This window comes from Ostrea edulis, chromosome 7, assembly GCF_947568905.1.
Source record: "Ostrea edulis chromosome 7, xbOstEdul1.1, whole genome shotgun sequence".
Lineage (NCBI taxonomy): Eukaryota > Metazoa > Mollusca > Bivalvia > Ostreida > Ostreidae > Ostrea > Ostrea edulis.
In genome coordinates, this window is record NC_079170.1 from 27646561 (window position 1) to 27790739 (window position 144179).

The 144179-nt window shown below is 35.4% G+C and overlaps 2 protein-coding genes across 21 annotated transcripts in view; both read right to left on the bottom strand.

The window, feature by feature from the left end:
* LOC125656587 (cysteine and tyrosine-rich protein 1-like) overlaps positions 1-4022 on the bottom strand; it is a 6260-nt gene extending 2238 nt beyond the window's left edge. Inside the window, exon 1 of the mRNA XM_048887192.2 lies at positions 3974-4022. Within this exon, the coding sequence (XP_048743149.1) occupies positions 3974-4022 (49 nt within the window). The remainder of the gene's footprint in view (positions 1-3973) is intronic.
* Positions 4023-23857: 19835 nt separating this feature from the next.
* On the bottom strand, positions 23858-100504 carry LOC125655562 (plexin-B-like). 20 transcript variants are annotated; one of them, XM_056143865.1, is made up of 37 exons: positions 91984-92107; positions 78853-78936; positions 75189-75293; positions 70724-71849; positions 65270-65464; positions 64786-64917; positions 62894-62994; positions 61976-62099; positions 60704-60875; positions 59616-59712; positions 58220-58328; positions 57815-57847; positions 55637-55762; positions 54509-54604; positions 53561-53654; positions 51846-52012; positions 49350-49507; positions 49081-49174; positions 42097-42233; positions 39126-39287; positions 38820-38919; positions 38383-38730; positions 37257-37430; positions 36212-36452; positions 35576-35718; positions 34448-34578; positions 33676-33735; positions 32555-32629; positions 31852-32071; positions 30670-30820; positions 30349-30513; positions 29070-29242; positions 28167-28324; positions 27689-27836; positions 26574-26714; positions 26336-26410; positions 23858-26200 (listed from the first exon to the last, which is right to left on the bottom strand). In XM_056143865.1, the coding sequence occupies exons 4-37, from the start codon at positions 71807-71809 to the stop codon at positions 26084-26086; spliced, it is 5703 nt and encodes a 1900-aa protein (XP_055999840.1). In that variant the 5' UTR covers positions 71810-71849; positions 75189-75293; positions 78853-78936; positions 91984-92107; the 3' UTR covers positions 23858-26083. The 20 variants fall into 20 exon arrangements, with proteins under 20 accessions (XP_055999840.1, XP_055999843.1, XP_055999831.1 ...); XM_056143868.1 differs by having other exon boundaries at positions 29070-29224; positions 34448-34581; XM_056143856.1 differs by having other exon boundaries at positions 34448-34581.
* Positions 100505-144179: the final 43675 nt, after the last annotated feature.

Sequence of the window (144179 nt, forward strand, 5' to 3'; positions counted from 1 at the left end):
GAATGAAATATTAATATGATAATCCACAGGTGTATCTAGAATGAAGTGTTAATGGGATAATCCACAGGTGTACCTAGAATGAAATATTAATATGATAATCCACAGGTGTATCTAGAATGAAGTATTAATGTGATAATCCACAGGTGTATCTAGAATGAAGTGTTAATGGGATAATCCACAGGTGTACCTAGAATGAAATATTAATATGATAATCCACAGGTGTATCTAGAATGAAGTGTTAATGTGATAATCCACAGGTGTATCTAGAATGAAGTATTAATGTGATAATCCACAGGTGTATCTAGAATGAAGTGTTAATGGGATAATCCACAAGTGTACCTAAAATGAAATATTAATATGATAATCCACAGGTGTATCTAGAATGAAGTATTAATGTGATAATCCACAGGTGTGTCTAGAATGAAGTATTAATGTGATAATCCATAAGTGTACCTAGAATGAAGTATTAATGTGATAATCCACAGGTGTACCTAGAATGAAGTATTAATGTAACAATCCATAGGTGTATCTAGAATGAAGTGTTAATGTGATAATCCACAGGTGTAACTAGAATGAAATATTAATGTGATAATCCATAGGTGTACCTAGAATGAAGTATTAATGGGATAATCCACAGGTGTATCTAGAATGAAATATTAATATGATAATCCACAGGTGTGTCTAGAATGAAATATTAATATGATAATCCACAGGTGTATCTAGAATGAAGTATTAATGTGATAATCCACAGGTGTATCTAGAATGAAGTGTTAATGGGATAATCCACAGGTGTACCTAGAATGAAATATTAATATGATAATCCACAGGTGTATCTAGAATGAAATATTAATGTGATAATCCATAGGTGTACCTAGAATGAAGTATTAATATGATAATCCACAGGTGTATCTAGAATGAAGTGTTAATGGGATAATCCACAGGTGTACCTAGAATGAAATATTAATATGATAATCCACAGGTGTATCTAGAATGAAGTGTTAATGTGATAATCCACAGGTGTGTCTAGAATGAAGTATTAATGGGATAATCCACAGGTGTATCTAGATTGAAGTATAAATGTGATAATCCACAGGTGTAACTAGAATGAAATATTAATATGATAATCCACAAGTGTATCTAGAATGAAGTATTAATGGGATAATCCACAGGTGTGTCTAGAATGAAGTGTTAATGGGATAATCCACAGGTGTACCTAGAATGAAATATTAATATGATAATCCACAGGTGTATCTAGAATGAAGTGTTAATGTGATAATCCACAGGTGTAACTAGAATGAAATATTAATGTGATAATCCATAGGTGTACCTAGAATGAAGTATTAATGGGATAATCCACAGGTGTACCTAGAATGAAATATTAATATGATAATCCACAGGTGTGTCTAGAATGAAATATTAATATGATAATCCACAGGTGTATCTAGAATGAAGTATTAATGTGATAATCCACAGGTGTATCTAGAATGAAGTGTTAATGGGATAATCCACAGGTGTACCTAGAATGAAATATTAATATGATAATCCACAGGTGTATCTAGAATGAAATATTAATGTGATAATCCATAGGTGTACCTAGAATGAAGTATTAATATGATAATCCACAGGTGTATCTAGAATGAAGTGTTAATGGGATAATCCACAGGTGTACCTAGAATGAAATATTAATATGATAATCCACAGATGTATCTAGAATGAAGTGTTAATGTGATAATCCACAGGTGTGTCTAGAATGAAGTATTAATGGGATAATCCACAGGTGTATCTAGATTGAAGTATAAATGTGATAATCCACAGGTGTAACTAGAATGAAATATTAATATGATAATCCACAAGTGTATCTAGAATGAAGTATTAATGGGATAATCCACAGGTGTGTCTAGAATGAAGTGTTAATGGGATAATCCACAGGTGTACCTAGAATGAAATATTAATATGATAATCCACAGGTGTATCTAGAATGAAGTGTTAATGTGATAATCCACAGGTGTGTCTAGAATGAAGTATTAATGGGATAATCCACAGGTATAACTAGAATGAAGTATTAATGTGACAATCCACAGATGTAACTAGAATGAAGTATTAATGTGATAATCCACAGGTGTAACTAGAATGAAGTATTAATGTGATAATCCACAGGTGTAACTAGAATGAAGTATTAATGTGATAATCCACAGGTGTGTCTAGAATGAAGTATTAATGGGATAATCCATAAGTGTACCTAGAATGAAATATTAATATGATAATCCACAGGTGTGTCTAGAATGAAGTATTAATGTGATAATCCATAAGTGTACCTAGAATGAAGTATCAATGTGATAATCCACAGGTGTACCTAGAATGAAATATTAATATGATAATCCACAGGTGTATCTAGAATGAAGTGTTAATGTGATAATCCACAGGTGTACCTAGAATGAAGTATTAATATGATAATCCACAGGTGTATCTAGAATGAAGTATTAATGTGACAATCCACAGATGTACCTAGAATGAAATATTGATATGATAATCCACAGGTGTATCTAGAATGAAGTATTAATGTGACAATCCACAGATGTACCTAGAATGAAATATTGATATAATAATCCACAGGTGTATCTAGAATGAAGTATTAATGTGATAATCCACAGGTGTGTCTAGAATGAAGTATTAATGTGATAATCCATAGGTGTACCTAGAATGAAGTATTAATGGGATAATCCACAGGTGTGTCTAGAATGAAGTATTAATGGGATAATCCACAGGTGTGTCTAGAATGAAGTATTAATGTGATAATCCATAGGTATACCTAGAATGAAGTATTAATGGGATAATCCACAGGTGTGTCTAGAATGAAGTATTAATGGGATAATCCACAGGTGTGTCTAGAATGAAGTATTAATGTGATAATCCACAGGTGTACCTAGAATGAAGTATTAATGGGATAATCCACAGGTGTGTCTAGAATGAAGTATTAATATGATAATCCACAGGTGTAACTAGAATGAAATATTAATATGATAATCCACAGGTGTATCTAGAATGAAGTATAAATGTGATAATCCACAGGTGTACCTAGAATATTTAGTATTAATGCTAAATATGATGTTAATGACACATTATTTGGGGATTTCAATAGCTGTATGAATCATATTTACATGTATCATTATAAAATCTGTGACGTGAATCGAAAAATTTATACGCTTTCATGACAATTAACAGCAATGGCTCGTCAGATAAAAAAAAGTTCCAACAGACAGACAGGTACATGTAACTCGTGTAAGTAATAGAATGCAGCTATTTATGAATTGCAGAAGGATTCCTCAATACAATTTACATATACCGTTACGATTTCTGCTTTGAAACTTTCGAATTATTGTGGAATACAGACAAGATGTCTAATCTAATCGTCATGTACAAATGTACACTAGGTAATTTGTGAATTTTCAATTCTAAATTCATAAAGGGTAGATAGGCGAATTTCTCTGTTACTTTGTCTCTGCTAAAATACTGGCTACATATCCGATTCCCCAGGCACGTACACGTGGAGGAGGAGGGGGGGAGGGTGTGGGGGGGGGGGGGTGGGGGGGGTGGACCCGGAGATCCGAAAGTAACGTTGGTAGTTGGCTTCTAAAAAACACTGACAACCAACACAAAACAACGGTGTTTAGCCAAAATCCTTTCAAGGGAGTGGGGGTAAAAGTGAAATTTTCCGCAAGGACTTCCTCACAATTTTTGCCCCAATAATTCCTGTTTTAAAATAACGTTCAAGCTCACTTTCATCTCATCTACCACTACTTTCATAAAGAAGAGGGAGGGGGCAGACACCGAATATATCTTATATTGGCATAACAAACTAACAAATAACGGTCATTATCAAAATAGTGGGTGGGGTGAGAGGGGCTTATCCTACCTGTCTGCCTTCTTAGAAGAGGAAATACGCACAGAGACAGTGAGCACACTAGAAACATACCTTGTAAAATTATCACAGAACCTAAAAGTACCCGGACCTCGAAGTCCATGTTATGTAGTCGAGTTATCGCAGACTTTCAGTAAGTCCAAAACACATGGCTAGTTGTCTGAAGCAAGGTGTGATGTAATCAGTTTAAAAAACTTTGTGAACAATATTCGTTATGAAAGAGGTAGTCGGGGTTTTAAATCTAACCATGTCTGCGGATTAACAGAAGTCAGTAAGTCACCCAGTGTAATGTGGTAATGGCTATCCCTATCCAGGGAAATACATGGATAGAAAAAGATGGAAAAGAATTATGGCAACGTACGACAAAAACAACCTCAAATCAAAATGTATTTTTGTACCCTCGCCTCGAACAATATGTAACATTACGACCCCAAATATATAATAAATCTTATTATTTCTGCATTGTGTGACGTCCGCTCTTATATACAAGCCTCTTTACTAAATCATTCACTTCATTTCACCTCACCATTAAACTGAGTTCTCTCATCAACTTACCAACCAAACCAAAATCTAACTGCAGCCCGACAAGCACCCTGGCAGTGAAACTCAAACTTAACACCATATAATTCATTAAAAAAATAATTCATTATAAAATATCAAATACTTCTTTCTTAAACTAGAACGAGACGCTCTTGTGTCGCCTGGAAGCGTCAGAATGAATACTATTCAAATCCCCCCACCCCACCCATCACACTTCCCCTCTATTTTACTTTATAGTATCCAAAAATAGCGGAACTGTCTCTGTGTCAGGGCTATTACAAAATGGGCGTTACTAACTAAACCAATTTCAGATCAAATTCTCAATGACGCTGCCACACGAGGTTCATTTAATAATGCAAGCACCAGCCTCCATCACTGTCCACATCAGCCGGTATCATTTAGAATCTTTCATTTCATCAACACTTACAAAACCTAAGTACTTGTTCATGTGTCAATTATGAGGGCAATGATGGAAGAAACGGGGCAAATTACACTATTTTACCGCCATTGAACTCGAGAAAACGGGTTTATACAACTCTATAAGTAACTGGTACATGTGTACATTAATTAGCATGCGCTTCACTTGGGTGAGCCTTTGACACTTCTGTACAGAAAGGCTTCTTCCTGGGTCCCGTGCAAAAAAGGGACAAATGTGGCTACTGTTTCCGGGAGTCAGGTTTACGAAACTTCTAAAAAGATTGGCGTCTCTCCCATGAAACTCATGTAAATGTAGGGGCGGATAAAAAAAAATCAAAGGGGAGAATTTGCGAGTCTAGTTTACACCTTTTCCGTCCAGAAAGGGGAATTAAGAAGCCAAAATTGGAAGAAAAACTTTTGTACAAAGTGTTCAACCAAGGGAGGTGGTGGTGGTGTTGCACCCCTTTTAAATCTGCCACTGAAATGCGGTATACGGACAAAAAGTCATAGGACAAAGTAACAAAATCAGTAGGACAAAAATCACAATGATCGATTTTTGATCAGATAGGATATAAAGTCACAGGGTAAAAAGTGACAGGACAAAAAATCACGAAATCGGTGCAGCAAAAGTCACAAAATTACTAAGTATACCAAATGATCACAAAGCTAATGACTTTAAAGTAAACCAAATGATCACAAAGCTTACTTTTTATATCAATAAAAAAAAATCACTCTTTTATAAAAATCTAATTATGTTCCCCAAACAAAGTTTGGGAACATATTGTTTTTACTCTGTTTCTTATTAAGGTCTTCCGTCTCCTCCGGAAGACCTTACTATTATTGTTCGCGTTCTTCTTCTTCATTATTAAGGTCTTCCGTCTCCTGCGGAAGACCTTACTATTATTGTTCGCGTTCTTCTTCTTCATTATTATTAAGGTCTTCCGTCTCCTGCGGAAGACCTTACTATTATTGTTCGCGTTCTTCTTCTTCATTATTATTATTATTTTCCTTGGTAGTACACGCGTTTTTCTCAGCCATTTCTCGATCGATTTTCACGAAATTTTCAGGAAAGATGTCTTTTGGTGACGAGACTTTGCTTGCAAAATTTCGTGCTTGACGTCACTTCCGGTCAGGAGTTATCTCTCTTTTAGTGACTTTTTGAAGGGCCTTGTTGTCCACACATCTCCTCCGTTAGTTTTGAAGCTAGAGTCTTGAAATTTCTACACAAGATAGAGTAAACATTTTAGAAGATTTGTGGGGGATTCGATTTTACCGGAGGCGATTTGCCTAAACGCTCGCCTGGACCTGAAAAAATGGATGCCAAAAATTTTCGCCGATTTCGGCGATTTTTGACCTTTGATCTCCAATATCTTTTTTCTTGCAAATATTTTGTTAAGATATGTAGAACAAAAGTTGTGCACATTTACGAGATCTTTTCGAAAATATCAAGATTTAGGGGCTAGCCCCTTAAATTAGGGATCTACAAGGGCTCAAAGTCTAGATCAAATATCTCAAAAATCGTTAATATTTTGGTATAAGTCAAAGAACAAAAAATGTTCATCTCAACAATCCAAATCTATTCATATAAAAATTTAGGTCATATGTTACGTAATAAGGGATTTTAAGGGCCAAAACCATAAATTTTTTACCCCTTGTATCTCGAAAACGACAAATATTTTGAAAAGCAATAAAGAACAAAAGTTGTTCAGAATGATGATCTGAACAATATGCATATTTCGTTTTTACCCAATGTGGCCCCGTTAGGGAGCTACAGTTTGGCCCCTAAAAATTACTTCTAGAAATAACTCGAGAACGGTAAAGAATTTCTAAATACTTGTTGAACAAAAAATGTTTGAAATGTCATGACCTTTCTTACGATATCAACCAAAAGGGGCTGACCCTTTAAATTAGGGGCCCAGAAGGGTCCAAAGGTTTATGAGAATATCTCAGAAACTATTAATATTTTGTAATAAGTCATTGAAGCGGAAATGTTCATCTAAACGAGCTTGTTCTTATCAAATCAAAAAGTAGGTCATATGTTACGTAATAAGGGATTTTAAGGGCCAAAATCATAAATAATTGACGCCTCATATCTTGAAAACGACAAATATATTGAAAAGCATTATTGAACAAAAGTTGTTCAGAATGATAATCTAAACAATATGTACATTTCGTTTTTTCCCTATGTGGCCCCGTTAGGGAGCTACAGTTTGGCCCCTAAATATTTCTTGTAGAGATAACTCGAGAACGGTAAAGAATTTCTAAATACTTGTTGAGCAAAAAATGTTTAAAATGACAAGGCCTTTCTTACGATATCAAGCAAAACGGGCTGGCCCTTTAAATTAGGGGTTCAGAAGGGTCCAAATGTTTTTGAGAATATCTCAGAAACTATTAATATTTTATAATAAGTTGTAGAAGCGGAAATGTTCATCTCAACGAGCTTGATCTTATCAAATCAAAAAGTAGGTCATATGTTACGTAATTAGAGATTTTAAGGGCCAAAATCGTAAATATTTGACGCCTCATATCTTTAAAACCACATATTTTTTGAAAAGCATTATTGAACAAAAGTTGTTCAATGTGTCATAACCTATCGATCAATATCAAAAAATGGGTCTGTGGGCCTCATGGCTCGCCTGTAGAGTCGATTTTTGTCGATATCAGTCGATTTCAAAAACTTGTAACTGGTAAATATTTTGTAAGGACATATTGAACAAAAGTTGTTCAGTTTATCGAGATCTATCGATTGATATCAAGAAATAGGCCTATGGTCCTAATGGCTCGCCTGTAGAGTCGATTTTTTGTCGATATCGGTCGATCTCAATAACTTTTTACAGGTAAATATTTTGTAAAGACATATAGAACTAAAGTTGTTGAGTCTATAGAGGGCTAACAAATGACATCAAGAAATAGGCCCGCGGGCCTTATGGCTCGCCTGGAGAGTCGAATTTCAAACGAATTTCACCGCAACTTTGCTTCAGAAGCTTATGATATGAAAAATTGATTATATCTAAAGTGTCTTAAAGTCGGAAACTAAATTGGGACTCATTTGTTTGTTGTTGTTTTTTTTTTAACTCCGAGTGCATCAACAAATCGGACGGAAGACCTACTCGTTGCTCGCAACGAGATCGTGTCTAGTTATTATTATTATTATTTTCCTTGGTAGTACACGCGTTTTTCTCAGCCATTTCTCGATCGATTTTCACGAAATTTTCAGGAAAGATGTCTTTTGGTGACGAGACTTTGCTTGCAAAATTTCGTGCTTGACGTCACTTCTGGTCAGGAGTTATCTCTCTTTTAGTGACTTTTTGAAGGGCCTTGTTGTCCACACATCTCCTCCGTTAGTTTTGAAGCTAGAGTCTTGAAATTTCTACACAAGATAGAGTAAACATTTTAGAAGATTTGTGGGGGATTCGATTTTACCGGAGGCGATTTGCCTAAACGCTCGCCTGGACCTGAAAAAATGGATGCCAAAAATTTTCGCCGATTTCGGCGATTTTTGACCTTTGATCTCCAATATCTTTTTTCTTGCAAATATTTTGTTAAGATATGTAGAACAAAAGTTGTGCACATTTACGAGATCTTTTCGAAAATATCAAGATTTAGGGGCTAGCCCCTTAAATTAGGGATCTACAAGGGCTCAAAGTCTAGATCAAATATCTCAAAAATCGTTAATATTTTGGTATAAGTCAAAGAACAAAAAATGTTCATCTCAACAATCCAAATCTATTCATATAAAAATTTAGGTCATATGTTACGTAATAAGGGATTTTAAGGGCCAAAACCATAAATTTTTTACCCCTTGTATCTCGAAAACGACAAATATTTTGAAAAGCAATAAAGAACAAAAGTTGTTCAGAATGATGATCTGAACAATATGCATATTTCGTTTTTACCCAATGTGGCCCCGTTAGGGAGCTACAGTTTGGCCCCTAAAAATTACTTCTAGAAATAACTCGAGAACGGTAAAGAATTTCTAAATACTTGTTGAACAAAAAATGTTTGAAATGTCATGACCTTTCTTACGATATCAAACAAAAGGGGCTGACCCTTTAAATTAGGGGCCCAGAAGGGTCCAAAGGTTTATGAGAATATCTCAGAAACTATTAATATTTTGTAATAAGTCATTGAAGCGGAAATGTTCATCTAAACGAGCTTGTTCTTATCAAATCAAAAAGTAGGTCATATGTTACGTAATAAGGGATTTTAAGGGCCAAAATCATAAATAATTGATGCCTCATATCTTGAAAACGACAAATATTTTGAAAAGCATTATTGAACAAAAGTTGTTCAGAATGATAATCTAAACAATATGTACATTTCGTTTTTTCCCTATGTGGCCCCGTTAGGGAGCTACAGTTTGGCCCCTAAATATTTCTTGTAGAGATAACTCGAGAACGGTAAAGAATTTCTAAATACTTGTTGAGCAAAAAATGTTTAAAATGACAAGGCCTTTCTTACGATATCAAGCAAAACGGGCTGGCCCTTTAAATTAGGGGTTCAGAAGGGTCCAAATGTTTTTGAGAATATCTCAGAAACTATTAATATTTTATAATAAGTTGTAGAAGCGGAAATGTTCATCTCAACGAGCTTGATCTTATCAAATCAAAAAGTAGGTCATATGTTACGTAATTAGAGATTTTAAGGGCCAAAATCGTAAATATTTGACGCCTCATATCTTTAAAACCACATATTTTTTGAAAAGCATTATTGAACAAAAGTTGTTCAATGTGTCATAACCTATCGATCAATATCAAAAATGGGTCTGTGGGCCTCATGGCTCGCCTGTAGAGTCGATTTTTGTCGATATCAGTCGATTTCAAAAACTTGTAACTGGTAAATATTTTGTAAGGACATATTGAACAAAAGTTGTTCAGTTTATCGAGATCTATCGATTGATATCAAGAAATAGGCCTATGGTCCTAATGGCTCGCCTGTAGAGTCGATTTTTTTGTCGATATCGGTCGATCTCAATAACTTTTTACAGGTAAATATTTTGTAAAGACATATAGAACTAAAGTTGTTGAGTCTATAGAGGGCTAACAAATGACATCAAGAAATAGGCCCGCGGGCCTTATGGCTCGCCTGGAGAGTCGAATTTCAAACGAATTTCACCGCAACTTTGTTTCAGAAGCTTATATGAAAAATTGATTATATCTAAAGTGTCTTAAAGTCGGAAACTAAATTGGGACTCATTTGTCTTTTTTTTTTTTTTAACTCCAAGTGCATCAACAAATCGGACGGAAGACCTACTCGTTGCTCGCAACGAGATCGTGTCTAGTTAGGGTCTTCCGTCTTCAGCGGAACACCCTTCTATTATTCTATTGTTGATTTTTCACTTTTCTTATTATTATTATTCTTTTTTTTCTCCTTACCGATTTTTGTGCAGAAGATTTCTCGGAGATGGCTGGATCGATTTGCTTCAAATTTTCAGGATTGATGCGTTGCCATTTGAAGTTTGTACCGCCGTTTCAATTTTTGAAAAATCACTTCCGGTTGGAAGTTATCCCCCTTTTATCGATTTTCAGATGACCATTTTGTCCAGACAAAAACTCAAAAACGATAAAAGCTAGAGTGCTGAAATTTTCAGTGATGTTAGACGACATGTTGTAGTTGTGCACCTGGGTTTTCAAAATTTCCGGATGTGCCTAGTATGGAAGCTCGGTAGGGGTCGAAAATGGAGTTTAAAAAAGTGTTCAATTTTTTTCCACGTTTTAAATCAGAAGTTTTTACTCGTAACTATTTTGTTTAGATATATATAACAAAAGTTGTACAGTTTATTGAGATATTTCGTGTCATATCAAGAAATAGGCCCATGGGCCTCATGGTTCGCCTGAACCATTGAATTTCTGTTACAATGATTAACTTTTTTCTCACGAAACTTTTGATAAGACATGTAGAATAAAAGTTGTTCAGTTTTTCAAGATCTATTTAATGATATCTTTAAAAAGGCTTCCGGGCGTCATGGCTCGCCTGAACAGTCGAATTTGTATCACAATTAATAACATTGATAACTTTTTTCTCGAGAAACTTTTGACAAGACATGTAGAACAAAAGTTGTTCAGTTTCGCAAGCGTTAACTAACGATGTTAAGAAATAGGCCTTCGGGTATCATGGCTCACCTGAACAGTTGGGTTATTGTTGCAATCTATAACATTTTTGTCAAGAAATTCTTAATAAGACATCTAGAACAAAAGTTGTTCAGTTTTGCAAGATCTTTCGAACAACATCATGAAAAAGGCCAACGGGCCTCATGGCTCGCCTGAACAGTTTGATCAGTGTCACAATTACTAACTTTTTTCTCGAGAATCTTTTGATAAGACATGTAGAATAAAAGTTGTTCAGTTTTGCAAGATCTTTCAAACGATATCAAGAAAAAGGCCCACGGGCCTTATGACTCGCCTTAACAGTGATAAATGTCGCATAACTTTATACTCGTAAATATTTTGTTTAGACATATATAATAAAAGTTGTACAGTTTATTGAGGTCTTTCGTGCTGTATCAAGAAATGGGCCCATGGGCCTCATGGCTCGCCTGAACCATTGAATTTCTGTTACAATGATTAACTTTTTCCTCACGAAACTTTGAAAAAACATGTAGAAAAAAAGTTGTTCAGTTTTGCAAGATCTATCTAATGATATAAAAAAAATAGGCCTGCGGGCGTCATGGCTCGCCTTAACAGTCGAATTCGTATCACAATTAATAACATTAATAACTTTTTCTCGAAAAACTTTTGATAAGACATGTAGAACAAAAGTTGTTCAGATTCGCAAGCGTTAACTAACGATGTTAAGAATAAGGCCTGCGGGTCTCATGGCTCACCTGAACAGTTGGGTTATTGTTGCAATCTATAACATTTTAGTCAAGAAACTTTTAATGAGACATCTAGAGCAAAAGTTGTTCAGTTTTGCATGATGTTTCAAGCAACATCATGAAAAAGGCGAACGGGCCTCATGGCTCGCCTGAAGAGTTTGATTAGTGTCACAATCAATAGCTTTTTCTGGAGAAACTTTTCATAAAACATGTAGACCAAAAGTTGTTCAGGTTTGCAAGATCTTTCAAACGATATGAAGAAAAAGGCCCATGGGCCTTATGACTCGCCTTAACAGTCTGATAAATGTCGCAATCAATAACTTTTTTCTCAAGAAAATTTCCATAGGACATGTAGAACAAAATTTGTTCAGTTTTCCGAGATATATCTAGAATGATATAAAAAAATAGGCCTCCGGGCGGCATGACTCACCTGATCAGTCGAATCTGTATCGCAGTAAATAACATTAACTTTTTTCTCGAAAAAAAGCTGACCCCTTTAATTAGTTGCCGAGAGGGAAAAAGAGTCTTTAATTTATAACATTTAAATGATCAATATTTGTAAAACATTACCGAAGCTAAATTGTACGTCTAAACAATACATTTGTATCATTATTTATGAACGAAAATGTCAGTCAAATTCTTATCTAATCACATCTAAATTTGGACGGAAGACCCACTCGTTGCTCGCAACGAGATCGAATCTAGTTATTTATTATTATTCTTTTTCTCCGGTACTTTTTTGTCCGGTAGTGTTCTCAGAAACTACAAAAGGGATCGATATGAAACTTTCCAGGATGATAGTATAGCGTTTGTAGATGTGCATAGTGATAGTCATTTTGTATGCACGTGCATGCACGCGCACGCACGTGCACTGCAATTTTGGTACAAAAAATGGAAAATCAGAATATTAAAGGGATCGATATGAAACCTAAATAGGATGATAGTATATCACTTGTAGATATCAAAAATGATATATATTTTGTCTGCACGCGCACGAATGCGCGTGCACGTGCATTACAAAATTTGTACTCTAACTTTGGAATGAGTCTAACGTTTTTGTTCTTCATTGAAATGGCTTGATATTCATATCATAAGTAGATATTGAGACCCTTAACTGATTTGCATGGTCAAAATTACCAATTTGCACGCACATGCACGTGCGCTTCATTTTGATTGGATAGTACTAAAACGTCTGTAACTATCTTATTTATGAAGCGAATGAGATGATATTCACAGCATACGTAGACAATATGTGTATCTATATTTTGGTGTAACAAAAAATGCCAACGCACACGCGCATGTGCGTGCAACGTTTTTCAAATGTTCAATATTTAAAGAACGATAACGTTTTTGTTTTTCATCAAATTCTATTGATATTAGGGGTTTAGATGTGTCTTCGTACTCCTTACAAATTGCTGTGGTTAGAATTACTCCTCAGCACCTGCATGCACGTGTGCTGAATTCTGATTGGACGATTTTGAAATTGCTGTAACTTCCTTATATGTGGTGGAAACGTTATGAAATTCATACTGTGGGTATATGATACAAATGCCTGTTGAAAGACATAAACAAAAATTCGGAATCGTACACGCGTGCGCGTGTATGCACGTGCAACGCTTTCTTTCATTTCTTGGTACTGAAATGACCATATTGAACGTACTACATGTAATTAAAGGCTAAAATAAAATGATCTTTTCCTATAGATTCACAAGGACATCACTTTTTAATTGGGGGAGGTTTGGGGAACATCTGTAACGGTCCCCGTTACAATTAGAACTAGTTAAAATTTTACAATAAATATGATAAAAGGAATAAAAAATTTTTTACAATAATTATAATTAAAATCTAAAGTTTGAAATTAATATAAATTCTCATAGAAAATATAAATTTTGCATATACATTTTCTTAAATTTGAAAAAAAGAACAGATATGTTTTCAAATATATATCAAATCAATATTTCCTTATAAATTGACTTTTTGTCCTGTGACATTTTGTCCTACTTTCATAAAATTCTTTTTGTGACTTTTTGTCTATGATCATTTTGTCCGGGACTTTTTGTCCTATGACTTTCTGTCCTACATTCTGAAATGCTTGTGTATTTTTTCCACAACTTCAATGGCAGCAACTCACGCCCTAAGCATGCACAGATCCAAAATATGTTTCTAGGGGTCCACCTCGGGCATTTTAAAGGTATTTTTTTAAAATCCGAAATGCCGTAAAATATAAGACATTTAACTTCACCAATCTCTGGAAATTCCTTGTGATATGCTAAGAAAGTATTTTATTCATTCATGAACAAAATCTGTGGATTTGGATATACATATACTAGTAACTCTCCACAGAGTGTTTCATAATTCATCCAACTATTTCATTTGGTTATAATTTTATGATTACATAAAATATAAATTAATGATAATGATATCATTTACTTTTAGTCTCAGAATATGCTGGAAAATTCATTACTTGTAAATGCTATGATAACGTCGTCAGGATGTCATCGGAAAAGGTGATTGTTCAAAACATGGAGCTCACTAACAATATTGTGAATTTAAGGAATGAATTTATCATTTTTTCGTTGGATGGAGGTATATACCACGAAAAAAAAAAAGAAAAGACGGACAACTTTTGCATCATGCGCTACACGTGGTATACCTCCATCCAACGAAAAAATAAATTCATTCCTTATCATTTAGCCTAATATTTGAAAACATTGAGTTTATATGATAAAAATGTTTGATTTGAGTTGAATTAACGCTTTCCGTTAGTACCAACATCGAACTTTGCACTTAATTTCAGTTCCACTCGATAAAATTCCAGTAATTTTCTCTCAGCAGGACTTATCTCTAACTCATCCTTTTAAAACTGCATTCTTCAGTCCACAAGAAACTCGTTTGCTCAACAGTAAAGAACAGTTTGTGGAAGTCGCCATTTATAGGCCGAACAGATTTTTTTTGTTTGTTGAAAGTTGTGTCACAAATTACTACGCCCATCTCGAAATGACATAGAATGTAGTCCAAGAATAATCAAATTTATCCCTTTAAGATAAATTCAGTTATTGAGAATGACGAATTTGATATGCTTGAATATTTTGAAGGGAAATTCAATTTTTCCGGAATTTTACTGTCCTTTTCTTGACACCAGACTTAGTCCATAAATAGTCCTAACCCGAACATGCGTTCTCGGCCTTTTCATTTTCATCCTCAGGCAAGTGCAGACGAATTCCAGGCGACCAAGAAAAAATCCAATTAGATCGGCTAAGTATTGTATCAATCCAGCAAATTTAAGTATTGAATTTGATGAACTTATTATATTGTAATTAATCGTTTCATTGAATTTATACCGAGCGAAGCTCGGACGGGCCGAAGGCCCGTCCGCGAAGCAAGGCTCTAAAGGTAACACGTATATAAAAGAAAAAAGTCAAAATCAGCAAAAGAAAAAGAGATCATCTCTATATACGTTCACTGAAATTTTCGTGATCCATATGGGCGCCGCCATTTATTTTTTCATTACCTGTTTCAACAGTTATTCGTGTTTTATTTTGAATGCCAATAATAGAAGACTCTAACGTGCAATTCGTAATTTAAACACTCAGTTTGTTCAAAGTGAATAGTATAATTATCATTGTAAGAGGTTTTAGCAAATAAATAGATATAAAACCGTAATACGACTAAATAGATGAACGAGTTCATGAGTTTCTTTAAATAAGAAGATACGATAAAATTACGGTTACTTTTTAACCATTTTGAATTTATTGGTTAATTTTGTTTGGTTTTAACTGCCTTTTTCGTTGCATACGGAATGTATATGGGGACAACAGTTTTACATGATCCGCAAGGCGCCGTAAACTGTGCATTGTGACGTCACATTTAACCTCGACTTTTTTCTCTTTTTCAAAGCAAACAATTATAAACAACAATAATAAACTCCTTTAATATTGAGATGTTACTGGGTGTTTAGCGCAAGGAAATTTCATTCAAAATATATATTTATAAAAGAATCATAATCTACCGTACTTAACGGAATTATGATTACCACTCGGGACACGGAGTTACGTACATGCTTCGCTCGGCCCAACGGTCACACCGTATACATATTATCAAACAATTTTGCAAAAATTATAATCTGTAATTTGTCGGATACGAAATTTTTATGTATCTAGATCTACACGATTGAAATAATTTTACGCTAGGCTAGTACAATTTTTTTTTTTTTTTTTTTACTGTTTATTGTATAATTGCATGAGGATGAGTACGGGGAATGTTAAGAGCGGGATCTACTAGGCGCTCTAAAACCAGATCGCCTTATGCCAGACCACCGGCTCGGGCAGAAGTCCCTGTAGCTCGCCCGTCACAACCTCACAATTCCTCGCTGACGACCACGAGTGCACGTCCTACACAGCAGCATCAATCCAGCCAACCCACTTTAAGTACTGACATACATCAAGATGCACCCGGGGTCATTCCATTACACACCACGCAGCCCACCATCACCCCAGATGTTTATCTTCAAGAAAACGCTAGGCCTGCAGTGGCTATACCTACTGAAAATGTACCACACCAAACAGGTAAGCATTTAAACCCTCTTGTTAGTATCACGACAGATCTTGGGGCTAACATTCCATTGTCATTACAGGAAAAAATATGGAATATAAATGAATATATAGATCTTGCCAAGCTATTGCATTTAGATCCTGCAGCTGAAACCCAACAACTTCTTGTGTTTGAAGATGGTCAAATCAAAATTAAAATCAAATCTAAAGATAAAAAAATTGCTTCAATCTCTGAATGGACTGATTCCTTCTTGATTTATGCTGCCATCTACTTTAATAAAAAGGTTTCCGCAGCATGTACAAGGCATTTTGAAGTATATCAGTTCAATACGATTGGGGGCATCACGCGCTTCTACTCTGTGATGGAGGGATTATGATGCTCAGTTTCGGCTTAGGCGTTCAAAAAACGCTTTGATCAGTTGGGAAAATATTGATGCGGAATTGTGGTTGATTTATATGGGTCAGTCCACTGTAGCTGAACAGAAGCATGCTTCTAGTCTTCATCAGCACAAGCGTTGTTATGATTTCAATTTGAAGGGTTCTTGTCTTTAAAAAGGCTGTATATTTTCTCATGATTGTCTTAAATGTGGCAAAAATCATCCATCCATCAATTGTTGCAGCAATCAAACCAGCCATAATATGCCCAATTTGGCCAAAGGACTTGCTCAGAATGCCAGTCGTAATCCCAATGCGACCCAAACACGTTTTCCAAGGCCATTTCGGCAATAATTATCCATGTTTGTGGGAGTTAGGTTATACACCAATTAATGTTAAAGTGTTGAATATTTTGTTGCAAGATTATCCAGACAAAACTGTAGCAGATCAACATTCACATGGATTTACATTTGGTTTCTCTTTGAACTATATGGGTCTTCGTGATCCAGTATCTTGTAAAAATATGGTTTCAGCATAGAGCATCAAGATCAATTGCTAACAAAAATCAACAAAGAAATTGATTTAGGTCACATAATTGGCCCGTTTTGCCTAAGAAACAAGGTGGTTGAAGGCTAATCACCAATTTATCTGCCCCACGGGGAAAGAGTATTAATGAATTCATTAACCCTGAAATTTGTACTGTCAGTTATTCATCTTTTGATCAAGCTGTCAACATGATTCAAAAACTGGGTCCAAAGGCTCAAATAGGGAAAATGGATATTTCAAACGCATTCAGGTTATTGCCAATTAGGCCTGAGGATTTTAGTCTTCTTGGATTTAAATTTCTGGATAAATACTATGTGGACAAATGTTTGACAATGGGTTGCGCTATATTATGTGCTTTATTTGAGAAATTTTCCAGTTTTTTACATTGGGTATTAGAATCTCGCACCAACTTGAAAAATATTGTTCATTATTTAGATGATTTCTTATTTGTTGGAGCCCATGGTACAAACAATTGTACAATTCTAATGGATACCTTTCAACAAATTAGCAACGAGTTAGGTGTTCCGTTGTCAGACACCCCCCCCCCCCCCAAAAAAAAAACAAAAAAAAAAACAGAGGGTCCAACTACACATATAGTGTTCTTGGGTTTAGGTATAGACTCGGTTAATCAGTCAATCTTTATACCAATTGACAAAGTGCAAGCTTTTCAGAAGGAAATACGCGAAATTCAAGGCAAATCCAAAATCACATTGAAGCAGCTTCAGTCAATAGCAGGCTCACTATCATTCATAACAAAGGCGTTACCAGCAGGTAGGGCATTTACATGTCGCTTGTATGGGTTAATGTCCGGTATCTCTAGACCACATCACTATATACGGCTTTCCAAAGAAATACACAGGGACCTCCAGATGTGGTTAAAATTTCTTGATGAATTTAATGGTATTACAAAATTTCCGGATGTAAAATGGTAATCTGACGAAAATTTACAATTTTATTCAGACAGCTCAGGAACAGTAGGATGGGTGTCGTTTTCGGTACTTCTTGGGCATGTCTCAGTTGGCCACAGGAGTGGAATGTAGATATTAGAAGGGATATAACATTTTTAGAGTTTGTCCCTATTGTGTTAGGATTTCACTTGTGGTCAAACATATTGCAAAATAGGAAATTGATTTTACATGTTGACAACTTGGCATTAGTTCAAATCTTAAATCAAAAAACTTCCAAGAATAAACGGGTAATGATTTTGATGAGAGATTTAGTATTGTTGTCTTTAAAGTCCAATATCCAGTTTCAAGCAGTTCATGTACCAGGTTGTAAAAATGAGATAGCAGATGCAATTTCTCGTTTTCAGTGGACGAGATTCAGGCAGTTAGCACCTTGGGCAGATTGACATCCCTTTCAAGTACCTACTCGCTTTTGGAACCTTTTGAAGGGCATGTAAATCACTTAGTTGAGTCTAGTCTCTCCAGCAACACAAAAGTTGCTTATGACAAAGCCATTAATGCTTTTAATGACTTTAGATTACAGTTTAATTTGCCACTGTCTTGGCCTCCTGCAATAGATCATGTAGTATATTTTCTAGCTTTACTATCGTAAAAAAATCTGGCACATTCAATAGCTAAAGTGCACTTGTCCGCCCTTGGTCATAACCTACAAGTGCATGGCTTAGACAATCCAGTTAGGTCTTTCATTATACAAAAGATGTTAGCAGGTTTCAAAAGAACTAAACCTGTAAAAGACATCAGAAGCCCTGTAACTTATCAAATTTTACTCAAAATTTTGGACATTTTACCTACAGTAACGCAATCAAAATATGAGAATTTGCTATTCGGTTCTGCATTTGCAACTGCATTTTTCGGTCTTTTTAGAATTAGTGAGCTAGCAGCCACATCTAATAACAGTCCCAAAAATATACTGCACCTTTCTGACCTACTACCGAGTAAAGACGCAATCAAATTTAACTTGCGTTTTTCTAAAACGGATCAGTGTGGGAATGGTTTAGTGATTGCAATCAGCAAATCTATTGAATCAACAGTATGCTTTGACTTGTTGGAAGAATTTTTGCATTTTAGATCTCAGATTGATGGTCCTTTATTCGGTCATTATATGAATGGTACCCCGTTGTCAGCTTATCAGTTCTCGAGTGTATTGCACAAAGCATTAAGATTTCTAGATATTGAAACCAAAAACATTCAAAACACATTCGTTTAGAATAGGGGCTGCTACTCATATGTATTTGTCAGGCATACCTGAACAGGAAATTCAGAGAAGGGGTAGATGGCTCTCCAATGCATATAAAAATTACCTCAGACCTGAGCTGGCTACATTTAAGATGCAAATAATCATATCACAATAGTGAGTCTTGATGCATAAGTTGTCAACCAGTTGAAAAGCATTCAAATAATTCTAAATGTTTTTCAAATTGCATGTACGCATTGTTAAGTGTGTTGTGTATTGATCATAAATCTTGCAGATTCAATATGGATTGTGGGATCATCACTTATTAAAAGAGCAGAACAATTTGCATTGAATTCACCCGAGTTTGACAAAGACCTTGCTTTACCTGGCATATCAGTGTCGTGGAAGGGAATATCGGGATTGAGTTTTGACAATTTTCAGAAGGTTATTTTTGACATGTACTCCACAAATCCACATGCAAGGTTTCTGGTTATACATGTAGGGGGTAATGACATTGGCAAACACTATAATCCATTATGTAGACAACAACAGTTCATGAAAAATGTAATCAACAGGTTGAGTTTGGCTATGCCGTTGACTTACATTGTATGGTCACATTTATTGGCGTCATGCTATATCAAATATTGCCGCAGAGAAATCTAGGTGTAGGATTATTGCTAGTTTTGTTTTAAAGAAAGGTGGCGCTTCCATTAAACATCAGGATAAAAGTGTGGGGCAAAGTAAACTATTTCTTAGTGATGGAGTTCACTCTCCCTTGTCAACGGCTGCTCGAAGGCAGTTTAGTCGAGGTAATAGTTTACTTTATCCAAAGAGGTGATATTTAATTTGAATGGGAACTGTTGTGGCTTTATGACTGATGGTTATGCATTTATTTGATGATTACTAATTGTGCATATGGAGAAATTCTAACCACTTTATTCATGAGCTTGATATCAGGTGATCTTAAGGTTATGAATATTCATTAAGCGCGTAACTTATCAGAAGTTATTTTACCGCGTACATCATGGTGTAAAAATAAATTTTTTAAAAATTGAAAAGTTTTGACAACACAATATTTGAAACACGAGCTGAATTTAAAAACAAAATATACTCCCCGGCACGTACATATTTGTCCACATAACATTACACAAAGAGGATCCTGTTCGGTAAGTTAATGTATATAACATCCCCCCCCCCCCTTAAACAACATACAGATCATCGGGCGATCCCACCTTTACCAAGCAATATTCCATCTCAAGTATTAATATTTATTTTAACTGCAGTTACGAATACATATTCACTAATAAATGTTTCCTTTATTTTGAAAATGGATCAAGTTTCAGTGAAGCATCATATTTACATGAATGATGGTTTCCGAAATCATTTAAACATTTTGTAGGTATCCCTTAACGTAGTTCCACACTCCTGTGACGTCATAAGATTGTGCAAAGTCAATAATTTAATGACTGGAACATAAATTTTGTTGCAGTCTTTTTCAATATTTATTGTAAAAAATCTTGTTAGCCATAAAATATTTCAAAAGTCTTAGTTATATTTGAATATTAAATGATGCGTTTCAAAATATTGAATCCAAGGACAATAACTGTTTTCATTAAATTATTTATCAAGTCCATTATGCAATAGATTTCCTATATTTTTCACAAACATTTTACCAAGGTGATAAGGAATTATTATCTGTGTCTTTTCATGAAATTACATAAAATTTTAATCCATGAGTGGTTTTGAATAGCTCAGTTGTATGGTGCCAGACGTATGGTTTTTATGGGGGTATACATACTCTGGAAGCTATAGATTTGAAATTATTAAGGAAAGGTATGGATTTTTTTTCATAAATAACTATAACAGATGTACATCTACTAATATAAACAGAAAAAATGATATGTAAACTATGCTATAAGAAAATTGTGTCCATATTTGTTTGTTTTATAACATTTTGGAGAATGAGGCTAATTCAATAATTTTGCACTTATTATACTAAAACTTGATGAACATATTGAAAATGACATGTGTTTTAGTTATTGACATGTTTCCTGATAAATAAATGCAATTAAAAATTTTTGTTGTTTTTTTTATTTTAAAATAACAATGAATTTCATAAAAATCTACATAGGGGTACATTACTTCAGTAGTGTCTGTAATGAAAATAAATCTGGAAATCCTTAACTAATTTGCCTTTTCTAATTACTCTGAATGTTAATCTATTGATTCCAAACAAAAAAATGCTACCTAAACCCCAAAAATCCAGGACTAAGGACCCACCTTAAGAGGGCCTCATGACGTCAGTACAAGTGTCAAGGACAGAAAACATCATGCCATTTCTATTCATCAAATGAATACATGGGAATGACTGCATTTTCTAAACTTGATTTTACCCGTAGATGTCTCTTTGCCGAAATACTAAAAATGCCGAAAACGGTGGTTTTGATTCAAAAACGAACTTTTTTGAAAAATAATTCAATAAATCTGTGAACAGACTCCGAAAAAACACATGTCAATTTTTCGTTTCCGATGCTGGAATTAGTGATCGTTATTTTGTATCCGTTGCTTTTGAAGTGAAAAAGTGGACTTTTTGTGATTTTCAAAAATTCTTGAAATGCTTATAATGGATTAAATAGGGCTCTTCGATTCAAAACTTTAACTATAAATGGAACTCCGAATTTTGTATCAGTTACATTGAAAGTTGTTTCATTGAAAAGATACGAACATGAAGAATGGGGTATGATGCTGGAACCGTGTGTTTATGCAGAGGTTAGATTACAATCGTGATTTTACATATTTTTCTCTATTAATTGCTTTACGTGATGACTGATAGTTCGAATTCCAAGATGGCGGCATGCAAATTAGCCAAATGGTAAGAATTTCTCCATATGGAATGATATGTGCTAATTTTTACGCTAATGGTCAAAATTCAGCCGCTGTGTTGGCGGTTGGATTTCGTGCGTGAAATCCAATTGGCGCAATTTTGACAGAAAACCATTTGCTGAGGGATACTGTTGTCTCCAGATCCCCCAGCTCTGATATAGTTTGTTGAATATTTGTGAATGCTATGCTGCCAAAAGCTTACAGGTGGTAAGATCGGCGCATAGGGTATGAACATGCGAGTGGCATGTTAATGGTAAATGTTGTTTCAAATAAAAAGCCATGACAGTTCCGCCAATATGTATGGAGCGCCAAATTAACATAAACTCAAATAATTGAAGATATCTTCAATTATTTGAAGATATCATCAATTCATTTTAAGCGCGCAACAATTGAATTAAAGATCTCCTCAAATAATTACTGATTTCTTCAATTCTGAATTATTGCGCGCATTAATTGAATTGATGATAGCATTAATTCTTCAGTTGAATTGATGTTCGCTTTAATTGAATTAATGATCTCTTCAAATGAATTAATGATATCAACAATTGAATTGATGCGCACTACAATTCAATTGAAGGGTGCAATAATTGATATAATGCGCGCATTAAATTAATTGATGAGAGCAATAATTAAATTGATGCGCGCATTAATTCATTTGATGAGAGCAATAATTTGATTTAATGTGCGCATTAATTCAATTATTGTTCTCTTTAATTGAATTAATGATATCTTTAATTCATTTGAAAAGAGCAATAATTCTCTTTTGGAGAGAGCAACTATATAATTAAAGATATCTTCAATTCAACTTATCCACAATTGAATTAATGATATCTTTAATTGAATTGTTGCTCTCTTTAAAAGAATTGATGTGCGCATTAATTCTTTATACAAAAGCATTGTAAATGATTTAAAGATATCTTCAATTGAATTAAAGAGATCATCAAATTATTTATACCGAGCTCTAAATTAATTATTGCGAGCAATATTTCCACTACATTGATGCTCTCATCAAAAGAATTGAAGAGAGCAATAATTGAATTAATGCGCGCATCAAATCTATTATTGCTCTCATTAATTGAATTAATGCACGCATCAATTGAATTGAAGAGAGCAATAATTGAATTAATGCGCGCATTAAATCAATTATTGCTCTCATTAATTTAATTCAATTGATGCGCGCATTGAGTTTATGTTAATTTGGCGCTCCATAAATACGCTTTTGAGCATTTTTTTTATCAGGTCAGAGGTGGTTAAAATAAGTAAACTACCCATTAAGCTGAAATCTGTAGACATCACCTTTATTCACGTGTATTGATTAATTTCAGTTTTAGGAATTTCGAAATAACTCGTTAATTCAACTCAAATCATATAGTGTTTTATCATATAAACTCAATGCTTTCAAATATTAAATGATAAGGAATGAATGAATGATTTTTTCGTTGGATGGAGGTATACTACGGGGAAAAAAAGACGGAAAACTTGCATCATGCACTACGATGCAGTTTTCCGTCTTTTTTTTGTCTTGGTATACCTCCATCCAACAAAAAAATAATAAATTCATTCCTTAATTCCAATAATTTTTCAACCAATGAAAAAGTGTGTAACATGTAAAATTAAATGATTTTGTTTTTTACATCTCCATTATGATTATATTGACAGTAAAATCATAACACCTTTCCAAATTGTATCATTATTTTATTAAATAAAATATCTTGTATAATTTGTTCTATCTACCAGGCAAACATGACCTCTTTGCACCTTAATCAAGGTGATTGATGACATATGTCAAATGGTTTGTTTTATAAACAATGAGTATAACAAAAAAGTAGATTCAATATTCATCTGTATACGAATACTTCACATTATAACAGAGTATCTCCAGTGGACTACAGAAATTGTTTTACATTATGCAATGTCCAGTGACCGATTCAGATTCAAAAAATACTCTTTTCACACAATCATTCACTTCCACTCAAACAGCTTACAATGCATAGCCATCAAATACTATTATAAAACTTCCATATTGCACTTGATTTGTATAAAATGAAAACATATAAATATCTATGATAATGAATAATGCACTAAGATAAAACATGACATACTAAATGTAATATAACAATACGCAATACTATCCCATATTAAAAGAAACGAAAAAATACCAAAGAAAACTCGTACACAAAACTCACACTTCAATTCCGCTGCACTGCGAATGTTTAACATTACCTACTTTATTTTTCTCTATCAGTTGACAACACATACAATTTGTAATTTAACTCTCAAGATGTAGTTGTACATCACTGCCCACAGCATACGCTCGCTAATTTTGGCAAGGAAATTTTTCCCCATAAAAATGAAAGACTTAAAGCAAATAACCTGATGAAACACTCTTTTATGTACATCATTCTACAAACTCACAGAATTGCATTTTATATGCACACTGTTATACAATATATCAATATTTGTTTCAAAAGCCTGGCCTTCATCATTAAGCTTTCATATATGCAGTGGTAAATCTTTGCATAGATGATATTCCTGCATTGTTGATGAAATAAAAATTAAATGTATCAAATACTACAAGTTCTGCTTTGGAAGGTGGGATTAATTTGGAATACTACAGATATTACTGTAAACCAACTTTTATTCGTGTGCAAGAAAATTTCACGAGATTAGCAAGGACCTCATTGTCGCAAATATTTCTCGTTGCGAACCAGTCATTGAATGTCTGTCATGGGCTAGATTGTGAAAATTTACTCGCTGCAAACAAGTTTACCACATGAGTCGCGAATAAATGTTGGTTTACAGTACTCTAGATGGTGGGATAAGGGGAGTTAAACATGTATGTACAGGGTCAAGAAAGAGTACGGGCTTGTATAAAATATTTAAATATCATCATCCAGAACACAATACAGCTTGTATAAATGATAAGAGTGTGAACATCTAGCACATATTCCTTGACTAGTACTGCCATTAGTTTATCATAAAAATTATTATCAATCAAAAGATTGACCTATCTAATACAGAGACTAACAAGAGGCCTTGTCGGTCACCTGAGTATTAGTTCAAAGTATCACGTACTAGCTCCAAATCTATCATAAGTTTCCTGTTCTGCACACCCATGCGAAATTCTAATACTTAATAGCAGTATAACAAAGATGTCTTCGTAAAACACATATGTCCCCGAAAGTGCCCAAACTGATGATAAACTTGACAAAATATGTATATCAACACTAAAAGACAATTTTGGACATGACCTAGGGTTGCAAAATTCACAATTTTGGTACTTTTCATAATTATGCATTTAGTTTTGATATAGTATCAGCAAAAGTAAAGAAAATTTCTTTAAAATAATAAAGACATTCATTTTCTTCCCCGCAGATGTGTGGTGGTAGAGATTTTTTTTTCAAAACTGGCCAATTTTTGCCCTGTCCCTATGGCCCCAAGGGGTGGAGGAATCCTGAAATTTACAATTTATGTCCCCCTTGTCCCAGAGATGCTTCATATCAAATCTGAAAAGAAGGGGAAGGAGGGTACTTATCAAGAACAAGTTTAAAATGTTGGATTGATAATGAGCGACGCACGACTACAGACATGGACCAACAGCAATAGGTCACCGGCGTGACACGACAACAGACATAGACCAATAGCAATAGGTCACCGGCGTGACTCAGGTAACCTAAAAATACATGAAAAAATATCAACAATCAGTCTTGAACACATTATGAGCAATTGTTCGAAAATAGATCAGGACATGAAATGATGAACTCATTTTTCTACCTTGACATATCTAATATGGAAGATGTTGATTATACGATAATTAAATATTGCACTCCGACATGACTAAGTACAAGTCTACATGATGGGGATGAAATGCCTGGTTGACCCTGGGGTTAGAGGTCAAGGTCACAAATAGGCTGGACCTGAAGATGAGGGTCCCTCCATTGATGTGATCACATGACCCAGTTTGGCAGGAAGTTGCTGGGCTGAAGAAGTCTGATCCTCCTCCAAACTTTCATTGATCTGAGGAAAACATAACAGGTTTATAAATCATGTTATTGAATACAGAAATGAAAGGGTGTGAAAATACTTCATTGCCAAAGACAAATCAAACACGGCTGGAAAACGTGAAGGAACACAGAATAACATTGAACTCACGGCATTGCTGTACTCGTGCACGTAATTGTAGAGTTCATGAAGAGCATTTTCTTTGGTGAAGCGATCCGTAGCCATCTGTAAACAAAAAACATGTATATCAGGAATTGACAGTAATGGTTGCCCGATTAATCTATTCCTGTATATCCAGTAAGACATGTCTGCACTTCTTCAAATCAAAATGGTTATTTTGAAAATAAAAGTATTTTCATTGACAGGCTCTAAAGCTGTGAACACATACCCGGGAGACTTCATTGAGATAGGCACTGATGTCTTGGTCGCTGACGGCTGGCATGGTCTTGATGTCCTGAAAGTACTTTTCCACCAAACATTTGTACTGGGGGATGTCTTTTGCAAATAAAAGCTTGTTGGATGGAGAGTCCTGCAAAACAACACTTTATGAACACACAGTATGATGTTTAGTAACATTTTTAGATAAAGGATGTGTGACAAATCATCCAAATCTTCATAAAATGGTCACCACTCTGAATGTGTACTCAATAATTCTGTAGATTGGAAGGCGTGAATTGTAACACTGAGGAAGAAAGCACGTTTCTGATGTGTCTGGTGAAGTATTCAACTTTCTAGCCTAGCTGGCGGTGAACTTACCTTTCCTTACCTACCTGGTAAGCTTACCTTAGCCTAGAAGTGAGGGACTTATCTTAGCCTAGAAAAGAAGGACTTACCTTTCTTAGCCTAGAAGTGAGGGGCTTACCTTTCTTAGCCTAGAAGTGAGGGATTTATCTTAGCCTAAAAGTGAGGGATTTACCATTCTTAGCCTAGAAGTGAGGAACTTATCTTTCTTAGCCTAGAAGTGAGGAACTTATCTTTCTTAGTCTAGAAGTGAGGGGCTTATCTTTCTTAGTCTAGAAGTGAGGGACTTATCTTTCTTAGCCTAGAAATGAGGAGCTTATCTTTCTTAGCCTAGACGTGAAGGACTTATCTTTCTTAGCCTAGAAGTGAGAGGCTTACCTTTCTTAGTCTAGAAGTGAAGGACTTATCTTTCTTAGTCTAGAAGTGAGGGACTTATCTTTCTTAGCCTAGAAGTGAGGGGCTTATCTTTCTTAGCCTAGAAGTGAGGGGCTTACCTTTCTTAGCCTAAAAGTGAGGGGCTTATCTTTCTTAGCCTAGAAGTCAAGGACTTATCTTTCTTAGCCTAGAAGTGAAAGGTTTACCTTTCTTAGCCTAGAAGTTTCATGAAAGGCTTACCTTTCTTAGCCTAGAAGTAAAAGGTTCACCTTTCTTATCCTAGAAGTAAAAGGCTTACCTTTCTTAGTCTAGAAGTGAAAGACTTAATTTTCTTAGCCTGGAAGTTGAGGAGTTTACCTTTCTTAGTCTAGAAGGATAGGAGCTTACCTTTCCTAGGTTTTGGTCAGAGGTTGAGCAACTGTCCATGAAGGCTTGAGCAACAACAGAGAGACAAGAATCCACAATGTTGGTCTTGTTGATGTCGTACACAAACTCGGGGTTCTTAATGATGTTCACCCAAAAGCGCAACAGGACGCTGTAAAATAAAGGATACAGACCATGTCTGATGATTATGGTAACTAAATGTTTGTGCTCTACCCATGCAATAAAAAGAGGCAAAATGCTTACCATTACATGACTGACATTTTTTATAATTTGGGTAACAACTGCCTCATACCAAAAGTTACAATCCATACTGACAATGTTACATAAATTGCATCTAGCTGATGCATTATTTTACCTACTACAAAATGTCCAGAATAAGTCCAATTACTTTTAAAAACAGGAGAATTGCTAAATATTATTCTGTGTGTCAAATTAGGACTGAATTTTGTTTGCAGTGGCCACAAGTATTTGTGATTCTCACCTGTTGCACTTCCAGTTGTAAACAACTTCAGGTTCCACAAAGTTTCTTTCTGCAGCCTCGTCTAGGAAGTCAAACAGAAACTTGATGACTGGCGGAATGCTCTCATTGGCTGTCAGGATTATGGTGAAAAAGTCATCTATGTACTTCTTCAGGGTACCCTGCAAACCACAATTAAAGAATAATTCACAATTCTATTACCCAAATGTTAGCAGTCATAAAGTTTAACAGCAATGTAAGATCAAACAGAGTAGCTGTGTTTCCATCCTCACTATAATCAGATCCACCACATAAAATCTTGGATCCAAATCACCAAAAAATTAATGGTTATTCAGATTTACACATTTTCTTTAATATCTTTAAAACTATTGTACATATTTATAAACAAACTACAGTTATAATGCATCTTAAAAACTTTTGATATGGTTGTATTAGAAATATTGGTACAGAGAATGCAACAATTTTCATGCAGTCAAGGTTCAAAAGTAATGACATGGTTGTGGTGTCTTGTCTTTGATTTTAATGATATACCATATAGCCGGGTTTATTCCACGGGTCTAAAATTTGATGATTTGCTGGCTGAAAGGTATGTTATAATTTTAGCGGAATACATTTTGGCGGACAGGGAAGAGTTGTCTCTCTTTCGAATAGTGAAGCCGTAATTGGGTGCATATTTGGCGAGTGAAATTTTGGCGGAAAGCTATCTAACCGCTAAAATAAGCCAAAATTATAACCCCGCGGAAAAAACCCGCTATACAGTAATTCACTTTCTTTTATTTGGGGAGAATTTGAATTCGTGGGCATGTTCATCCTATGAAAAAAAAAAACAACCCAAAATTAAATCCAACAGAAATTTGTGACTTTCTGGAAATCCTTCACAGGAAATTGTCTTAATGGCTGCCTTACCTTGGTAGATAGAAGGCGAGTCAGAAAGACCTCTGAGCTAATTTTGATGCCGGTATTGAAGTCGTCCTGCTTGACCAGATGCCAGTACTTGCAGCCGACTTCACTCTCTGTGCGGGTAATAGGCTGGGCTTCTCTGTTCACTGTGAAAGCAAATCCTGAGGAATGTAAAGACCCTAAAAAACATTAACATAGAAGTAGACAGGACACCTTAGTCACTGTCATCAACAAGACACTATTGAACATATGTACAAACAAACATTGTCATGAACAAGACACTATTGAACATATGTACAAACAAACATGGTCATGAACAAGACACTTTTTAATACATACAGTATAAAAATAATCATGGTCATGCATGAACAAGACGTTACCTATGGACGTTAACAGACTAGATATAATAAACATAAGACCCATTAACACAGACACACCCCCCTAGATATCATAATAAACATAAGACCCGTTAATACAGACACACCCCTAGATATCATAATAAACATAAAACCCATTAACACAGACACACCCCCCTAGATATCATAATAAACATAAGACCCGTTAACAGACACACCACCTAGATATCATAATAAACATAAGACCCGTTAATACAGACACACCCCTAGATATCATAATAAACATAAGACCCATTAACACAGACACATCCCCTTAGATATCATAATAAACATGTATATCCAGTCAACATTGAAATGAACATACCCAGTAATTTTTGTACAATTTAGAAATCAGAGGTAAGTTCTTTCAAATCATCGTTTGACTCAGAATGTCATAAAAGAAAACAGGATCTTTTTCTCGGCACCTGACATCTAATTAGCGAGTAAAAAACTGAAAATTGGAATAATTCTCATACTCTGCATCCTTAATGTTGAGACAATTACTTCCAATGACCTTGAACTGTGACCTATTGAACCCAATATCCCAGTGGTCCTCTTTCTGTACCTGTCCTCTCTGTAGCATGTATGAGAATGAGATCCAAACAGGATGTGTACAACATTGTCTTGGATCCACACACATGTACAAACACCCCCTGAGACTAATAATTATGAATCCCAAACTGACAAAAAATTGTCTTCCTATTCATAAACACCGCCCTATGATCATCATGATTGATACACCACAGAGCCAGATCTTGCTCATTCACACCCAAACACAAGGTACCACCACCACAGAGGAGATAGAACAATTTGTTTTTAAGTTTGTTAACCCGATAAAAATCAGACCACCAATCAAACTGTTTGGATTAAGACCAAGCCGTGATTCTCACCGTTGGGTGACCGTGGCAGAGTGCGACAGTTTTGGTGTTCCAGGAGTGTCATTTCCGCCCCGTCCTCCACATGGTAATACTTCAGGGTATTGAATTGCTTCCAGCCGTCTATTTTGGGTGTAGCACTATCTTCATCACACAAAATTTTTCCAGATTTGGTCCACTCTACAAAATATATTATCTCTTTTCTTTGTGCTGTGCTTTATGATAAATAAGTCGAGATGTTGTAATGCAGAGAAAACTAAAAACTGAGGAAATCAAATTGTCAAAGTTTACATTGTGTCACAGCCTTCTACTTCAACATTGTAAAATTCCACCGACCTAGATCCAGATCAGCAGCACTGGGCCTTTGTGTGTATGGAATATTCCGACACAACGTGTCAATCATTTTCTCTTTGGCTTGGGTTATAGTATCACAGTCTAGTACTCGACATTTAGTCACGGGCTTGTCCTTGAATTCCACCAATAATGTCTGCAAAAGAAAACAGTTTTTGGATACAGTTGAATTTCGATATCTCGAACAGATATCTAGAATACCATGTATTATTCTTAAATTCCACCAATAATGTCTGCAAAAGAAAACAGTTTTTGGATACAGTTGAATTTCGATATCTCGAACAGATATCTAGAATACCATGTATTATTCTCTAAGTATTTTACCCTTGATGTCTCAAATCCTCGGATATCTCAAAGTTTTTTCTCAGTCGAGATAACGTGGTTTGACTGTATGTTATCAGCTTTAAAAAAAATCAAGTCATCACTTGAAATGAACGCTGCACTTCAGATGGTTTTAAAAGAATTTTTCATATCTGGTACATCATCATTTACTCATAAAATATTACTGAACAATGATTATACCTTTGTACACATAGTAAATATATCATATAATGTACTAATTGATACATATATATTATTACTAATGTAACTTGATCCGAAGATTAGGAGTAGGATCATGTCAGGTTGATAGGCGCGGATCATCAGATGAGACGCGAAGCATCAAGTTTAATCTGATGATCCACGCCTGTCAATGAGTCTTTTGATCAAGTTACTGTAGTAATGATAAATTTATTATATACCCCCTTACGTATTTTTAAATCCACATCTATAAGATAATAAATGTAATTCAAATTATCAAAAACACAGACATACAGCGAAATTATATTTTGTGTATACAGTCTTGTTTGTGACGCTGTCAATATTTTCCACAAGAAAACGTTGCGTTGATGCATTGTGATGTCATCAGTTTATGGGGATACTGACACGGAATCAGAAAACTACAGTGTGGTGATCCGGAAAACCAGATCACACTGTGAAATCCACAGTATCAAAAAACGAAACATTGATGGGTATATAATAAATCTGTGTAATACCAGTTAAATGTGATGTAATTCTAGAGCAGACATCAATACAAGAAACTAGCACGACCTGTAGCTGTCATCATATCTGTCACTAAATACAGCACACCCACGCGACTTCCACAGTTCTGTTGTTTTTCACACTTACAAGAATGCTGTACTCCAGCTGTTTCTCTGTGCGGAGGAGTCGGTCCTGTGACAGCGAGTACCTGGCCTCGCCGGTGATGCAGTCCACCGGCCCCTTGTCCACCTGTACTTTTATGGACTGATAGAGTGTGTAAAGAGAGGATCCTGCCTCCTCCCGGAGATACCAGTACATACACAGCGACAGCCAGTTAGCCAGCAGCTTCTCCACCACCGACTCCGTCCTGAAGGAGAAATTCACGCTCTAATGACTTCTGCTACACGGTTATTGAAAATGATATTTAAAAACTGTAAAAGTGGTCTAGTGGTCTCAGTGAAAAGTTTAGACCGCGGCTTAAAATCTGGAATAGGTCGAAATCTATATACAGCTGCACATGGTACATGCTTATACAGAAGAGCATATTATCATTTACATGGAAAATGAATCTTCAGCAAGCAAAACGAACCCAGTGTCGTAGCTACATTATAGCACTGCAATTTAAGTTATTTTTGTATTGCACATCCCGCCAATGTTTAGCGTTCATACCGGAACTTTTCCTGAAGCGTTCCGAACTTGCTCCTATACACTGTACAAAATTGTTGAGATATCACAACTGTTACCAGAATGAAAATTCTTGCCACTGTAATTGAAAAATATGCTCAGTGCTGTCCCCCAGCAATTACTGCCCCCCTCACCACTGAAACCACACGCCTTAATGACTTCATACCTTCTCAACATAATCTTTGTTCGTTTGGTCTCTATGCTTTTTTCTATCAGGTCATTAAGTAATGCTTTCAAAATTCTGAAACAAAGACAAAAGGATAATCAGTTGTATTGGTCACCAGAGTCGCTTAGACATATCATTCTTACAAACTTTGGACCGTATTCTGGCACGACACAGCAAACTTTTGGAATGAAATTCAAGAGGAGTAAAAGATCACAGTCTGATATTTGATAGACGTGATGTTTATTGTTTAAAATGAGCACATTGACGAGGCCGGTATTACAGAAAACATAACAGACAAAAAGGTGAATTTATCGGCATCTGTGAAATATTTCTAAAACGTGTTAGGTCACTGAGAAAAAAAAGAGTAGCTTCTCTTTCAGTACAGCTATACATTGCTGTAAATATCATATTAACAGCAATTTAACGAGTGTGGAGGACTTTCACTACTACAGAGATCTACAAGAGTCCCTATCCTGGATGCAAGTGTGGAGGCCTTTCAATACTACAGAGATTTACGAGAGTCTCTATCCTGGATATGAGTGTGGAGGACTTTCAATACTACAGAGATTTACGAGTCTCTATCCTGGATACAAGTGTGGAGGACTTTCACTACTACAGAGATTTACGAGAGTCTCTATCCTGGATACGGGTGTGGAGGACTTTCACTACTACAGAGATTTACGAGAGTCTCTATCCTGGATACGAGTGTGGAGGACTTTCAATACTACAGAGATCTACAAGAGTCTCTATCCTGGATACGAGTGTGGAGGACTTTCACTACTACAGAGATTTACGAGAGTCCCTATCCTGGATACAAGTGTGGAGGATTTCCACTACTACAGAGATCTACGAGAGTCCCTATCCTGGATACAAGTGTGGAGGACTTTCACTACTACAGAGATTTACGAGAGTCTCTATCCTGGATACAAGTGTGGAGGACTTTCACTACTACAGAGATTTACGAGAGTCTCTATCCTGGATACGAGTGTGGAGGACTTTCACTACTACAGAGATCTATGAGAGTCTCTATCCTGGATACAAGTGTGGAGGCCTTTCAATACTACAGAGATCTACGAGAGTCTCTATCCTGGATACAAGTGTGGAGGACTTTCAATACTCACTGTGTAATGTACTCCATGTTATTCTGGAAGAGGATCAGTAACAAGGATGCAACATTGGCTCTGAAATTCAAACAAAGTCACATGAATGATCGAAAGACAACTCAAGTCTTTGAACAGAAGGCATTACATCTGAGGTTTCCGTAGATTGCTTGTATTACACAAGTTCTTGATTTGGCGGAATCGTTGCCTCATTGTTAAATCATCAGAATGTAAAATTATGAGCTAAACTCTGATGATCAAGGAATCTGCAGTATTTCACATTTAAAAGATGAAAGGATATTGCAGCTTTTACAGCGATAAATTAAATTTAGATTCACAGATGTATGCCCTCTGTTAATAAATATTCACCACACGTTCTAGAAGTATAGTTAAAGCAACTGCATACATTCTACAAAGTATAGTTAAAGTAATTCCTCAATCTTATTTTCCGACAAACATTTAGCAAATCTTGCATTAATTAAAATGTTTCTACATACATGTAATAATTATTCCTCTCAGCTGAACGAAAGCTTCCTCAATTCGGGTGAAGGTTTTAAACATGAACTTCAACCTGCTCACACTCACCAATGAACTTCAACCAACTCAAATCCACCAATAAACTTCAACCTGCTCACATTCACCAATAACCTTCAACCTGCTCACACTCACCAATAAACTTCAACCTGCTCACACTCACCAATGAACTTCAACCAACTCAAATCCACCAATAACCTTCAACCTGCTCACACTCACCAATAAACTTCAACCTGCTCACACCCACCAATGAATTTACCTGTCTCTTATGCTGAATGTCTTCTGTTTCTCCAGCGTTCTAATAAACATCAGAAGGAACTGCTTGTTGTTCAGCAGCTGACGGAAGTGAGAAATGGCTACATCAGGGTGTCTATCTGTATTCCCGTTTCTCTGCTTAAAATGTCAATATTTTTAAGAGGGGTAGGTAGGAAGTGTTCAAAAATGAATTCCATCTACACTGTACATGTACAAATTACACTCAGCCCAAACGTAGAACAATTCATCTCCAAAATAAGTGCATTGTGTGTTTGAATTAATGATCGTCGGATGAATACTAATTAGTGTTTGTCTGGATTTAGTGTTGCTGTTGCTTGTTCTCAGTCTAAAGTTTTCAATCGTTAAAGTCTATAACTGAAGCAACAACTGGTGACTGTTAAGTCAGGGTGAACACGTCAGTCCCACCACGGTGGAGTAGAGAAAACTGATTAAAAAGTTTGATTAACAGCAACACTTAACTCGGACAAGCACTGAATACCGATTCTCCAAGGTAAGTTTCTTTTGTTAGCAATAACACTTACAATGTAACTCGGTTATCAGTAACGTTAAACTTGGACAAGCAGTAAATACTGATTCTCCAAGTTGCTAGGGCTGAAACGATTCACCTGTATATCAATAGTTCAATATAAACGCTCAATTCAATGTTTGATTCAATGCCTCTTTGATTCTTCAGTTTGATATGTTTTTTAAAATCGGATTCCGTAAAATATATTGGGCTTGACCTGTACTTATTATTTTTACATGCATGTGGGACAATATGGTGTCCGATAACAGTGAGACTATTGTTAGACTCGAGCCTGTAGTGACAAAAACAATAATGACCGTAATCAGTTTAAACTACAGAGCAAACAGGCATCTTACTGTTCCGTGGTTTGGAAACATTTTGCTTTTAAAATTGTGACAGTGAATCTTCGTAATTAAATTTTTCTTCAAAGAAGTTTCAAAGTTTCTTCTGTAAACTGTATCGTATTGAAAATATTGAATCGTGGCATAAATATTGCAATATGTATCGTATAGTGAAGGGGGCGTATCATTTCAGCCCTACGGGATGCGTCTCTTGTTAGTAGGTTTTCACCGAGGTTTTTTAATCACAAGGACATGTATTAACTACCTGTGCAGGCTGCAGTATGATGTGGTCCATCATCCCAGGGAAGAGAACTCTGAACGTATACTCGTCGTAGTCATGGTACGGCTTCTTACTGCCCTCCAAATCCGTCGTGAGGTCTGTCATATCTGTCTGTAACTCGGCAAAGGCTGAAAAGCCACAAAACTACACTGTACAGCACTTTATTTCTAAAGGGCAGGCAATTCACACTTAAAATGGCAACATTGCAGTATGATACATGAAGTTTCATTTCAAATAAAACATGAACACAGAGATAAAAGTGATACGGCTGCACTGTACGAGAATACTGTAGATTCCTAAATATACGCGAGGAATTTATCATCACGTAATTTCACGAGAATCAGAGGCATCACACCCGAAATAAAATTACTCAGTTTTAATTTTCTGTAGCTAAAACTTAATACATGCAAGAACTTTTGATCAACAGACGATATGCGAATTCATGTTTTAGCGATTTAACGCACACGAGTCATTTCGCCATATTAAGTACTCACGTAAAATGAGAAATTTACAGCTACTGTATTTAATCTATCTACATGTAGAAGATCAAAAGAATAAAATATGGAGTCAAATCATTTTATCAATACATATAGGATACACATGCTGGATTCAAACACGCACCTTGTTTACATTCGTTTCTGACAGTGCTCTCTAGATTGTCCAGCTGAACCTGTATGGCCTTGTATTCACGTTCAGCATTTTTCTGTTGCTTGCGGTATTTCAGGCACACCACCACCACAATGATGATGATTACCCCCGCGAAGCCCAGTACAGCGGGCACGATGTACGCCATTAGGTTGGGTTCTTCCGATTCTTTATACCTCAGAAACCCCACCACTTTCTCCAGGTTACCATACACAACCTGATAGAGTAATTATTTGACTTAATTTAATATCCATAACCTGATAGAGTAATTATTTGACTTAATTTAATATCCATAACCTGATAGAGTAATTATTTGACTTAATTTAACATCCATAACCTGATAGAGTAATTATTTGACTTAATTTAACATACACAACCTGATAGAGTAATTATTTGACTTAATTTAACATACACAACCTGATAGAGTAATTATTTGACTTAATTTAACATCCATAACCTGATAGAGTAATTATTTGACTTAATTTAATATCCATAACCTGATAGAGTAATTATTTGACTTAATTTAACATCCATAACCTGATAGAGTAATTATTTGACTTAATTTAACATACACAACCTGATAGAGTAATTATTTGACTTAATTTAACATACACAACCTGATAGAGTAATTATTTGACTTAATTTAACATCCACAACCTGATAGAGTAATTATTTGACTTAATTTAACACCCATAACCTGATAGAGTAATTATTTGACTTAATTTAACATCCACAACCTGATAGAGTAATTATTTGACTTAATTTAACACCCATAACCTGATAATTTATTTGACTTAATTTTAAATACACAACCTCATAGAGTCATTATTTGACTTAACTTAACATACACAACCTGATAGAGTAATTATTTGACTTAATTTAACATACACAATAGATAGAGCATTACTCTGATTTCATTTTAAACAAAAGCCATAAACAGTCTTTACAAATCTTGTCCCAATCTAGTATGTATCTATTTATGACCGACAGGAAGTTTTATTGGATAGCATACAAAACATACAAACACTCGTGGAATTCCATCTGTTCGTTGTTTTCCGTCATCCCGCAAATGGGGCTGATTAGTGGGCGGTGTGCAGTATATATTTTCTGAGCTCACACTGGTTACATTACATTGGTCCACACCAACAAACACCTTAACATCATCCTTATTGGCTGCTTCATCCAATCGACTTCCCTGTAACAAAAACAAACACATTAATCTACAATGTATGTCTGGTTCATCCAACTGACTTCCCTGTAACAAAAACAAACACATTAATATATGTCTGGTTCATCCAATCGACTTTCTTGTAACAATAACAAACACATTAATATATGTCTGGTATATCCAATCTACTTTCATAAAACAAACACATTGATATAATATGTCTGGTTCATCCAATTAAATTCTCTGTAACAAAACAAACACAACACACATACAAGTACATACTTGTAATACTCGGGTGATACTCCAAAACAACATAGTCAAAAATATCCAAAATCTAGAAGTTTTGATTTACATCTAAGACATAACATAAAACTTGTATAGTTTGTTTCGAATTTCACAAATCATCATAATTACATGTAAATGTACTACATCAGTAATAACGGAAGTTTCAAACATGAGTGGAAAGAAATGGTAAAAGAATGAACATGAAGCCCATGGGCCACATCGCTCACCTGAATCACCTTGGCCCATATCTAAGGATTTTCCCTATCATTCGCATGTAAAACTTTGATCCCTATTGTGGCCCCAACCTACCCCGGGGGCCATGATTTTTACAAATTTGAATCTGCACTATGTCAGGAAACTGTCATGTAAATCTTAGCTCTTCTGGCTCAGTGGTTCTTGAGAAGAAGATTTTTAAATGACCACACTCAATTTTTGCATTTTTGTGATTATCTCCCAATTGAAGGGTGCATGGTCCTTCATTAGAACAAATTAGAAAGCCCTTCACCCAAGGATGCATTTTGCAAGGTTTAATTGAAATTGGCCCAGTGGTTCTGGAAAAGAAGTCAAAATTGTGAAAAGTTTACAGACAGATGGACAACAGGCGATAAGAAAAGTTCACTTGAGCTTTCAGCTCAGGTGAGCTAAAAACTGCATAAAATTAGCTATGATGATGCATCTTCTTTAACATCCATACCTTGATGTCCAAAACGATGCCTGGATTGTATATCTTTATTTTATTGCTCTCCTCAAAATCATAAATAACTGGGTCTCTTGAATAAAACAGGGTGACTGCAAGACCTGGAATTCCACTGAGATTCTGGACTGAAGCCACATTGTCCATATAGAAACCCAACTGGGCAGAATAGGAGACTGCTTGTCTCCTTCTTCGTTTCAAGAAGAATGGCGCCGTTTGTGCTCTCTGTCTTAGGGCCACCCTCTTGGTTCGAATGGTTTCTTCACCTTCTGTGTCAATGGCTGTTGTTTGTGTCTTGAGGGCAGGAGAAGGACAATGCATGATAGTGCTGTTTTGGATTGTGCAGTTCTAAAATGCAAGATGTGATTTCCAGCATGTTTTTGTTTCAAATGACTGAAACACAATAGTAAAATAATGTTTGAAAACTATCTTCCAACCTCATTTTTGGAACGAGATCCATCGCTGAAAACAGCAAACATGTAGGCCCTGTCTATAGCATCAAAATTATTTCCAACGACAGTCAGCTTTCTTCCGCCGCTAAAAACATGGAAAGGTTGAATTTACATGCATCTTAGAATTATGAAAGGAATCTCTGCAAAAAGATGACTACCCCAATACTCAACAGACACATCTCACTGTATATAGTTTTCCCTATCATGTTGAGAATGACACATGCACATTAGGACCTCCCCAGATGCTTCCAGTAAATAAATAAAACCCAAACATTGAACACAAACTTTTACCTTTCAAAGGCCTTCAGAGGATCAATATTCAACACAGTAGGGTCCTCCACGTAGGAAAAATTACCGCCCTCTGTTTCCACGACGTTACCATCGATATGAACTTTGACCTTGACAACACCTGCACCACCAGGGACAACACAGGATATAACTGAATCTTGGTTACTGTAAAAAGAAAGTTTTAGTTTTTCAAACTTGCATTTCATTTACAAACTGTACACAGCCTTGGTCAAGTTTCAGTTTAATTTTTTCTTTTCTTCGCACCAGGCTGAAACTATGACATTTAACATAATCTAGTTATAACATTTAAACATTAGGATGGACATAAAAACATGGATTTTAAAGCATGTGAAATCAGATCAAAACAAGATGTACTGTGAGCAATGCTCACTAAGAATACCCCCCGCTTACCCCAATCTCCCAAAGGGTGTTGTTAATAGGTATAAATTACCTCTTTCCTGAGTGTAAAAATATGGTATGCATTTGTAGAAGAAAATGGAAGATATAGTCCGAACACAAATCCACAAATGGCATAAACCTATAATTTTGACCTTGAGATCAAAGGTCAAGGTCATAAAGAGGTCATGAATGTACATGACACATAGTCTCATGGTGATACACCCATGTCTTATGGTATGACTATGTCAAAACCCTATAATCAATTTTGACCTTGAGGTCAAAGTTCAAGGTCATATACAGGTCATGAAGGTACTTGACACATCATCTCATGGTGATAAACTCATGTGTCAAATATGATATGCCTATGTCAAAGAACAAAGAAGTCATGGCCCGGACACGAAGCCATTGTAACAAGAGGCCCATGGGCCACATCACTCACCTGAGTCACCTTGGCCCATATCTGAAGACTTTCCATATATATTTGCATGTAAAACCTTGGTCCCTATTATGGCCCAAACTACCCTTTGCAAACTTGAATCTACACTATGTCAGAAAGCTTTCATGTAAATGTCAACTTCTTTGGCCCAATGGTTCTTTTAAAGCTTTTTTCTATATTTGTATGTAAAACTTTGACCCCTCCCCCCACTTGTGGCCCCATCCTACCCCCCAGGGACCATGATTTGAACAAACTTGAATCTGCACTATGTCAGAAAGTTTTCTTGTAAATATCAGCTTTTCTGACTCAGTGGTTATTGAGAAAAAGATTTTAACTATATATTTGTATGTAAAACTTTGATCCCTTGATCCCCCTTGTGGCCCCATCCTACCCCCGGAGCCCATGATTTGAAGAAACTTGAATCTGCACTACGTCAGAAAGTTTTCATGTAAAAATCAGCTTTTCTGGCTCAGTGGTTCTTGAGAAGAAGATTTTTCCTACATATTTGTATGTAAAACTTTGATCCCCTATTGTGGCCCCATCCAACCCCCGGAGCCCATGATTTGAACAAACTTGAATCTGCATTATGTCAGGAAGCTTTCATGTAAATCTCAGCTTTTCTGGCTTAGTGGTTCTTGAGAAGAAGATTTTTTAAAGTTTTTCCCTATATATTTGTGTGTAAAACTTTGATCCCCCCCCCCCCTTTGGGCTCCATCTTATCCCCGGGGGCCATGATTTGAACAAACTTGAATCTGCAATATGTCAGGAAGCTTTCAGGTAAATTTCAGCTCTTCTGGCCCAGTGGTTCTTGAGAAGAAGATTTTTAAATGACCCCACCCTATTTTTGCATTTTTGTGATTATCTCCCCTTTGAAAGGGACATGGCCCTTCATTTGTACAAACTTGAAAGCCCTTCACCCAAGGATGCTTTTGGCCAAGTTAGGTTGAAATTGGCCCAGTGGTTCTGGAGAAGAAGTCGAAAATGTGAAAAGTTTATAGACAGACGGACAGACAGACGGACGCCGGACAAAATGTGATCAGAATAGCTCACTTGAACCTTCGGTTCAGGTGAGCTAAAAACCTTTAATTTTGACCTTGAGGTCAAGGTCATATGGAGGTCATGAAGGTACTTAACACATTGTCTCATGGTGATACACTCATGTGTCAAATATGGTATGCCTATGTCAAAGAACAAAGAAGTTATGGCCCGGACACGAATCCATTGTAAAAACCTTTAATTTTGACCTTGAGGTCAAGGTCATATGGAGTTCATGAAGGTACATGACACATTGTCTCATGGTGTTACAATCATGTGTCAAATATGGTATGCCTATGTCAAAGAACAAAGAAGTTATGGCCCGGACACGAATCCATTGTAAAAAACCTTTTAATTTTGACCTTGAGGTCAAGGGTCAAGGTCATATAGAGGTCATGAAGGTACTTGACACATCATCTCATGGTGATCTACCTGTGTGCCAAATATGGTATGCCTAAGTCAAAGAACAAAGAAGTTATGGCCCGGACACAAATCTGCACAGACAGACAGATGGACGGACGGACAGACAGAGTGATTCCTATATACCCCCCCGAACTTTGTTCGGGGGGTATAACAAGCCCCCACCCCCCTCCCCCATAAATTACAGAGCAAATCTTCGGTATATAGTACGGCATAAATGTAGCACACAACAGCACCAAAAGAATCTTCAGTACGAGTTCTCTTATAAGAATACCATAACATATGTTAGCTAACTGTCATAAACCAAACCTATTCCTTAAGTTCTTTGTGAAGTTTTTAATGTCTGGAAATCATAATAAACCTATTCCTTAAGTTGTTGTGAAATTTCTAATGTCTGGAAATCAAAATAAATCTAATCCTTAAGTTCTTGTGAAGTTTTTAATGTCTGGAAATCATAATAAACCTATTTCTTTTAAAAGTTTCTTGTGAAGTTTTTAATGTCTGTAAATCATAATAAACCTATTCCTTAAGTTCTTGTGAAGTTTTTAATGTCTGGAAATCATAATAAATCTATTCCTTAAGATCTTGTGAAGTTTTTAATGTCTGGAAATCATAATAAATCTATTCTTTAAGTTCTTATTTGGAAATCATACTAAATCCGAACATGCTGAGCTGGATGCTGACCTGGTAACGAGGCACGTGTTGTTGTCAATGGTCACCTGGACGCCATTCCCAATGTTAAGGTTATTTCCCCTCAGGTATATGGTTCTACCACCAGACTCCGCCGCAAAATTTGGAGAAATACTGCCGACTTCAGGAATCTGTCAAATTCATCACTAGTGTAAGACAAAAACTCCACAGCTGTCAAAATTCATAACTACAGACCCTGAAGCGTACTACTACACCACTTGCACAGAACGGTACGAAACGATTCTTGCACGGAATGGTGAACGGTTAGCACGGAACGGTGAACGGTCTGCATCGAACGGTGAATGAATTGCACGAAATGCTGACCACTTTGTAGGCGTTGCTTGCGTGCTTTGTGAACGGTCTGCACGAAACCGTAGGCATGGCCTGCATGCTTTGATTTTTTCAGTATTATTTGGTTCAAATAGTTTCAATATAATGGCAGTATTCTAGATATCAAAAAAAGGTTGAGAAAGAAATGATAATGATTCATTTTAAAATGATTGCTCATGTACGACACGGTAAATTTTATTTTTACTTATTAGATCAATGGCTTATGAACACTTTGAAATGGAAACAAATGAATTTTTTAAATTTAATTTCGGAAATAAAAGAAAAATATGCAAAAACCGTATCGTCATGGAATATTGATTAATAAAATTTTATGATTCATTGCTCAATTAAACTCATTGAAACTGAATAAAAAATTGTCACGACTGTTTCAGCTATTTTTTTATACATTCATTTCGAGTGTCGTTAAAATACATTTGCAATTTGTATATTCCAGGCCTCTTCCCAAAGACAGATGTTAAATAAACCTATACATTTTATATACATGTGTACGTGTATGAAAACAGATAAAATAATTTTAAAAACTTCTCGTCTGGTAAGATTGAAACATTTTTGGATGGGGAGAGGGTTGTGAACGGTCTGCACGAAACGATAGGCATGACCTGCACGCTTTAATTTTTTTGACATTATTTGTTTCATCCTGGGGTAAGTTTAAACAAGGAATAGTTTAATGACTTACGAACCCGTTGGAATAAAAGGAAATGAATATTATTTAACTTCGGAAATGAAGGAAAAAAATGCATAAGTTGTATCATTATGGAATATTGATTATTCAACTTTATTTATTCATTGCTCTATTAAATTCATTGAAAAAGTCGCTATTTTTGTACATTCAATCTGAGTGCCGTTAAAACATGAGAATAATTTGTATATTCCAGGCCTCTTTTCAAAGACAGATCTTGAATAAACCCATACATTTTTACATACGTGTATGACAATGGATAAAATGAGTTTTTAAAAAACTTCTCGCCATGTATGACTGGAACATATTCTGGGGGTGTGGGGGTGGGTTTGCATCAAAACATTGTATTAGCCAGTCGATAAGAACCTGTCACCTTGGATAAGAAAGAAGAGAAAATACAAGACAAAAATGAACAATCAAAATATGATTGAAATAGATTAAGAAATAAATCAAACATATACATGTAAATGAATAGAGAAAACAAATAATGACTAACTACAGTAATGATCAACAGATATGCGAGCGGATCTAACATCCAATTTTAATTAGATTGTTGCATTTGCCTCAGTTTTAAACCTATAGAAAACTGCATTCATTTTTGAGAGACAAAAGATATAAACACCTCTTTTATCATATTGCAATTGCCCCCACCGATTTTCACACCTTCTGTATGAATGTTAATTTTAAATACCGGTACCTGGAATAGCGGTGGTAAAAAAAAAAGCACCTTGGAATTTGCATAGAATATACAAGTTATACATACATGTACATGTAGGTCGGTCTTTGCATTATGCAGACAGTTCCGATAAACAATTTTGATGAAAATATTTTTTATTTAAGAAGAGAAAATTTATCATACAAATGTAACAAGACAAATAAATCATTCTGACATACAAAAAAGAAAACTACCAAGGGCAGAGATATACATGTCTCTGCACTTGCTAAAAACTATCAAGGGTGATAAAATGGTATCGGACTTTGTTCTGTCTGCATGGTTTGAACGATCTGCATGTTTCTATGGGCGTGGCTTGATCATGCATGGAATGATTCTTGCACGAAACAATTTGCATGGAATGCTGAACGGTCTGCATGGAACGGTGAACAATTTGCATGGAATGTTGAACGGTTTGCATGAAACAGTGATTGGTTTGCACGGAACGGAGAACGGTCTGCACGGAACAGTGAACGGTTTGCATGGAACGAACGCTTTGGAGGTGTAGTAGCACGCTTTAGGGTCTGTAGTATAAGACAACAAGAGGCCCATGGGCCACATCGCTCACCTGAGTCACCTTGGTCCATATCAGAAGATTTTCCATATCTATTTGCATGTAAAACCGTAGTCCCTATTATGGCCCCAAACCTTCCCCTGGAGGCCATGGTTTTTGCAAACTTGAATCTACACTATGTCAGAAAGCTTTCATGTAAATGTGAACTTCTTTCGTCCAATGGTTCTTGAGAAGAAGATTTTTAAAGATTTTCCCTATATATTTGTATGTAAAACTTTGATCCCCTATTGTGGCCCCATCCTACCCCCAGGGGGGGGGGGGGGGGGGGGGGGGCATGATTTTAACAAACCTGAATCTGCACTATATCAGAAATCTTTCATATAAATCTCAGCTTTTCTGGCTTAGTGGTTCTGGGAAGAAAATTTTTAAAGATTTTTCCTATATATTTGTATGCAAAACTTTGACCCCCTATTGTGGCCCCATCCGACCCCCGGGGGCCATGATCTTAACAATTTATAATCTGCACTATATCAGGAAGCTTTCATATAAACCTCAGCTTTTCTGGCTCAGTGGTTCTTGAGAAGAAGATTTTAAAAGATTTTTCCTATAAATTTGTATGTAAAACTTTGATGCCCCCCTTGAGGCCCCATCCAATCCCCGGGGTCCATGATTTTAACAAACTTGAATCTGCACTATATCAACAACAAAAAAAAAAAGAAGAAAAAAAAAAAAAGAAAAACAAAACAAACAAAAAACTTTGACCCCCTATTGTGGCCCCATCCGACCCCCAGGGGCCAGGATTTTAACAATTTAGAATCTGTACTATATCAGGAAGCTTTCATATAAACCTCAGCTTTTCTGGCTCAGTGGTTCTTGGGAAGAAGATTTTTAAAGATTTTCCCGATATATTTGTATGTAAAACTTTGATCCCCTATTGTGGCCCCATCCGACCCCCCGGGGGCCAGGATTTTAACAATTTAGAATTTGAATTATATAAGGAAGCTTTCATATAAATCTCAGCTTTTCTGGCTCAGTGGTTCTTGAGAAGAATATTTTTAAAGATTTTCCCTATATACAGTACCCGCAACGTTATTTTTGACATGATAAACGATAGAACACGATACACGCACGATAGGATAGGATACACGCACGATACGATAGGATACACGTACGATACGATAGGATACACGGTAAACCTGATAAACGCAAAACCTGATAAACGATCTTCACGATAGACCTGATAAACGCAAAACACGATAAACGATCTTCACGATAAACGGAAAACCTGATAGAAATGTTGTAAATTTAGAAACGGTTTAGACGGAACGAAATTTTGATACCTACAACATAATTACATTATGTTTACATTATGTTGATAATAATATTGAAGGATTTCAATGTTCATTATATACCTAAATTACGGACAAAGCGGATTTCTTGTTTCCCGTGTTCTCGCGATGGGAAAAAAATCTAACGCGGTAATCTATAGGTAACTCAGGAAAACCGCGTTCTCATCGCGGGATGACTATCAGCTACCTGTCCCCGTCGCGGTAACATTTGTTTAAAACATTGATCGGTTTTGTACCATATAATTTCTTTAATCCACGGTCGTACGTTTTTTTTGTTTTGTTTTTTTTTAATGCCATCACAGCTAAAATTTAAAAAAAATAATAAAATATATACGGCATTGAATTCATTATTTGATATCTATATGAATTTTATCAGCCAATGATTCTAAAACTTATATTGTCACCTAATGTTTAATATATAGATTATACAGGGAATTAACTAAATGTAATATAATGTAGTGATATCATGCTTCAGTAGCTCTCTTATGCTAATGTATATTACCTTGAGTATGAAATAAAACCAAGTAATATTGTGCGTGTAGCGAGGAGGGGGTTATTTTGCATCAAGCTCTAAGTTCACGGTTCATTCAACATCTCAAGTTATTTTCATAACGACCGCTTTAAAAAAAATCAACCGCACTACACCTGTTAGATATTTTTACACTATGATTGATAATTGATAGTCATAAGTAATTGGAACATATTTATTTGAATTGATATTTTGTTAACAAAACATAAATATACTGTTTAAAAAACATAAACAAAACCCGGCTTGTTTTAAATTCGAAATTTTGAAACGCTTAGTGTGTAAAAAAAATTCAAATAATCATCAAAACCAACATAAATGTCCAGTATCTACACGTACGAGTATTGGTACATGTGTACATGTACAAGGTATATAAAAAAAACAACGATGACAGCGGAATCGTGCCCAGTTGAGCAGAATTTTGGGGGATGCAACACCCTTGCACCCTTTTAAAACTTAATCTTCTAAATGTGTGAAATACAATGTCCCTGAGAATGTTAGCTGTCAAAACACGGGTGATACACAAAATCAGATATAAGGACGCGCACAAGTTCAGCAGTTGCTATATAAGTAGCATACACGTGAAAAAAAATTGGAAGAAAAAGAACCATTATTAAAATATACATGTATGTGATAAACAATGTAATTTACTGATTTTTCCTTTCAAATCGGAACTCCCTATTTTTCTGTTAGTGTTAATTACAAATAACTGTTTCTAGACAAACAAATATTTATGAACTCAGAAGGAGCTTTCAGATTTACTGTGCTCGGTTTACTGTCCTACTTTCCAGACTACTTAGAATTAAATTGTGATAAATTTTCACTCTCTCTCTCTGGACAGACAAATAGCTCTTCTTCTGCCTTAAAATTGACAACTTTATGTTCTCCTTCAAATATACCGTCTTTCCTCGATTCCTAAAAATAGCTTCTTTAACAAAACGAATAAAGGTTTCGGAAAGTATCGTACTTTTTCATTAGATTTTATATACGATCCCGATAGTTTCCGAAGCTACACGATAAACGATTTTCACGATAAACGGAAAACCTGATACACGCAAAACACGATACACGATAGACCTGATAAACACAAAACACGATAGAAAACGGAAAACCTGATACACGATAGGATAGGATACACGCACGATACGATAGGATACACGCACGATACGATAGGATACACGCACGATAGAGCACGATAGGAATGTCAAGAATAACGTTGCGGGTACTGTATTTGTATGTAAAACTTTGATCCCCTATTGTGGCCCCATCCGACCCCCGGGGGCCATGATTTTAACAATTTAAAATCTGCATTATATAAGGAAGCTTTCATATAAACCTCAGCTTTTCTGGCTCAGTGGTTCTTGAGAAGAAGATTTTTAAAGATTTTTCCGATATATTTGTATGTAAAACTTTGATCCCCTATTGTGGCCCCATCCGACCCCCGCGGGCCATGATTTTAACAATTTAGAATCTGCATTATATAAGGAAGCTTTCATATAAATCTCAGCTTTTCTGGCTCAGTGGTTCTTGAGAAGAAGATTTTTCCTATATATTTGTATGTAAAACTTTGGTCCCCTATTGTGACCCCATCCGACCACCGGGGGCCATGATTTTAACAATTTAGAATCTGCATTATATAAGGAAGCTTTCATATAAATCTCAGCTTTTCTGGCTCAGTGGTTCTTGAGAAGAAGATTTTTAAAGATTTTTCCTATATATTTGTATGTAAAACTTTGGTCCCCTATTGTGGCCCCATCCGACCCCTGGGGGCCATGATTTTAACAATTTAGAATCTGCATTATATAAGGAAGCTTTCATATAAATCTCAGCTTTTCTGGCCCAGTGGTTCTTGAGAAGAAGATTTTTAAAGATTTTTCCGATATATTTGTATGTAAAACTTTGATCCCCTATTGTGGCCCCATCTGACCCCCGGGGGCCATGATTTTAACAATTTAGAATCTGCATTATATAAGGAAGCTTTCATATAAATTTCATCTTTTCTGGCCCAGTGGTTCTTGAGAAGAAGATTTTTTAATGACCCTACCCTATTTTTACCTTTTCTTGATTATCTCCCCTTGGAAGGTGGTCTGGCCCTTTATTTTAACAATTTAGAATTCACTTTACCTAAGGATGTTTTGTGTCAACTTTGGTTGAAATTGGCCTAGTGGTTGTTGAGAAGAAGTTGAAAATGTGAAAAGTTTACAGACGGACAGACGGACGGATGCCGGAATATGGGTGATCAGAAAAGCTCAGGTGAGCTAAAAACTACACAAACCCTCACATCCATCCAGCTGTCAGGGAAACAAACTTTTTTTCTACATAATTCCGTGTTACTTTTACACCTATATTTTCTGGCTATTCTACATAATTCTGTGTTACTTTTACACCTATATTTTCTGGCTATTCCACATAATTCTACATGATATTTTCTGTCTTTTCTATAACATTATCTACATGATATTTTCTATCTTTTCTATAACATTATCTACATGATATTTTCTGTCTTTTCTATAACATTATCTACATGATATTTTCTATCTTTTCTATAACATTATCTACATGATATTTTCTGTCTTTTCTATAACATTATCTACATGATATTTTCTGTCTTTTCTATAACATTATCTACACAAATTTGGGATATTTTCTTTCTGTTCTATTTGATATATTCATGGCTGCTGTTATTTGTGAACCATGGAGTGGAAAGACGTTGATGATGAGTAACATTTGGAAACCACTGTAAGGACACTATGAAGGAACAGAGTGACTGGTTTATGATACAGATGTTGGTGATAAAGGGCTACCAGTGAAACTTAAGAATATATCTCTCATGTAAAGAAAGTTCACCTTGTAGGAATAAATCCACTTCTGGAGGGTGACTCCTGCTATTTTGATAGGCCCACTTCCCTGTCCACTTCTGCCTCCCGCAACACACTGGATTCTGAACAACATAACAATACAATGTCAAACAAGCTCTCCCCACCACACTCACTGCATGTCAAACAGGCTCTCCCTCCCCACCACACTCACTGCATGTCAAACAGGCTCTCCCTCCCCACCACACTCACTGTAATTGAACAATTAAGCTCCCCCCTCCCACCCCCATGATTACTGACCTTTTGGAAGGCCTATACTCCTCCTTTTTCGCTGTTGCATTACAAGCAATGCCCGCTACTGTGACTTTGTTTTCAATATCTGTAAATTTAACACCAAGGTTGGTTCCTGTGATGGTAACAACAGTCCCTCCCAAGTAATGTCCACTTTTCGGTTTTAGCTGCAAAATTATGAATCCAATCAACAACACTGAGGAAAATCAACAATACAGTCAAAATTGCCATAGCGACCCACTGTATTAAGCGACTCACTGTCGTATGTGACCATAAAAAGTTCCCCCCAAGACATTACTCTATGTATTGTACCTGTATTAAACGACCACCTGTCTGACGCGACCAACGACCATGATTTTTACAACCTTTTCGTGTATTTTCACGAAATTTTACCTCTATTTAACGACTGTACATTTTTCGATTACAACGTGATTACTACTTTCGATTTCGGTTGAGTCGACTCTTCTGGGAATTATCGCCCCTAACACTTTCGTTTTCAAACGCACGACTATTTTGGGAATTATCGCCCCTAACACTTTCGTTTTGATACGCACAGTTTGGCGATGATCTTGTTTAGTCGGTCCTCTGAATAAATTATTATACCTAAGCAGTCAACATGCAGTGTCGTGTGTGGTTAATTAATAAAACCCGAGTTGATGTTTATTTAACAAAATCAAGGATCAGGGAATCAAGGCCGGTGTATTTGAAGGTGTGAATTTCGACAAACTTTAAGAAGTGCCGGGTAGGTTAGATCGGAAATGAAAATCTACCACTTGTTATACCATTATGTTCAACAAAGTAAAAATTTGCCCCATTGTGATATAAATCAGGTAAATATTGTGCTTAGAACTGAAATTTTAAACGGAGTATTCGCAGTTTTTCCTGCATGAGATACTAGAGGTTTCCAGAATAATGACCGGAACAAGCGGCTCACTTCGACATGTCCCGAGTATTTGACACGTCCGAGTTCAAGAAAATTGCCTGCATTAGTTCTAAGCTTAAAAGATTTGCTGTGCATGTACAATGGGTATTGTGATTTATTTAATGTTTCTCAAATTGAATAACATTTTTCAGCATGTATTGTACAAAAGGAGACGCAACACTTCACCATTTGCTTTCTTACCACAAGCATTGCATTTTTCAGTTACACTGTACAAGTAGGCTATACATAAATACCCTTTACAACAAAGTGTTTATAAGTTTTAGAAAATTTACATGCAGTTCATAAATAATTTTTAAATCTCATGTAAATGTGTAATATGAAATGCATGCAAAGTTTATCATTCTTAAATAGATTAAATGTAATTTTTGATGAATAAAAAATTATGATACAACACATCATATTCTAGATTTTTAACTACAGTGTATTATTAATTTTATTTTACAACTATTAAAACCATACTTGATATTCTTAATGATAAATTCCAAATGTATGTAGTCATTTTCTCCATTGTACAAATTATTTACGATAGTTTATCCATTAACTGCAGAAAATAGGCAACCTGTATTAAGAGACCACCTGTCATATGTGACCTTTTTTCCATTCTCCGTTGGACGGTCTCTTAATACAGGTTTGACTGTACATAGTGAGAAAAATCAACAATACGTAGTGAGAAAAATCAACAATACGTAGTGAGGGAATCAACAATATGTAGTGAAGAAAATCAACAATACGTAGTGAGGAAAAATCAACAATACGTAGTGAGGAAAAATCAACAATACGTAGTGAGAAAAATCAACAATATGTAGTGAGAAAAATCAACAATACGTAGTGAGAAAAAATCAACAATACATAGTGAGGATTATCAACAATACGCAGTGAGGGAATCAACAGTACAGGGAATCAACAGTACGTAGTGAAGAAAATCAACAATACGTAGTGAGGAAAAATCAACAATACACAGTGAGGATTATCAACAATACGCAGTGAGGGAATCAACAATATGTAGTGAAGAAAATCAACAATATGTAGTGAGGATTATCAACAATACGTAGTGAGGATTATCAACAATACGTAGTGAGGAAAAATCAACAATACGTAGTGAGGAAAAATCAACAATACGTAGTGAGAAAAATCAACAATACGTAGTGAGAAAAATCAACAATATGTAGTGAACAAAATCAACAATACGTAATGAGGAAAAATCAACAATACGTAGTGAAGAAAATCAACAATACGTAGTGAGGGAAAATCAACAATCTGTAGCGTATCATGCACCAGGTCTAAGAATACATGAGAGATATCAAAAGAAAATTCTTTGGACAAACATCTCCTTCAAAAAACATTTTTTTTAGAAATCATCATGGAGGATAGAGAATAAAAAAGGTGTTTCTCTAACACTGTTACACATTGAATAGTGGCTATGTCAAGTGATTTTTATCCTCTTCATAAAGCTACATGTATGATTTTGAAAAGAAAACTCTAAAGAAATGGATGAATAAAAGAATAGACAATGCTTAGACTGAGCCACCATCAGGCAGGATGTGACGGTTTCCATTACTTACATTTGTGACATTGGGGCCTGGACACTTGGTTTCTGCACAACTGTCCCCCTGGTGGTAATCACACTTGCCTCCACACCATTTACAGTTCATGGCTGGCTGGGTCAGTTCCAAATTTTTACAAAAACTACAATCTCCCCCGGCCTGTCCCAAACAACTGTATATAGTCACTGTAAAAGAACAGTTTAGTTATCATCAACAAAGTAGACATATAATATAATGATTTCAACACATTCAATTCTTTACTAGTTACACATGTTTGTATACAACAAAGTAGACATATAATATAATGATTCCAACACATTCGATTCTTTGCTAGTTTTATATGTTTGTATTGACTCCGACAAGCTGTATGACTTGGTCGTTGTATAGAGGTAAAACATGTGAGTCACTCTTGTGGCCAATCCTGATGGACGTCTCCATACGATTGAAAAATTCTGAAGAGGGACGTTAAACAATACACAATCAATCAATCTGATGCCAGAAGAAGACATGATCTGAATGAATCTACATGTAAATCTATAATACATGAGGAGCTAGCATGTAAATCTATACCACAGGAGGAGGCTAGCATGTAAATCTATACTACATGAGGAGGCTAGTATGTAAATCTATACTACAGGAGGAGGCTAGCATGTAAATCTATACTACAGGAGGAGGTTAGCATATAAATCTATACTACAGGAGGAGGCTAGCATGTAAATCTATACTACAGGAGGGGGTAGGCATTTTGTTTTGACAAAATTTAACCTAATGAAGAATTTTAATCTACAAGACTTGCCCTAGAGCAAAAGTATATTTATGCCCCCCCCCCCCCGCCATGAAATGGCTTGGGGCACATAGTGTTACTCCTTTCCATCCTTCAGTTATTCCATCATACATGTAGTTAGTTTTCCAGACATCTTTTTGACTGTGCATGATGTAAATCATTAGCTAATTTTTAGTATGTCTCTTTATATTGATGACTAACAGATCAAGTTCGAGTTTAATGTCAATCGACCTATTTCTACGAAGGTTGTGATGTCAATATACATGTATGGGCTTGTTTTATTTAATAATTTGTCTGTTTTATGACTATGCATGCATGTATACCACTTGTGCTATGTGTTTTATGCTATATTGTCGGTTAAATAGATTTTAAGCTCATGTTTCTTGTTCATCGTAAATAGTTCCAACTTTAGATAAACATTACTGAATTATGTAATAAACATTCTAGTTTTGTTTTATTTGCACTTAATGCTATTTTCACATTCTTAGACTTTCAAATATTTCAAACTTGTATGTCATCACATTGATACATCTATTCTTTTATTCTTAGTTTTCTTAAGGAATGAAATAATGTGTAACTGCACAGAAAAAATACTTCTGTGGCATTAACCTTGGCAAATTCTTAAAATAGACATTTCAGTGTTACGTACATTCATTTGTAGAAATATCAATACTGTAAACCAGCTTTTATTCGCGTGCGAGAAATTTTCGCAAAGTTCGCAAGAATCTCTTCAGCGCAAATATTTCTCTATGCAAACCAGATCTTTAATGTTCCTTATATGTTTATGATTATCTTGGTCACGAAAATTAGTCCCCGCGAACCTGTTCATCACTAGTAAATCGTGAAATAAATTCGTCATGAATAAAAGTCAGTTTACAGTATTTTTTCTCACTCTTACATGTACAAACATCTTCTGCAGAAACTCTTAATTAATTCATTTAAAACTTACAAGTAAGTCCATCATTTTCAATGTTGAATTTTTCAGGCTTCCACAGCACATTCATGTTGGCATTGTACAAACCATTGGGTAGGTCTTCATTAATCTGAAGATAGCACAAAATGCATGTATCAAATAAAGTGCCAAACCATGAAACCATCAAACTGGTTTCGAACTTAATGAAAACTATTTTCAAACCATGAACATAAACTCAAACTAGTTTTTGATCAACAAATTCAGCCTACAAAACTAAGCAAATTTACTCTAAAACATTCAATCTCTCAAAGTTTTTGATCTCTCAAAGTGAAATCTGGGTCTCATAAGACATATTTTATTGTTTTCCACTCTCGATCTCTTGAGGCTGTGGTAGCGTATACACACCATCACTCCAGGGTACAATTATTTCTGCTTGAACCTTACCATGATAACGGTGACTGCCTGGGGCTAGCTCGGGCGTGTTAATTAGGCGTTTATGTAGGCGCGACACATCCCGTGTTTCTTTGTGGGGTGGAATTGCTTAACAGGTTTTAACCTACTTAAGCTGGTTTTAACCTACTGTAGCTAGTTTTAACTCTCCAACTGCACTTTGTTTTGGTGATATGATTTGAATAGAGATAAAATTTACCACTTTTTGGACTTCACAATGAGACAGTAATTTGGAGAATATAATTTAGAGACCTGCCAGGAATACTGTGCCATCTTTTAGAATGTGTGCTTCGTGTAAAGTAACTGGAAATTGTGACGATGATGGCTGGTGTAGTTAGTGACTGCGAAACTTTGTAAAGTACAAGGTCGTGTAAATATGTACATGTACATCTATCTTAATGTACAAGTGATGCTCCACGGTAATAGAAGTATTTAATCATCCTCACTAAAACTTTTCAATATCAATACTGCATGCAAATACCTGATGTAAAATCATCCTCAATGAAACCTTTACAGATAACTATTTTCACATACCTGCTCTGTTTGGAACTGCAACTCGGTGTCTGATATTCTTGTCCCTGGAATGTCTAAGGGAGCTGATGGTAAGAACATTCTTCCTCTGTAGATATCCTGTCAAATACATTCACATCCACTGTCATCATTCACTTTATTTACCCACAATTCAAATTTCGAAACAACTGTTCAAACTCAAAAAACCTCATGAATTTTAAAGCTTGATTATTTTGAACCATTTAAAGGGACTGGTTCACAATTTTTGAAAAAAATATTTTTCATTTTTGATGTTAAAAATATAACTGATATAATGTTGACAGCCAAAATTTTGACATTCTGAACGCAAGAATAAAAACAACATCCTGTGTTATGTAAACAAAGACTCGAGTCTTTTCATGTATACAAACAAACCAGTGAAATGTTAATTTTGTAATATAAAGCATTTTGATTTTGCATAGTAACAAATTTTAAACTTTTAGATGATACATTTTACCCAAAGAATGCTTGAAAAGTGAAAGATATAATAAACTTAGATCAAAATCCATTTCTTTTGAAAATTTTGTAAACAATAACATACCGCAATCTTTGTTTACAAAACAAATAAATGAGCTTCTGTGATAATGTATAACCTTAATTATTATGTGAAATCTTTTAAACACATTAGACAATAAATTTCGATCAATAAAAGTGACAAACAAAATTTTTAGAAAAATCGTGAATCGGTCCCGTTAAAAATGAGACACAATATTTACTATAAGCTGACAAAGCTTTGATAATCAGGAAACTCAAATCATATTTTCATGATGCAAAAAAAGCTTCTAATTTATAGCTGTATTCATGATTGAATGATGTGGTTTTGAACCGAGTCAGTGATGACTGAATGACGTGGTTTTGAACCGAGTCAGTGATGATTGAATGACGAGGTTTTGAACCGAGTCAGTGATGATTGAATGACGTGGTTTTGAACCGAGTCAGTGATGATTGAATGACGAGGTTTTGAACCGAGTCAGTGATGATTGAATGACGTGGTTTTGAATCGAGTCAGTGATGATTGAATGACGTAATTTTGAACCAGGTCAGTGATGAGGAATATCCCCGACATTTCTTCTGCACATTCATGAACATGCACCAATAAATTTCAGAACGTACTGGCTCTGGAAAATTCCTCCCCTGAATGATAATGGTTTTTCTCTGACCCTTTGGTATAAATATGAGACCAGTTTGACGGACGTCCACCATGGGGCAAAACTGCTTCCCTCTTTTGCCTTCATTACTCTGCAAGATATTCAACAAATTATGCTACAATATTAAAAGTATATTATTTACAACAAAATCTTTGGGACGACCATTTTTATGTTAAAAAACCATGTTTTATGGAAACATGAATGGAAGCATCTACTTTTACATACTTCATAAAAAAAAAGATAGCGCATTTCATACAGAAAAAAGTATCATCAATCATGTAGCATAGCAATGAATATCATACACACATATATACATATCAATCTGTGTATCAGTCATAGTGTTGTATAGCATCATACCAATCATGTCTACGGTGCATGTTCATATTGAGGTGAATTTGGAATAATGGTCTTCCAAACATAAACAAATGCAAGCAATTTCATATATAAGTGGAGGTAGAGGCCATAGAGTCATTTATGCAGTATTTCAAGCAAGCACCTCTACAGAATCAGGATTTTGAAGAATTCAAAGAATTATTCATTGCATCACATTAGGTTTGTGAGGATTAGGCTTCACTTGGAGATAATAACTTGAAGTCAGAAAGGGCACCACAAAAATCACAAGTCATATTTTATACAGAGTAAAGTTCTACTTGCATTATATCTTTGCCCATTTCGCCTTTATTCTAAATGGGCAAATTTAAAACAGAGCGAAAGCAGATTCATTCATTACTCAGCAATAATCAGAAAACAATACTGGGTGACTTTAAATCTGGATGTGAAATCATTTTCCAATGTGTATGAGGAAAAATAACATAAGAGGAAAATTATCCTGTATACAGTACATGACTAGTGCTAACGACACAGAATTCACGACTGTTTTCATTGACAGAGAGGCGTAAAGGCGTAATTACACTCTTTTTCCCAAAGCTGCATTTCCATTCTCAACTGCAGGATCAACTACCTTTGCATAAAATATTCAATTCATCATAGCTTTGACCTTGACCTTTCAATTAGATACTAGTATAGCTGAGGAGTTATAACGTTGCAGACAAAGAAACAAAGATACAAAAAGACAATATTAACCAAAGAGACAGACAAAAAGCACTACGCTTTCCGAGTTTCGGAGGATAATAAAAGAGAAAATCTGTTCCTGAATGAGAAACTGAATCATCAATACAACCAGGTCTACTCTACAACTAGGTCACGTTAACCTAAATATAGGTCACCTTAACCTAGATATAGATCACCTTAACCTAAATATAGGTCACTTTAACTTAAATATAGGTCACCTTAACCTAAATAATTCTGTAAAATATAAACCACTCAATGTCATAGCTACATCCAAGTTGAAGCAGTCCTATCAAGGCATATACACAATGTATGTAGACTGTCTACAAAAAGAAAGGAAACTCCTTCAAATTTTCACAAATAATTCACAAGCATCTCAGGCTGAAACACAGGAGTACTTCATGACAATTAACTCCCAAACATCACGAGGCAACATACTGAATGCAAGTCCTATTTTATCCAAAAGAAATTTCAAACACGTATCCATTCTGTTGTTATCAGTAACTGTAAACATTCTTGTAACTTGTAATCCATCTTATTTATCCTAGGTTTTTTTCTTTGGTAAGGAAATGGTGTTACAGACAATGCTCATAAAAAAAGATATGAAACAGTTCTAGTTTAGTTGTCTAAAAAACGAAAGAAAAGAGCATACATGAAATGTAATCTTATAACGTTTTACATAAATATCTACTACCTGTTAGAGTATAACTTAAAAGAAATGAAATATCTGAGAGAAAATGTTCCTATTGAGACTTTTGTCCTCTGTTACAGCATAAAATGGCAAAAAAGAAGGCAACCCAAACATGTAGAAATGCAGACAAAATCAGAAGGCAATGAAAAATAAAAGATTTTCATACTCCTTCATCTCAATGTTATGAATATTTGGGAGACTTTATAGATATATATATATGCATAAGTTTTGGGTATACATGTTTCATATTATTGGTGAAGTTTGCATGATACATGTAGATAGTTACATGATGTGGAAAATAATACATGATGACTAATGACGGAAACAGATGCAGGCCGTTAGTCTGACAAAGGCAGAACTAAGAACTAGAGAAACAGAACTTACAATATACTCGGTGTCATTTTGTTCATAAGTACCCTGAAAATGGTTTCATACATTGTATATCTAGCATTGCTCGTGAATAAAATCAAATTTTGTTTTTATTAGTGCACTTAGCAAAATCCAAATATCTGTGGACAATTACTGTAAAGCAACTTTTATTCATGTGTGAGAAATTTTCGTGAGGTTCATGAGAACCTCATCATCGCGAATAGTTCTCGTCGCAAACCAGTCCTTTTATATCTTTGTATGTTTAAAATAAGGTCAGACGCGAAAAATAGTCGCCGCAAAGCAGTTCATCACTGGAAAATCGTGAAATGAAGTCGTCGCAAATAAAAATTGGTTTACAGTAATAGGCTTGGTCAAATATGCAACAACAAAATTCAGGATCTCACTGAGTACTGTACATACGTTTCGACTGCTGACACGGTCCCCGGGGCAGTCATCCGTGTTGTACTGACACTTGTTATTGGTGATGCACCAATCACACCAGTACACGTTGTCCACACACCCTGAACAACTGAAAACACCAACAAGAAAAATTCAAATGTTTAGAATAACATGTTCTCAATTTCTCATCTAAATATTACTTAGGCCACGTACATTGTGAACTAAATGAAAGACATGTGTGTCGATTAAGATCTCTTTAATAATTCTGTTTTTTCTAAAGGTATGACATATAAACATGATTTAAAAGTGCACAAGAGCAGAAAAAGTAAATGAAAAAAAAATCTAGATGTGTAAAAGTAACACAAATGCCCCTGCCCCCGTTGGGCTATAACTGCCAAAAATTATCTGACCAAACTCATATGAGTACTTGTCCTGCCTATTCTCATGATATATCGATCTTTCAAATTTCAATTCAAAATGTCCATGTATGATTGAGATAATGAGTGAAAATTGTGAATTGTTTAAAACACACTGAATATTTTAAGTCCAAGTGGCTCAACTTTTCCAAATATTGCTCAACTAGATTCAAACACGGACTTGACCTTCATATCATCTAGACATAAATGTATCTATATTCTAAATTTCAAGTAAAAATGTAATGTATAACTTGTGATAATAAACGGAAACTGTGAATCGTTTAAACAAAAATTTACATCCAAGGGGCACAACTCTGTCAAAAATTATTCAACCAGAACCAAATAAAATCTTTACCTGGATATTTTCATGATAGATCTATATACCAAATTTCAGTTGAATATGTGCATCTGTAGCAGAGACAAGGAACAGAAACTGACGTAATAACGGAAAGATAGATTGACAGGACAGACTGACAGGAGGATGGAAAGATAGATTGACAGGACAGACTGACAGGAGGATGGAAAGATAGATTGACAGGACAGACTGACAGGAGGATGGAAAGATAGATTAACAGGACAGACTGACAGAAGGATGGAAAGATAGATTGACAGGACAGACTGACAGGAGGATGGAAAGATAGATTAACAGGACAGACTGACAGAAGGATGGAAAGATAGATTGACAGGACAGACTGACAGGAGGATGGAAAGATAGATTGACAGGAGACTGACAGGAGGATGGAAAGATAGATTGACAGGACAGACTGACAGAAGGATGGAAAAGGATAACACTTGTAACAGGAAGGGAGAAAATGCAACGGACCAGAACGGGATTCGAACCCGAGCCCCCTGAATCTCTAGTCAGGTGCTCTACCAACCGAGCTATCTGACCACCGGCGATCAAACCCGGCTGACCGTTACACACTATGTGCCCTGGTGATTTCATGGTGGGGACATACAAAATGAAGACATAGACACGTGTTGTGATAATCCAGCCTGACCTGGAGAAGCTGCTGCATTTGTAGAGTAAATATGGCTTGGACACAATAACACTTCCAGTCTCCACTGACTGTATACCCAGGGTAATGTTGATATGTCCTACAAAAAAACAAAGACTCATTTAAAAACCAACGCATTACAATTCTGTACAGTTGGTTGTTTTTTTAATGGAGTGGTTATTTTGGCTTATCTTAACAGCTTCGTCTCATGCCACACAATTTTCAATGGCTAAATTTGCACTCAAATATGTTTGCAATCTGAATACGTAATTTTCATGCAATCTAAATATGCAATTTTTACAAGAAAGAAAACTCTGTTTAATAAACTACTTTTTTCTCTTCTGATGACAGTAAAATGTTTCACAGATATGTAATTTAAAACACTACACAGTGTATACATTTTTGTGTTTTCGAACACCAAAATATATTATGCTAAAATTATTTGTATTCCTAGAGGCTAGAAAATTGCAAAAGTTTACATCCACGCACAAGTTCTGTGGGGATTCGGGTTAGAATAGGTACTCAGTACCCCCTTGCTTGTCGTAAGAGGCGACTAAATGGGGCGGTCCTTCGGATGAGACCGTAAAAAGCGAGGTCCCGTGTCACAGCAGGTGTGGCACGATAAAGATCCCTCCCTGCTCAATGGTCATAAGCGCCGAGCATAGGCCTAAATTTTGCAACCCTTCACCGGCAGTGGTGACCGTCTCCATGAGTGAAATATTCTCGAGAGGGATGTTAAACAATAATTAATCAATCAATCCACACACAAAAACCACTACACAGTACGCCTCACAGAATAAAGGAATAAGCATGATGAGAGCTAGTTTTGCCCCAGATCTCTGTACGTCTTTTTCACAATATTACAATGGATGAAGTGTAAAGTGGCAATGAGACAAGTGGAGGCATTCTATGCAAAGTCACAACACACTCTTTATATACATATGAATATTGTATGGATAAGGTGTAAATGATATTGGGACAAGGAAAAGATATACAGTGACTCAGGACAAACAATGATAGACAAACTATGTTAACAGGACACCTTTGTCATTTGTAATAGATTCATTGAACATAAACAAAATAGAATTTACCCAGCGTGTTAGTGAAGTTTAGTGAAAGATCGTCAACACTGGGATTTCTACACTCAATCCCGTAACTTCTGAGCTGGGCAGGAACGGTTTTGCGATTTTTGCTACGGAAGTCAAACACGCAGTTGTATGAAGTATTGAAATTCCTTGGCAGACCATGGACTGTTAAATAGAGCTGAAAAGAAAACAGAGGATAGAACTGAAATATTTTGTTTGTGATAGGACAAACAACCATCGCTTATTCTTTTACAGATTTTTTGTGGTTGCAGAGGATCACATTGGCGGCGAGTTTGTGCTTACTGTGCTGCACTGTGAGATATATGCCATTAACAGTTTGTGCTTACTGTGATGTTCTGTGAGATATGGGCCATTAACAGTCAGTTTGTGCTTACTGTGCTGTTATGTGAGATATAAGTCATTAACAGTTTGTGCTTACTATGATGTTCTGTGAGATATGGGCCATTAACAGTCAGTTTGTGCTTACTGTGATGTTTTGTGAGACGTGGGCCATTAACAGTCAATTTGTACTTACTGTGCTGCACTGTGAGATATGGGCCATTAACAGTCAGTGTGTGCTTACTGTGATGTTTTGTGAGACATGGGCCATTAACAGTCAGTTTGTGCTTACTGTGATGTTTTGTGAGACGTGGGCCATTAACAGTCAGTTTGTACTTACTGTGCTGCACTGTGAGATATAGGCCATTAACAGTTTGTGCTTACTGTGATGTTCTGTGAGATATGGGCCATTAACAGTCAGTTTGTGCTTACTGTGCTGTTATGTGAGATATAAGTCATTAACAGTTTGTGCTTACTATGATGTTCTGTGAGATATGGGCCATTAACAGTCAGTTTGTGCTTACTGTGATGTTTTGTGAGACGTGGGCCATTAACAGTCAGTTTGTACTTACTGTGCTGCACTGTGAGATATGGGCCATTAACAGTCAGTGTGTGCTTACTGTGATGTTTTGTGAGACATGGGCCATTAACAGTCAGTTTGTGCTTACTGTGATGTTTTGTGAGACGTGGGCCATTAACAGTCAGTTTGTACTTACTGTGCTGCACTGTGAGATATGGGCCATTAACAGTTTGTGCTTACCATGATGTTCTGTGAGACGTGGGCCATTAACAGTTTGTATTTACTGTGATGTTTTGTGAGATGTGGACCATTAACAGTCAGTTTGTACTTACTGTGATGTTTTGTGAGACGTGGCCATTAACAGTTTGTGTTTACCGTGATGTTCTGCGAGACGTGGGCCATTAACAGTTTGTACTTACCGTGATGTTCTGTGAGACGTGGGCCATTGGTGGCGAGACATTGAGGATTGATATACAGTTGTTGTTGTCTGCATTCTGCCAACGACTGGCTGTTGGATTAGAGCACTCACTTTTCAATGTACACCTGAAAATAAAAAACAAAACAAATTTATACAAGCCATAGCATGGCGAGATACTTCTGACTTGGCACCGCAAATATAAGGGACGTTAACCGAGGCTCCGTTATATAAGGGATGTTAACCGAGGCGGCGCGAATATAAGGAACGTTAAACAAGGCGGTGCTATATAAGGGACGTCAACCATGGCACTGCGTATATAAGATACATCAACCGAGGTGCTGCGTTTATAAGGAACGTTAACCGAGGCAGTGCTATATAAGGGACATCAACCGAGGCGGTGCTATATAAGGGACATCAACCGAGGCGGTGCTATATAAGGGACGTCAACCGCTGCATATATAAGGGACGTTAATGGAGGCACTGCGTATATAAGGGACGTTAACCGAGGCACTGCGTATATAAGGGACGTTAACCGGGGCACTGCGTATATAAGGGACGTTAACCGGGGCACTGCGTATATAAGGGACGTTAACCGAGGCTCTAACTGGTTGGAGTACATCCATTCAAAAGCTTTAAACACGTTTTTGCAGACAAATAGACATGCAGACCAAAAAACTGTATGTCCATGAATCTCCGATTAAAAGAATTGTTCTCGATCAAAACACTACCATAGAGACATCCTGCACCCTGTACTTCCTCCTTCATTACTGCATACCTGTCTACTTTCTCCTTCATTATGCTTACCTGTGTACTTTCATTATGTGTACCTGTCTACTGTCATTATGCATATCTGTCTACTTTCCTTATGCTTACCTGTGTACTTTCACTATGCGTACCTGTCTACTTTCAGTAAGCTTACCTGTGGTTCAGAGTACACCAGCCACAGTATGGGTCCTTGCTTCCCAGACAAGTATTACATGTGGTGTACTGTTGACAGTTCTGTACCGGTATCTTAGCAACCTGAAAATAACAGACTCGTTCATGTTTCTTTTCAGCATGTTCAGAGAACTTATCTCTGTAAAGATGTGTGTGAATGTTTAGAAAAAATAAATATATACATGATTTAAGAAGAAATAGGTGATACATATTATATACATTGGATGAAAAGAAAATTTTATAATGAACCAGTAAGGAATGGTTTTGTTTTTCCAAAATTTATCATAATAAGAGTTCTACAATATAAAAAAGGAATGATATTTTAAAATTGGAAAGTGGTAATAGGGCTTCACAATCGAGAGGCTTGGGTTCAATTCCAGCATGGCATCAAACCTAAAACATTTAACATAGGTAGTGACTGTTCCTTCACCAAGCATCCAGCATCAGAAGTGAAAGTCACGGGTCGATCTTTCTGATATGACCTTAAAAACAGAGGTCCCATGCCATGACAGGCATTGGCACAATAAAGAACTCTTACTACTATGCTCCGAATACCACACAGAGGTTAAATCACTGATGACATCTCAACATGAAAAAATTTGTGAATGGGACGTAAAATAATATACAAACAAACAAAACTGTACTACTGCAGTCAGTGCAGCAAATCTACATCTCGGAGGCTGGAAAAAATATCAATGTACGTATAAATGTACTACTTATACAATCACTATCGCCAAGGTAATCACAAGGTCATGGGAAATAGGACTAAATTCTTATTTCTCAGAAAATAGTGAAAATTCTCCTGGACTACTTAATACCTGTGCCAAAATTTGGGTATGAACCATTAAAAAAAATCACTAAAAGATGTTATCATCATTTATTAGAAGTATGGATTCCAACCCTTACAACAAGAGAACCTTCAAGCAGCAGCAGAAAATGTTCAAAGTTTATAGCAAATGGACAGACAAATCAGTAGACCTAAATCATTTGTAACTTGAACTTGCTTCTTTGACAATCATTATAAAAGTGCATTAAAAAACATATATATGCATCAGCTTTTCAGACTTTCAGTTATTTTGCAACAGCTTTAGACCCTCAGAAATGAATCACCCTATTTAAAACGTTCGGAAGATGCCACTTCTGCATTTGATCCTAATCTTCATAACAACTACATACACGTTTATAGAACTGCTTTCAAACTGCAAACTTCTGAGTGCTTAGATGATCTCATTAAAGCAAAAGCTTGCACCAAACGACTTCAATATACTCAAAATGCACAAAACATGAATTTTCTCAGACTTTCTTCTCCAAGGTTTTAAAGCTACTTTGTTTCCATGACTAGCTGTCAGAGAGAAGCTTTTCAAACCACAAAAAATTCAGTTTTCCATCTGACAAAACATTTCAATCCCCTAGACTAACACTCTACAAAGTCCGGTATTTTTTGTGATGCTGTTCCCCAAGTGCTGCATACTGACAGATGTTTTCATAACAATTCTAATGCCCCTACTTGTTTATTTGTTTACATGAAGAAAATCCAACACTGACTTGGATCAAGCCCAAATGAACATTTAATACTTCACATTTCTCCTGAGAACCTAAATCAAGACAAGTGTTAAGACCCACTAATGAAGCTTCTCACTGATGAAGCCCTAAATAATCCAATACCTCCATCTTTTATACATGCTGATCTACTATGCCATCCAGGGTGGAGGCTGTTTATCTTGAAGTTTATCTCTATCAATTCAGAGCTGAGCATTTCTTACTGAAGTCACCAGATTGCTGGGGAAAATAAAAAACCTTGATAATCTACAGACTCATTTTGTTAGAAGATCTGACATCCTGTCTGTCAGTTGGCTGCAGCCGTCTGCTCCTTACCTTTCTGTCACTCATGGCATACAGGAACATTTGGGAACTGTCAAACAACATATCCTGGCTGATGGCGTGACCCTGGTCCACTGCGATGGCTGAGTCATACAGTTCTGCTGCTGTGGCTGTTTGCAGAGTTACCTACAAAGCAGAGACCAGAATCAAGTACAATATCCAAGGTTACAGGTAATTTACAGGGAAAGACCATGACACATTGGATGAAAATGACATCTTTTCCTATCAATGTCACTATTGTCAACAGTATATAAATTGTAAACCCTGCACTGTATGCTCAACACAATATATGTCAAAAAAAAACTTGACCCACACATGAATTAGCTCTTTTAGAGTCTTTCAATTACCGTTCTGATTTAATTATCAATGATTAAGTTACCTGGGCTTTCACTAAATAATTAGCTAACTTTCTAATTTAACTGTCAATGACTGCATTGCCCTGACTTTCACTAAATAATTAGCTATCTTTCTAATTTACCTTCCTGATATGTCCTGTAGAACTCCCTATGAATGCCACTGTGAATTCCGTAGTGACAGTCACGGCCAAGGATACAAAGTCGTGCAGGTCATCTGTCGCTGGAAACTGGATGACGGGGACAGAGGCCAAAGGGATGCCCCCCGCAATGATCAGATTCAAGGTGTTAGAGCACAGCAACTCACTGTCACTTAATTCCTGTAAATTTAAACACATAAAAACTAATAATCGTTGTTACACATACACGTGTGTGTGCGCGTGCGCACGTGCGTGTGTGTGCATATGTACCAGTATAGACAAGAACATCTGACACTCTTACAAGTTAATAGTTTTCTTTTATTTATAAATTACTCTAAACAAGAGGCCCATGGGCCAGATCGCTCACCTGAGTCACCTTGGCTCATATTTAAAGATTTTTCCTATATATTCACATGTAATACTTTGATCCCTATTGTGATCCCAACCTACTCCCGGGGGCCATGATTTTTACAAAATTGAATCTGCACTATGTCATGAAGCTTTCATGTAAATATAAACTTTTCTGGCCCAGTGATTTTTCAGAAGATTTTTAATGATTTTCCCAATATATTTGTAGGTAAAATTTTGATCCCCTACTTACCCCCAGGTACCATGATTTTTACAAACTTCAATCTGCACTATGTCAAGAAGCTTTTGTGCAGATGTAAACCTCTTTAGCCCAATGGTTCTTCAGGACAAAATGTTTAAAGATTTTTTTTCTATTTACTAGTTATGTAAATTAAGCTTTAATCCCCTATTGTGGCTCCATCCCAACCTCAGGGGTCACGAGTTTAACAAACTTGAATCTGCACTATGTCAGGAAGCTTTCATGTAAATCTCAGCTTTTCTGGCTCAGTGGTTGTTAAGAAGAAATTTTTTAAAAGATTTTCCCTATATCTTTGTATGTAAAACATTGATCCCCTATTTTACCACCGGGGGCCATGATTTTAACAAACTTGAATCTGCGCTAAATATCGGAAAGCTTTCATGTAAATTTCCACTTTCCTGGCCCAGTAGTTTTTGAGAAGATTTTTAAAGCTGTATGCATGGTCCGAATTACAATATTTTTTTTCCATCTCATAAAAACGCTATTAAATCATCGCACATATGTAGTTATGAGACTGTACGACCTATCATAAATTATTTCACCTGTTTTAACCCAAATAATTTGATTTTAAATCGATGTTTACAAATAACCGCATCACTCTGCCATTTCAAGTGACAGTCACGTGACCAGTTCAAACTTTCAGATCATCGGTGGTCTTATTTGTGTAAAGTTGTGTATTTTATTATAACAGTACCGTACCATAAGTTTAATAGAAATAAAAATATCAAATGCCTCTTAGTAATTCGTTGTTTTACGCTCTTTCAGCCTTAAAACTAGACATTTGCGTACGAGTTAATACATCATGTTGGGATTCCCCTGACGCGCGTGGGTCTATTTATAGACGTCTATTATGGGATGATTTATATATGTAGCCACTATATTTACTTTCTAAATAATATTCGCACTGTTTTCTTTTACATGCAGATGTTTTCAAGCATGTAATTAAGGGAAAGTTAATAACTTTATAAAGTAATTAATCTGCTTTAAAGTAATTATGTACAAAAATAATACATGAACATCGGGTCATACAGCTTTAAAGATTTTTCCTATATATTTTTATGTAAAACTTTGATCCCCTATTGTGGCCCCATCCAACCTCCAGGGACAATGATTTTAACAAACTTGAATCTGTACTATGTCGGGATCGAAGCATTCATGTAAATTTCAGCTCTTCTGGCCCAGTGGTTCTTGAGAAGATTTTTAAATGACCCCACCCTATTTTTGCATTTTTGTGATTACCTCCCCTTTGAAAGGGCATAACCCTTCATTTGAACAAATTTGAAAGCCCTTCACCCAAGGATGCTATTGGCCAAGTTTGGTTATAATTGGCCCAGTGGTTCTGGAGAAGAAGTCGAAAATGTAAAAAGTTTACAGACAGACAGACAATGGACAACAGGCGATCAGAAAAGCTCACTTGTGCTTTCAGTTCAGGTGAGCTAAAAACTAAATGTGAGGTGTTCAAATAATGAATCCCAATCAGAGATATCTGAATGGACGTTTTATTGAAAGTCAGACTGATATCAAAACAAGAACTTTCTAAATAACAAATTATGCTATTTTTGATTAAATTTTACATCCATAAATATCTCTGACAATCAACTAGTCTAATCTTAATTTCCTCTGTGTATCATGCATGCTTATACGAAAAATAAGGGACCTTTTTAGTATGAAATATTAAAGAGTTCAAATTTTTAAATGTTAACAACTATCCTTATCATGAAACACCCTATCCTGGCTGTATTAAAGATCAAAGTTCAATTCAAACCTGACCATCATCAACAATTAAAAATTTGTTTTGGGGAAACTTCTTCCTCTGTCAGTTGGCAGAAATATACTTAGGAATGGTGAAAGGCAAAATTTTGTCTCGATCCATCAACAATATTGCAATTTGGTGGGCCAACAACAGGTCAAGGTTGGCAATAAATTTTGTATCAGGGGCCATAAATCATTTTTGGTCCCTAACTCTAAGAGTTACAGTTGCTAAATACCAGATTTGGCTCATATTATGCATGCTCACTATACAGTCCAAACTTAGCAGATGGATGAAAGCCAAAGGTATTAACTGTAAATGTAAATAGGTCAATTAAGTAATGAAGGTGTCAGAAGATACCATATTCACTGCTACCATTAAGAAGGAATAACACATCTTTTTACTGCCTGAATTCCTTTTGAAACATGAATGAAAATATAAATATCAACAATATTTACAAGTATATTGCCTAACTAGTGAGAAATCACTTATCTGGGTAGCTCAGTCAATTAACTTGTAATTTTATTTCGCGAGTGACAACTCTCGCAAAATTACACGATCATAAATTCCTCGTGTATTCCTAGGAATTTACAGTACTTGTATTGGGCTAGAGAAAAATTGCTCTGACATGGGCTAGTGCCATAAAATATAGTCACCATGTAGACTCTCAATTCTTACTAACGATTGTCATCATTATACCATTGTCAAGGAAGGTGTTTTGGGGCTTGATTTTTAGAAAAACATTGTTAAAAATGACGGGGCTTTATGAGTATACCATATCAAAAACGATTATTCAATTAATTAAATTAACTAATTAATTAAAACCAGCAGGATGAACAGTTGATTTTTAACAGTCAAACAAAATAAATGGGTCCAGAATGCGTACAGGTTTGCTAGTCTTCTTCTCTACTAGTACATGTAATTTAATACATTAACACATACACATATCATGCAACTTATAAAGAGAATACCTGGTGAGCACAAACAAGAGACCCACAGGCCTTATCGGTCACCTGAATACTAGTGAAAAAGTATCACTACTTCCATGGGCTATGAAATCTAGAAAAAAAAAAATCCTGTTCTGAATATCTAAGCTAAATTCTAATGTCCAGCAACAGTATAAAACAATTGTGTTCTTAAAACTTCACTGCCCTCAAAAGTGCATACACTGATGAATTTAGGCTTTAAATGTGCATACACTGATGAAAGGCTTTAAATAATAGGTGTATTAAATTAAAACATCAAAATATATGACTAATTTGGACTCATCCAAAAGTCATAATCCTGGGTTGTGAAATTCACCATTTTTTGTAAATCCTTTTCTGCTATTCCACAGTATGCAATACATTTAGATTTTATACAGTATCAGCAAACTTACACATAAATATTATATACTAAGTTTGGCCCCACCCTGGGGTCAAAACCCTTACTCTGGGGAAAATCAAATTTATAATTTTGGTAAAATCCTTTTCTGCTATTCCAAAGTATGCAATACATTTAGATTATATACAGTATCAGCAAACTTACACATAAATACTATATACTAAGTTTGGCCCCACCCTGGAGTCAAAACCCTTACTCTGGGGGAAATCAAATTTATAATTTTGATAAAAGACTATCTGCTCTATCTATTTAGTTTCAAGTTAGTATCCAAAACACTAAAGAAAATGTTATTTAAGTGTTTTATACATAAACACTATATAACAAGTTTGGCTCCGCCCTGGGGTCAGAACCCCTACCCCGGGGATCATGAAATTTACAATTTTGGTAGAAGCCTTCCTGCTCTACATCACTATGCATTTAGTTTTTCTTACATATATGTGGTTCTTGAGAAGAAGATTTTTAAAAATTTGTCATTTTGGGGCAGTTTTTGCCCTATCCCTAAGGCCCCATGGGTGCAGGAATCCTGAAATTTACAATTTATGTTTCCTTTGTTCCAAATATGTTTCATACCAAATTTGAAAAGAATTGGAATGATAGTTATCAAGAAGAAGTTAAAAATGTCTATTGTTAACACATTCAATAACTGATCATTTTGGCCCCACCCTGATACCAAAACCCCTACCCCTGGGATCATCAAATTCTGAATCACAATTTTGGTAACGGACTACCTGTTCTTTCTAAATATCTGTTTACTTTCAATTTAGTATCAATAGCACTAAAGAAGATGTTATTTAAGTGTTTTACACATAAACACTATATAACAAGTTTGGCCCTGCCCTGAGGTCAGAACCCCTACCCCAGGGATCATGAAATTTACAATTTTGGTAGAGGCCTTCCTGCTCTACATCACTATGCATTTAGTTTTTCTTACATGTGTGTGGTTCTTGAGAAAAAGATTTTTGAAAATTGGTCAATTTTGGACAGTTTTTGCCCCACCCTATGGTCCCAGGGGTGCTGGAGTCCTGAAATTTACAATTTATGTTCCCCTTGTTCTAAATATGTTGCATACCAAATTTGAAAAGAATTGGAATGATAGTTATCGAGAAGAAATTAAAAATGTCTATTGTTCACACATTTAATAACTGACCATTTTGGCCCCACCTTGATACCAAAGCCCCTACTCCTGGAATAATCAAATTTACAATTTTGGTAAAGGACTACCTGTTCTTTCTAAATATCTATTTACTATCAATTTAGTATCAATAGCATTAAAGAAGATGTAATTTAAGTGTTTTACACATAAACACTATATAACAAATTTGGCTCCGCCCTGGGGTCAGAACCCCTACTCCAGGGATCATGAAATTTACAATTTTGGTAGAAGCCTTCCTGCTCTACATCACTATGCATTTAGTTTTTCTTACGTATGTGTGGTTCTTGAGAAGAAGATTTTTGAAAATTGGTCAGTTTTGGACAGTTTTTGCCCCGCCCCTAGGGCCCCAGAGTCCTGAAATTTACAATTTATGTCCCCCTTGTCCCAATGATGCTTCATACCAAATTTGAAAAGAATTGGACTGGTAGTTATTAAGAAGAAGTTAAAAATGTTCAATTGTTAACGCACGACGACGGACAAAAACCAATTGCAATAGGTCACCTGAGTTTACTCAAGTGACCTAAAAAGGTCAGTCTGGTTACTTACAACATTGATTTTTGTACATCCCAATCCATCCTTGTACTTTTCGTTAGCTGAAAACTCTGTTGATCCATTCAAACACTTCTTTACATTGGAAAGCATGGTTTTTCTCACCTCTGGCATACTGAAGATACAGAGAGCAGAGCTGTTGTCCTCACTATGACTAAAGAGACCCATCAAGACATCGTCACCCGAGGTCAGGCCTGGAAACTGTTCCTGCAGTGACTTCAACAAACCCTGCCCCGGTTGGAAAACTTTTCCAGTCTTTAGAATATTGAATGTCTTGTTATTGTTTTTGCACGTTAATGGCATTTCCAGGAAAGTCTTTAAAGAATCATCCTTTCTACACATATGCACAATTTTAGACCTGTGGGGTTGATCAACTGCATTTTTTTCATTAAAGAGTATGTAGCTGTAATTCCCTGAAGCAAATCCAGTCACATATAATATCAGGCCTGGCTTCATGTACTTATTGTCAGTTTTAAATTCAACACTCCCTCGAACTGAAAAGTCTTCTAAAAGTTTAGTACTGACAAGGGGATGTGATCTCCTGAGATTAAATTCGAAGTTACTTTTAGAACTGTCGAACCTTGTGAACTCTGTTGCTACATAAATCATAGCTTCCATGTTGCGTGTGTTGCTGTTCATAACTTGTGTGACGAATGCGATTGTATTCACATTCACTTCATTGGAAGCCACGGCCTTGTCACCGGTAAACAAAACTTCACTGATGTTCATAGCATTCCTGATCTCACATTTCCCTTGGAAAACACTTCCGCAAACCACAAGCTTGTCTGACTGTAGCAGCAGGATCTTGTTGTGGTTATCCGTCGACAACAGTGACGATAAGAAAGAACAACCACTTAATCGAACTCCACACTTTTGTGAATCGTTCTGAGGACCAGTGGTAACCACCGCTTGTCTCTCCAGGTCTGGACCAAGCTGGTAGATGTAGTTAGTGGCTCCAATGAACAGTGTCTGGTTGTCCTGCACCATGTGACTGAGGCTCCCCCTGCCATCTGTGACCAGCGGGACGATAACAGTGGCGCTGGACCAGCCCCACAGAGCACACAGACAAACCCACCACCTCATCCTTCACATCTTCTCCATTCCTCACTCCAACTGATCACACCTGTAGAGATAAAAGCAAAATAACACATTACATGGGTAAACAGCTTCTTTTATCAACCCAAGAATTTGCAGCTAATGCAAAAATCTCTCAAATTCTAGACCTACATTTCTTTACATGTCAAGGCAAAGCAGATAATTCTCGTTGTTCCTGAAAATTTACATATAACAAGCAGAGTACAGCCAAACACCAGCATTAGACTGTCAGAAGTGAACACATCTTTTATTTAGAGGTTCACCCATCTTTAATGATGCTGTAGTTGAGACATATACACTGCTCAGGCATACAACAACAGCAGCATTGAACAAGTCGATCACGACTTCCTATCTACAAGTAAAAGTCAGCATTGAATACCTGCTAATCACTTCTAGCAGTTTATGCTGCTTATAAACCTATTGTGAATGACACGGAAGGAATGTGGACTTAAACTTGTAGGACAAAAATCCGGGAAATGATCTGGGATCATGTGGTTTGTAAATACATGTACAATGTAGTTTCAAGATTTGAAATAATTTAACCGCAGATGAAATAGCCAATTAGATATTTGCCAAGCATTTATACAGAAATAAAATTAGGAGTAGGTAAGCTAGTGGGCAAAACATTAATCCCTTGAGAATTTGAGTTTTCATTCAACTGTGATACTCCTAAAGGGGTCTAAATTATCAAAAGAAATACAACTCGATCAGGATAAAAAGGCCTGGAACTCGAGAAGATCTTTTCTGGGAGATTTAATTCAGTTGGTGAGGGTAAGGACAAACAAACAGCCTATTTCTGGCCTTATCTTATTTTTTTTTCTTTTTGTAAAACCTTGGCTTTTTTAATATGATATGTTCAAAATGTGATAAAAGGGCTCAGAAAATAGAAGATCTTTGGAGTCTGAAAGATTTAATTTATTTAGTTCAAGTGAGGGCAAACTGACATCTTCAGAATTCTGGCTTTATCATTTTCTTTTTGCAAAACCTTGATAATATGAGTTAACTCATTTTTGGGTCAATCAGTTTGCCAATAATGAATGCATAAATATAGGAATTGCATTTGTGACTTTTATTAGTCCAACAAGATATAAATCATTTGTTCCCTGACTCGTTACAATGAGATTTTAAAGTTTTTGGTTCAACGAATTATGATGAAATGCATTAAATTCGACTATAAAATATTTAATTATCAAATGTACTGGTAAAAAGATTTGCGGTGCATTAGAATCAGGACCAGGAAATAAAACTGCTGAACAATATGAGACGACACGCTGATCAGGTCTAAGAGAGTAAAGCGAGGAAGGTGGAGGGAGGATACTGTTAGATAGTCCTGATATTCCAGACACTCGGAGTGAGTGTAATACTTTGATACATATAGTTAATACATGGATGTACAGGTACTGTGGGATGCTTAGTAACTCTAGTAACTCAACACCTGTTCATCAGTACTATACAGACTGTCACCATAAATCTGGTACATTAAGGGCCCATCACACCATTATCAAGCCTTATACAAATGCTTTAAGAACAGATTTTACAGCAAAGCCTAAAGTGACTAGTTCGTTTACCCAATAACACTTAAAATCAATGGCCAGATGACTGCGAGACCTATACACATTTCTCTGAAACAATCCGATCACAGTACTTCATTTGTGGCTAACATTTGAGGCTTAGCTATTTACACAAGGCTGCTGAAAGTGGATACAGATAGCTCCCTATTGAATCAGCTTTAATTGGGCAATTTTAGGAATTGTTAAAAACTGATAGCATTAAAAAAGTCTCGGAATCAATAAAGCCGTGGACCACTGAGTCATTTTTCTGCCCTGTGGGAGAAAGAATTGATTTGGGACAGAGCTCTCTATCTGAAGTTACATGTCTAATATAGTGACAGCATTTTGATTTGGTTACTTATAAAAGGAAAACCAAGACCTAGTACATGTACCTCATTTCGGTCGTAATACTAAAATTACTACAAGTGGACAGTATAAAAGTAGGAAGTAACCGGTCTGCACGAGTCAACATTTCATCCTCAAATGACTAATCTTATTCAGTCCCAACATTTGATCACTTCTTGATTCTTTTGTAAAGTATTAATCTGCTGGTCAATCATCATATTATCAAGATATGTGGATAGTTAGGGATATGTGGATAGTTGGGGATATGTGGGTGGGGATGTGGGTAGTTAGGGATATGTGGATAGTTGGGGATATGTGGGTGGGGATGTGGGTAGATAGTTGGGATATGTGGGTAGTTAGGGATATGTGGGTGAGGGACTTGTTGGGTTAATCTTCTTGATAAATACATGAACGCATGCATTAATAATGATAAAATAACAATATGTTAAATTAATACCACTCATGTTAAAGTAATTCCTTACATTTGTTTTAAGTCAGCAGAGCTCAGATATAACAAGATGGTGATGAATACTGTAGATTAATACAGACTGTTATAATGAAGTGGCTTGTGAGACAAGTGAGTCCGTCTGTTCCTAAGACACTCTCGGGGACGGTACTCGTCTAAATTACCTCATGAAATTAAAGTCTAATTTGTTATAAGTCTTGGTCAATAAAACCACATCTCCATTATTACAATTAATCATTTGTAAGATCAAAGCATGTTTTGTAACAATACGGTGATTTGTCGGCCTTGTTAGCCACACTGTTAACCATGAAATTCTTAATCGGTCTAAACTATTGTAAAAATCTATTATCTTGAACGGAGACACGCCTATACTCACTAGCTAGGACATTGATGAATGAGCTCAACAAAAAATTACATTTAATCAACTCTCTTGTGTACACAGAAATCTGCAGAGGTCTCTTGTTCATTACACTAAAAATCACTTCTCGGGGTCGTAAAAACACAGTATATATCCACACACAAATTTTGATTCAACGTTCTGATCATAATGATGAAATCCTCTTGAATTTTTTCTGAATTAATGCTTTATCAGAGTGCATAAGTACTGATTTTGCTACATTGTGTTTTTGTCTATTGTGCTTTAGTTATCCTTTCAAACCTTAATTATAAACTTTCTGACAGAGTAACAGGTGTAATATCTTTTAACAAAATCTTTGTCATTTTTCATTTAATACTATTTCTGTGCTTATAATCAACAACAGCACATTTTTTACACATTTCAGCATATAACATATGAATCGCTACATGATTAAATTTTATTTTTTAATAAATCCATGAATTTGAGACTCACAAAAATTAATGAAACAACAATTACTTACTATATTCTTCTTTGATAGCCAGAACTTGGTGACATACTATTAAAACAATTTCAGTTTTTGTTCATAATCTCCTAATTTTGTAAATTAATCATAACTGCGAATTAACACCATATCTATGAAAGACTTACCGACGTTTCAGTTGACACAGACTAAACACTGTGTTACTTGTGCAGGAAGTCCTCCCCATGTGTGGAGAGAGGAAGTGAAGAGGTACATGAGGGGGTAGTTCTACGCTGTAAATAACACAACTCTTGACATACAAAATAATTGGTATGTACAGAAATTAGAGATGAGGTGGACACACACTGAGAGCCCACGTCGAAATGTGAAACCTATGTGTATAGTCTCACTGAGGGACCTCTCCTACAAACTTCACAGAGATGTCACATCAATGTACAATAGCAGAAACCGGGGTACATCTGACATGAAAGTGGTGTAATCACATGAACAAAAGCTAAATCAAGACACTAAAGCTGTATACCTTCAGTAAATTGTTCTGCATCAACATTTTCACTTTTTCAGATGTTAATTTGTATATGCATGTGGGATATTAGTTTAAAAATGAATGCATGAGTTTTGTAATCTAAAATGACTGAAGAAGAATGCTGAGTTTGGGTCATTATAGAGTTGTGACTGGGGGATGGAATAGGGTGGGGGCTGGCCCTGAGATATATCTGAAATTCAACCGACTCCTTCAAAACTACCAGTCTACTACACCAGAATGATAAAATACTGATAAAAAAAATTGAAATACTATTGTGCAACTAATTATCACTTAATTAAAGCAACATAATTACAGAAACCTCATGAATTCTTAAAACTTGAGACATATATATATATACAACAGTTTCACACACATCAATAATTACTACCAATGTTCACCATACATATTGATCTCCCTACAAAAACCACGGCACCTACAATGATACACAGCGATACACAGCATCCTTGAAACATAATAACAACAAATCTCTGGACGTCGTCAGATCAGGTACATCCTTCTCCTCTATAAATGCAACTCAGAGCCAAATCGTTTTTGCCCTGATAAATGGATATTAAGCAGATTCCTAAAGTTTTCCACCTATAGTCACAAAACACGCGTATTGAATTTTGTGATCCACCTTTAAACCCACCTGACTTGCTGCAAGAGAACCGGCTACGGGGCTTTAGCGTTACTCATTTTGTGGATATTGCTTCATATTTGTGTGTGTGTGTGCATGTTATTTTTTTGAATTAGCTGCACAAACCAATAAATCAATTTGGACTTAACAGCAAAGTACAATCTCCAAGCTGTGTTGGAGATGGTCCTGTGTTTCGGTTATGAATAATTAAAACACTTTTATTGATTCACAGTGACCAGTGAACAAAGACAGAAATATCGCAATACAGGGACTAAATAAAATTTATAAATAAACCTCGTAAATTGTAACAGCTCTGCAAGCAGTATCATATATGCTATCTTGAGGCCTTTTAATTTCAAAACCAATTTCTAAATCACTTTGGAGTTCAAAATAATAATAAAAAATGATCGAAGAAAATTCTTTGCAAATTGGTAAGTATATCTGTACAGCTGTAATTACCATCCTACATTAGAGAAGTTACCACGGCACCATAAATATTTTTAAAGGTCAAGTTACGCAGTATCCCGCATTTCTTTAATACTGCATCTCAGAAATGGTATGATAACATTAATGTTTTCTTTAATCTCCACATTGCCAAGCATACTGGGGGAAGATCTCAGTTTATAGCTTCACCATGCAAACTTACACAAACTATCTCAATGTATATATAGGAAATCTATATACAAATTGGATGGGCTAGCAGGCTAATGGGACAGAATTCACCAATATATTTGACTTCAGCAGACAAGCTTTTTTGAACACTAACACAACCGGACTGAATTATGAATGGACCTATTCAGATCCAAGGATAACAGCAATCTTCACATCAACTACCCACCTCCCTTTTTCTGCTGAAGAGTTTCTGTTTCAGCTTCACTTCCCTATGATAAGTGCATACCAGCTCGTAATTAAGTCGTTTCTTCTCTAACTAAGGCTTAAATCCATTGTAACTTGCCATAAAATTGGCATGAAATTATTTTCCATTTCTTATAAACACCCATTACATGCACAGTAATCCTTTAGAAAGCTGGTAAATAATCTTTTTCTCAATCAGGACTGCAGATGGGGAGGTCCCCACAGGGGGCAGTTAAGTAGCTCCATCAACAGAGGCCATCCCAGGGAAAAACAATTCAAGAAAGAAAATGAGCCAAGGCTGCAAAGATAGTTCTAGTATATCTCCTCCCAATCCTCCTGTTTTTTACAAATAAATAACTGAGGCATTTCTCAAAATCATTCTCTCCTCTCTCCATGCACTCTAACTGAGTTCCTATAATGGGATCTAATTACACAACATGAACAACCAAACCTGTGAACAGGCTGATCAATTTACAAACATCCAATGGCTCATAATAATGAAGACATGTCTTGATCGTGGTTTGAAATACATAATGTGCAGATTACCGAGGGATATATTTAGCATATAGAGTACGGGAGGCCCTGGTGTCTTTTCTCTGTACTTATCTCATGAAAAAAATGCTAGCACATGTAATGGAAAGACTGGAGGAAATGTGACATGCCACTGATCTATAACACCACTCTTAAAAACTTCATATCATCCTAAAACACAAAATTAATACAACTCCAAATTATAAGCAGTACTAGCCCCATTTTCGTTGGCTGTTGTTATTGGGTTTTTTTTTTTTAAAATAGCAATTCACAAATTAGTGCCCAAAAGAAACTAAATGAATAATGAATAAAAAAATTTTTTTTGATAGCATGAGTGACTATTTCTTTTCAAACATAATATTTCTAATGAAGTAACTAATACAAACTGCAATTACAGACGTACACTTTGAAGCAGTGGCTCTGTGTCTGCATCAATAACCAGGCAGGCTATAAGTTCGGGAGTCAGGCAATGACTCTGAAGGTTACACTGCTTGGAATCGGTGAGATTCCTAACTAATTAATTTAGAGCAGTGAAGCAGGGAACTGAGGCTGTTAGTTCATTAATCACCCTCTCAGTTTTAATTAAACATGTCCTTCAGTGGGACCTTCATGTGGTAGCAGATACCCTTCTTGTTCATCTTGCATTTCTAGCATCTTCTTGTCAAATAAAAATCACCCTCTTTAACAGCTTCCCTTAGAGACGGCAGACGTGAGGTCCAGATAGAGGATGAGGCACTTCCTCTTCTCATACAAAAACTACTCGAATTCATGGATTGCGTCCGATTAGAAATTCTTCTGTCAATCTTTAAATCTGATTTTGTTCCGTAAGAAATGACAGGGTTATGCATTAATTGAGCTAAGACGTACAGGATACTACTGCTTGTGTTCATTGTCAACTTTAACTATTTCCTAGCTGTACCACAAAGGCACACAGATTTTCTCTGTATATGTTTACAATACATGTATAACACTCATATCTCAAGGAAAAGGAAGGCCTGGCATATTAAGATAATTTCCTTTCCTAGGCAGAATACAGAACAGTAGCTCTAATAAACTAAATGCTATAATGTAGATCACTGAATGATCATTTTAGTCTCACCCTAGATCTCAGACAGCCAGCATCTGGCCAGTCCATACTTAAGGCTATTCAATGTGTGCTAATACTAAGCTGGGAGTAGAGACACAGGAACTGGAGAGAGAAATAGAGCACTTAATGCAACTATGCAAATATTATGGACAAGTCACATGCCGGGGCCCTTAAAGAGCCATTGGTTTTCACACTTACCATAAGAGTAGACACACTTCACCCAGACACTGTCGATCCATGTACCGATGTCCGATAGGTTCACAGTCCACACCTCTCAACATCCTGCAAAGACAATACAGCATTATACGACGGACGTCTACATGTTCTCCATGATTCACAATCAGGTAATTGTGCCCTAATCAAATAACAGAAATCTATAACCAGCTAATAATAGAAAGCAATTTATCCAGCATGCAATCTCTGTTCACTGAAACATAAACAATTTCTACCCATTCAACAAATGAAAGCCCCTTCTACATCCAGCCAGACAATTAAGTGCCGGCTACCATTGGGGACCATAAAGCTCTCTGGTGTTTACACTCAATATGTATCAATATCCCACTGATTTTACACGGCAATCACAGTCCTCCATCTTAAAATGTCTCTCGAATTCAAAAGACACTGTACAGTTGCCTATAAGGGATTAACTTACAAAGCCTTCAAAGGAATCTTGACCTCTTTGCAAACTGTTCCTGTAAAACACACTTTGTTTGATGTAAATTAAACGGTTGAAAACTATTTGACACATTTAGCATTATTAAAGTGGAATTTAAAAAAAAAAATTTAACAGATTGACCATACAGATAACAAAATTTTTCAGATTATGGATCTTCAGCATCCTCGAGAAGTTTAACCAAACCCCCGCCAAGAATGTGAATTACCTAGCAATTAAGCTAATTGTCTGTATTTCTGTTTGCTGTATGATTATAAGATCAGGTACTTGCAGATGTCTAAGCAGGCACAGTACAACAGTGGTCTAGTTAACACAATATTAATCGCAAGGTGTCTGCATTTCAGACACGTGTGGTCAATTACTTTGAAAAGTAATTGATTAAATAATAATTACTTTGAAATTTCATGATTACAATTACAATTCAATAACTTCTCTTTTTGGATAGTAATTGTTTAAATTACAATTACTTTTTCCGAAGTTATCATTATTACATTTGATTACTTTATCAAGAAGTGTTTTGACGAAGTGCAAAATTATTCAAATATACATAGGAACATATATACAAAACATTCATCTATAAATAATTGTTTCAACATTTCAATTGCATTAGTTGATGAAGTGTTTTGTCTCTATAAGTCTGTAAGATTTACAAGTACACATATATACAAGTAATGTAGGTACATAGGATTTTGGTTAAGTCAGGATCAATATGACATTAGTAAAAACAAGTATAAATACCCTGGTACTTGAAAAGAAATGATAAAGAGGATATGTGAAATGTATAATTCTTTTAAAAATTTCTAATACTGGGATCCATTAATTTGCAATACACTATACCCGAGTCTGGAACTACAAAGATTGTCAGAATTCTCTGAAATACTTCACGAGTTTACTTTACCCAAACTTCACTTGTTCGCACACCATACTCCCAGGTGCTTTACGATAATCATACATATATATACATACATATGACTGTGTGATGGTACCTGTATTAGGTTAGGGATCAGACACCTGGTAAAACAATGAAATGTACTGTCATTTCTTACTGGTGCAAAGAAATCTTTGGTGGATTAAATCTCATTACCCACTCTCTATAACTTTGGTATTTCCTTATCATACACCCTTAATGACCCTAACGACCAGAAATCATTCCATTTTCTGTGCTAAGTATATATCTTCTTCATATTGATTCCGGTCACGTGATGGCAGTAGGCTGACGTACTTTTGAGCGCTCCGCTAAAAATTCGATTTTGTTTCTCAAAAACTTTATAAAAGCTTCAAAAGACGCCTAATCAAATAAAAGACCGACTTGTGCATGTTTCTGTGGAATTTCTGTGGTATTCTTTGCGGTTTTGACTTCGTATTCCTTGAAGTTTAAAAATCATCGTGAGCAGAGATCTACTCACTGGAATATCGGAGAACATGGACGGGAAAGAGAAAACAGAGAAAAAGAATGAGAAACAAGTAGATCGCAGCGGAAAATCTCTGGAGAAAAGGTTGGTACAGAGTCAACTGAAGATAGATTCGGTACCATCATCTATAAGAACTTTAAGAAGTACGAATGTCTCGGACAAAAGGCTACAACAACGGACTAGTAGTTCCGACGCAGAACCCACGACACCCATGTCTCCAGGTGCCGACATATCGGGTGAGTTAAAAAGAATTCATGAAAGCCTAACAGAGATCAGGGAATCTATGGTAAAGAAAGACGATATCAAAAGCATAGTTGCAGTGATTATGTCAGAAATGAAGGGAGAAATAAAAAATGAAATCATCTCGGATGTTAAAGAGACACTAACAAAAGAAGTCATTGAAAGCGTGAAAGCTCAGGTGAAAGACGAATTTGAAAGCAGAGTCGACCAAAAAGTAAAAACGTTTGTGTCGAAAACTAAAGAAATTGAAGATGGGGTGAATATGGACTTAATAAACATAAGAGAGAAGTTTCAAGAACACCTTAAAGAATTGAGATCATTACAGAGCACGATGAAAAGATATCGATCCCTGACGGAATCAGCGTTGACCCTCGCTAATCACAACCAGCAGTACTCTCAGAAAAACAATATAAAATTTCTAGGATGGAAGGAGAAACCACAAGAAAACCTTCGAGAAGAACTGTGTGTCATAATGAAGGAAGCAGCGAAAGTGACCATCGACCCCGCTGATATTTTAGCCATTCACAGAATTCCAGGGGCGAAAGGAAAAATCAGACCAGTAATTGCAAAATTCAAAAACTCAGAATCTAAAATTACAGTTATTCGAAACAGGTCTAAGGAAGAAGTCAAAAGACGATTCAAGATGTTCGATCATATAACACAGATGAACTCTCAATTACTAAGAGATCTCAACAACGACGAGAAAATCCAGAGTGCCTGGTACTACAACGGAAAAATTTTCGGGTTGGACCAGAAAGGTGTTCGACACAAGTTCGATATTATGGACACAGCCTGTTACCCTGTAGAAAGCTAAACAAACTTTAAATTTACATGCGGGAGCAACAAATTTGGATCGGGTTTGAAATACCATTATCTGATGAGTGACAGGACCGGGATCGGGATCATCGAACCGATACAAATTGTTTACATGTGTTTGTGTTATTATGTGAGTGTTAGTGTGTGTGAATGGGTAAACGATGGACGGGTAAGTTACTTGCTGAAAATGTCTAGATGTTTAGTTGTTTTACTTATTTTTCTGCGATGTCGTTGTCTGAAAATATTTTAATAGCCACAGTGAACTGTCAGGGGCTGGCAACTCCATCTAAACGTAAAGATGTTATTAATTACTTGAAACAAAAGCGTTTTTCTATTATATGTCTACAAGATACTCATTTTATTTCTGAATGTGAACCATATATTGAATCACAGTGGGGATACAAATGTATTTTTAATTCTTATATGTCAAACTCAAGGGGTGTGTGCATCTTGTTCAATAATAATTTTGAGTTTAAAATTCATGGTGTAAAAAGGGATTGTGAAGGTAATTTACTTGCACTTGATATGACAATTGAAGAAAACAAAGTAACTCTTATTAATATATACGGGCCTAATACTGATAACCCTCAATTTTACGAAAATGTACGAAATATTTTCTTGGAATATGACAATGAATATTTTATTCTATGTGGTGACTTTAACCTCACATTAAACCCTTCACTGGATACTTATAACTATTGTGGAATCAATAATCCCAAAGCACGTGCTAAAGTTCTAGAAATCATGGACGATTTACAACTTTTAGATTACTACAGAGTGCTAAATCCAGATAAAAAAGCTTATACATGGCGGAAAAAAAATCCCTTAAAACAAAGTCGCCTTGACTACTTTCTTGTATCTGATAGTTTGTCAAATTTGGTTGAAAACTGTACCATAAAGCCAGGATATAGATCTGATCATTCTGTTGTTATTCTTGAATTAAAATTTAATCCCTTTACAAGAGGGCGTGGCCTTTGGAAATTTAATAACAATTTATTAACAGACAAAAAATATGTTATGAAGGTCAAAGAAACTATTCAATCTGTTACTAGCCAATATTTGGATAACATAGATAATATAAATTTTCAGTGCAAAAACGATATTGATGAAAGTTTATTTCTGGAGGTTTTAATGATGGAAATTAGGGGAATTACTATATCATACTCAGCATTTAAGAAAAGAGAAAAAGACATCAAAGAAAAGAAACTTTTAGACGAAATTGAAATTTTAGAGTCTGACTCTCCTATTGATTTTGATATTCTAGATGAGAAGAGAGCAGCTCTTGAAAACATTAGAAAAGAAAAGCTACAAGGTCACATGATAAGGTCTCGTGCACGTTGGATAGAGGAAGGGGAAAAACCTTCAAAATACTTTTGTAATTTAGAATCCCGAAATTATTTAAATAAAACTATCAAAAAAATTCAGTTGGATACTGGTACAATTTACAATCAGTCAGATATATTAGAAGGTGTCAAGAAATATTATGAAGCCTTATATACTAATAATGATTTTAACTTAATTAATATCGACCTGGAAAGCATCATCTCAGATTACAATTCTCCCAAGTTAGATACACATGCAACCAAAAAACTGGAGGATGATATTGAAGAAGCAGAGGTTCTTAAAGTATTAAAAAATATGAAAAACAACAAATCCCCGGGTAGCGATGGTTATACAACTGAATTCTTTAAATTTTTTTGGAATGACATTAAATATTATGTTGTTAGAGCTATTAATTGTATATATCATAAGAGGGAACTTCCTATTTCGCAAAGACTAGGAATCATTTCATGCTTACCTAAAGGGGACAAACCAAGACAGTTTTTAAAAAACTGGCGACCAATTACACTTTTAAATGTATTATACAAAATTATATCTGGTTGTCTCAGCTTTAGAATTAAACAAGTTTTGGATTATATAATATCCGATACACAGTCTGGTTTTTTAAAAGGTAGATATATAGGGGAGAATACTCGATTTATATATGATATTATGTCATACACTGAAAGAAATAATATCCCAGGCCTTCTAGTTCTCATTGATTTCGAAAAGGCCTTCGACTCAATGTCATGGTCATTCATATATAAAGTTTTAAAGTATTTTGGTTTTGGGGAAAACTTTATTCAATGGATAAAAATCTTAAACACAAATTTCAGAGCCTCAGTTTTACAGAGTGGCTTCTTATCTGAACAGTTTGATATACAAAGGGGATGTAGGCAGGGTGATCCCATTGCACCTTATTTATTCATTCTATGTGCAGAAATTCTTGCAATATTAATTAAACAAAACAAAAGTATAAAAGGCATATGTATAGAAAACACAGAACACAAAATATCGCAATATGCAGATGATTCTTCACTAGCCCTTGACGGATCACCTGAATCGCTTTTTGCAGCTCTAGATACGATAGAATTTTTTTCCAGTTTTTCTGGTCTAAGGATTAATTCTTCTAAAACAAAAATTGTTTGGATTGGTTCAAAGAAATTTTCAGATCAAGTTTTTCACCATACAAGATGGAAATTAGATTGGGGATCAACAACTTTTAATTTATTGGGTATTAATTTTTCAGTTGACCTTACAGAAATTGAAGATATAAATTTCGGAATTCAAATACCAAAAATCGTTGCTCTTACTGAACAGTGGAAAAGAAGGATTCTTACTCCCATTGGGCGGGCTACTGTCATTAAAACCTTGCTTATTCCAAAATTGAATCATTTGTTTATATCCCTTCCTACTCCAAAGAAAGAAACAATCTCTTATTTATACAAAATTATTTTTGAATTCCTATGGAAATCTAGTGTAGATAAAGTTAAGAGGTCTGTGATAACACAAGACTATCTATTGGGTGGTATCAAGATGGTTGATATAAGCAATTTTATTACATCATTGAAATGCTCTTGGATTAAAAGGCTTACTAGGTCCAACTGTCAGAAACCATGGATGAATATTTTTTTTGCCATGTATGGAAATGATATTTTAAAGAAATTATATGACTTTGGAGATAGTTTTATTGTGGAACAATTATGTGTTAAAAGCAATGTTTTTTGGAAGGATGTTTTTAATGCTTGGTTTTTTTATTTGAAGACTAGTCAAAATCTTCCAAATATTAAAAATAATTTTCATAATATTCCAGTGTGGTACAATTCTAATATTAGAATTGCGGGAAAACCTGTGTTTTATGAGAAATGGTATGAAAAGGGGATTAAAGCTGTTCAAGATTTTTTTGATACTGATTGTAACTTCCATACCATAGAAAAATTTCAGTGTTTATACAATCTTCAAGAAGTATGTGTAATGAAATACAATAGCATTATTACTGCAATTTCAAAATATTTAAAACGTCTGTCAATTGATAGACACTCAACCAAACAAAATGTTAATCCATGTATGCCTATATTTTTTGAACCAGTTTTATTACATGAAAGATGTTCTAATATTATTTACAATATTTTAAATGCAAAAGAAGATATCCCAACTTCTATGGGCAAGTGGAAAACTGAACTATCTTCATATGGAGTAGATGATATTTCAGTGCAAGATCTGTTTAAAATTTGTTTCAAAACATCTAGTGATTCTTCTGTTCAGTGGCTACAGTTTAGAATTTTACATAGAATTCTTCCTGTTGGTTATTATTTGAAAAACATTAGTGTTAAAACAGATGATCTCTGTAGATTTTGTACAAGTAATATTGAAACAATAAAACATATTTTTACTTCGTGTAATAAGACCCAAACATTGTGGAGTGAGTTAAGTCTTCATATATATAGAAAAATTTCAGAAAGAATTGGTTTTAATGTGTCAAATATAATATTTGGTGAAATTCCACTGTCTTTAAATAATAAAGCCATAAACTTTATAATTTTATATGCTAAACAATACATATTTATCTGTTTAATGCAGAATAAAGAACCAAATCTTGTTAGATTACTATGTCACTTAAAGTTTAAATATCATGTAGAGAAATATGCTGCAATTCAAGCATTTAAAATACATAACTTTGATAAAATATGGATGAAGTGGGAAAATATTTTTGCAATTGATTAATTATTACTACATGTACTTGTCATTATTTTTAGTACATGTATTATTGTTATTATTATTACTTTCACTATTGTACAGCAAGTAACCTAAACCACAGGGAGATGTATGCATGTATGAAAGGTATGTTTGTGTAAGTGTTTGATGTATTGTATGAAACCAAAAAAATAAATAAATTATAAAAAAAAAAAAAAGTATATATCTTCTTTCTAAGAAAATTCACATCAAAAACAGAATTTGAAGAAGAAATCAAAATAAAACAAGATGTATTGATGCTCCTGTATGGCCAAACTCTAAGGTCAAGGTCATGGGGTAAAAAATTCTGTTACTGAAAGAAATGTCTCATAAAATATGAAAATCCAATCACCATTCAATCAAAAGTTATGGCCAAGGTCAAAGTTTCTGTGGACAAACAGACAGAAAACTATATGCCCCCGAATCTCCAATGACAGGGACATAAAAACAAAACCAAAAAACATTATCTACCCCAGACAGACGCCAGCATATCATATACCACTCATGCACTCAAAGAAAGTTGGAAAGATTTTCTGCAGTACATATAAATCACTTTTTTAAAACATGTCAAATGGTCTGAAAATGGGACAGTGAACACTAATTTCATAAAGCACTTCTTCCCTATGCATGCATTTCCTTGTCATCTTCAATACGGGCTTCCTGGTTATCCTCTTAAATTAAATCATAACACAATTCTCAATCAGGCAATATCATGACCAAAGGCTGTTTGCAATCCGCACAACAGCACTAGACAGAACTTAAAACTTATCTTAGGGAAATGAAGCTATTGCTGAAAAACATGTCATTTCTCTTTGAAGAGCCCAATTGATTTTGCTTTTGAAGAAGCATATTATGAAAGGTTCCCTGTGCACAAAACTGCTGCAACCCTTGAGATGAACTTTAGACAAATTAGCTGAGTCAAGTCTTATTTCCTTCAGCTAATCATTACTAACATCTAAAAACACTACAACATGGGGTCTCAAAATGTCACCCAGTAACCCCCTCTCTCTCTCTCTCTCTCTCTCTCTCTCTCTCTCTCTCTTCTCTCTCTCTCTCTCTCTCTCTCTCTCTCTCATATTAGTCATTGCAAAATTTCACGAAACATTACACACTATAAGCAACCCTGTTCCAGCATCTTTGCTACATGTGGGTAAAACCACAGTTCTACTAAATTCAATTCTGCAGGCATGAAAACTGTGTGACAGAAAACCATTCTAATTACAAATTTAAAGATTTTGATGTGATGCTAATATAGCAGAAAAGAATGACAATATGGCTGAATTTTATTCCATATTGACCAGTACTGTCAGTCCTGTAAAACTTCGATCTCAATTCACTCATTATTTTCGCTAACCAAGGATTCCGATCAGCAAATCTTATTTACTGAAGATGAGAGCAGCGGAGCGGACCCTTAGCTAGCAAACGTACTCATGGCCAGACAGAGAGACAGACAAAGGAAAGAAATGATTGGTCAACCAATGTAAATGGAGACAAATTCAAACTGAATGATTTAAGGTCATGGATACCCAAGATTTTGGATGCATCAAATGAAGTAGAATTTTTCTGACTTTACACAGGATTTTCTACTATTCAACATAACTGTAAATTGGTCATTAATACACGAAATGCACCAACATAAAGACGGTGGGTTCATAAGAATTTTTTTTGGTTAATATGGGTTTTTAACAATATCAACAAAAAAAAAATTTTTTTTAAAAATTAAAAAGTTTTACAAAATTCTAGAATACTTTTTGGGGTATCTGAATATTGCACAGTACAGATCCTTAATTGGCAGTTTCCTCAAACATAAGCTGCATTTCTCAGGATACACAAAAAACGCTGATGAATTTTGAAGTGCATCTCTCATCTGACACTTCTATTGCACAGCGTATACTCATACATACTATAAAGTCATCCCACTAACTGTTTCAATCTACAATGGTGTTTATAGTGCATGTACCGAGGAGTCGTATCTGAATTTCTGGCCGTGAAGGAAGTACGCAGTACTTGTCATACAGTCATTGTTTTCTACATACATGTATATCTTTATGATTAATATGAAATGTCAAAAATGCTAAAAATGCTAAAATAAAATATGTTGTGTCTGTGGAAACACTGATCCCCCTGAATGGCAGCAAAGTAATTCTGGTACACAAAACGAGGTCTATATTGTGACAAGGAATGTGCATGTGAAATATACAAGCTCTTGCCCTAACTGTTCAAAAGTTAAGGCCAAGGTTACATTTATAAAAAAAATAATAGGTCAGACTCCAAGGTGAAGGTCACAAGGTCAAACATTTTACAACCTAAAGAAAGGTTATGTCACAAGGAATACATATGTGAAATATTAAATCCCTATCACCATTCATTCAAAAGTTATTGCCAATTAGGTTAAAATCTTTGTGGACAAACACAGATTAAATACTACATGCCCTCAGAATCTCCGATTATGGGGAGCCAAAAAAAAAAAATCATATTGAACACAAAATTCAACAACTGGTATCATTTAGGTCAATGTATTCACAAACCTCAATAGAGGGCAGATGGAAATATCAATCAATGGAGACCAGAAATGGTTTGTAACTCCTGACAAAACATGCATAAGCTACGTCAGTATAGGCATTATAACACAGGTACTTTCATTACAATATATCAAACTAAAGATCATCAAAAAAGGACCAGAACATTTCTTAGTGTTGCAGGCCCTACAACGGTAAACATTTCAGAAACATTTTGCTATCTAGCATGTACTAAGTGTTAATTGTTATATAAAAATATTTCTACCATGCATACCAGTCACCTGAAGGATTGTTCCCTGAGATCAGACTACTTGTAGTCAGTAACATAACTACATGGAATCTGAATTTTCCATATGAAGGACAGGCTGATAGAACTATGATTAAAATTTCACAATTTAATTGAAAAATAAAACCGCCAAATCATTAGCATTCACTTTCAAGAAAAAATGAATTGAAACATTAGCCTTCATTAGGAAGAATAAGACACCATCTGATAAGGATGAAAAGTGAGGGAAATGTACCAGAATATTTCTAAATTGAAAAGTTTCAAATTTACCTTATTTGATTAAAAAAAATGCAGTTTTCGTAGAAAGTAATCTGAAAAGGGAAATTAAAACCCTGCTAGACTACAACCCACGATCTATATATCAGTAGTTGATTCGTATAAGCCTACTCAGCAACCCAGCTAGGCAATATTAGATTCAAATATACATGCATTTCTAATATTTATATTTTAATTCAAATTTTGAAAAAGGAAGTCAGCCATTATGACAATGTGAGTATATTCCTCCTTAAATCCATTGATGCTGTCCACTACTGCCTGATGACAACATCTCATGGAGAACAACCACACAACACTCAAGTACATCACTCACTCACTGCATATATATATACGCATATCCCACATTACGAATTTATAAGTTAATCTGGTAAAACACATGACTGGCCTCTAAAGAAGCCGAGTTTCTGGGATCTGATACAGGGATTCGCATGCGACCAATATGTCAGTACCAGGCTGATTGGATCCTCTTGAGTCCTATAGATGTCAATAATGTATGGCATGCTTCATCCTCTTGTTTTGGAATGGTCCTCACAATCAATACTACACTGTTGGCGATCACTAGGTCCCCCATCTCTACATAATTGATGACCTCGATATCTACACCTCCAATTTATCACAAGATATCTTTACAAGGCAATTAGCAGTTCTGGCTCATTATTAGGCTATTTGCCACAATACTCTTGCTTTCCCGCTATTTTAATAGAGATATGGGTGGACTTATTCTTACTTCAACAAAAAGAGAGATTTTACTGCTATCTCATATTGACTATAAACCCAAAACAGCTAGGACTCAAGGAAAACATTTTCACGCACACACAAAATAATCAAAAATCTGGGAGATGCACCTCTTATATGCTGCATGCCAATGACTCCACAAATACTCTACAAGGTTACAAAATGACATAAGCACTAAAAAATTTTAAGTGTTACAAACAATTGAAAATTTACATACATTTAAATATATATATATATATATATATATATTTCCTTGTCAACAGGGTTTGCTAATTTGAGAATTCTATACTTTTTTGAGCCTTGGATTTGTACTAAGAATGCTCAAAGCAAAAAAAAAAAAAACAAAAAAAAACTAACTTTTAAAAAATTTGAATACATCACTCACTAAACTAGCATAGCTAGTGAAAACATGACGAAATTCTAATCGCATCTTACATGCATGCACATCAAACGAAGATTTTGTCTTCAATTACTGATAAGTCTTATGGATAAATCTGGAATCGAGGTATAAAAACACACTCATTTTTTTTCATAGACATTTTTTTACTATGCCATCTCTCTAAATCTCTAAAACGATACAAATTTCACGCAACCAAAACCTGACACCCTTATCACAACTGCTGGGAACTCTGTAAAGGTCGGACAACACCTGTCTGTCTGTTCACTAGAGAAGCCGGCTCTTGGCTAAAAAATCTAAATATCATCCCATTTTATCTATACACGTGTTTTTACATAACTAAGGAGACATCCCTAAACATCGTTTTCATGGCTCACAACAAATTTTTACCAAGTCTATGAACTCTTTGTACATGCATCAAATTTATAAATACAATGAGGCACAAAGTATTTAGACCCCCGCCCTCTCCCCCAATTATTTTTTTATCCCATATCTTACCAGCAATTTTAAACAGAGCATACTATACAAGGTAGTTGTCCTGAAAGTCTTCATGTTGTTTGGCTTCACAAGTTAATTCTACATATATTAAACAACCTTGTCTATCACACCAGAAAACTTTCAAAATCAAAAGTTATATACATGTAACATTAAAAAGGGTCATAATAATTGAAACTTGTCAATTTCCATATGCATGTATTGTGATAACCAGTCCTCTATTTGCTAAAACTTTTGTGCTTCCGGGGACTTCAATTCAACCAAGGTTCCCATGCCCCCTGCCTTGCATTCTCCTCAAATCCCTGGATCCACCCACCACTGTGTACATCTTAATAAATATTAGCCTCACTGTTACAAGGTTTCAGGTGCAAAATAGCTGTTGATTTTTTGTACAGAGTTAAAAATTCCTTATCATTCCTGATTTAAAAAACTGGCATAATAAAACGTTTTGCTACAATTCCAAAAACCATCTTGACATACCGAAGATAAAGAATAAATTAAAACCATACAACATCACAACAAGTAGTTACTTTTGTTGGATGAACAGATGCCGGTAAACATCGACAGCTTGCTCATTTTTTCACCACATTTTCTCCGATATTACCCATTTACCAATCATCAGCACGCCGCAATGAGAACTAGCATCTCCTATGCTACTGTTACTGGTTCTTTCCTTCTTTCCAATTTCATCAGCTAGACTCTATAGAAATGCAAAACACTGCTGAATAGGAAAACAGACCTCCTACTTTGGAAAGCAATACTTTCGAACTGTATTTTTCTCCAAGAAAGAGAAACGGCATCCAAATGATACAGTACATGCACCTCTCATAATCTTATTGCATGTTCCAATCCCCCCCCCCCCACCAATCTTATTGCATGTTCCAATCCCCCCCCCCCCCCCCCCACCACCACCACCACCACCACCACTCCAGGGTCTCAAGGAAAAAAATTATAAATCAAATATACCTCAAACACCTCGTTACAGAAGCTTCCATCAACTGATGAAAATGATGTCAAATGAAAAGCTGACAACACTATTTATTTAGTACCGTGATGATGACAATGTGACACATAGCATTGAAAATGCAGTATATAGGCAGTATAAAGTCACTCTAAGAATGCCTTAACATTTGAACACTATCAAGAAAGTCCAAGTCAACCCCCATACTCCAGCAAAACATACATTAAAATTGATTGTCATTATAAATCCTGGAGAGAGAAAAATCACTTTGACTGTTTATCTTAATTCATGCCCTCCCCCCCAAAAAACCAACCCTCAACCACAGAAAAAATTCAGCATCTTTAAACACAAAATCCAGCATCTTTTCCGCATATTAAAGAGAGATTCTGAGAAATATTATAAACACACCATGTTTTCCAAAGAGATAACTGTTTGGTACATGTAGTTAAGAAACAAGTGGCCTTACCAGCAGCATCAAGGAAACACTGACTCCAGCTTTAAATGGGATCAGGACACCAGAGCCACTTCTTCAGAAGCTCCTGTTTCTCGGTAGTGAGTTTTACAGAGAGTGTTTTATAAACCACTTAAATACATAATCATTTCTTCTATCCTGATAAACAGGAAGAATTTTGTAGATAGTCACAAATGTGTTAGTCACAAATGTGTTGTATAACTTGTAAATGATGATGTCAACATTTTAACTCCCATGCATATGACCTGTTACAATATTCACATTCAAATTAAACATTGTCAGCAATATTCAGATTCACATGACCTCCATCTACTGCATTTTGAAGGTCAGTCTCCTAGATTAGATCCAAGACTGTATCCCTTATCACAGGGGGTCTCCCTTATAGGGATTGACCCTTAAAGCAGTGGACTTATACATGGACATGCTTATAAACGGTAGTGGAAGTATATAACCGTATTTTCATTTCATAATTTATTCATTTACATGCATCTATAATTCAGTGAATAAAACAAATTTTCATAAGCAAATATTCAATCTTATCGTCATTCTTTCCAGATGTTTAAGTTATTCCTATAGACCTCATATTTTAAATTATTACATTGGAAAGTTGACTAAAATGATTCGGGAAATAAAATGAGTTGCATGTTGCATTCATAGATATTGTTAGAGTTGCATAAATGCAGGTAAATACTTGGTAGGAATAAATTGTCAGTGAGTAGGATAAAACAGGGGGTCCTTAACACAAGATAGACTGAACACAGACAAGAGACACTACCCTGGGGAAATAAATGCTTCACTTAGTGTTAAAATGACATAACTGGGTTCCAGTTTGAAAACAACACACTTCCGTGCTACAATGCACCACAAAGGGACGCTTGATTGGTCACAGTGGTATTAATCGCTGTCATACATGTTCAAGATCAAATAGTAAAACTGATGACTACCAATGTGACATAAAAAGTGCGATTTAAAAATTCTACATTGGCAACGCAAGCTTGCCTTTATTGGTAGTTTAATATTTGATTTTCACTGATTCATTCAAGCTGCTTTTTTTTTTTCAAATATCCATTTTGCTATTTGATATTTTTGTGCATAACAAATATTTCATTACATGTATACATATCATTGAGGATTATCATGAAATGCAGTGTTCGAAATTAACCATAGACCGATAGACGAAGTCTATGTCAAATATGACACCGCTCTATGCGAATTGTAATTGTGATAGACCAAATTGTCTATGCCGATTTTTTAGGTTTAAAGCAATATAGTTATCCTGAAAGTGGACATCTGATAAATGTTATGAAGAAAGGAGGATATCGTTATGGAAATGGAAAGAAAATATGCTTTTTAAGTACATTAGAAGTAAATAACAATGTTTTAAATTTGTGTTATTTTTTTCCAATGTTGCGGTCTTTGCCAATTCGATGAGGTCTATGTCATCATGTCACCCATGGTCTATACCACGTCTTAAACCAATTTCGAACACTGGAAATGTGAAGATAACGAACAGTGATCAATCTCATAACTACCACAAGGAATACAAAATAAAGAGTTGGGCAAACACGGACCCCTGGACACACCAGAGGTGGGATCAGGTGCCTACGAGAAGTATAAAGCATGATCCCCTGTCAATTTTTTTTTTAAATGCTAAAATTTTCTGTAACAGTAGTGTTTTCTGGTTTATCTGCAATCTTTACTTTTTGTATTAAATACTTTATTTCTAACATACTGGATGTTCATTGCACATTCTAAGTATTTGTTATGCTATTTTCATTTGTTAGATGTAATGAAATTTCATGCGGAATTTCAATCTGAATACAGCATATGATTATTTTCCCAGTTTATTCAGAATGCCGAGAGATGTTTTCTTATGATAACTAGGAGGATATCTCTCAAGGAAGAAGAGGCTGCAATTCTGTCTCAATATTGCAGGATGATCAAATCAACGAGATCAGGAATGGAAATTTGAAAGAAATGCTGTTTTTGAAAAATATTGCAATAATAAGATTTTAGTGAGTAATATTCTATGACATGATAGGGTATCCTGCAAGAAAAGATGGAGAGATATGGTCCTTCATCTGTCAGTGATCAACTCGCCATCATAAACCTCTAGATCTCAAAATGTGGGGAATTTTATGGGCGCCAATCTGAGCTTCCTTAGTGATTCTTTACATAAGACAATATTATCAGATAAAAAAACAGTTGGAAATAAAATTCTGAATCATGTAAATGGAGTACATACAAAATTTATATTTAGACCCTTAAAACTAATTCTTAAGAGCTTCATGGAAACAAAATATCAAGGATGTTACGACACAATCCCGTGTTGTTTTGGCTTTAGCACAGTAATTATACAGGATTCTTTCATGTACAAATTTCAGAAATATTTACACATGACCAGTATATCAACACTGAAAATATGAGATCTGATTTCGATATTTTATGTGATGTGAAGTTAACAGAACAGAGATGAAAACAACACTTCAATAAATCTCAGTATGTAAAACACACATATATATCACATGCCGTGATACGTTACTGGTTTTTTCTTTACATGATAATCTCCAACTTTAGAGCCATTTTCTCCTTCAATTTCAGTTTAGTTTAAAATGAGTTCAGGAAAATTGTTTGAAAATATATATGGTTTTATATGAAATATATTGTGGAAATCTCCTTATGGGAAAATACTTATGGTCAAGTACTATACGTCCTACTCATGATTCAGTCAGCAGACCAACACACTAACATTCCATATATATGGTATGGGAAATTGATACCATTCAAGGGCCTCAATGGGTACACCATGATTTTTTAAATCATCTATTGGATTTTAAGATGAAGTAATAATAGCTACACTGCATAGATACAGGAAAACAAGTCTTGTACCCCCCCCCCCCCTACACACACACACACACACAAACACTTTACATGGACATTATCATGTTTCAATAAATAATCAAATAGCCAAATCAAATGTAAACAGCTCACAGCCATAAGCATGTAATATACACTTGTGTATATATGATAACAGTGTTTATTTACATAAACAAAAATCGCAGTACTCATGTACACTGTACTATCACATAAAAAAAATCGAATAACATCAATATGAGACCTCCAATTAGATAATTAGTTGGGTACTCCAGTAGTCTACCGTTCAATACTAGTACTACATCTGTCAGCGGTGAAACGACCACTGATCAGAGATCGTGTGCTTCAATAGCTGGGGATTTCTTAAACAGTTTTAATATGTATATTATATTACGTAACATGTGCACCTTTTGTAATAATGCATTCCTCCTCACTGCATTAGTAGAAGGAGCAAATTTATTATTTATTTTTTAAAAGTCAATAAAATGAAGAAAACTGCGGCCCGAGTTACGCCTTGATCACTTACTGGACACGCCCCATATACCACACCGAAGAAACATGCATACACAAAATGAAACATATATTTCCATCTTACCGTATGAAAGAGCAACATCTAAAAGCCAGAAACAAATGCGATGAAAAAGTATCGTGTATGATGTATCTCCCTCCTAACCGCGCAGCATCTTCTTTTGCATTTATTTGAACTTCGATCCCGATCTTTAAGTGTAGGAAATGCTAAATTTATGATAAATTGTCTTTATTTGTGTATGATTTTCATATCTCGTTCTCAGTACTGTCGTACCCAACGTAGAAATGGACAAGTTCTATTCAATCACAATCGATAACAAGTGATTAACTATAAAGCCGCATTTTTCTGTTCACTGTGCTGTCCGACAATTCACCTACAATTGGCAGCGAGACTAATTGAATCGATTGGGAAGCAACATAAAGCTTCTTTTTTATGAATAAAATCTGGTAAGACTACATCGGTCAAACGCTTGATTTGATCAAGATCACACGAAAGACCGACGGAAATTATCTTCAATTTTCATTAAGGGGTGTCTAAACAATGAGTCACCACACAATACAGATTTATCTTTCAAAGATAACCGCGATAATACTATTAATATTTAATAATAATACTTTATCTAAGCAAGGTGACTCGATAAGTACAATACTCTAGTCGTTCCCCAAACCTTCTATAACAAATACCTACAGTATACAAAGTTAACGTATAAACTAGCCTAGTCTTTCTCGAACCTTTCTATAATACACGCATCTCTCTCTCTCTCTCTCTCTCTCTCTCTCTCTCTCTCTCTCTCTCTCTATATATATATATATATATATAAAGTTTTGAATATACAAATTATCGTGTCAAGCAAGCTATTTTAAAGACAACTTGCACCAAAAAAAAAAAATAAAAAAAAATAAAATAAATAAAAAGATAAGTAAATCCACTACAATCAGGACACGGAGACAAGTTTCGAATTTAGAACAAATTTTAAGAGTTCAACAAATAGATAGGTTTACAGATAATGGAAGTTCAAATCTTAAGTTCTATACCAAAGGCCAGTTTTAGGGCACAGGTAAATACGTACTCTGATTTGATCTTGTAGTGAGACGGTTAGTACATGTATGATGGCGTATTTCTGTCATCACTTGTCTTATAATTATGTCGGCTTGCCAGATAATGATGTCGACTTCTCAGTAAGTTCTGTCGACTTGTTAGTTAATTATGTCGACTTGTCAGTTAGTTATGTCGACTTGTCAGTTAGTTATATCGACTTGTTAGTTAATGATGTCGACTTGCTAGTTAATTGTATCGATTTGTCAGATAATATTGTTCACTTGTCAAATAATAAAAAGTTAAAATAAATGTGACTATGGTAACCGTACATGTAAATACCATTTCTTGCTCAAAATATGCCATCCACTTAACAACATAATGATTAGGCAAGTCGACATTATGATCTTTCAAGCCGACATAAATATCTGACAAGTCGATATAATGATCTGACAAGTCGGCATAATGATCTGAAAAGTTGACATAATGATCTTACAAGTCGACATAATGATCTGACAAGTCGACATAAATATCTGACAATTACATGTAAGTCAATATAATAATCTGACAAATCGACATAATGATCTTACAAGTCAATGTAATGATCGAATGAATCGATATAATAATCTGACAAGTCGACATAATGACCTGACAAGTCAACATAATGATCTGACAAGTCGATATAATAATCTGACAAGTCGACATAATGATCTTACAAGTCGACATAATGATCTGACAAGTCAATATAATGATCGAATGAATCGACATAATAATCTGACAAGTCGACATAATGATCTGACAAGTCAACATAATGATCTGACAAGTCGATATAATAATCTGACAAGTCGACATAATGATCTTACAAGTCGACATAATGATCTGACAAGTCGACATAATGATCTTACACGTCAATATAATGATCAAATGAATCGACATAATGATCTGACAAGTCGATATAATAATCTGACAAGTCAACATAATGATCTGACAAGTCAACATAATGATCTGACAAGTCGACATAATGAGGAATCATGTCACCGAAAATTTTATGTAATGACATTTATGAAATTGTACTTGTTCAAAAATAGTAAACCAGTTAAGTCTCACAGATAGTGGTAGTGAGGGTGCACCAAAGGTTGCATCAGTTCCTGTATCATAGACCGCTGCTTGGTTCTGGGATTTTCAAAATGCAGTTTAAATGAGACAAAAGGAGTGCTACACAGTACCGTTTTACAAAAAATGATAATCGGAAGTATAGAAACATTTCAAGAATAGTTCTGGTAAGAAGATGTAAATTTTTCTTGATTCTTTGCAAAAAATGTAAATTTGAAGCCACAAATTGAGTTATTTGAGGTGTACTTTCGAGGTGAACACCAAGAATTTTTTGCGTATAAACGTTTTCAATAGGATGATCATAAATTTGAACATTGAGCACCTGTTTTCTTTGATGCGTGCCTATAGCAGGTCATTTTAAAGTACATTCTCGGTAAACGATACATTCCTGTCATTGATTGGCATGTAAAGTACCATAATTTGCGAAAAGGTCAATTGTAGATCTTTGGTATACAATACAATAATAAAGCCCCAGAATAGAACCTTGTGGCAGTCCTGCTGTGCTACATAAAGTATTGGAAGACACGATACCCATCTATACACATTGAAATCTGTCGAATAAATATGACTTAAACAAGTCTACTGCCATTGGGTAACAATTGTAATATTTGAGCAATTTATAGAAATATTGTGATTAACCAAACCAAATGTCTTATGGAGAAATGAAATACACCGAACCAATATCACTGCCTTGGTTCATTACTCGCAACCAATTTTCTCTTTTTATTTTCTTATATATTTTTTTTTCTTTTCAACAAACATTCTGTATACGCTTCAATGTATATCTTTCTAATATGGTATGGAATTACAGAAGTATTTAATGATTTCAGAGAGAGAGAGAGAGAGAGAGAGAGAGAGAGAGAGAGAGAGTTATGAAAATATTTGGTTCCATCTGTTCCAAAGGGCATCAAATATTTCAGTATCACCATTTTAGTAAGAAATGTTTGGGTTTTTTTTTTTGTGTTTTATAGAAGAACTTTAAAAATGATATTGGAAAACTCAAACTAAAATTTTTCTCTGTACACCTTGCTCTATAAATATAGTAGTATATACATGTATAGGATGAGAATATTTTGTATATCCTTGTTGTCCTAAAGGATACCTATTATGAAATACTTTTTTGTAAAGACTAGACTTTGACAATTTGTTCTCTGTTCTAAATAAACTTTAAAATCATCTAGAAATGATTGAACACGATTACATTCCCATAGTATATGTTCTATTGTTTCCTCCGCAATGTGACAAAAGTACAACCAGTTAAATTTTCTATCAATTGAGTAAGTGCTGTTTGACTTGAATGAAATTCCCTAAATCTAGACTACAAATGTGTTAGAAAGTCATAGATGAAATCAAGGACTTGATTAACAACATTTTAAATGTATATTTATGATATGTAGGATAGAGATTGTAAAGTGTTTACAATTCTTACAATCAAAAGGCTGAATACGAAAAGTAGACCGGATTTCCTTAGTCATAGTTCTAAAAGTGTCTGTCCAAGATATTTCAATGAAGTAGGGAAGAAAGGACAATATCTATATATGTGATGGCAAGAAGTAATTCTTCTATAAAACATGGAGTGCAGAATTGGACAAACTTTTAAATGACAGTTTAACTTTTATCTTTCCAGTACATATATGTGGTAGAAAATAATTGCTTGTTCGAAGCTGTGCTCTACATTTTCTGAAAGGAAAACGGTCACAAAAATTGCGTTACTATTGAGGCTTTATACTCCAGATGAATGTAAATATGTGAAACTGATTTGCTTTATGAAATAAAAAAATCAGCTAATCTTTCTTTAAACTAAATTTTTTTTAAAGTTTTACGAGGCCCCAACATGCTGTTAACACCTTTCTGGATCACTGAAACGTTTTCACAATTATTTGCCCTTGCTGTTGTATTCACGGATGGTTACATATAGTATACTGTATTTGCATTAACTACGAGTTAAGTGACTTCTTTCCTCTATGTTTAATTATTGTCCCTTTGGCTGCACGCAGTTTGATTTCCTAGCAACACATACAGAGCATTGGTCGGGCGCAGCAATGAGGGGCGGTGGGGGTGTGGGTGGGGGTGACAAACGACAAACTACATCACAATAGCCGAGACACGTTATTAAATAAAAATGTATTTTTGTTTTTTGTGTGTGTTTATTTGACTCTGCTTGCAGCAATGGACTCAATATTAAACGATATGGTGGCTAATGTGACTTATTTTGAAAGCTATGAAATGGTTAAGACCGACCACGGAGATCCTATCTAGAATGATTCTAAAGAAGAAATTGATAAATTTAAAAACCTAAAATGTCTGTTTTGTAACAATGAGGTAACAGATGTGCGTTAAAGCGATAACCGGTGCAGCGTCTTTTATGGACCATTAGCAGGAGCTCAACCGCGTCAGGCAAGAATTTCAGGTCAGGTAGAGGAGGGGGAAAGCTAAGCGGAGATCGACATTTGCAGTTGCCACCTCCCTGTATGAATTTTTGATTTCCTACGTGAATTTATTTTCTTTTGTCCTATTTCTCGTAAGTCTTAAAGTAAACACGTTTACCCTGGGATTTATGCACATCTTTGTCACTAAAAATGTTGGAAACAAAGAAAGTGTACGGGAAATAGAAATATGAGGAACCTTACAGCATAAATATAACTTTTTATTCAACGAATGAATACATGCCATATTCTAGAGAATATAATCGATCCGTGAAAAATGAGGAGAAAAAACCCCCCATTACAAATAAGATTGCAGATCGTTAAGTGATATAATTGTAAGAATAAGTAAAGAAATGACTAACCAGTACTCACCAATGACGTTCCCGGGGCGCTATTTTGACCAGATATCAATATATTTCATTTCCCTATAGATAACAATCCTGAAATTCAACAGTTTCCATACACCACTTTGCTAGGTCCCGCATCTGGCACGTTTTTCTGTTTAAAACGTTCTGTTTTTTATTTGCATATTCGTGACGTTTCGGTACTTAATGAATGCTTGCTGTGCGAACCCCGAATGCCAGGAAAATTGGATGCATCGAAATTTCGCATAAAAGCCAGTGAACGGAATGCAATAGGAGAAAAGACCAAATCCAGGGTAAAAGTAGACATCAAAATAGAAAAACAGCTGATGCTTCTACGAGAGAGAGAGAGAGAGAGAGAGAGAGAGAGAGAGAGAGAGAGAGAAGGGGCACCTGTTACAATTCTTTTATTGTCTCCAGCACAGCATTGATATAATGAATGCAGAATGTTTGTTTGTAACTCGTTCCTAGACAGGTGTAATGGCTGATCTCATTTGCTGCTGTTATCAAATTCCATTTCAACAATTAATGTCGCTCATGGAAAAGTAACATTTGTTATCCGAGAAACTCTTTAGCTGTTTTAAGGATTCTACGTCAGCGAAATCGGGGGTTATTAATCTCATGCCTGCGTCTGTCTTTCTGTTTGTATGGCATCTTGGGATTTCAGATAAATTTCAAATAGTATCTGGGCTTTAGTATCTGAATGAAACTTCATATGACGAGTCATGGCGACTCTTATGGGCGGCGGAAAGGGCTAAAAATACCATATAAGAGGAAATAAATATTTCTACAATTTCAATAACCATGAAAAGTTAATAAATGATATCAAATGTTTCATCAACGGACCTTTTTGCAAAACAAATAAACATAACAGCATTAACGATCTAGTAAGTAATGAGCAGGCAAACGAACGGTTATCTTTTCTCATCATATATACATATATTGAAATCACATAAATGATTGAAGAGCAGGCATGAAAACTAACGAACGGACGCGTAAACATTCGTCGGGTGGCGCCCCATGACTTTTTACGTCACAGATTTTTGTGATGTACGTAAACCTACACAAGAGTCAGAATCCTTCGCAACTATGACGGAGCAGAGGCACGCACTGGTGTATTTTCTCTTATATGTTATTTTTGCCCTTTCCGATACCCATAGACTCTGCTGTTTTTTTTTTAGACCAAAGGTCAAATATTACTGTAAGAAATGACATTTCTAATATCTCAAACAGAACGTAAGTATTGGAGCTTTACAGCAGTGAAACTTCGCACAAGGAAACAATTGTTTTCTAGATGCATATGCTACATGTATAGGGTATCTAATATCATATGATACATGTATAACAGTGGCGGATTTAGGGGGGGGGGGGGCGCCAGCCGGCGCCCCCCCCCCCCTAAAATTTTCAAATTTAATGTAAATCGTGGTATCTTATTTAAAAAATGTACTAAACAATAAAAGAAGCAATAATTTCTTCCACTCTCGGAGAAATAAATGACAAAATCTTTTGATTTCTTGAATTACTTTATTGGAAGAACTTAATTTTTTCCAAAAACCCTTAAAATTTGCGTCATTTTACTAATTTCACCTTATCAAAAGTGATAGAAAATAGTACAAATGACTTAAAAAGGAGATATATTTCAAGCCCTATAAAATCTGTAAAATCCAGGAGCTTCCGGGGGCGTTGGCCTCAAGGCTGTCCCCAGCCTCATAAAGTGCCCCCCCCCCCCCCCCCCCCCTAATCGCAATTCCTGGATCCGCCCCTGTATCAGGTTATTAGGGTATCTATTATAATATGATACATGTATAAGGTTATTAGGGTATCTAATATCATATGATACATGTATAGGGTATGTAATATCATATAATACATGTATAATGGTATGTAATATCATATGATACATGTATAAGGTTATCTAATATCATATGATACATGTATAAGCTTATCTAATATCATATGATACATGTATAGGTTATCTAATATCATATGATACATGTATAGGTTATCTAATATCATATGATACATGTATAATGGTATGTAATATCATATGATACATGTATAAGGTTATCTAATATCATATGATACATGTATAAGCTTATCTAATATCATATGATACATGTATAGGGTATCTAATATCATATGATACATGTATAAGGTTATCTAATATCATATGATACATGTTTAGGGTATGCAATATCATATGATACATGTATAAGGTTATCTAATATCATATGATACATGTATAAGGGTATCTAATATCATATGATACATGTATAGGGTATGTAATATCATATGATACATGTATAGGTTATCTAATATCATATGATACATGTATAGGTTATCTAATATCATATGATACATGTATAGGTTATCTAATATCATATGATACATGTATAGGGTATCTAATATCATATGATACATGTATAGGTTATCTAATATCATATGATACATGTATAAGGTTATCTAATATCATATGATACATGTATAAGGTTATCTAATATCATACGATACATGTATAAGGTTATCTAATATCATATGATACATGTATAGGGTATGTAATATCATATGATACATGTATAAGGTTATCTAATATCATATGATACATGTATAAGGTTATCTAATATCATATGATGCATGTATAAGGTTATCTAATATCATATGATACATGTATAAGGTTATCTAAAATCATATGATACATGTTTAGGGTATCTAATATCATATGATACATGTATAGGGTATGTAATATCATATGATACATGTTTAGGGTATGTAATATCATATGATACATGTATAGGTTATCTAATATCATATGATACATGTATAAGCTTATCTAATATCATATGATACATGTTTAGGGTATCAGGGTATCTAATATCATATGTGATTATTTAAAGTAAGCCCTCCAGGTGTATTTCCTTTAAAAATCATAAATCAAATAAATGAGATAACAATAACATTGACATCACAATGAGATAACAATAACATTGACATTACAATGAGGTAACAATAACAATGACATCACAATGATGTAACAATAACAATGACATCACAATGAGATAACATTGACATTGCAATGAGGTAACAATAACAATGACATCACAATGATGTAACACTAACAATGACATCATAATGATGTAACAATAACATTGACATCACAATGAGATAACAATATAATACTAACAATAACATTGACAACACAATGAGGTAACAATGACATTGACATTACAATGAGGTAACAATAACAATGACATTACAATGAGATAACAATAACATTGACATCACAATGAGATAGCAATGACATTGACATCACAATGAGGTAACAATAACAATGACATCACAATGAGATAACATTGACATTACAATGAGGTAACAATAACATCACAATGAGGTAACCATAACAACGACAACACAATGAGGTAACAATAACAATGACATCACAATGAGGTAACAATGACATTGACAACACAATGAGATAACAATGACATTGGCATCACAATGAGGTAACAATAACAATGACATCACAATGAGATTACAATAACATTGACATTACCATGATGTAACAATAACAATGACATCACAATGAGGTAACAATAACATTGACATCACAATGAGATAACAATAACTTTGACATTACAATGAAGTAACAATAACATTGACATCACAATGAGGTAACAATGACATTGGCATCACAGTGAGGTAACAATGACATTGGCATCACAATAAGGTAACAATGACATTGACATCACAATAAGGTAACAATATTATGCTAACAATAATGACATCGCAATGAGCTAACAATAGCAATGACATCGCAATGAGGTAACAATAACAGTGACATCACAATAAGTTAAGAATATCATACTAACAATAGCATTGACATCGCAATGAGACCACAATATCATGCTAACAAAGCTGACATCACCATGACATAAAGTCATACTGAAGTAGGCATTGTAATAACAATATCCTATAAAGTCATACTGAAGTAGGCATTGTAATAACAATATTCTATAAACATTGTAATAACAATATTCTGTAAAGTCATACTGAAGTAGGCATTGTAATAACAATATTCTATAAAGTCATACTGAAGTAGGCATTGTAATAACAATATTGTATAAAGTCATACTGAAGTAGGCATTGTAATAACAATATTCTATAAAGTCATACTGAAGTAGGTATTGTAATAACAATATTCTATAAAGTCATACTGAAGTAAGCATTATAATAACAATATTCTATAAAGTCATACTGAAGTAGGCATTGTAATAACAATATTGTATAAAGTCATACTGAAGTAGGCATTGTAATAACAATATTCTATAAAGTCATACTGAAGTAGGCATTGTAATAACAATATTGTATAAAGTCATACTGAAGTAGGCATTGTAATAACAATATTCTATAAAGTCATACTGAAGTAGGCATTGTAATAACAATATTCTATAAAGTCATACTGAAGTAGGCATTGTAATAACAATATTCTATACAGTCATACTGAAGTAGGCATTGTAATAACAATGTTCGAAGAATTAGTTTGAAGCAGCCGTGATGGCTATTCTATAGCTGTTACAACTTGTTGACGGATGTCAGAACACATATACAGAGTGATAGGGAGGACGGAAACAATGTCAGTGTGTGGACAGAGTAAAAGTCAAACTGAGGACGGAAACAATATCAGTATGTGAAAGAGGGAACGGTTAAGCTTAGGACGGGAATAGATTCAGTGAGTGGACGGAGGTAGTGTTGGTTACTGCACTGTATATGTAATGGAGTGGTATAAGATTTGTCTTTCTTGGACCATTATCTTCTGGAATCCAAGGTTTCAGTAACAGTATGTTTCTCTGCGATGTAGGTCATGATAAACTAAAGTTTAAAATGAAATAGACAATCTCATTTGTTAGCTATTCATTTTTATTATCTAGAATAACGTTCATATGAGATCAATTAATGTTCAGCATCAGCGCACACAACAGTGAAGGAAAGATAATCAAAAACAGAATTTTTAGTTTATCAATACAGTGGTTACAGCACTATCGTCGGGGGTATTTTCCTGTTGTTGAAATCTGCAGCTCTATTCACTTTTACTGCGGTATATCTTGAGGCTTTTAATAATCGTTTGATTTAATTCCTTTTTTCTGATATATCCAGGTGTCCGTGTTTGGCCAGCTCTCTATTTTGTATTGTTTATAGGAGTTATGAGATTGATCACTGTTCGTTATCGTCACCTTTCATACTGTATATGTATTCAACTGTCTCTTGTCCACTCTGTTGGCATAAAATCGCCGTGCGACTTTTGTACTCACTTCCAACATAATTGTGAGTTTTGTACACAGTGCTTTAAATAGCTCTTTATTTGATCTATACAGTTAAACAAATTCGATTTACTTTTAATGCACGTCGAAATTATGGGTCCTCCGCAAGTCTCAAATGCAATTCGATGACAATGAGGGAAGCAGGTATGCCATTGAGACAAATTGTTCATCATGTGGGTCATCCATTCATTGTCAGAAAGTCCCAGTTAACAAATGACGCCAAAGATCGTGCAAGACCTGGCCAGACCTGCAAGTTATAAAACTTTTACCGTACTCATACTCAATCTCAGCCATGTTTTTAATTTTAAGTACAACTCTGAGGAAGCTCCGAAGCACACTCTAAAATCCTTGAGCATGTACTCCATTTCAGTATGAGAATGATTTTATAAAAGTTTTACAACCTTCACTTTTGAGTATGAGAACGATATATAGAGCACAGGGTTCCAGTTTGAGTATGAAAACGTGCTAAAAATGTTTTATGGTCTCCAGGCCTGGAAGGCCTGTAAATCATCTGTTCAGGAGGACAATGCATTCAGGAAGATGGTTAGACGAAACCTTTTTTTTTTTTTTTTTTTTTTACCAATCTCTACCCAGAGTTATCGTTATACCTGTTAACGTCTCAAAATAAGCAATGTTATTCCACATGTAAATCCACTTTTTTACGGCTAATAAAACTAAGAACTACTTCATAAAATATTGGGAAAATGTAGGACAAGAAACCATTTGTAGATATTTTTTTGCATTATTATATAATTGTATTCTTCATGTACCTATATATAGGCCTGGTGCAAAGTATTTATTTATTTATGTATATTTTTGTAACTGAAGTCAAAACCATACTTTATTTGAGCATACATACCATTTTACAAAAATCTTGTAAAACCCTTGAGACGTTGACAGAGGTGTAAGTGAGAACAAGGAACGACAACTCTGGGTAGAGATTGCTTTTTTACTAATAGCTCAGTTTTAAAGAGGAAATGGTTGCCACATCGTGTGTTTTCAACGAGAACAGCGTGGAATCGTGCAAGAAGACTCATAAAGAGACCTTTTCTTACACCCAACCACAAAGCAGCACGTATGCAGTGGTGTCAAGTTCGCCAACGGTGGAATGTAGTCTTTTGTGGGAAAGAACATTCGTCGGACGAGAGTCGCTATTTGCTAGATATCACGGACGAACGAATGCGTTTATGGCGGCAACCTAAAACTGCATATGCTGATTGAAATATTGTAGAGAGGACTCCGTTTGATGGTGGATCGATTATGGTGTGGGACTGTGTTTGGTGGTGGATCGGTTATGGTGTGGGACTGTGTTTGGTGGTGGATCAGTTATGGTGTGGGACTGTGTTTGGTGGTGGATCAGTTATGGTGTGGGACTGTGTTTGATGGTGGATCGGTTATGGTGTGGGACTGTGTTTGGTGGTGGATCGGTTATGGTGTGGGACTGTGTTTGGTGGTGGATCGGTTATGGTGTGGGACTGTGTTTGGTGGTGGATCGGTTATGGTGTGGGACTGTGTTTGGTGGTGGATCAGTTATGGTGTGGGACTGTGTTTGGTGGTGGATCGGTTATGGTGTGGGACTGTGTTTGGTGGTGGATCGGTTATGGTGTGGGAATGTGTTTGGTGGTGGATCGGTTATGGTGTGGGACTGTGTTTGGTGGTGGATCGGTTATGGTGTGGGAATGTGTTTGGTGGTGGATCGGTAATGATGTGGGACTGTGTTTGGTGGTGGATCGGTTATGGTGTGGGACTGTGTTTGGTGGTGGATCGGTTATGGTGTGGGAATGTGTTTGGTGGTGGATCGGTAATGATGTGGGACTGTGTTTGGTGGTGGATCGGTTATGGTGTGGGACTGTGTTTGGTGGTGGATCGGTTATGGTGTGGGAATGTGTTTGGTGGTGGATCGGTAATGATGTGGGACTGTGTTTGGTGGTGGATCGGTTATGGTGTGGGATTGTGTTTGGTGGTTGATCGGTTATGGTGTGGGACTGTGTTTGGTGGTGGATCGGTTATGGTGTGGGACTGTGTTTGGTGGTGGATCGGTTGTGGTGTGGAACTGTGTTTGGTGGTGGATCGGTTATGGTGTGGGACTGTGTTTGGTGGTGGATCGGTTATGGTGTGGGACTGTGTTTGGTGGTGGATCGGTTATGGTGTGGGACTGTGTTTGGTGGTGGATCGGTTATGGTGTGGGACTGTGTTTGGTGGTGGATCGGTAATGATGTGGGACTGTGTTTGGTGGTGGATCGGTTGTGGTGTGGAACTGTGTTTGGTGGTGGATCGGTTATGGTGTGGGACTGTGTTTGGTGGTGGGTCGGTTATGGTGTGGCAATGTGTTTGGTGGTGGATCAGTTATGGTGTGGGAATGTGTTTGGTGGTGGATCGGTTATGGTGTGGGACTGTGTTTGGTGGTGGATCAGTTATGGTGTGGGAATGTGTTTGGTGGTGGATCGGTTATGGTGTGAGACTGTGTTTGGCGGTGGATCGGTTATGGTGTGGGACTGTGTTTGGTAGTGGATCGGTTATGGTGTGGGACTGTGTTTGGTGGTGGATCGGTTGTGGTGTGGGACTGTGTTCCCTACGACTGTAAGCTGGATCTTATCACTGTTAGGGACAACCTTAATGCACAAAATTACCAAAGGGACTTTCTTGCTGCAGGTGTTCTGTCTCATTTTGACAATCACCCTCTTCGACCAAGGTCATTGTTCATGGATGACAATGTCAAACGATATCGTGCTCGTGTCGTGCATGATTTATTTTTATAGAGACTCGGGTGCGACCCTACAGGGGCCTGCTCGAAATCCAGATCTGAACCCTACTGAGCACAATTGTACTGCCTCAGGCGTGTCAAGCTCAACCACATCTAATCTCCGCTGAGATTCAGCTCGGCTGGGAACCACCGCGGTGGTCTAGAGGTTAGAATATTCGCCCCGCATGCGGAAGGCTGGGGTTTGAATCCCGACCGCGACAGACCTCAGTCGTTAAAACAGGTAGTGACAGTTCCATCGCCAAACCCTCGGCATCAGGTGTGAATGTCACGGGTCCTCGGAGGTGACCTTAAACACCGATGTCCCGTGACAAAGTAGGTGTGGCACGCTAAAGAACCCTCTCTACTCAATGGCCGTAAGCGCCGAGCAAAGACCTAAATTTGAAGCCCTTTACCGGTCTTGGTGACGTCTCCAAAAATGAAAAAGTCTTTAGAGAGACGTAAACAAGATACAATCAATCAATCAGCTACGTTGGATATTTGGACTGACACTTTCACCGAACCTCGGAGCAGTCCTTCATGATTCATGTCTGGAAATTTACATTCAGCTTTGGCCGGTTCTAGCAATTAATGTGCACCTATGTGACATTGCTGTTTTCTTCAAATATCACTATCAATTTTTCATTGCTTACCGTCTAGGTGCGGAAATCCCAAAATAAAAACAGTCACTAAATTTTCTGTTCAAATGAAGACTCCCATGAAGGAATTGTTTGTCGCATGATATTGAAGAGTTCCCGTGGTTTATTTTTCTTTATTAATGATATAAAGGGGCCCGTATTTGTCCAACTCTTTATTGTTCATAGGAGTTATGAGATTGATCACTGTTCGTTATCTTCACCTTTCATACAGTATTTATGGACAGTAACTATATCACTGAATAAAAAAACAGACTATAGGAACTCAGTCTTCATGGATTTTGTGTGTGCTACTTTCTTATGAACTTCGAACCACAACGAAATACAGTTTATGTAACTGGTATTTAGTCGCCTACGCCAGTCGAAAACTACCCAACAAATAATAAAGGCTTCCGAAGAATCCAACATATTGAGTGGTTAATTTTGACATTTTGGTGGCAGAGGTGGGATCCGAAACCACGTCTCTGTTGCGAATGGTGCCCCAAAGTGCCGCAATTAACCTCTAATTGTGCTGGGTTCTTAAGAAGTAATATCACACCAGACAAATCTGACATGGATGGAATGTGAAGGATATGTTCAGTGAAAGGTGAAGATAGCGAACAGTGATCAATCTCATAACTCCTATAAATGTGAAGGTAACGAACAGTGATCAATCTCATAACTCCTATAAAGGTGAAGATAACGAACATTGATCAATCTCATAACTACTATAAAGGTGAAGATAGCGAAGAGTGATCAATCTCATAACCCCTATAAAGGTGACGATAACAAACAGTGATCAATCTCATAACTACTATAAAGGTAAAGATAACGAACAGTGATCAATCTCATAACTCCTATAAAGGTTAAGATAACGAGCAGTGATCAATCTCATAACTCTTATAAAGGTGAAGATAACTAACAGTGATCAATCTCATAACTCCTATAAAGGTGAAGATAACGAACAGTGATCAATCTCATAACTCCTATAAAAGTGAAGATAGCGAACAGTGATCAATCTCATAACTACTATAAAAGTGAAGATAACGAACAGTGATCAATCTCATAACACCTATAAAGGTGAAGATAGCGAACAGTGATCAATCTCATAACTCCTATAAAGGTGAAGATAGCGAACAGTGATCAATCTCATAACACCTATAAAGGTGACGATAACAAACAGTGATCAATCTCATAACTACTATAAAGGTGAAGATAACGAACAGTGATCAATCTCATAACTCTATAAAGGTTAAGATAACGAACAGTGATCAATCTCATAACTCTTATAAAGGTGAAGATAACGAACAGTGATCAATCTCATAACTCCTATAAAAGTGAAGATAGCGAACAGTGATCAATCTCATAACTACTATAAAAGTGAAGATAACGAACAGTGATCAATCTCATAACACCTATAAAGGTGAAGATAGCGAACAGTGATCAATCTCATAACATATATAAAGGTGAACATAGCGAACATTGATCAATCTCATAACACCTATAAAGGTGAAGATAACGAACAGTGATCAATCTCATAACACCTATAAAGGTGAAGATAACGAACAGTGATCAATCTCATAACTACCATAAAGGTGAAGATAACTAACAGTGATCAATCTCATAACTACTATAAAAGTGAAGATAACGAACAGTGATCAATCTCATAACACCTATAAAGATGAAGATAACGAACAGTGATCAATCTCATAACTACCATAAAGGTGAAGATAACTAACAGTGATCAATCTCATAACATATATAAAGGTGAACATAGCGAACAGTGATCAATCTCATAATACCTATAAAGGTGAAGATAACGAACAGTGATCAATCTCATAACTACTTTAAAAGTGAAGATAACGAACAGTGATCAATCTCATAACACCTATAAAGGTGAAGATAACGAACAGTGATCAATCTCATAACTACCATAAAGGTGAAGATAACGAACAGTGATCAATCTCATAACTACTATAAAGGTGAAGATAACGAACAGTGATCAATCTCATAACTCCTATAAAAGTGAAGATAACGAAGTGATCAATCTCATAACACCTATAAAGGTGAAGATAACAAACAGTGATCAATCTCATAACTTCTATAAAGGTGAAGATAACGAACAGTGATCAATCTCATAACTCCTATAAAGGTGAAGATAACAAACAGTGATCAATCTTATAATTTCTATGAGGAATACAAAATAGAGAGTTGGGCAAACATGGACCCCTAAATATATCAGAGGTGGGAAAAGGAATCATGAAACACATCTCTTAATGGAACTTGACAATCTTTAATTTGGGTATACCATTTTTCATTTCTGTACCAAAGCTGACTATTTGACGACTGTACATATGATATTGTTTGCTATCTCGTAGGATAATCCGAAAGACACCAACCGTTCTGTTAGAGCCTATGTCCCTTATAGATTCGACAAAGTGACACTTTTTTTTTACTGGGCGACGAGTCAGCCAGTATTGTCTCGTTATTGTTTATATTCATGAAGTATATCGAGCGACAAGTATCCTCGGTAACAGAGTGTCCACCAGCAGAAATGCATGATCGATGGTTAAATGAAAGGTGAAGATAACGAACAGATAACTCCTACATGTATGTATAAGGAATACAAAATAGAGAGTTGAGCACACACGGACAACTGGATATACCAGAGGTGGGATCAGGTGCCTAGGAGGAGTAAGCACCCCCTGTCGACAGGTCACACCAGCCGGAAGCCCTATATCTTGATCATGTAAACGAAGTAATCCGTAGTCAAAATCAGTGTGCCAAGAACGACCTAATAATCGGTATGGAACACTTCATACAGCATTGACACAATAATAGGTTGTATTGGCAAATTAGATCATTATAACGTAAACGACCATAGAATTTGCGAAATGCTGACTTTTAAACGAGACTGCTGAAATTCCTGTGACATCAACTTATTTGTCAGTAGCCTGGTTCAATCTAACAAGAGGCACATGGGCCACATCGCCTGAGTCACCTTGGCCCATATTTAAAGATTTCCCCTACATATTCGCATGTAAAACTTTGATCCTTATTGCGACCCCCAACCTACCCACGGGGGCCATGAATATTACAAACTTGAATCTGCACTATGTCAGGAAGCTTTCATGTAAATGTAAACTTTTCTGGTTTGGTGGTTCTTGAGAAGAATATTTTTAAAGATTTTCCCTATGAAAGGTGAAGATAACGAACAGTGATCAATCTCATAACTCTATTAAGCAATACAAAATAGATAGTTGGGCAAACACAGACCCCTGGACACACCACAGGTGGGATCAGGTGCCTAGGAGGATTAAGCATCCTCTGTCGACCGGTCACTTCCGCCGTGAGCCCTATATCGTAGGATTTAGTAATCTGGATCATCCCGATGTTTGTTTGTGAGGAGTGGGCATATACATAAACGTCGGGGTGATCAAGACTAAGGATTTAGTATCTATGTTTTAAAAGTTATAATACACTGAATTTGTCAAATCAAATATTATAATTTTTCAAATTTATGAATAATGAGGAGGATGTTTTGAGAAATATTGATATTTAATCAAATATATCTTGGAAAATATATCTTAGACTGCTTTTGACATATAAATAAAAGAAAGGAATTAAGAGATGATTTTTCAAAAGCAGGTAAAAAGTAAAAATAAAAGAAAAAAATTGGTATTTGAAATCTACAACTAAACATATAGACATGCGATACCCGATTTTACTTATTTTGTTTTGCATGGGGAAATAATTCTTTTGGAGAATTTTAATTGTGATCAATTTTAATAACTTTATTTAAGCTTTTAATTTAATTTGAGTTATAAATTAAGCTGAGCATTATGAATTGGTATTTTTTTTTTACAATTACAAATGTATATGTAATAATTATTGCTATGACATTAGTACAAATTACGTACAATGGTGTATGTACTTACATACGTTAATTATACTGTAATTCAAAAATCATAGTCGTGGCTAAGAATTGAACAGGACACATGAACAAACATCATATCGCCGTTAGACATAGCTGGATGAGCTCATACATAATTTCTATCCTTTAAATTTAATTTTCCTCAAAGGTGTTGTCAAAACCCGGATATGTTGTGTGTGTGTAGAAGGAAACAGGGAGACTGATGGCTGATGTATTATAGATCTGACATTCACAATCAAAAATTCATATTTATCTTTTCTTTTTTAGATACTAAACAGAATCATTACAGGATTACCGTGATCATCTCACTGAATTTTGACGGCCGACAAAACATGTCAGAATACCCAACACGTCTTTAAATGAGGTCATCTGCTGCGGTGAAAATATGGGAATATTCTAGTCTGTTTGTTCAGTTCAGTTTATTAGCACAAAACTATACGGTTTACGGGCATGTAATAAGTACACCCCATAAATGTAGGAATAACATTCATCTATTACTTTAGACGTTCACATCAATATACACATATGATAATACTGGGAGTACAATGGCGTACACGACACACATTATACCATAAGTTTACTAACATAAGCATATATACATATATATTGAACATACATTATACCATGATATGCAATTGATTATATGCGCTATGAGCATACAGTATTTATACGGGAGGTAGCTTTTTGAAGAAAGTTTCAAAGTTTTTTTCTTCTGTTTCTAAGGCTAAATAACTGAACAAGCTTAAAACTAGATGACTTTGTCCAATCATATTTTTTTTATGTATATACATGTACTACGCCAATGACTATATTGTGGGCATTCCAAAATAAAGTTATTTTATCTCTATTAAGCATTCTTGGTAAATGCATGGAAAAGTGTGTCTTTAAATATTTATATAATTTTATTCATACCAATGCTATTCTTACGTCACATCAATCTGGCTTTAGGCCTAACGACTCTACAGTCAATCAATTATTAAGTATTACTAGTGACTTCTATAAGGCACTCGATCAGGGAAAAGAAGTTAGAGTTATATTTTTCGATATAAGTAAAGCCTTTGACAAAGTATGGTATAAGGGGTTATTATACAAGCTTGAAAAAAATGGAATTCGTGGTGAATTACTCGTTTGGTTTAGAAGTTACTTAAATGATAGGAAACAGTACGTCGTTATTAATGGTAGTAAATCAGACATAGGATACATTAGGTCTGGGGTGCCCCAAGAGAGTATACTTGGTCCTCTACTTTTTCTTATTTATATAAATGACTTGGTCATAGATATTGCATGTGTGGTCAAACTGTTTGCTGATGATACATCACTTTATATTGTTGTCGATAATGCAGACACTTCAGCATCTTTGCTTAATGAAGATCTCGAAAAAATCAACAAATGGTCAAAACAATGGCTTGTATCTTTTAATCCCACTAAAACAGAATGTCTAACTATATCTAATAAGGTCAAGAAACCTTTCCATTCTTCATTGATATTCAACGATGTTCATCTAAAAGAAGTCGAATCTCATAAACATTTAGGGGTCATTTTCAGTAGTAATTTATCTTGGCAAGTCCATATAGACGAAATAGTGAAAAAAGCCTATTCACGCCTGAGTATATTACGAAGGGTCAAGTTTATCTTAGATAGAAAAACTCTGTAAAAAATATATTTTTCATTTGTAAGACACGTCCTAAAATATGCTGACATTATATGGGACAATATACCAGAATATTTAGTTATTAAAATTGAAAACATACAGTTAGAAGCAGCCAGAATAGTTACGGGAGGTAATAGACTAGCATCCAGGCATCTTCAAAGGAAACGGGATGGGATCCATTGTCAAAGCGTACAGAAAATCATCGACTTATTCAACTCCACAAGATATACCATAACATGACTCCCAATTATCTAAACAATATAATTCATTCTCTGAGAAATCAAGGTCACAACTACAACACAAGAGCAACTAATTCACTGCAAGAAATCAACTCTAGAACCAAGCTATACTTTAATTCATTTTTTCCATCTACAATAAGGAAATGGAATGCACTTCCTCGAAATGTCCAATTAAATCCATCTCTAGCTAGCTTTAAGAAATATCTTAATATAAGTGTCAGTAATATTCCAAACTATTTTTATTTAGGAACAAGAATCGGACAAACTCTTCATGCAAAATTGAGATTAGAATGCAGTGCTCTTAATCTTCATATGTTTCAAAGAAAATTATTTAATTCTCCCCTTTGCATTTGTGGAGAAGTAGAAAGTATTGATCATTTTCTTTTACGCTGTAATATGTACTCAAGAGTTAGGACCAATACAATTTTGACACTGCCATATCCACTTAATGTAGAAATATTGTTATACGGTAATGAAAATTTATCTGAAAGTGAGAACAACAGCATTTTTTATTTAGCCCAAAAATTTCTTGTTGAAAGTAAAAGGTTCTGAAAGCTGTTCTACTACATCTACATGTAATACTGTCATATTGTATATAAAATATACTCATGTGCACCAAGGTTGTAATAAGTGGAAAACCTGTGTTTATTACTTATTGTTTATATGGCACAACTCTACAATTTATTATTTCAACTTTGTCTATAGTTTATATGCATTTGATCTGTATCAACACTTATCATACATATAAACGTGTGTTATTTTTTCTCCCAATACTCAATTCCAGCTTTTCTCTCTTATTCCTATTTCTTTTTGCATGTATTGTAATAATTAGTATACGACTTATTTTACTTAGAATTTTCATTCACCTCTTATTTGTAAGATATTTAGAGCGAGATTAATATAAGCCTTTTGGCTTGTTTCTCAATTTATTTCATGTATAAGACATTGTTTGTAAACATTATCGAATTATTTACGAATAAATATTGTGTAAACTAAAGTTATTTTCATCTTCGATTTTGTTTATATCACATATGTTGCCATTCTCTACCCAGAGTTACATGTACGTGCGTTGCTCTAAGCGAAGCTTGCGTAATTGCGCTCTTTAGTGAGAGAATGATATTTTGCAAATACGTTGAGCACGTTCTGTTTGACTTTAACGACCTTGCTCTATAGCCAATTTATGTGAAGATAGCCTATATTTCGATATATAGTGAATAAGGGTTTCCGGAATGCACTTCCTAAGGTAATAATATTGAATGTATCCGATAATTACTTGTAAATAATACATTTAGAAGAGTTTTCAAAGAAAGAGTTTCTTTCTTCAATAAGTATATTTATCTGTCAGTCTTTGTTTTGCCATAGCAAAAAGTTTTTGGAGGTTGTTAACACTTTGTGAATATCAGACATTGTTGAAATCATGAGAGCATAATATATCCTTCACATTCCATACCCATGAATTAAGAGTTTTCAAGTCTGTAGAAAAACTTTGAGTTCGTATCTATGTATTTACAACACTGATCTGGTGGGTTGATTACAGCGTCTGAATGTTCGTTTTGGAACAATTATTCACCTAATTTGCATGATCAATATAAGAAATCAAGGTATTTCAATCAGAAAGCATTGTCTGGTATTAAATCAATGAGGTTAAAATGTCAGCAATTTAATTGAGGATTCTCTCCTTCCATGGGGATCCGGGTTGGAATAGGTCCTCAGTACCCCCTTGCTTGTCGTAGGAGGCGACTAAATAAGATGAGACTGCATAAACCGACATCCCGTGTCACAGCAGGTGCGGCACGATAAAGACCCTCCTTCTCAAAGGCCGTTACCGCCGAGCATTGGCCTAAATTTTGCAGCCCCTCACCGGCAATGATAACGTCTCCATATGAGTGGAAAATACTCGATTGGGACATTAGACAATATACAACCAACCAACAACCACAGCCCCATATGGAAAACCAATTAATATTCGGTGTATAAATAATAAAATAAAGTAAAGAATTTAAAACAAAAGTCAGCTTTGGTTCGAATTCAAGACCGCAAGAATAGGAACGAATTTCAAGGAAATATTACGGTAACCGTATATACATGAATATGTTTTAGCAAACCCGTAAATATAGAATAACACAATTATCTGACCCTTTGACTATCATAATTTTTTTAGTTTTCCTGATAAATAATTTCAAATTGAAATCAAAGCATTTTCTAGTCACATTTTAATAATGTAACTCATATACTGAAAAGAAAAATCATGAATATTTTAATTATGCACTGAAATGTGGTGTTAAGGTATATTCATATCATTAATAAAACGCCACCAATTTAATCACGTCGGCTCTTAAAAGGCGTCACTGGCCGTTAAAGGGTTAAATTACATAGATGATGGACGATGGATACTGTAAAATGAATCCTTAGGGTACGGCGAAAATCTTAAACACTAAAGCAGGGAGAAAATAATTTGTTTTAACTGAAAGACTGTAAACCACATGTATCATGCAATGAATACGGCGCGCGCATTCACATTGTCATCTCTAGCGTTAATTCATACTTACGCCCACAGCGGTGTCGTTATTGCTCCTCGGACACCGTAAATAGGTGTAGGCGTTAGCGTCAGGGATTATTTGGTCTAATTACAGGTGGTAAAAAAAACCCACTCGATACCGAAGGTCTTACTGCAAGTTCAAGTTCATTCATTTCGCTCATACCATCATTTACCGAATTGCATTCATATAATATGGTATACTATTTAATTTTTTCCATAATTGAATGTACTCGCACTCGAGCAGTTTGACATAGAATAAGATTTTAACGTCTTCCTGCTTTCAACCTTCTCAGACACCAGCTTCTTCAAACAATGTTTGATGCAAACCGATGGACGGCTTAAAACTGTATCAGTCAACCCGAAAGACCACATCAACAGGAAAGAAAATTTCATCTATGTGTGGTAACTTTCAAAGCGATCTACATGTACAGATGTAGCGGAGATACCATTTTCTATTATCATGATTACACATATTTCGTTTCGTTTCGTTTCGTTTCGGCATACTTCGTTTCGTCTTCATTTCGCATTTTACAGGAAACCCACTTCTCACTTTAAATATGGTGAAGGGTTTCAAACTCGAAACAGCACTGGTGTATTCATTTCGGATTCCCTGGAGTTCTGCAGCAAACCACAGTATACCACCACCCCCCCCCCCCGTTTCATGCATATACATGTACTTGGATTTCTAAGATTAGATAAAAAGAACATAAAACGTGAAAAACGTGAAAATTTCCATCCAATACATTTTTTTCAAATCGCTCTTACAACAATAGAAGAGTTTCGAGTCACTGCCAGAACGCCGTCCCCCCCCCCCCCCCCCCTGAATTTACTCCCTTGATACTCCGGTGCAGATGATGCATTTAGAAATATTTACTTATTCAATGTGTCGCCTTTAATATTTCTACAAATTGTAATGATAGTCATTTCCTTCTGAATGCGTCCAATGCGAGTACTGCATACTTGAAAATATTCCCCCCGTTTCAACTGTGTCTGGGCGAATTTAAAACGGAGCGAAACCGTCAGCAAGTGCAGAAAGGCGAAAATAACATGGCGCGAAAACAACCTTGTATAGAGTATGAATACAGATGAATATGGTATGTCTATTTTATGACGGCTGGGAATTCTGACAGAAATGAAGGTATAACGTAAAATTAAGAAATAGACTTCACATTTTAAAATACATGACGGTATGAACTGAAATGACTCACGCTGGTGTGTCATTAGATCGTGGAACCATTGAAAAACGACCCCAGGGGGTACTTTTTTACCGGATATTTAATCAATTTTCAACGTTAAAAATTGACCCAGATATTTTGAGGTGATCGATATAATTATCTAAAACATAGCTTGTCCGTTTTGCCGATAAAAATCATGTTTGGTTTATGAAAAAAAAATTAATGAAAAAAAAAACAACAACAACAAAAAAAAAAAAAAAAAAAACAAAAAAAAAAAACAAAAAAAAAAAAAACAATCCAAAAAACAAAAACCCCAAACAAACACAAAACACATAACAGACAAAGGAAAATAGCAAAATTTAAAATGAATAAATGATGTGACTGGCTTCCGATTTCATAAGAAAATTGTTTTATGAACGAGCTAGGAGGCCTCCATCCCAAGATACCCACCTTGTACCTGATGTTGTTTTAAAGAAGAGTGGTGTTATTGATGTTGTTTTAATGAAGAGTGGTGTTATTGATGTTGTTTTAATGAAGAGTGGTGTTATTGATGTTGTTTTAATGAAGAGTGGTGTTATTGATGTTGTTTTAATGAAGAGTGGTGTTATTGATGTTGTATAAAGCAGAAAGAAAATAATGGATGACGACTGATTACTACTCTGATTTATCACTGTCTAATGTTTCTGAATAAATTATATCGAATATAAAAAAAGATGTATTTTAATATTTTTAGATAGTAAAGATTTAGTAATATATTCATTTTATCTTGAGTCACCAGAAGGACAAAGACCAGTAATATAAGTAGTGGCATTTAACGTTTCCACTGTGATGTTATTTTGAAATGCTGCCCTCGTGTGACGTAATAAGATTTTTACAAAGTCGTTGATTTAGTTTAAACAATATTTATTCGTAAATAATTCGATAATGTTTACAAACAATGTCTTATACATGAAATAAATTGAGAAACAAGCCAAAGGCTTATATTAATCTCGCTCTAAATATCTTACAAGTAAGATAAGATTGAGAAACAAGCCAAAAGGCTTATATTAATCTCGCTCTAAATATCTTACAAGTAAGAGGTGAATGAAAATTCTAAGTAAAATAAGTCGTATACTAATTATTACAATACATGCAAAAAGAAATAGGAATAAGAGAGAAAAGCTGGAATTGAGTATTGGGAGAAAAAATAACACACGTTTATATGTATGATAAGTGTTGATACAGATCAAATGCATATAAACTATAGACAAAGTTGAAATAATAAATTGTAGAGTTGTGCCATATAAACAATAAGTAATAAACACAGGTTTTCCACTTATTACAACCTTGGTGCACATGAGTATATTTTATATACAATATGACAGATGTAGATGTAGTAAAACAGCTTTCAGAACCTTTTACTTTCAACAAGAAATTTTTGGTCTAAATAAAATATGCTGTTGTTCTCACTTTCAGATAAATTTTCATTACCGTATAACAATAATTCTACATTAAGTGGATATGGCAGTGTCAAAATTGTATTGGTCCTAACTCTTGAGTACATATTACAGCGTAAAAGAAAATGATCAATACTTTCTACTTCTCCACAAATGCAAAGGGGAGAATTAAATAATTTTCTTTGAAACATATGAAGATTAAGAACACTGCATTCTAATCTCAATTTTGCATGAAGAGTTCCGATTCTTGTTCCTAAATAAAAATAGTTTGGAATATTACTGACACTTATATTAAGATATTTCTTAAAGCTAGCTAGAGATGGATTTAATTGGACATTTCGAGGAAGTGCATTCCATTTCCTTATTGTAGATGGAAAAAATGAATTAAAGTATAGCTTGGTTCTAGAGTTGATTTTTTGCAGTGAATTAGTTGCTCTTGTGTTGTAGTTGTGACCTTGATTTCTCAGAGACTGAATTATATTGTTTAGATAATTGGTAGTCATGTTATGGTATATCTTGTGGAGTTGAATAAGTCGATGATTTTCTCTACGCTTTGACAATGGATCCCATCCCGTTTCCTTATATAGAAGATGCCTGGATGCTAGTCTATTACCTCCCGTAACTATTCTGGCTGCTTCTAACTGTATGTTTTCAATTTTATTAACTAAATATTCTGGTATATTGTCCCATATAATGTCAGCATATTCTAGGACGGGTCTTACAAATGAAAAATATATTTTTTGCAGAGTTTTTCTATCTAAGATAAACTTGACCCTTCGTAATATACTCAGGCGTGAATAGGCTTTTTTCACTATTTCGTCTATATGGACTTGCCAAGATAAATTACTACTGAAAATGACCCCTAAATGTTTATGAGATTCGACTTCTTTTAGATGAACATCGTTAAATATCAATGAAGAATGGAAAGGTTTCTTGACCTTATTAGATATAGTTAGACATTCTGTTTTAGTGGGATTAAAAGATACAAGCCATTGTTTTGACCATTTGTTGATTTTTTCGAGATCTTCATTAAGCAAAGATGCTGAAGTGTCTGCATTATCGACAACAATATAAAGTGATGTATCATCAGCAAACAGTTTGACCACACATGCAATATCTATGACCAAGTCATTTATATAAATAAGAAAAAGTAGAGGACCAAGTATACTCCCTTGGGGCACCCCAGACCTAATGTATCCTATGTCTGATTTACTACCATTAATAACAACGTACTGTTTCCTATCATTTAAGTAACTTCTAAACCAAGCGAGTAATTCACCACGAATTCCATTTTTTTCAAGCTTGTATAATAACCCCTTATGCCATACTTTGTCAAAGGCTTTACTTATATAGAAAAATATAACTCTAACTTCTTTTCCCTGATCGAGTGCCTTATAGAAGTAACTAGTAATACTTAATAATTGATTGACTGTAGAGTCGTTAGGCCTAAAGCCAGATTGATGTGACGTAAGAATAGCATTGGTATGAATAAAATTATATAAATATTTAAAGACACACTTTTCCATGCATTTACCAAGAATGCTTAATAGAGATATTGGCCTGTAATTACTGACGATACTAGTATTGCCTTTTTTAAATACAGGGATAACATTTACTATTTTCCATTGGTCTGGGACTTTAGACCTATGAAGCGATGAATTATAAAACTTACTTAAAGGTAAAGCAATAGTTGATGATGCTTGTTTTAGTAAAGTAGGATTGATGCAATCCGGCCCAGTGGCCTTGTTTGTATCGAGTGTTTCCAAGACATCTTTAACGTCTTGAGTAGAAATTACTATGCTTGAAAGAGTGTTTATGTCACCAGGAATGTCATCGTAGGGTAACTCAATATTTTCATCGTTTACTACTGCTTGGGAACAAAAATAAATATTAAATAAATCTGATTTTCCTTTAGTGTCACTTATCGGCGGGCTGTGTTCATCAATTTTAATTGGAGGATAAGTACTCGAGTTTTTAGTACTAATGATTCTTTTTAGTTTTGTCCACCATTGTTTAGAATTTACTATACCTGATTTTAATGTATCAGCTACTTTTGTGTAATAAGTTTGTCTTGCATTTCTAATTTTGTTGATACATATATTTCTTGTTTTTCTATACCGTGCCCAATCACAAGGACAATCAGTTTTTTTAGCAGTTGAATGGTGACGTTTACGAATTCTAATAAATTTCCGAATATCGTTGTGCATCCATGGAGGTTCATTAGGGCGTGATGTAATGATTTTATTTGGAATTGTTTTTGTGGCTGAATCAATAATGCAGTTTGATATGTTATTGCATGTTTGATCAATATCTTTACAAATCAGAGCATCCCAATCTGTATTCTTTAAGTGAGTTTGTTAATCTCGGAAATCTGTTTTAGAAAAAGACCATATCTTTCTTTTATAAGTTCTCGTATGTGATTTGGGTAGTTTTAATACACAAAATATGGGACAGTGGTATCGTACTGTGTTCGGGAGAATATTATCCCCAACACCTGAAAATTCAACAATATCTATATTATTAACAATCAATAGGTCCAACAATGTTGCGGAGTTTTCGGTAAAATGTGTACATTCTGAAATAAGTTGTGACATTCCCTGATCACTTATAATATCACCCATTTTGGAATTGGTTGTGTTAAATAAATTACAGTTAAAGTCCCCAGTGATGATTATATTATCAATGTGTGTATCTTTGGCCTTTTCCAGTGAGTAAGCTATATATTCCCATTTACTGACCTCCGAATTAGGTGGTCGGTAAAACGTTCCTATGAGGAATTTCATTTTGTATATACAACATTCAAGCCAAATGCATTCTATTTGTTCGACTTCTAAATCCAGTCTGCGTTTGCATGGAATATGATTTTTAATATAAACAATTACCCCTCCGTATCGGTTTTCCACTCTGTCACGCCTGAATGGTTCCTGAAAGCCCTGTAGCAGTATATCCTGAGATAGTATATTTTTATCTAACCAGGTTTCATTTAATGTTATGATATCGAATCCACCAAACTCAGCTTGAATAATATCAAGCTTATTATTTATACTTTGGATATTAAGATGCACTAATGAAGTTGAATTTTCTATCAAAAAATCAAGAGAATTAGTATTGCTATCTACCGAATCTTCTGAATCTGTTTGATATTCGAATGGACCAGGGTTTTCTTCAATATCTCCACACAATAGTAGGGTTAATGAAATCCATATCAAATATACAAAAATACAGATGAATGCATTAAGATTCGTGATTAGTACATATTTAAGGTATACGCTATCATTTCTACACAGGGTTGGATTTGAGCAGTCAATTGCGTTTACAAAAGTTGTATTGACCTTCGTAGCATTATAGCTAAGAGAGATTATTACAATAATGGATAAAGCATTTGTTCCATATGACACAAGCAAATTAACCATCAATATTGTCAACAAATCAAGAGTATAATTGTGTTTTACGGTTTGAGACATATCATAGTATAAACCTGTCCTGATCCTGTGAATAGTACTACTAACTGGCATTATGTAATAGGTCTGTGGAAGAAAATAAGAAGCAGAATAGAGACAGTAAGGATCAGGCTCAAGGACACAAGTAAAATGCAAAAAACAAATAAGTAAAACATCCCCTCACTTAGGAGGGACTCAATTCCAGCTTTGTATTGGGAGTTGTATTCCAGAAAAACAAATACAATCATGATAGTTAGGGAAAAAAACATATATACAGTTATGAAATACGTTGTGAAAATTATTCAGTCTTTATATAGTGAAAGGAAAGTGATCTATTTCACTAGCTAATATATCTAAAAATAGATTTTAAGAGGGCCTGAAATTGAAGAAAGTAATTATAATAATTTATGTTCGAAAAGGTATATTGTTTATAAGTATGGGACTTAAATAAATATATAAACTAACATTCAGATTTCATGAATAAATCTATTGAATTTACAAAATGACTTCTTGAAATATAGGTCGTTTACAAGAAGAACTGGTATTAAACTGGTATTAAACATCGGGATCAAACATTTACACATCAAAGTCAAGCGTATGTTTGACGTAGATTGTTTTTACACGTGTTGACATTATAACAATATTGGAATTTTAAGACAGTTACTTATGAGTAATTCATAGGTGTTCATGTAGAAAAAGTGTTGTTTTGGAGCTCATTAAGCTCATTAAGCAGTGTAAAGAGTGTCTTTATTTGGAAAACACATTTCACATCTCCATGACGGACGAATAACCCACAGATTCAGGTTGGACACCCAGTTGAGTGAGGAGTTCAATCATGTCAGCTGGACAAAGGATTTTGTGCTTTTTGTCACTGTAATCGATCACAAATATTTTCCCATCCCATACAAAAGAAGATTTGGCTTTACCTGATTTTACTAACTTCCGTGCATCATATGAAAGTTTGTTCCGGGTTTTCGTAAGATCCTGGTTTACAGCTACATTTTCCATCCCCGTGATTTTTCTCAGATGTTTGCTGGATTTGAGCATTCGATGACGCAGTTCATAATTTGTAATCCTGGCAATTATTTGCCTCGGTTTGTCACTCCTTTTGGGACCAACTCTGTGCGATACAGCAATTTCCTCTCTTTTCATGGGAATCTTAAGTTTGTCAGCAATATCCAATATGACGTCGTCTGTGTCCGTTCTATCCTCAGAAATTCCAGCTTCACGAATGCAGTCACGGCGCCTTTACATTTCAAGTTCGTCTACTTCCCTACGGAGTTTTGAATTCTCTTTCTGAAGAGTAGAAATCTGTTCCTGTAGTGGTGATATGATGGTTTGGACGTCCTTGACTATGATGCCCCTGACAGCCTCGGCAATGCGTTGGACGTCTACGTCGGAGATGAAGGCCTGTTGAGGCCCAGTACATGCCCCCGGTGATGGCATAGAGTATGCTCCTGGAAATCCCATAGGTGGATAAGGAACATGGTACTGTGTTGGACTCGGAGTTGAGTGCGTAATAGGAGTTGAATGACCGACTGAATTTTGCGTAGCCATTTTTTTGGATAGTTGCACTGAAGAAGGAGAGAGTTCAGTATCCGTAGATTCTTGGGAACGTCTACGTTTAGAGAGTTCACTGTTTTTTAGCATAACACAGTCAGAGATAGAAAAATCACAATACACAGTTCACAAGTGCAATACGTTATCGGTATATCTTCAAAGTCATGAAAGTGAACAATGACCAGAGTGAAAACAACTCACCAGGAATTGGAGCACCGTTTGAAACCAACAAAATATAAAGTTATGCACACATTTACAATGTAACGGGAAGGGAGAAAATGCAACGGACCAGACCGGGATTCGAACCCTGGCCCCCTGAATCTCTAGTCAGGTGCTCTACCAACTGAGCTAACTGGCCACCGGCGATCTAACCCGGCTGACCGCTACAACAAGTTCATTTTCAAGAAACAACCTTACCCTCTATTGTTGAACATTCAGATCACAAAACCTTCACACTATATGTTGTTATAATTCACATAATTCTGAAAATTGTCGGACAGTGAAATTTCACCACCTCTCTAGTAACGCATGCGCCGAGTGATTTATTTCGGAATGTGCATGATAGGAACATACATTTTGCTGGAGTTTTTTCCGATAGTTATTGTCCAAAATCTTGTTAACATAAGATATTTCAAGAGTCTAAGTAATGTATGAATAATCAATTATTATATCTTTTAGATTATTGAATCCAAGGGCAATAACTATGTCTTCATGGTTTTCTTTATTAGGTCCATTACGCGATAGATTTTCTTTATTTTTCACAGACATTTTGTATATTTTTTGCAAAGAAACAGTTTCATGAAATTGTTATGAATATTATTAGAGGGCGAAGCCCTCTCACGGCCCGAAGGGCCGTGAGAGCGGAGCTCTCCCTATAGGTAACACGTATATACATGTTTAAAAGGAAAATAATGAAAAATTAAACCATACCTATGGAACTTGAAAAGTTTGGTACCAATGGCGTCGATTCGAATATTAGCGCGTGAACATGTATTTCTCCATTTTGAATCTCGTCTACCCTAGTTCACGTCGTTCTGAGATGTTACACATAAAATCCGTAAAAGCATGTAAATCTTATTTTCTTAATCGTATATAATCACTCCACGATTAACGCCATGTTTTTTGCTGTGGTTCAAACGCTATGTTTGTAAATTTGCTAAATAACGACGCTGAATATGACGTCACAATGTACTGTTTACATCATTTGCGTTATATTTCCCGCGTTCAATAAATAGACGGATCAAATATCCAAAATTAGGATGCTTTGATACAGCTCCGTCCGCGTGCTAACTTCGGGTTGTTTTTGTCTTGCTTTGGATATAGATAACTAATGCTAAAACTTTTTTGCTTCGCCCTCAAACACGGTCACGCCGTAAAACATATTATAGCGAGCGCAGCGAGCCAGTGCGAAGCGCTGGCTCGTACTGCGAGTTCTAATGACTAGAGCGCGGGAAATAATCCGAGGTAAATCTCAACCTCTAACAATTTTGACGCCAATCCCAGAAGTCCCTTGTCAAAAATGGCTGAGATCTCGCAAAGTCACACCTTGGAATATGATTGTGAACTTACGTGGATTATCATCCTAATCTTGTGGCCTTCTAGCTCCAAAATTTAGTGCACCATTAGGCGAAATGTTTAACGAAGTGCAATGTTTATGAAAGGCAGGCTAAGATGATGTGTGACGTCATGTGTACGATTTGACGTACGTCATAATAAGACAGACAGTGGCAGATCTAAATACGTACTTGTTAAAAGTCATTTAACAAGAAAAAAGGGAGACTAACTTCTTAAAAATTGTTAGAATATGTGATGGAGCACAGGTACTGAATTAGAGCTATTTAGAAAATTACAAAAACTCGATGGAATTCGGCCGGATTGAAAACATTTTTAAAAAATCTTTGTTTTTTTCCCCCGCGATTAAAAATAATAAGTGCTTCAATCCATTTCCTTTTAACATGTCCGGTAATGCAAACCACGATGACCCCCCCCCCCCCTCACCCCTCATGATAACCAACCATGCCACTTGCTATTAACGACTGAAGAATCATTAATTAATTCTAGTTTTGTGAATTAATCTTAATTAATGTATCATCACAACAACAGCATTCCAGGAGAGGGGCTGAAATCAATGATGTTGCAATTTTATTCCATGATTGTATGTGAATGCTGAAATATTTCATCATTGTGTTACAACTAGGATTATGTACAATATTATAAAAATTGTTCTAATTTTCTCTTTTGGAACACACCTTTGCTACAAGGGGATTATCATATGAATTTCATTTTTTTAATAAGATAGGTTCGTAGGGGGGGATACTACGTGCCCAATATAATTGAATTTATAGATTTATTTTTAAATTGTCATTATATATTGAAATGCGTTTTGTGTTCAAAGGCAGTGCTGTTTAAGCATGGTTTTACAAACTTGAAAGGTTTGGGCATTTTTATCATACATTTAGTAACTTGAAAAGATTGAGAGTAGAAAAAAGGAAAGTAGAGGCTCAGAGGATATAGTTCAGAACAGGTCGTGCATCAAAGGTTATAAGCAAGTCGCAGTGAAGGCAGCAGATTCTGAAATAAAATGTATATACACATGTAGCATAAAAATATTTCAATCACATTCATGTATACATGTTTTAATGATTTTTAATATAAAACCCTGGGAGAAAATCTATGTCCTGCGTATTTGGCAAGTAGACATTGTTTAAATTAAACCTGATCAAAGCATGAACATGCCAAAATATGTACATATATGAAGTTGCGCTCGCTCAAACGGTAGCACCGTCAACATATTATCATTAAAACCAGTTTTCCTGTAATTTTGATAACGGTGTTTAAGGAAAAAAATTCTTGACATCGATATATGATTCTCTGTAATGTCTCACATCTTAAAAAGTGCGATGACCTATATCTCTTATTTGATAATTCATTAGTTTCAACTCTTATAAATGGAAATAAAATTCATTTATATAAAACGTTATATAGATATAGAGTATTTTAAAATCAATGTCAAAAGAGAATAATGTTGACGTATACTGTGACATATACAGGGTACTGCACACGTGTTCATTACAGTAGTTTCCATGGATACCGTTATCTTAACTAGCCTTAGTACGTAAGTCCTCGAGCTCGCGCTTCATACTTCGTAACGTAGTGTAGTAGGCTGTGACGTCATAGCTATTGCTTTTTTAACACATGCCTGCATCCACGTGTGATTTTTCAAACTTTTAAACCATACAGCAGGAAAATATTATTAATCACATATTGAACTGAAATAATATAATTATCATATTGAGAAAAACACAATACTGATTACGCGATGCCGTGGGCAGTCGATGTTCCATTATAATTTGCGTTAATTTGTACGCCCATCATCTTAATTATCATTAATACACTGTATTGCTCAAAACATCCTCTTAGTCACTGATAAGAAAACATATTGACGCAAAATTGATCGCAACTAGGCCTATTTGGGTAACTATCAAATTTATAAAAAGCGAAAACTTGAAGAAAACGCAGTGATCAATCTCATAAATACCATGAAAAATATGAAATCGAGAGTAGGCTAAACACAGAAACCTGGAAATATCAGAGGTGTGATCAGGTTTCTAGGATAATTATCAAAACTTTGTAAAGCAAGCCATCTAAATAAAACTCTTCATTTTTTTTTCATGCATTAGTCCTTCACTATCAAAGATTGTCTTAAAAAGTCGCAGCAATGTTAATAACTTATTTATTAGCTGGAATAAAATTTTAATTTTCTCTTTTTATCTAATAACATCATTTTGTGATTAGTTGTACAAAGTTTATTAACAAAATCTCTTTTCATAATGACATAGAACACAAATAAATACATATCTTCATAGCATCAACACTGTTCGAACGCATTCTTTACCTTCAGGACTTCGCAGCCGTTATTCTATTTTGTTTTTATTTTGCCTTCAGGTCTAATTCCCATCTTTGAATATGATGTTATTCTCTCCACAAATATCTTGTGCCATTTAAGTAACAGTGCCCTGCTAACACGTGCTTTCCACTTCCTGTTTTGTTTGAGTGAGGGTCAAAGCACAATCTACACAACTCGTATTTAATGATTTCTCGATGGGTCAAGAATGCTGTTGACGTCGCCATATTGCACACCACAGGTACGTTTATAAATTACGTCACTTCTCTGTCGTTTATGACGTCTTGCGGTTGTAAAACCAGTATATTACGTGGAAAACACCATACACTGATTCCATTAATATTTGCTGTCATAGTGGGACAAAGAAAAAAAAATCCACTTTTATTTTGTACGTCCACCAACAACGGATCTCTTTTCATTAATTACACCTCTTATATTACTGATTTCAAACTTTACATTTTTGTTTAGAATAAGTAAAAGTTCTCTCATTTGAAAAATCCGTTGGATTTAATGCGTATCTCGAAAAATTATTGACAGTGTCAACGACTTTTTAGGAAAACCCTTGTAGTTCATTCTGGCAGGCTTAGGGTACTTTTCACATTTTTGATAATATCACATTGCATAGCTACTTCAATTTTTAAAAATAATATTGCTTTAAAACATAATTCAGTTTATCATTTTAAAATGTAGATCCACACCAGAGACAACAGAGATTAGCAACTTTTACGGCGCCATGTTTACCGCTTAAAATATGTGACGGTCCCGCCTATAACTTGTTAAAATTCCTATTAGCCCAACGCTCTATTTTGTATTGCTTATAGGAGTTATGAGATTGATAGCTGTTCGTTATCTTCGCCTTTCATTTATTGGTTTCATAAATTGATTTATTTCACTCCTATCATGAATTGGAATCGAACGTAACAAGTTTTAAAATGAGCTGATGATCAACAAATATATTATTATCCAAAACAGTTGGCGAATCGTAATTATTTGCTGAAATTTCGCTGATTTTGCCGAGTTTGAGTAATGCGTCGCCTTTAGAAGCTTCACTTTCATTTTACTTTGAAAATATCTTTCGAAAATCTTGAATATTTTCGTGAAAGGATGTGGAAGTTTTAATTTGAACTTGATATCTTTCATTATCAAGATGTAATGCATTTTAACCGAAAAACATGTAACCGCGAGATAATGCGAGACTCCAGGGAAGTTGCTAATCTCTGTTAATGATGTCTCTGGTGACAGGGGAGAGTTTTTGTTTTGTTTCTGAAACATGTGGATAGGGGTGTACATCAAAGTCAGATTATGACAGACTAATGAAAAAAACACCTGGAATTTACTTGAAAGCTTCTTGACATAGTGGAGATTTAAGTTTCTTAAAATCGTGACCCTCAGTCTTAGAATGGGGAAATACATAGGGAAAATCTTTTTAAAATTTCATCACAAGAACCACTGGTCTAGGTAAGTACAAAACATGAAAGGCTCCTGACACAGTGCAGATTCAAGTTTGTTAAAATCATGCCCCCCATGGAGTAGGATGGGGACACAATAGGGGTTCAAAGTTTTACATATAAATATATAAGGAAAAATCATTAAAAATCTTCTTAAGAATCACTGAGCCAGTAAAGTTTATGTTTACACGAAAGGTTCCTGACACAGTGCAGATTCAAGTTTGTTAAAATCATAGCCCCCTGGGGTAGGATAGGACCACAATAGGGGATCAAAGTTTTACATACAAATATGTAGAGAAAATCTTTAAAAATCTTCTTCTCAAGAACCATTTGACCAAAGAAGAACCATTGGGCCAAAGAAGTGGTAGGTTGGGCCACAATAGGGATCTCAGTTTTATACATGCGAATATATACAGAGATTTTTTTTAATATGGGGCAAGGTGACTCAGGTGAGCGATGTGGCCCATGGTCCTCTTGTTTAAGAAAGTTGACCGGGCCTACAGTGCGAAACTGTCCCCTGCTACTTCTGCCTGTAGTAAATCACCATCGTCTGTCTAAAACCATAACATTCAATCACCCGACTCCTGGCGGCGGACAACAACAACAATCCGAACAAACATTCTGAAAGTATTGCATAAACAATGCATGTCCCCTACCGACCCCCCTCCCATTAAATGAAGAGAGTACTTATTATTTTGGGAAATATATTATTTGATGTTGTTTGACATTGAACTGTGACCCGATACACAGGAACCAAGTCACCATGTTTACCAGTGTCGACTTAATTTAATGTTTTGTTGTTCATACAGATGACGAGGCCTAGTTCCCAATGCCTTCCGAGGTAGCTGCAGAGCTCTCTGAAAAAATATTTTGACGGAACAGAGTGCTACAGATCCACCCTTATAAAAACCTTCGATTTACGGTACACAAAAAGCTGCGCACGGTTGAGGCCTTATATCGTTGTATTCTTGAGTTGCTGTCTCATAAATTTAAAAAAAAAAAATTCGTAACATATTTTCCTACTATACTTGTGTCCAAACATACCTTCAAATATTCATTAAAGCCCCATACGATCTGAAAATGATTTCGTTTGTTGACGTAGCCATGTTAGGTAGCCGGTCAATTCGAATCCCAGTTAATTTCCATACGTGCACAATAACGTCTAGATGTGAACTAATATCCCCACAAATATTTGAGCTAAATATTTTAAATAATATATCATCCCAGTGCCTTTAAATAATAATTATTCAAATAGCTAAACTCACGGCAATGCGGCTTTCAGTCTGGTCTGGTCACCATCCCTGCCACACGAGTGTTAAGAACTTTTGTAGCATTTTCATGAAACAAGAGCTTATTTTACCTTTAGAAAAAGCATATTCTTTGATTTCTATAAATTATTTGTGTTGATAATAAATGAAAAGCGAATACATAACTTATAACGAATTTTATGAATAGATACCAACAACACACCGATATAATATTCATATCTGTGTCACACAATGCTCACGGTCATAGGTGGCGCTGCGGTATGTATGTTTACGTATCACACACAGTATGACCGCGTTTTATACAAGTTTTTCATACCCATGTTTTCTCTTGTTTTACATCAAACATTTAGGTGACAATGATCACAATAGAGAGTTAATGAACAAAACCGAGAGAAATCGAAAGCACGTTCGCGCGAATAGCAGAATAACGGGTCCGTGGAATTACCGGAAACACCAGGTAATTCCCGAAAACACCAATAAAAGTACCGAAAACACCAATGTATTATCAAAAAATACCTCTATTATGATAGTTCATGTCTGTAAATACATATATCCAAAGTGTCATTCATATTGAAGGGGAATTGAATGAGCTATGGCTAATTTTATATCTTGTATTTCAGACTGCATTTATCGGCGCCATTGGCGTCCATGTTCGCCAATCAGAATGTTGTTCCCGGCGGTTAATTCAAATTGAAGCTCTGGGAGGTTTTTTTTTAAATTGGTTATATATAATTTATGGATAATTTTCATCACATATAAGATCATTAATTTATAGCAACTTCTTTGTACATATCAATTCTGTATTTCTGTGTCTTTTAAAAGTCAGTATTCAATTTCTCACTTTATTTCACAAACATGATATTTAAAGATTCCACAATTCGTCTGCAAATACCTACATGATAATGTGAAATATAAATCAAAAGCAAATTTTATCCAAATACATTATTTATCAGACTTCCCTGCAAACGTTCACACCTTTTTATGAAACGCCGGCCCAAATTCTCGACATCTTGTATACAAACACCTGTGTTATTTCCACCACTCGTCGGTACATTGTTTCACTGCACGTGCAGCACAACTTTACCAAATAAAAGAAGGGTCACGAACAAAGACAATCACATGCCAGTAATTTCAATTTGATAAATAGCAGCTCAAAGAAATGTGTACCATAAGCAGTGGGGTTTCTTTAACGTATGGTTTCCATTGTAATTAAAAAGGTGATTTAGATCTGCTATATAGTAATACATGTTTACACAGTGTTGGATTTAAGGGGGGGGGGGGGGCGGGGCGCATTTTCAACTTTAAGGTAAATCGTGGTATCTTGTTTAAATAGATGTACTAAACAATAAAAGAAGCAATGATATTTTCCACTCCAAGAGAAATAAATGACAAAATATTTTGATTTTTTGAATCATTTTATTGGGAGAGCTTGATTTTTTCCAAAAATCCTTAAAATTTGCGACATTTTCCTAATTTCACCTTATTAGAAATGATGGAAAATAGTATAAATGACTTAGATAGGAGATATATTTCAAGCCCTATAAAATCTGTAAAATCCGGGGGCTTCGCCCCCTGAGCCCCCACCTCAAGGCGGTCCCAAGACCCCCTGCCTAATAAAGTGGCGTCCCCCGTAACCGCAATTCCTGGATCCGCCCCTGTTACATGTAGTCTTGAAATATCACAAAACATTCAATTGACAACGATTGAAATAAAAATGCAGACGTGTTCTAGTTTATTTATAGTGACTCACAAACTTGCCCGTCTTCTGAATGAAAGTTGTAAAACAAACGTACTAGGTTTTGGTCAGTTATAACATAATACGGGGGTAAAATTCATCTCATCTCGGCTAGCCATGGATTTTGGGTCAACTGTGCCTTTGTATATAGGGTCTGATTTTAATCAGACTACACTTTGACCTCCAGTGATCATGCCCAATATCACTTTTTAAAATGTAAATCGTAGTAGTAATACGGATTTAGGATATTCTTTATAATCAAAATTAAACACTTTAGAAAACAATTTTGTGAATTTTTTTTTTGGTCGACTAAATGCCCTAAGGCACATATATAAGTGAAAGTGCTTGCATTCAAAATTTAACTGCGTCTCTCTCTCTCTCTCTCTCTCTCTCTCTCTCTCTCTCTCTCTCTCTCTCTCTCTCTCTCTCTTCAGTGATATTGGGATAATAAATATAACTTTTATTTTGGATTTATGCTTGTTAAAATACATAAATCATAGCCATGACGAATTTGAATTCGCCAAAGGCGCCGATAAATGCAGTCTGAAATACAAGACACAAAATTAGCCATTAGCTCATTCAATTCTCCTTGAATATGAATGGATATATGTATTTACACGCATGAACTATCATCCTAGAGGTGTTTTTTGATAATACATTGGTGTTTTCGGTACTTTTATTGGTGTTTTCGGGAATTACCTCGTTTTTACGGTGTTTCCGGTAATTCCATGGACCGCAAAATAACTAGTGGAAAATTGTTAGTAAATATTTCTTCAAGTGAGAAATAATAGCATTAGACAGATTTCCATTTTTATATATACACGTTTTTAAAGTATTTTTATCCATTAACTTAATGCTGTTTAAACTTTAACAATCCATGTGGTACTTTCTGAGAAAAACGGCTGAGAACGTTGGTGGTGTGGTTTGGCAAGAGACGTAACTCGTCTTCGGTAAACAGAGGAAATTCAAACTTATAGAATAAAAGTTACCAAGAATAAACATTTTTATATTCACATGGTTAAAACTTGTAATATTAAAAAAACATCTTTATGTAGAGCGTATTTTAAAAGGCTATTATAGATTTTTTAAAATCAATTTTCAATTTCAGTATAAACACAGCTACAGACGTTGAGACAAGATGAATGTTGTCAGTCCTATACAACAGTCTATGATCACTGGTAAGAGAAACTTTATTTCTCCCAGAAAAATGTATATGTACCGCTTTGTGATCAAAACATTGAGAGAAGTGAAGTTGCATACTTTATTAGATGACATGCTGTATGAAGTGTTTGAGGGTGATCAAAAAGACGAATTGATTAAAGTTAGAGATATTTTGCAAGAACTGTTGCTAGATAATGTTTGTCAGGAAAATGAACATTGAAACATTTTGTGATCATTTGATTGCTATTCTGAATGTTGAGAAATCCAACAAGAGATTAAGTATCTTTGATTTTCCTGACGCTTACTGGAAGATGTCCCCACTCGTTAATCCACATGATCCATCAAAATACAGAACAGTTCTGACTGATAACCTTTAAGTACATGTACCATGGAACGTCTTGGATTGAATATGGAAGACTTGAAAAGTGGATAAATTCCCATTCTTTCCAATATACCAAATGACTTAGTTTTAGAATTGTTTAAAGCTGTAAAAAACAGAAAAAATTGAAAATTGAGGACTTATTTCAGGGGTTGCAAAAACTTTGTCAAAAATCTCTAAACAGAGCTAATGTTATTTCTCGTGTGTATAAACTTGTAAAAAAAACAACATAAAAATCTGAAGGGAGATGCCAGAAAAAAGTTTCTTGGTGAGATTTTCACAACTGATTCTGGGACATGTGATCAAAGAAGAAAACCGATAATTCAAAAACAATTACAGCAATCTAAAACAAACAAAGACATTAATAAAGACAGATATGAAAAGCTCAGACAAAGCTCAAGAAAAGTGCAAAGATTAGATAAAAAAGTGAAATTGCTTAAAGACTCCACTTACAAATTAAGTTTAGAGAAAACAGGTCTTCAAAGAGAAGTTGTGAAGTTAAGAAAATAATTAAAAAGAATGAAACTGAAATGGAAAAGCAAGGAAAGAAAATAACAACTCTTCAAGACATTGTAAAACAAGAACAAGTCAGAAATAAACATCTTAAAATTCACAGTGATGCTTATGAAAAAATGGCTGAAAAAGGAAAAAGAGCTTTTGATCAATTGGCTGAACAGGGGAAACAATTGGAAGAAAAAAATGCAAAAACTAAAGAATTGGAAGAAAGTGTTGATTATTTAGAACAAGTTGTACAAGACGCAGACGACACTGTTCACCTCTTTGATGATGTTTCAGGGCATTACACATTAGAGGCTCAGGAATGTGTTATGAACCTCAGAAGCTTTGGTGTTTCGTCCGGTGCTGTTGGTAAAGTTATTCATGAAGTTTGTAAATTGGTCGGAAAAGCTGTTGATCGTGTTCCTTCTCGACAAACTGTAGACAGAATTTCAGTGCAAAAAGTGGCAGTTGTACAAACACAATTACAGTCACTTGTAGGGGAAAGTGACTTGACATTGTATACGGATGAAACTTCTAAATTTGGAAAGTCATATGGCGTGTTTGCTGTCACCGACACAGAAAAGAACACCTACTTATTAGGATTACGAGAGATGTCATCGAGAAGTGCAGAAACAACCTTAGACACTTTCAATGAAATACTGGAGGACATAAATGATGTTTGTTCATTAAGAGAGGAAAAGACTGACACGAACAATAGAGGATACAAAATTCTATCTGGAATCAAAAATACAATGTCAGACAGAGCTTCGACTGAGAAAAAGTTCAATGAGCTACTCGAAGAATACAGATCAAACATTCTTCCCAATGTAATTGAAGGCTGGATAGACATGACAGAGGATGAACACAGATCTGTTAGTAGAATAAACATTTTTTTCTGTGGACTTCATTTGTTAGTGGGAGCTGCTGAAACGTGTGCTGAGACACTAAGAAAATATGAAGCTTGCAGTTTTAAAGGTGAAAAAGTGAGAGCTCGATGTGAAGATAGTGACGAGATTGTGTCCCAAGAAGCAGGTGTCATCAGGCTCATCAGGACATGTAGCAAGGCATTTGGAAGAGGGGTGGACGAAAAGAGTGGATGCTTTTTAGACTTTCAAACATACTGCTCTCAACATAAAGTTCCAACACGTTTTGTGCGTTACAGACACAACCGGGTCAACATTTTCTTTTTATTAGCACAATATGTGTACTTCTATCGTGAGAGAATCATCGATTTCTTGAAGGAAAAGCATGGTGCGACTAACCGCCTTTTGAGCACCATACTTTGTGATGTGCAAGTGCCTCTATTCATTTCTGGTTGTTGAGTACTAGGACTAATTTCTAAACTTATTACAGCACCCTTGTGGCGCCTAATTGAGCAAGATAGTCATATTTTGGACATGAACATGCATTATCTTGAACTTTACACATACCACAGATGCTAGTGAGTTTATGAATGGAAATAGCATATTTCCAGATATGGTGGAACATGACTCCATTTTGCATGAACTGACTCGGGTTAAAGACTCTGAAGATTATATCCAAGCCGAATCCATTGCACAAACTTTGTTCACAAGCTTAAAGAGGTTGTTTGAGAGACAAGTGAAGGACCAGTTACCAGGAGGAAATATGCTAATGCAAGTGACGAAATTAAAAAGGAAACGCTGTCAACATTGAAGCACAACAAATTCCCAGAGTTCTTATTTGGTCAGCTTGATTACATTGTTAGATGTCGACCAAATGCCTCCATTCTTGCAAATGAGGCTTTACAACTTTACTCATTTAACAAAATATCTGACTGGTTGAATGGACTGAGTGAAACTGAGAGAGATACAGTTATGAAAGACTCCATGGATCAACGGAAAGTGTTGTATGAAAAGTTCTCCGTGAGGAAAAAAGAAATTCAAGAGATCCAGAAAAAACAATTAGAAGCAAAAGAACAACTCATCAAAGAAAAAGAGAAGCGTGCACTGAAAGCAAAAGAGAAGCTTACATCTGAAATATGTTATTATAGACTTTGGCAGTTATTGGAAGACATTGACAAATTTCTGTCTGAACTAACAACTGATAAAGATAAAAAGATTGCTCTAAAAGCTCAACTGAATTTCAGAACAAAGGTGTTGAAACAAACTTCTCCAGAGAAGGGTATCTATCTTTTCTCATATGCTTTGGATGGGAAAACTAAACAATGGTCTGCACAGCAGCTTGCCAGTAAATGGAAGACTCTTGTAGTAGCTTTTCACACTATCCCCCCTCCTGAACATCAGGATGAAGACAGACGCCCCCTGTTTGTGGACAAAAAAATTTCTCACACTTTCCACAACGGTGTATATGTTGGCCGGGTTATTTCTGCAGTTCCAGGATTTCCACAATGGTTCAATGTGATTTATGAAGGTGATGAAGCTATCTACACATTCAAGTTGTATGATGATTATGCTTCTGGAACTCTGAGGATAATTGTTGATTGAGTCTAAAAAATGACATATTGTTCTCTTTATTCATGTATAAATGTAAATAATTCTTATTGCTGTGTTGCCCTTTTCCTCTGTTTTCTTTGCAATTGTTTCAGTGTAATACATTTGTACATATTACATGTAAGCAAGCACAGAAATTGAAACAGTTTGATATTACCTGTTACAGACAGTAACAACCATTTCCTGCTATATGTTACAGACAGCAAGGCCAATTCAACTTGATTAGTAGATTATCATCCAGGGTCACAAAAAAATATGGGGCAGATGGGAGAATTTTATTCTTTAATTTTTATTTCCCAAGAAAAAAAATAATGACAAAAGGTATCACAAAAAGTGTTAATCAAGTTAACATTCAAAGAATCTTTGGTAGAAGATATAAAACCAACATTCTGTGACTTTGAATCATTCACTCATGTCACTGGGAAGCAAGTTTGTTTGAAATCGTAATTTTTGTGAAAATAAAAAAAATCAAGGTGGGCTCTTTTGGAGTGTCGAGCGGGGATGATAATCTATCAAATAATTTTAATTGGTCTAACAGCCGTTTTATTGTTCGTTGTTACAAGCAGTAACAATTTGCATTTCTGTTTGTTTATTAATTAATGTTTTCTCTTGCTTCAGTAGAATTATGATACCAATCAATTATAGTAGTATTTTCTCAGATTATTTACTTTCGCATGTGCATGTGCATGGTTCTGATTTTCACTCAAATTACCATGTTAAAGTTCTTTACTTGTCATAAATAATTTATAATTAATGAGACCAAAACAAATTCAAATTGATGCCAGTAGAATGTCTGCTTGTTTGAATATTCACTATGACAATTCTCCTTTTAGGGATTCTAACCATTCTGTATTTATTTTTCAGGTTGAGTTCTTTCGTGTTCTTATGTATAATGGTATTTGAAATCTTCGAGTGGAATTTCTGCAATACAAACTTTTAATGGTATGGCATCTTATAATTTTCTACTGTTTTTTATTTCTTTTTTATGTACAATATATTCAATAGCTATTAAAATTTGAATTTTCCCTCTTGAAATATATTTTCAGAGAAAATGCGAGTAAAATTTCAAGGGGGTGGGTGTCTTTAACCTTTCAAATAAACTTCTTGTAATGTTTTATTACCTTTCTGTTCCTTTAGCATCCTCCATTAGTCATTCCTCAACACATATATAACACATATATAACTCTTAATCAACCAAATTGTCATGAAATGGACAAAAATATTTAAAGGGTCACTTTCTTAACAAATCGCAAAATGGACTCTTGAAAAAAAAAGTTAGGGTACCCATGTTTAAAATGCTCTATCTTCTCCAATTTTGAAGATGAATTAAAAACTTTTGGTGTTTTGTTATCATTGATAACAGGCAATAATTTTTGTCAAGATATTTTGATATTGAAATGCCAACCCAATGAAGTATTTTTTCTTTCTTTATAAAATCAGCGATCGATCGAGACTCCTCGATTGACGTTCGTAGCGGAGTAAACGGGTTGGGTGGTTGTGAGCAGGTGACGTTAGGTCCTAGCTGAGCATACGTTTTATTCTTCTGCGACTGATTTCCATCGGAACACAATCCCGATCCCGATGAATAAAAAACGTTAAATATAGAAATTGATTTCTTTAAAACTTGTCCATCAAACGTTACGAAATTCGAACTTAATCTGTAGTTTGTCACTTTGAAACTACATTGCAAGTTCAAATGAATCCACGCAAGCATAATGGGGAAAAGTCTGAAAAACCAATAAGGGTAATGAAAAACCAATAAGGGACAGATCTAGACTGACAGACAGACAGATGGATATGGAAACTATAGTCCCTTTCGGTTTTACAGACCAATAGAGATGTTTCTGAACATGAATTGAATATGAAGATGAATATGAATATGAAACGAATATGAAAGTAATGCATCCTGATCCCGATGCTTAAAACATAAAAATGTTTAATCCCATAAAATTGTAAATAAATGGATGATATTCCAATTCCTTAATTAGCGATCTGCTTTTTAGGTTTTGTTAACTGATAGAGTAGTATGTAAAATACTGATATAAGTCTTATAAATGTTCGTAATCCTAATTCAACACTATACAAAAATTAATTTTGTTCTTCGAGCTGCCAAACAGGCACGAAGGCAGACGTGATAAGGCAGGGTCAGGATTTTCAATCGGCCTTGACCTAGTGCTACATGGGACAGATACGCTTGAGAAGACATGGAGTCTATCAATGACCCGTGTTTCTTCAAGACATTGTCTGAAAATATTTAAAATCATCATCAAAAGACGATTTAAAAAGGTGAAAGATGTGTGTGTTTGGTGAGAAAGAGAATGGTTGCATGGTGTTTGAGAGAGAGGATGTGTGCGTGATGTGTGGAAGAGAGGATGTGTGCGTGTTGTGTGGAAGAGAGGATGTGTGCGTGTTGTGCGAGAGAGAGGATGTGTGCATGATGTGTGGAAGAGAGGATGTGTGCGTGTTGTGCGAGAGAGAGGATGTGTGCGTGATGTGCGAGAGAGAGGATGTGTGCGTGTTGTGTGGAAGAGAGGATGTGTGCGTGTTGTGCGAGAGAGAGAATGTGTGCGTGATGTGTGGAAGAGAGGATATGTGTGCGTGTTGTGCGAGAGAGAGGATGTGTGCGTGATGTGCGAGAGAGAGGATGTGTGCGTGTTGTATGAGAGAGAGGATGTGTACGTGTTGTGTGGAAGAGAGGATGTGTGTGTGTTGTGTGGAAGAGAGGATGTGTGCGTGATGTGCGAGAGAGGATGTGTGCGTGTTGTATGAGAGGGGGTATTTGTGTGGTGAGAGAGAGAGAAGAGTGAGAGAGAGAGAATGGATGTGTGTGAGAGGGAGGATATGTTTGAGAGAGAGGGGGGGATGTGTGTGTCTGTGAGTGACAAAGAGGATGTGTGTGATATGTGTATGTGAGAGAGAGGATGTGTGCGTGGAGAGAGTAATATCATACCTGATTTTTCTCAACCTAGAGAATCGCCATTTTACAAATAAAATCATTCCAAAAGTAATAATTGTAGAAAATGATGTACAAAGAGAAATAATCAAACAAGAAGACATTCTGATGGAAAAAAATTGGATTTTTTGTCGTGCGATCATTAAATTATGGATTTGACCAAGGAGAACTATCATCAACACAAAAACAAGGAATTATAACTTGCATACCCAAAGAGGGAAAATCAAAATTCTCTCTAAACAACTGGAGACCAATTTCTCTTCTCAATGTTACATATAAAATTGGGTCAGGCTGTATAGCAAGAAGAATAAAAACTGTGTTTAGTAAAATTATTAGTAATGATCAAACAGGTTTCATACCTGGAAGGTACATAGGAGAAAACAGTAGATTAATATATGATCTAATGAATCATACAGAAACAAATCATATTCCTGGAGTGTTAGTTATGATAGATTTTGAAAAAGCCTTTGATTCTGTTTCTTGGAAATTTATAAAAGATACTTTGCAATACTTTAATTTTGGACCTTATTTCTGTAGTTGGATTACAACATTTCACTATAATGCGGTTTCATGTGTGACACAAGCAGGCTTTTTATCTAATTTCTTTAAACTAGGACGTGGTTGTAGGCAAGGGGACCCACTATCACCTTACATATTCTTATTATGCGCTGAAATTTTGGCTATAAAAATTAAAAATAACAGAAGTATAAAGGGAATTCTAATCAATAACACAGAATATCTAATGTCACAGTACGCAGATGATACATCCATTATCCTTGACGGATCGGAGGTTTCATTGAGAGAAACCTTGAAAGAACTTGATGAATTTTATAAATTATCTGGTCTCAAAATAAACCGAGATAAAACTCAGATTGTATGGATAGGAAGTAAAAAATATTCAGATGAAAGATTATGTTCTGATATGAATTTCAAATGGACAACTCGATTTAAACTACTAGGAATCCATTATGATGTGGATTTAAATAAAATTTTGAAATTGAACTATGACAAAAAACTTGTGAAGATTAAGTCAATTATTGACCAGTGGAGTAAACGAAAGTTGACTCCAATTGGGAAAATAACTCTAGTGAAATCACTCCTAATTTCACAACTAAATCATTTATTTATTGCCTTACCAAACCCAAAGAATGCTTTCATAAAAGAACTTAATACTATTTTATTTGAATTTGTCTGGAATTCAAAATCTGATAAAATTAAAAGAAAAGTTGCCACACAAAAGTATGCATATGGGGGACTAAAAATGGTTGATCTAGATTGTTATATCAAAGGACTAAAGTCGACTTGGATAAGGAGATTGGTTATGGAGGACAACTCAAAATGGAAAAGTCTCCTTAGAAATAATGTAAACTTGGACAAATTAATAAATACAGGTTCAGACTATATCTTACAGATAGTTGAAAATGTAAAAAATGACTTCTGGAAAGATGTCATGGTGGCTTTTAAGGAAATTCAAGAAAAAGTTGTCATTAAATCTTGGGAGGACTATATGAGCCAACCTTTATGGAATAATCATAAGTTCAAGATAGAAAGTCAGTCCATCTTCTATAAAACATGGTATGATAAAGGAATAAAAAATGTACATGATCTACTTGACGAAAAAGGAGAAATTATAAATTTTAAAATATTTAAAGACAGATTTAACCTACAAATGAATTTTTTAACATATATGGGTATAACACAAGTAGTAGCCACAGATATGAAAAAGTATAACTTTACAAATAAAGCATCTGTGCAAAAACCCCTTATTCCCTTGAATATCAAACTATTTGTTTTAACAAAGAAAGGGTCGAAACCTATGTATGATACTCTCAATAAATCAGATGCTATACCCACAGGAAAAAAGAAATGGAGTAGATATTTCATTACCTCTGATAACCAATGGAAGGCAATCTTTTACCTGCCATTCTTGACTACATTGGATTCTAAATTATTATGGTTTCAATACAGAGTTAACCACCACATTTTAACTACTAATAGCTATATGTACAAATTAGGTAGAGTAGATTCTAAACTATGTACCTTTTGTGATAGGGAAGACGAAACAATTTACCATTTACTTTGGGATTGTCCAAAAGTACAACAATTATTATCAGAATTTATCAGATATTGCAATTCAAAGGAGATTGAAATAGAATTTGATGTCAAAACTTTTATATTTGGTGATACAAAACAAAAACATTTCAGGTCATACAATGCATTACTTATAATAATCAAAAAATATATATATAGGAATAGATGTCAAAAAAATCAGCTAACACTTAAAGCCCTTATAAATGATTGGAAACAATTGTATCAAATCAACCTGGATAGTTATAAGGAAAGAAATGAATTAGATAAATTTAAAACGGACTGGGAAAAATGGTCTCCATTAGTCAATTGACTCCCTCCTCTCTCTCTCTCTCTCTCTCTCTCTCTCTCTCTCTCTCTCTCTCTCTCTCTCTCTCTCTCTCTTCTCTCTCTCATAAAAAGAAAATGAACATTATAATATATATATGTACGCTTAAATATATTCATATTCTTTTGTATCTACTTTTGTGCAAATGTATGTCGATGAATAAAATCTTTATTTGGAAAAAAAAAAAAAAAAAAAAAAAATATCATACCTGATTCTAACGATCCGGCGTACCCGGGTTAACCGGTGATGACCGGCGACACACTTGATTGTGAGCTGGAATACACGTATCAACACTTCGCCGCGAGTTACGTCCCTTTGCGGGGTCAGCCAAAGGTCAATCGGTGAAAAACCAAGTTTTCCTTCTTTACCTTACCAAATGTAAGATGTTATTACTTGGAATTTTAGCCAATTACCAAGTTTTCATACAAGTTAATGGGTTGCCCCAATCTGGGGCATATTGTAGTTAACTGCAATTGATGGAAAAATAACAGATGTCAAAGCTACAGATAGGAAAATTACAAAGGCCAACGTAGGGAAATACGATTTTTATCCGAGAGATGGCGGACAAGGGACGTAACTTTCGCGAAGTGTTGATACGTGTATTGCGCACGCATATCACCGGGTAAGCCGATTGAGCTTTTTGATAGTCGAGGCGGCTTCAAGCTGGTGTCCATGGAGACCGTAGTACCGAGAGTTGCTTATTCTAAGACATACTGTTTTTAATTTTCACACTGGTGACATAAACATAATTTGTAAATATATTGGCATTTCTATGCCGAATAATGTTTATACAATAGAAGTTCAATATTTTTATTACTGTACTGTAGTCGGATTACTTGATTCTTAGCGCGTCGCCGGGTATACCCGGCTTAGTTCGATTCGGCCGGATTTTTATCAGAATCAAGTATACTAAAAGAGAGGGGTTTGCTAAAAGTTATTTGTTTGCGCTTAAAA

Excerpts from the sequence above, each read along its gene's own strand:
- LOC125655562 (XM_056143857.1), bottom strand. The coding sequence starts at position 71,809 with ATGAGGTGGTGGGTTTGTCTGTGTGCTCTGTGGGGCTGGTCCAGCGCC. Across the intron at positions 65,465-70,723 it reads GATGTACAAAAATCAATGTT|GAATTAAGTGACAGTGAGTT; the intron begins GTAAGTAACCAG and ends TTAAATTTACAG. Across the intron at positions 38,731-38,819 it reads GATCTCGTTCCAAAAATGAG|AACTGCACAATCCAAAACAG; the intron begins GTTGGAAGATAG and ends CTTGCATTTTAG.